The sequence below is a fragment of the Lotus japonicus genome, chromosome 5 (assembly GCF_012489685.1).
Source record: "Lotus japonicus ecotype B-129 chromosome 5, LjGifu_v1.2".
Classification (NCBI taxonomy): Eukaryota; Viridiplantae; Streptophyta; class Magnoliopsida; order Fabales; family Fabaceae; genus Lotus; species Lotus japonicus.
Window position 1 is genome coordinate 4,706,736 of NC_080045.1, and position 138,708 is coordinate 4,845,443.

A 138,708-nucleotide genomic window follows, 5' to 3' on the forward strand; every position below is an offset into this window, starting at 1 on the left:
AACATAAAACTAAAAACCACCCCAAACGAGGTCTTACATTTCATGACATTCATTATACTTTTATAGGGTTGCATTAGGGTTAAGTTAGGTTGGGTCGGTTTTTCGGCGGTTATTGGTTCTAAACCCGAAATGACCCGAACGGACTTTAATCCGGTAGAGTCGGGTTAAAAATACACTTATACTTTCATCCAATACGATCATACAAAATAAACATATTGCATTGACAATCGTTTAAAGCACAACAATCTTAACCATTTAGAAACTACTTACTTTCAGACTTCAGTGTGTCAAATCAATGACTTGCTTCAAATATGCACAAATCATGCCAATATACTACAAATATCAAACCCAGGGGGGGGAAAATTGATTTGATCAAATCTTACACAGATTTTACAGAAGCCGAAGTTCAACATATCTTAAGGCTATACACAAAACAGAATCACTCTTTCTCTTTTCTCACCAAGGATGGTGAACTTATTTGTATTTACTCACAAGGTGCTGAGAAGGAGACCATTCACAACCCACATTTAGATGGAGTACAATCCAATCAACCATACATACAGCAATCAGAAACATGTACAAGTATGGTATAATTTCGAATAATCGCCGAAAGGATGAGATGTTTAGAAAACTGCAGCATCACACAATGCTCATTGTTTCTAAAGGGATTACCCTGAATGGGTTGGATGTGATTTTTTTCTTGCAAAGAACATCAAAATTCGCGGGAAAAAGGACTTCTTCTTCTTCTTTCCAGTTTTTGTATCTCGGAATGATCCAGTTTCATTGTTTGCATGGACATAAGCCTTTGGACTCGACATGTAATGTCCAGAAATAAGTGCATTATGAGCATGGTCAAAGCTATAAGCTTCCTTGCTCCTGTCAAAGCTAACATTTGAACTCATGTTCTGGTTTGTTCCCCCAGCTTTTCTCCGTTGCTCGTGTTCCGCCCTCCACTTTCTCAATTCTTGTTCTACACCCAGTTTCCCTTCTCGCGCTTTCTCGGCCTTATCCATTGCAACCTTCAGAGACTCCCTTCTAGCAGCGATTTCTTGAGTCACTTCATTCAACTTCTCCAAGGTTTTCAATTCAGACTCCTTAGCTATCTCAATTTCAGAATTGGCAGCTGCAACCCTCACATTGGCATGCTCTTCTGCCTCATGGGCTTGTTTGCTAAGCTTATAGTACTCCTCCAAAGAAAGTGTCACCCCAGCTGACGAATCCACTTCATTGTTGCTTCGAGCAGACTCACTCTCTTGCAGTGCTTTAACTGCTGATAATGCCAACCTTTCAGAAGCCCTTGCAGCTTCTATCTCCTTCTGAGCTGCAAGTAGTTTACTTTGCATTGTGCTTGCACCGGCCTTGGCTTGCTCCGCCTCCTCCTTCACCCTTCGCAGCTCTTCACGAGCTGCTTCGGCATGTAAATTTGCCTGATTAGCCTCTTCAGCCGCTTCTTTTAGTTTCTTTGGTAGCTCGATGATCATCTCTCTTCCATCATTTTCCTTCGCCTGAGCCAAAACTATGTCAGATCTAGTTTTGTCCAGTTCAGCTTCAAGAGATGAAACTGTAATGGAGGCCATTCCTTCTCTTTGCCTAATGGAGGCGAGCGATGATTTCTCTTGCTCAAGTTCCGATTTTAACGATACTGCAGCCACCTTTAAGTCATTTATCTCAGCAGTAGCTTTTTCTATGTTGAGCTTTACTTCCTCAAGTTCCTTTTTGGCTGATGCAACTGCTGCTTGTATTTCATTCTGTGTCGTCTTCTCCGTTTTCTCCATGTCTCCTTCTGAGATTCCTTCTTCATCACCTTTATGGTTTGAGTTGTATTCCGAATAAGCCTTTAATTCAGCTTTCAACTGAAGCAGTAACGCGGAAGCTGTGCTGAGTTTAGATTTGAGATCCTTAGCAGACAAAATTTTCTTGTTGAGTCTCTGGAGTTCTTCTTCTGCCTGTCTAAGTTCTTTCTCCCAATTGAGAGAATCTTGATCTCTTGCCATGACTGTTCCGATTCTGTGCTCCTCGGCTTCCATATGAGCAGTGTGCGCCGCTTCCAAAGACTCCTTTGTGGCAATTAGCTCAATAGTCAAATCTTCCACTGCCTTCTCTACCTGCTTTGATGCAGTAACAGCCTCTTCAGCTTTCCTAATAGCTTCATCTTTATCAACAGCTAAGGAAGTGTATTCCTTACGCAATGCTTCGAGCTCCTCCTTCACGGAGGTTAACTCTGTGATTGCAGCCGTGTACCTGGCTTTAGCAACCTCGAGTTGCGCCTTAGCCGCGACACTAGAATGATCTGCGATGCCTTGCTCCATCTCTTCCACTCTGAGCTTTGCGAGTTCTGAGTCCTGTCTTGCCTGACACTCTTCTGTTTGTGCCCTTTCTAAGTTGAGTTTTAGTTCTTCTATTAGCCTCTTGGTGCTGTCCAGCTCCTGCAGTACTTGGACCTTCCCATGTTCGGCTGCCTCTGATCTTTTTCTGAACTCCGGGATCTCCTCCTGCGCTTTTTCAAGTTCTTTTTCTACTTGCTTACGCCTCTGTACATCCATTGAAAAAAAATGCCACCAAGTATATTCATGAGCACCTAATGATCAATGGCTTTCATTGTTGTTGTTATTGTTTGCAGGAAGCAAGCATGGAAGGAAAATCATAATTTCTCAATTTTGTACTGCAAGGATGACAATTTACTGGAAAGACAGAAATTGGGACCAAATGACTTAATTTTAGTTTCTCTCATGTTTCTGTCCAAAATCAATCAATGAACATGTAAATCATAAAAAACCAAAACTCTGTATTTTGAGGGCTGCAATTACTTTGGTGTTGAATCAGAAATATTTTAACTTCCAGAACAAAATTCATAGTTTCATTCTAGATAATATTCAAGAAATAAACTTTATAGTATAGTTTTTTCACAAATATATATATAATACACTCTTCACCGGCCAGAAGAGTTTATAGGGAAATACTTGTTGACAGAAAGAGGACAAGTTACACATAAAACCAAGAAATAAAGAATTAGGATAGTAAATTTCACAGATACATTTTTAAGGTAACTTTTGTTGATATCCCATATGACTATAGTCTATAGTTGAGAGAATTTACAGCAAATACTGTCATGTTTTCTGATTTAGGTGTTCATGCTTCTTCAAGGCAGCACAAAGGGTATGATTCAACTTTGACTCAACAGATAATGAGTTTCCCAGTGTGATCAATAACATCAACATGAAAACAGTCATCAAAGGTTGTTGTTTCTTAACTACTATAAGTCTATAACTTAGACAATAACCAAATAATAATGAAGATTGTTGATATCATAATTTTATCTCTTATCTTAGCATTTTCCTGCTTATAAAAAAAAATCTTAGCATTTTCCTCATAGCATATCATCTAATGGATGTTTGCTTTATCTTTAAGAAGAAATTAAAAACTTCAAAAGAATTATATCCTCGTCAAGCGCTAAAGCAATGAAGTAAGGAAATTTTAAGCAAATCGGCAATAGAAGGAAGACAGACATACCTCCACAGTCTGGATTCTATGAGCCTTCCAATCCACAATTCCTCCAAACTTGGAAACAGCTTCCTTGACAGATTCAAATGGAGCCGCAGTATCAATTATGCCTCTTCTTAAGGCAGTTGTAGGAGAGTCAACAACTCCAGCAGCAACATCAGTAATCTTGGTTTGAGGAAAATTTATCTTTAGTTCCTTATGGTCATCCTGCAACTCTTTCTTTTCAGAAGAAGAAGCCAAGAGTTCCATCTGACTAACAACATCGCCGCCATCACCAGAAGTAGAACCACCATCATGCTGCCTATTAAATGCATCTTCTAAAACTGCAAGTTTAGAATCTTCAGCCACAGCTTCCTTGTGGCTTTGTTCTGTTACATCAACTGCAGCATTTGGTGTTGAACCTGAATTATCTATGGGAACATCACTATGAGGTGGGTCAATTTGCAACTCTTTTGGTTCAGAAGAGGAAGTGGAGAGATTCATCAGATTATCAACATCACTTGTCGCCGCATTCGCGGTTGAACCACCATCCTGCTGCCTGTTAAAGATATCTTCTAAAGCTCCTGGTGAAGAATCTGCGGCTATGGTTCCCTGGTTACTTTCTTCTGTTCCATGAACTTTTGGGGTTGAAGTTGAATTATCTATGGGAGGATGTTCATCCTGTCCTACAGTTTCAACATCAGAAGCATTTGTCGAAAACTCTGTCACCGGCAAACGAATGCCAGGCTCTACTTCACTGTTATTACCAAGTGGGTTGATGGAAGCTTCATTGGAAGAAAGATTATTGGGTGGATTTATTGCTACAAAATTTTCTTGAGGGGTTTCTGCTGGTGGCTTCAGTTCAGCATTTCTTGTGGAGGATTCTGAGTGTGGCTTGTTTTCAATATCCTCCATTAGCTAAAAGCCTAAAGGTAGATAAAGGAAAACAAAAAAGCAAAATCAATCAGTGAAAATCCAATGAGAATTAGAAATAAAAAAAATGCCCAAGTCAAAGTTTCAAATTTGAAAGATGTGTCTGGCAGTTGATTCTTTATGCAAAATGCAAAATTCCCAAAACCTAAATGAAATAACACAAATTGGAACCACAGATATGAAACAGAATATTCAGAAGTTACTGTAATGTGATGAACTTTAATAAGTTACTTCAAGTATCCATGATGGTTGAACATCAACAATCAATGGAAAGAAAAGAAAACAGCATTGTATAATACATGAAAAGCAAGTAATTCTTCCCTACATAAACATTCCCATGGCAATCAAAATTACTGTCAAGAGCACAAAAGAAGACAGAATATCTGGGTAGATCAATAATATTTAAATAATAATTACAACAGAAAATAAATACCATGCATATATGATGACACAAAAGCAAGTTCATATCTTTGTATTGAAAGCCAGGTTTAACTCTCTTTTTACCTGAGAGAATTCATACCCATACATCAAACAATTTGTGAACATGTGAACATGTTTGCAATAACCAGGCAAATTCTTCAGTAAACAAAGTTTAGCCAATAACTGGGTTTTGGAAAATTCTTCTCATCAAGGGAGAACATTAATAACTTGTGGAAAATTCCAAATAGGGAAGTTAACAAAGGCAATATTAATCATGTTCTTCAGCTTTGTTTCTATATAACTAGCTTCAGCTACAATTCATAATTAAATACTAATCCAAACTTTGCAATCCAGAAAAGATATGATTATAGGCCTTAACAATAACATAATTTTTGCTAGAACAAAGAACAGAACAAGATTAAGCAATAACTTGGTGCGTTGAAAAAGAAAGCAGGAGGGAAAAAAATAACACAACAAATTCAAAGGAGGAAAAGTTGCAGAGAGAAGAAGCTACCTGGATTGAGCAGAAACGAAACTGATGATTTAGAATTAGCAGATATTAATGATCAGTGAAATTAAAATTAGCTTCTGCAAAAATAAATTCAAAGGATGAAAAGTTGCATCTAAAATTAGAAGAGAGAAAAACAGGGGAAAGGGGTTGAAGGGTGCACAGTTAGTGGAGCCTACCTTGTCACATAAGTCATGACATAAACAACAGGGTCCATTCTCTGCGCTCTCTTTCTGTCTCTTTCTGTCACTCGTATTTTACAAAAGTCACCATTAGATCATCATAATAAAGCTTACAATAATTAAGGATTATTATTATTATTATTTTCACAACTCACGTTCGACAGCCATGAGAATAATCACACCTAAAACTCTAAGGACTAAGATCATATATATAATTATTCTCCATACACAATTACCCATGATTAAATCATGAGTTATACTTAAAGAGCTCAGTTATTTGTGCTATAACTTCTTGCTTATTATTTAAATTATTAGTACTACTACCCCTTTTCACCATTAAAATAAGATCCATTGCTTTTTCACCTAAATCAAAATCATAAATCAAAATCATTTAATTAAAAGATTTAAAATAAAATAAAGTCAAATTGTAAAAAGGTTAACTAATCAATCACTTACATATACGGTTTTTTCAATTACAATTTACAACATCACGATTATTATTTTTTTACATCAGAAAGATAAATTGTACCTTTTAAAAATTGATCCCTAAACTTCTCTGACCCCAACCTATATGTCTCATATCTCAAAATAAATTTAGTTGTATCATGTTGGTAAAAAAAATTCAATAATGATTTGAATGACGGAGTGCATGGTTTGCGGGTCAAGCAACAGAAAAAAGTTTTTTAGGGTGGTAAAAGAAGAGAGTAGCGAGTGGACATAGTAATTCACCCATTGGCCCAACCCAATGGATCAAATTAAGAAGTTGAATTCACATGAAACAGTGTTGTGTCCATACTGAAAATGGCAACGCCAATTAGGATTGTACAAAAACCGACCCACCCTACTGGCCAACGTGTATGGGGTAGATCATAGAAAGAGGAAAAAAAAGGTTTGTCCAACATCAAACCCGACTTCGAGTAGTGCTTTTCTTCTCTCACATGTTTTGAATTTCCGTAGTCTTCTTATGTAAGCTATCTTGTGCTTTTAACAATCAACATTGACTCAAAAATCATGTTGGGAGTGCATGCTATATTTATAATCTTAAATTGTTGTTCGTAGGATTTTACTGAATATGATTATATCAATGAATGATACATGTAATTTAAAAGAAAATATTCACGTCAAGCTATTTTTGGGTAATTAAGCGTAATCTATTAGTTAGAGCTAATTATCTGCCATGGGAACCTACAATTCACATTGTAATTTTTTTTAATAAAAATGGAGGGAAAAGACCAAGAAACAAATTACACTGGTCTAAGAAAAGAAATTACAGAAATATTAAAAATAAAACCTAAGCTACATTTTATTTACTTAACCCCACGTATGTCACATCTACTACTTACGTTCAACGAATAATAATTCATTCATACTGTTGACCAATGCACAAAGCACATATTGTCAAAGCTCTTCTTCACTCACGATCAATAAAAGAATGGTGACATAGACATCCAACAAATTCGCTCAAGTGATAAGAAGGCTCTTCCAACTACAACATTCGAAAGACTTGTACGAAGCATTGGAGTTCGTGGACTCAAAGACCTCACTTGAAATGTAATGTACTCTTTTTCTTTTAATGAATGTTGTACTCTTTTTCCTTCACTGGGTTTTTGTCCCAAAGGGTTTTTACCTAGTAAGGTTTTAATGAGGCACATTCTTAAGTAATGGTCATTCAGGGGGAGTGTTGTAAATAGAATGACCATCATGGGTCAATGGGCCAAGCCCATGTATTTTTGTCTCTCTATGTTAACCTAGCTCTATAAATAATTAAATATAGAGGAGGTTGCATCAAGCAACCAACTCCTCATTCACACTATTTTCACTTCTCTTGCTCTCTTCTCTCTTTACTTGCTTCTCCTTTCTTTCCTTATGTTAGTTCCCCCTTTATTTATAACACATACTTTTTTTTCCTACATTTTCAATCACATTACATATTAAATTACCCATTTCTCTTATTTCTCTTTCTGTTTATCTCAAGTGAAACACAAAAATAGACATAAATATAAATGAGTGGTGTGCTATGTGTATCTTTTTAGTAGGTGTACCGGTACGTGGGTTTGTTCAACCAATTCTTTCAAGCCAATATCATCGTCGTATCGTCTCAGATTCTTTACCTTCCATTATACCCAATCATTTTTTAGTTGCTGCTCTGGAAAAAATTGGGAACGATGGTGACAATTGATCGCACAAAATAAATTAATTAAGAATTTGTTTATGTTCACAAAAGTTAATTAACATAAAAATGAGAGTGTATGTGTCGCCCAACATAAAAAATGAGAGTTAATTACTCTCAATAGTTAAGCTTAGTTTGATTTCTACGGATTCTAACTTCATCAACCAAGACTTGAACCGAATCAGATCAGGTTTAGTGAATCAAATCTAATTCAAACCAAACAAAATCATTCAAAACTCCTCGGGTTGGGTTGGACTTGTCGGGTTCACATGTTGGACTGGACTCGTTTACACTCCTATATAAAATGTCCTAAATTTACTTAAACCATGTTTCAAAACTTGTTGGTTTCTGACTTCAAACAAGAGCTGATCCTTCTTTTGGTATAATTAAATTTTTCTCGCAATTTCAACAATTGTGTTGGCAAAGTGAAAAATCACTCCCGAAGAAAGCAGTTGCTAAGAATCGTACTTTTAATCGAGTGATTCAGAAAATGACTTTCAACCACTATAACCGGCACTCACAAGTGTTTGTTAAGGGCTATTGAATTAGTTTGAAAACTTATTTAATTAGCATAAAATTAATCATTTCACTAGTAAACTCAAAACTATCTTCCGATGTAACAAAAAAAAGTAAACTCAAAACTAATTGAAAAATGAGCTCTTTTCTATTTTACTAATTCCCTCGATTTGGTAATCCAATTTTGCTCTATCCTATCCACACAAAAATAAATAATAATCTTCACATAAAACCTCTCCACATGAACTATGTCTGTCCTCTGCACCAAGAAGGTACTACATACATACATACATATATGAAGCAAAAGTTATAAAAACAAAATTATTAGTAGGAGAAAAAATAAAAATAAAAATAAAAATTGTATGTATACAACAACCCTAATTAATTAATCAATCAAAAGTGAACCAGCTCTTCTAGGATCCGTGATATTGATCTTCCAATGCTGATCCGGCAACCCCAACTTCCCCGCCTTCCGCCTCTCCCAGTTCAGCTCCGTCCTCCGCCGCCTCGTCAGCCTACAAAACCGCTGCAACGGCTCCTCCATCGCATCATGCACCTTCCACCACCGCGCATGCGCCACATCACTCGCGTACACCCTCTGATCCCCCACATCCCAGTTACAGTCATAGTCCCTGTAACAATGCCACGGCTTCAACCCAAGATAGTGAATCGCATACACCTTCGCCGGCTCCGCCCCGAACAGCTCGTTCTTCACCCTCGCCTCCACCGTCGTGTTCGCCCAGAAATTCTTCAGGTAGTTCACTCTCCTCGGCAGCCTGTGCCACCACACGAAGATCTCGTTCAGAAACCCCTGGTCACCGCCGTTGTACGAAACCACGTCGTGCCGGCGATTCATCAGCGCGTGGAACGTGCAGTTCGACGGTTCGATTACCATGATTCCGGAGTTGAAGATTGACTGGTCGTTCCCCGTCGCTGTCATCTGCGGGAAGTGGAAGAGGATGTCGAGGCGGCGGAGCACGATGATGTCGGCGTCGATGAAGATGACTTTGTGGTAGTCGGTGAGTTGCCAGAGGCGGAGCTTGCTGTAGTTGTACTCGTTGTAGGTGCCGTTCTCGGCGCGTGGGTTTCGTATCCGGGTTATGAGACGGATCTTCCAGCCTGCGGCGGCGAGGGCGTGGCGTTTGGGGGCGGAGATGGAGCGGTCGAGGAGGAGGATGAGGTCGCGGTTGGTTCCGGTTTGGAGGAGGGTCTGTGCGAGGGTGATTGCGCCGCAGACGTAGCCCTCGGAGGAGTGGAGCACGGTGGCGTAGGCCTCGCGTTTGGCTCTTGTTTTGCTTCGAACGCTTCGTTCTACCTTGGACATGTCATACACCTTGTCGATGCCTGAAAAAAAATGAATTCAATAAGCGCTTATTGAATAAACTTATGGATTATCTAAAAAGATGTTTTAAATTTATTTTCTTAAGTTGTTCATATTAGCTTAATTACGAAGAAAAGCTTATATTTAACATTTTCAACTTATTTTAATAAGCTTCTCAAATTAGCTATCAATAAGCGCTTATTGCCTGCCATAAGCACTAGGGTGCGTTTGGAAAAACATTTCTCAAAGTAGCTATTAACAAGCGCTTATTAAGCACTTAAAGTAACCTATTTATCTAAACACACTCTTCCATTATAAAATCTCTTGATTGAGTGATAGAGAAAAAAATGGGATTAGAGAGGTAGAGATCTTGTTTAGGTGTTGAAATTAATCAATTTTGTTTGTTTTGCTTGGGGTTTTACTTTATGTTATTTTATAAAGACTTAATTATATCAAACATGAAAATTTGAAAGCAACTTGGTAACTTACTTTGATTATGACGTAGAGAAGGGGTTTCTTAAGAAACAATTTTTAGTTGACCGGGAAAAAACATGCATGATTGTAGTTGTATCCTCTTGTGTGGGGAAATTGGTGATCATGATCTAAATAAATGTATGCTTGATAGTGTAATTTTGATTCTCTCTTGTATACCCCCATAGAAAGGAAAAGAACAAATATTTTGAAGAATTGAGAACAACTTCCGTATTAAACTAAAAAGAATATAATTAACAGTTAGACCATGCATTTCATGGGACTATTGCTAATAATGAGATGACTTTAAAGTTAAAAGATGTGATGACTTTAATTCATCATTAAGCTATTTATCAGTCATTAAACTCCTATGCAATAATGCAAACGTGTCTCCTTCAAATTCATAAATAAAATTACCTTTACATATAGTTTGCATGTTGGTTAATAGAGATATGTGTTTGTACTTTTTATAAGATTAAAATTACCAAGCTCTAACAGAATTGTTAGATAACTAGGCTCCTAAAGTATTTAGTTGAAGGTTCAATTTATGGGCAGAAGATATACATAATGCGTGCAATGGTAACTCAATGAGATTAATTTCATGATTATCAAATGTATGAATTAATCCTTTCGTGAAAGAAAAAAATTGAATCGTCTCTTAAAAAGTGGAACCACATGTTGCTTTGTTTTGACACCAAAATATATATTTTTCCAGTTGAAGATTTATATCATTATATGCATATATGGTTCATAGATGTATGTGTTTCTAGATAGAAAATCAATTGCAACCTTAAAAAGAGGAAGCACATAATGGTCTGCACGTTGCTATTTGAAAAAATATAATTTAAAACATGTTAGTTATAGAAATTTGTTATTTAAAATACTTGTACATAAAAATAATCAATGTGTTTAAATTAGCTCAACCAGTATCTATAACAAGCAAGCGCCTGTAGCTCAGTGGATAGAGCGTCTGTTTCCTAAGCAGAAAGTCGAAGGTTCGACCCCTTCCTGGCGCGGTTATATTAATTTTTTATTCTGAATTTTACATTTTGATTTATCTTTGAACCCATATACATACTACTTATTTATGTTTTATAATTTATACCATAAAAAGTTGTAGTAGTTAATTAAAAGTTATTACTTACCTTAATTTACCACATTTATCTACCTAATACAATATAAACATGAAAATTTGAATGTGTAAAGCAGCATTAAAAATTGCATACCTCAAAAAAAAATTACATACCTTGTTCCCATAGAGGCAAAGCCAAAGTGCAAGACCCAACAGGCAATGAAACCTTCTGCTCCAACCTCTTGACATCTACCTCATACAACCACCACTCACCTTCATGCTTAACCAAATCATCACACCTAAACAGCTCCAACATTGGCCTACACTTGCTCCACAACACCACCTTGGTCTTCCATTTCCAATCCCTCTTTCCCTTCTTCACTGCCATGTTTGCCACAATAAGATGAACTTGCAGCCTGAAAACATCCCTGGCCCATCCTTCTTCAGGGTACTTGCATGGCAATTTTGCTACTATCACATCCACATTTTTATATGTTGCAAACTCTGGCATAGGAATCTCAGGGCATGATGGCACATCACTCTCTTCCTCCTCATCTATCCACTCAGGAAATAAATCTGTCCAGTTGAAAAACTGTGATACCTTATCAAAATGAACTTGTAATGTTTCTCCATAGGTGCTCCATTCACTCACATCATCATCATCTTCATCCATGTTCACCATTCCTATCTTCATTCCTCTCCCTATTTCACCAAAGAAGCTAGGTACCTCTATCTTAGTCACATTCTTCTTTGGCCTCCTTGATTCTGCTTGAGGCATTTCCTCCAATACAGCTTTCATTTTTATGCTGTTTTCTGCCTAGAATATAAAGATCACAAGACAAGGTTTATTTGCACAATTGCACATAATAAAGCACACAAATTTGACTATTTTAGAGTAAAGGTACATTTTTCAACCAATGGTTAATGCTATTATTGTCAAAATTTCAATCTTTAAATGGTCACATTTTTAATGTGTACTTTTTAGTTTAAGTTGAGGATTAATCTTATGTCCCTATTTGGTATCACCATCTGGTTCAATTAATCAGATTATGTCATGTCATATAAAACCGCTCATGTAGGTTATAATTTTCATACTCATGCCTACATGACATAATTTGATTGGTAGAACAGAGAATTAGACACAGAATGGGGGCGTTAGATCTATATCCTTAAATTGAGGGGAGCATTTTTCAATCAATGGTTAATGACATATAGATAAAAGATGGGGAAGAAAGAGGTGCCATTAGAATAGGCTCACCTTACCTTGTGATGGCATTCTCTCAAGGAGCACTTGACAAGGGAAGCTGCATTGTCAAAATAGACTGAAGAAGATGGACGGAGAAGAAGGGTTGCATAACCAACCAGAAAGATGGCAAGAAAAAACAAGTTGATTCTGATAACCAAAGCTTTGGATGGTGCTGTCTTGACCAACTTTTGTAGATTCTGAACTTCCATCCCCATGTTAGCCTCAAACAGAGGGGAAGAGACTATATATGTAAGTGAATTCCCCCTTTTGTGATTAAGTGGAGTTCGTAGTTAAATATGGTGATTAGCTTGAGTAACCAGGATTAGGAAGTAGTTGTTAGAGAATTATGAGTAACTCTCAAAGCAAGACAAACCATTCATGTTGCTCCATGTGTTTGTGGATTGAATGGAAAGTCCAAGCAAAAATTGCTTTACTTATATTTCAGGTTAGAGGCACCTACAATTTCTTGACAAAACTCCAAATGACTAAATTATCATTACATGTTTCTCATGTCCCTTAATCATTTCATAACTAGAGAGGAGGGATAGAGTAGTAAAACAGCAATTGCAATTTTAAAAAAAAATTTGAGGGCAGGTATCTTCCATGAATCTTCCATGAGAGATAATTCTGTTTAAATTGAAACACTTAAATCTTGATAACGTTAGCTCTTTTAACGAAGAATTTTCTACATTCACAAGAACTCAAACTTCAGACATTTATTAAACAAAATCAAATATATACTAATTTAACTAAACACCTTTGTTTTCAGACCGGGACAGAGAAATCAATTATAAAATTGAAATAATTTTTGTGGCAGTTGAGCAGGCTCACCAACAACTATTGGTTGCCCTGTCAAAATCCTACATGTAATGAAAGAGAGGGATACTTTTCCTATGAAGCATGAAGCTACACCAATTCCTGATTTAAAATCATAAGCTCCTTTTGGCTATGTTGTACATAATGAATGAATATAATATATGTTTGTTGGTTGCACGTCAGTAAATCATGTAACTCAACAAAAATATTTCAACACAGGTACAACTACATCCATTAGAAATGGTAGACTATCACAATTTTGTCCCCACTTAATCCCTTTGATGATTAGACTAACTTGGTGGGGTCACTGGTCAGGTAATGAGACCAATGGGACACCATCCTCCTCAATCTTGCAGTGAAATTGAGCATTAGGTCAAACTATGACTTTTATAGGAACATCATATCACACACTATTCTATTCTATAAGGAGGTTTTTTTTTTGGTGGATGAAATCTATAAGGAGGTGAATGTGAATCAATCCATTCAAGACAAGAAACAAATCCTTACAAATGATGGCTCAATTATGGCAATCCTCCTCCAACCCAGTCATTCTTCCAAAAGAAAGGGAATAAAATGTATTTTATTTTAAAAAAAAATAAATTCAGGCACCCAGGCTACCCATTGTGATTTTGGTTTTAGAATTGATTGGAGAAAAAAATTCAAACATGCTAAACAAAACAAAAAACAAAATTTCAACTCATTTTCTCTAACAAAAAAGGAAACAAATGGAAAATTGGAAACTATGAAGCCTCTATACTTCATTTTGACTGCGGTTTCATTCTGTAGTACATTATTATCTTATTCTTTCTTGGCAGATGCTCCCCATGTGTTGGTTGATGATAGTTAAACTACTGAATTCATATTTCTTTTCTTGCAATGAGCACACATATCTATTTTTCTGATATACTTAGTTTTTCTTATAACAATTTATATCATAGCTTTTTATAGTAAATGTGTTTTGCTAATTTGTTGAAACTTGAAAGTAGTATATTTTTATCCTTAAAAATGATGATTCAATTATGACAATCCTCCTCTAACCTAGCCATTCAAAATGTATGCTTAGATCAACTAACTTTTATTCAGAATGAATTCTGGCCTTCAAAAGTTGAGTGTGTTGGGTTTCCCATTTGGAAATTTAGAATCAACACTATTAAAGTAAAATCAATTTTAAATGAAAATATTGGTGTTTGGAATTTACTTTGAAGAATTGATTTCAGACCTAAAATCAATTAGGAAGTTAGAAAGTAACTTCTGCCTTAACATATACAATTGTCAAATTTGGCAACTAAATTTCACTACATTACCCAATGAAGATCATTTTTCATAAATGTCTGCATTAATATAAATCACTTTACTTTCAAGTCACTTTTACTATAATTAATTTTTTCAAAATCAATTTTACAAAAGTCAATTATGACTAACGGTGATCCAAACACACACCTAGCTTCTTCCTATAATTGATTTTGATTTGAGAAAGAATTGAAAAATTTCCAAACATGCCAAAAAGAAAACCCAAATTTCATCCAATTTTCTCTAGGAAAACAAAATGGAAATAAAGATCCTACAGAAAGAAAAAGGGTATAGCTATTTCCAAAATAAATAAAACGTATATAAATGAGGAGCAACATTAACATCCCTTAGCTTGTACATTAAATTTAGTATTGGACACACTTAACAATGTGATACCATCAATCTCTTTAATTGAAATTGATGTTAGCGGTTTTGTGCTCTTAACGTACACATCTATCTAAACTTGAGTCCTTGGAGGATCTTTAAAGCAGCATCAGAAATAGGAAATTTTCCTATTAAGTATTAAGAAGTCAAGGAGAAGGAATAACACAACAACTTTGAGACAGACACTGACATTTTACCATTTGACATAAACGTGACAACAATAATAACATCAAATTTCCTAGTAGAAATCTCATAAAAATTATGGTCAGCTTAGCATTGAATCTTGAGAATCATGCATTGATTTCTTGTATATGTTGACAATGGATTAAGATCCTCTCAAACAGAGTTGCATGTCAAATTCTTCCAAGAAAAAAGTTGCATCACAAATCACAATGATGAGAGAGTCCACCTCACAAAGCTCAATTGGATGTAAGATGTTTTGAAACCTTAAAAGTTTGTATGATTGCAAATACTAAGATGATTAATGAATGCTGTGAAATTGTTGACGCGTCCATTTGAAGTGCAGTAACAATAAGAAGGTTCAAATGAGCACTCATCATTTCAAACTTCCATCAAGCCTCTGACTTTAGAGCATCTAGATTTATTGTAACAACTTTAGAACATCAAATGAGCTCAATCTTTAGGCAATGCATCAACCAGTTTAATTAAGAAAGGTGAACCGTAAGATTAAGTGCGTTCGCGTCTCGTGAGCCAGAATAACATAATATAACCAAAAGTTACTCATTGCAGCGTCAATTTTTACGCAATTCTAAACTAGGTATCGCACCTTTTTCCAAATATGCTACGATTGTTATGCAAAGCTCTGTTTTTGGGTATGAAGAAACACTGCATTAAGCATTGAAATATTGAATGATAAATAATATAAAACAAATAATAGCAAATAGGAGTAGTTGTTGTTTTTACAACTAAGCTAAATGAGATTGAAGAGGAGTCATTCAAGATTACTTGTATATTTGTACAAAGTGGTGCTACTCACTAATAATCATGAGATATGATGTTAATTAGTGAGATTCTCATCATACGTATTTTTCAGGTCATGCCCATGCTTAATGGAGTGGAATTTAACTAGTTTAAGTGCATAATTGAAAACTCTTCCCCAATTGATTGATTCTGAAATCAGAACCAATTATGGAGAGAAGTCACGGGATCACACAAACCGCACAATGAAACAAAAAAAATTAAGGTATCTGATCTTCACAGCATCAAGCAGGAAATAACAGTGTTGAAGCAGGGTGCAGGCAAAATTTACATAAATCCTCCATCCATACATCGAATTCAGAGTGCCAAAAATCAATCCACCAGCACATGTTCACAACAGAATGAAGCTGTTGTCATCAGGCTAGCTTATATACATCACCTGTATTGAAAATATTCATCAAAACATGGATACAGAGCTAACAATATTCCATTCAATATGAATATATTGACAATTGTTTTCTAATGCTATAGGTTTTGTGCAGAGTTCAGAACATTGGGACTTGAACTTTGAAAATCATCTTCAATGGTCTATTCTAGAATCAAGATCCCCTCACATGTAAACTTCACATGATACTGTCAAGTTAAAGTTTTGTGTCTATCTCTATCTCCATAAGTATGAAGAGAGAGATAGACACCAAGTTTCACTTATCTTGTGACAAGAGAGAATCATAATCCCCTTATTATAATTTTGTATAATTTTGTCGCATTGCATATTCAAGATCAGTCCCAACCAAAACCAAACAGATTATTCTAAAAAGGTTTGAAGACATTTCCCTAAAAAACCTCTAATTCTAATTAATAAAAGGAAGAAATAAGTTAAAACCCATTAAAAAAGATATCAAGCGCATAATAACCAAAGCTTAAAATCCCATGTTTGTAGTCATCACATATTATGTGGAGCTGAAAACCAAATTTACCTATCTAATTCAAGGAACAGCACAGCATGAACCATCCACACCAGACCAAGATAATTGAGCAATATATGCTTGAAAGATAAAAACCTTTCATTTCTTTATGGTTCAAGGGGCAACTTCCAGAAATTCCATGAATTGAAATCCTCCTGCAACCAATGTTCAGCAAGAACAACGCCAAAAAGTAAGTAACCTCACAATCAAATGCTTATGAGTCATCATACTAATATTATCGTGAGGAATGCTAGTAAGTAGTAACACACTTTTAAATACATTGTTCAACACTGATTGGTCAAAATCAAGACATTTAAAAAAATAAAATGATCAATTTACCAGGGAAGTGGATTGACATTTTTTATAAATAAACTAATCATATAGAGTATGTTGCTAGCATTTCTTATATTCTCCCTCCAGACAAATATAAATTAATCCACCCCAGTTCTCTCTCAAAACCAGAATTCTTAACTAGATTCCTTTTTTTTGGGGTGCCCAGGGTTGGACATAGCTGCTATTACAAAGGAGGAGGAGGAGAGAGAGAGAAAGAGAGAGAGAGAGAGTTAAACCTGCTCAGATGAGGTTGTAGGGGGGAACATTCCATTCACGAGAGCATGAAGAGAGGTGTATGATTTTGAGTCTAGACAACGACGGTTTACAGCAATCTCTCCCTGAAAACTTGGGCATGACTACATGAGAATGCAAGTTTGGCAAAACATTTCAGGAACTTTTGGCATATATCTATTGTAAAATAATGAGATTCATTACCCTTGGATTAATAATGAATATTTTTCCTAGTGGGATTCCAACCTTAAGGTAGCTGATTTCATCAGTTACCCTATTTCCAAAACCAGCATAGAACGGATTGCAATCAGGAGGAAAAAGTGCTCTGATGTCCTGAATGCAATGAAATTTAACTTATCATCAAGAACATGATGACCATAATAGAAGTTAATAAAATACTGTCAAGTTTAACACGTGAAAGTCGGAACCGAACCTGTAAACATGCAATTTTGAACTCATGAGGGGTCCTCCGGATAACTGTAAGTAGAAAAGAAATGTGTTATACAAAGGCATCATCAAGGCATTTCATGCTCAAAGAAGCATTGATGAGTCTTATTCTTTAAATTTAATACATTAAAAATAACTATGAATTGCAAAAGAGAACTCCAATAGAGTAGTATACTATTTTCATGAACCAACTATTCCTAAAACTAGCTGTTAGTCAAGACACGTGAATGTCTCACGCAGGAGCCCATTTGTCTTGAAGTGTGGACAATGCACAGGCCTGTGTATCATGTGCTGAATTTCACCCTTTCATCAGAATAATGGAGGCAACAAGGATCAAACTCTAAATGACGCACTCATAGAAGAGGCTCTGATACCATATCATGAACTAACTATCCCAAAAGATTAAGCTGTTGGGTAAAAACATGTGAATGGTTGTATATTATACTTCTAACAACTGTAAAACTCAAATATGGTAGAAAGGGTAAGAAACCCAATGGAAAGAGAAGTTGACTGGGGTTACCTTCTCTATATAAAGAAGGAAAAAGTCCATCAGGGGAAATAACCACAGGACCATCCGGTAAGACTTTCCCATCCTGTATTATAACAAAAATAGGACAATGTAAACTGCATTCCTTTGCCTTATTGTTCTGTCTAGCTTTGGACATTTAAAATTGATTTGAAATTTATAAATCACCTGCTTAAGGTTGCCTAGGAATTGTCTGGTGAGATTTGCCTGAGAAATTGCACGAGCACTAAGAAAAAGTAGCTGGTAGCCATTTTCCTGTGAAGTAAGGGTTAGACAAGTCAGCAGATAGTTGTTATAGCCAGGATAAAGGACAGTTTCCATCCTAAGACATCCAAAGCAAATTAATTATATATTAGAAAGGTTAAATATATAAAGAAGAAGTCATCAATTTTGTGGCCTTAACTAATGTTTTGAGCCCACTTGCCTAAGAGCTTTTATCCAGTCACGGTGATGTACAAGATCAATGTATTCAAGAAACTACTGAACAAAATATTTTCAGATTGTAGCAATCTGAATGAATCAACAGTAAACACACAGTTCAAGATAAACAAACCTTGATTTCTGAGAATAAATGAGCAACACCAGTCTGTGACCAGTCAATTCCTACTAAAGGCATGAATTGACCTAGAACATCTGACCTGTAAGACGCGAAGCAAGAGAAAGAAATTAACATTGCCAGACCAAAAAGTAATATTAAACTTCAAAGCAAAGTCATATATATATGGAAGCTAAAATACTTGCAGGAAGCAAGAAAAGTAATGCAAACTATCAGGCTTGTTAATAGCGCGCTATAGCGGCGCAATAGCCTATAGCGTAGCGGCTTGGGGGTTCACCGCTACTCCACTATTCACCGCTATTTGCGCTATTTTCCGCTATAGCGCCGCAATAGCGCTTGAAATAGCGTTTTTTGGGCTTGCCGCTACACTACGCTATCCACCATTAACAACCCTGCAAACTATATCTGTGTTGAGCGTCTCACATTGACCAGAGATATGGCCAAATAAGTCCATATATAAAGTAGAGCAATCCTCACCCGTAAGCTAGCTTTTGGGGTAGATTTAGGCCTAACCCCAAATTCTAATATGGTATCAGAGCATATCCTGGATCTGTTTATTGGGCCACCTATGAATAGGTCACCCGCAGGTGTCCAGTCCTGCAAACTTCACGCTCTAGATGTCCAGCTCTGGGCATGAAGGGGGTGTGTTGAGAAGTCTCACATTGACCAGATATTTGGGCAAATAAGTCCATATATAGAGTAGAGCAATCCTCACCCTTAAGTTAGCTTTTGCGGTAGAGTTAGGCCTAACTCCGAATTCTAACAATCTATAATCCATCCTTTTGGTAATTACTTAATATCATTTTGTTGTTTGAACTTCGAATTCTAAAAAAAAAACTGTTTTCCTTATATATGTGAAGCTCACCCTTCTAAGCTAAAAACTGACCAATACATTACTACAACCATGAATTTTCCATAATTGTTATTCAATTTGATCTTGATGGCATGGCGGTAATAGTTTAAGTCTTACGTGAATTATATTGGCCATTTTTACGCTAGCTACGCTAGAATGAATTAATGCCAGGGTGGTTCTAATGTTCTATATCTGCTTACAAAAATTTCATGTCCAATCTGCTGGTGGCCAATTTATGGGTGGCGTATTCATGTTCAATGCTTTGGAACGTTAGCCAACAAGGAACCAAACGTAGCTTTAGATTGGCCAGTAGCAGTCCAATTTGGTTCCTTGTTAGCCTACGTTCCAAAGCATGGAGATCAGAAAGGAAGTATTTTCTTCATTTGAGGCCAATGTACGATTGACAACTTGTAAAGGTAAACCAAAAATGCACTAAGTTGCCTAGCTCACTTATCAGTTTACCAAACTAATCAATCTGAATACCTCTTATATTCATAGAAGTTGTTCCTGCAAAATCCTAAGAGACATCAGTGTGGCCTCATACCTCACAACGTTTATCTTCACAAGAAACTAATAGTTACTAGTAACTTAAGCATGTCTAACTTGCCTTAATAAATAAGTTTAGTATACAAAGACTTGGCTTAGAAACAAATGAGACTATGCCATATGTAGACAAATAAATGTACAGGCTTAAACCACTAATAGGCAAACATAAAAAACAAATCCAGCCAAAGTTTGATGACCTTATAGCAAAAAATAGGATTTGATTAAAAGCCCATGTTACAGCCTTAATTTCCAAATTTGATGTACTCATCCTTAAACCATGTTTAGATACATATTTCTTCATTTATGAACAAACCAATTCTGAAAAGTCATGTCACAGAGAATGAAACAAAAATATCAACCAAATGGGGAAAAAAGGGAGAATGATGTCCCACTAGAACACCCTTTGTTGGAGACTCATGTCTCATTTTCATCAAGTGATAGCAGGAGATGAAGAAAAGTACCACGGTAGTCCAAGCAAAAGGATCCGTAAGGCATCTACTAGTTCAGCATCATAAAATAGAATACAAGTTTACATAGCACAATAGATTCTACCCACCATATATCTGAAGCAAGTTACTGGTGCTACACTTTCTTTTTTATATGAAAAACAAAAATGACGTAGGAAGCTTTTGCGAAATAATGAGGAGTTGAGTTAATTTTATTGTTGTTGACATAGGTAGGATACAGTTGATTAAACCATTGATAATTGATTTCCTAAGTGTCCATATTTTGACAATACTACTCAGGTAACATTCTTGGTAGATACCAAGTTCAAAAAGATAGGATCAAATTAACATTGAAAAAGCAAGTAGATATCAAAAGAATAACCAGCACTGTGTTTGACTTTAATATCTATTTGGAAAATAGATTCCTTTTCAATTAAGATATATCCTCACCTTGTAATTGTCCCATCCACATCTGATATTACTATACGAGTGTTCCATTTCCACAAAAATATTCGAGCCTCACACTGATGAGCAGAAAAAAAAAATGAAAGAAATTATAATATAAGAGAGATTTCAACAAAAGATACAAAAATAAAAGGAAAGAAGATGTAAGCCTTCAAAGAAATTCAGTGATTACTAACCTGATACTTCCACAGCATGTCTGTACAGAAACTGAAGGTAACCGTGTTCCTCCCTTCCTTCAAGTTCAAAGATGCTAGCTGTTCAGAAGTTGGAGTATTTGCTCTAACATTGTTAACTGAGTAACGCCTTCGCCCAATATTGACAGTTTGAGATTTTCGAAACTTTGATATGTTTTCAACCTCTGCGACATCAAACATATCAGACTCAGAACAATCTCTCTGCTGAGAATGCAACTCAGAGACCTCCATTACCGGCACCCTAAGATCAAAATTTTCAGCAACTCCCTCAGTGTTTGCAACCTAAACAAGCACTATAACACATCAGTGCCAACCAAAACAGAACACACTATTCTGTCTACACACTTGCTAGTTTTGCAGTTTCACTTGGGATAAAACTAACATCAAGGTAATATTCAGTTCATCAGGTTCGCCAATAAAAATATGACATGTGGACAATTTTCTAAAAACTCAATAATAAATTCTGAATGGATACCACTTAATGTTAGAAAAATATCCATGTGTTATTTGATAAGTGGAAAACTTAATGGCAAATATAGAAGGAACTTATCGAAGTTTTTCCATTTACTCTCATTTGAAAGAGCTTATTTGAGCTTACCTTACAACATAAATGCTTATGCAAATATTTGGAAGAGCTTATGTAAATATCTTATGACTTACCTATAAGTTGTTTTGAGTTTATTTCCATAAGTTGTCCAGACTCCAGATTAGTTTATCAATAAGCGTTTATACCAAACATAACTTATTTCGGTAACATCCTCAAACTAGCTCACGAATAAGCGCGTATAAGCCTAAGTTGTTTACCAAAGCAAAACACACCCTTATCACTTCTTACATGTAAAAAAAGCTTGTAACAATTTTACCAATAATTCAACATCACTGACCTCAGGTAGCAGAAGAATTTTAGCAGAGCCGGGACTTGCAAGGCACACAACCTCATCAAACTCAGACTTGGAACCGACGCCATCTCGTTCATTGCAGGGACAAGCTTCCTCCTTATCACTGTTGAAGCTAGTTTTCTTCCTATCCCTAGGAGGCATTTGATCAAAAGTGAGATTTGTAGACCACTTGAGCTCCAACAATTTAGCTGCAATCTCAGCACGCTCCAATAAATCAACCCCATTTGCATCAGCACCCCTTGATCCAAAAACCATTCCAAGTAATCTAGAACGACGAGAACCATTATTCCTGGGCACAATCTCATCAACTTGAGCCGCGGAATTGGAATCATAATTGCAACTTTGTGACTTCAAAATCCTCCTACTACTACTACTATACCTTTGTTGAATATCATCGAATTCCAACATAGATTCTCCTTGTTGTTGTTGTTGTTGTGGTTGTGCATGGAGAAAGAAGGCTTCCCCCTTTTGATTCAAATACATGTTGAAATCAGGTTCAACACCATTGACAGTGATGTTAACCTGAACCTTGTTGTTGTCAATTTCGTTCCTATTGAGAAGTTTGCGCAATTTCCCAAATCGAATGTACCAAGGTGAGGATTTGAAGGTTCCATCTTTCTGCTGAACAACAACAATGTCGACAGCTCCACCGCGCGTGATGTAACCGCCGAATCTCCCCACTGCTTGCATTGGAATTGAATGTGTTTGATTACAAAGGGGGAATTTTCGAGATTAGGGTTATCAATTTTCCAAAAACGCAACCAACCAATTCTTAATTAATTTCAGATGAAGGAACAGCGAATTGCAGGGATATTCTATTTGAATGATTCGAATGTGCCAGAACATTCATCGTTTCTTGAGAATATTCTTGATCAATCCTATACTTTCAAATTTATATTATATATTTCATGTTTCAAATAAAAAATAATGCTTCAATCATTGTCATACTTTGAGCTTTCATGTCATGACATATGTTTGTGGAGGTTTCTAATGTATATTCTCGTACCGACCGGCAGTTATGAGACTAATTATTCGAGACTTTGAGATTACATTATTAAATTTTTCTGCATTGCTGCATATAAACTAACCTTTTATATTTTTTTCAAAAATTTAGTAATAATAGTAGTAATATATTTAGCTTCTTACTAGCTAGTTAGATTCAATATTATCCATTGACGATTTTCTTTAACCTCATATATTCTATATTGCGAAAATTATCTTTGACCGAGTGTAGTAAGACTAAAGTTTTCTTAATAATGCGCTTTTTAAGAATCAAATTTTCGATCTCATGACAGAAACAACTATGAGTCTATGACTAACACCTATCCAATGATGATTTTATATAAGATATTTTTGTTAGATAATTAGATTTTTCTAACCAAATATGCAAATTGCGGCTCTGCAACCGCCATTCTATATAATGGACCCAAATATCCAATCCAATAGTTGATGATTCGTAATTTCTTAATTGAAGAATTTTTTTTTTGAACGTTTAAGAGTTGAAGATGACTTGACCAGAAATAAAAGACCAGAAGATGGCTGGCTGCTATAAGGAATTTGTTGAAATTTCATGTTGAGACCTGGTATTCATTAGGAAAATAATTATTTTATACCGTTATTTTCACTAATTTAATAATTATTAATTAATATATACAATATAAAAAATGAGAGAGAAAAAGTTTGATGCACCGACGGTGTAAAGTTTTTTTACACCGTCAACCAATCAGATTTTAAGGATGTTAGAAAATCTCTCTTTTCATTTGATTTCTTTAATTGACATATCACATCCTTGAAATCTGATTGGTTGACGGTGTAAAAAAACTTTACACCGTCGGTACATCAAAATTAAACTTATAAAAAATTGGTCAAACTGTATACAATATAATTGTTAAGCAACATGATTACACTTTGTTCATTGTTCATTTCAACAGCAAAAAAAACATGATTGCACTTTCTTGTTCGATAAAATGGAAGGTATGTAATTTACGATCAAAACCCAATTAACACATAATATGTATTAAAATATTTATCAATAATTAAGTCATAATAGAAGCTAGGGGTGCACACATGTTGGATTGACTGAATTTTTGACTTAAACAAAATCTGAACCAAATAAACTGTTTGGGTTGGTTTGAATCGGATTTTAAATGTCGAAACCAAACTGATGATATTCTTGTTAGAATTGATGGGTTATTTGATCACTAATTAAGATAGTAATAAATCTAGAATATAAAAAAATGAAAAAAAGTTATTAAAAATTTGGTAAATCTATTATATGTCACAAAAAGCATGACAATGATAAAAACAAATTGTATCAAATAGCATAGAATAGGTTTGCCAAAAAAATAGCATCGAATAGTACTATTTAGTGTATTTTTAATTTGGGGGAAAATAAAATAAAATATTAAATAAAATATTATTATATATTTGGGTATCTGGTTGGTTAGGATAGATTCAATCTCGTATCGTTCTCTCGATCTCTTCCTCTTCTCTCGACCTCATCGCTCTGCTTCAATGTTTGAGTTTTGTGTTTTGGGCGTGGCTAGGACCAAGATTGCAGAAAGACATAATGAGGGCGCTAATCGAAAAAGTGACTGGAGGAGAAAGGGAAATCTGGGTTTAGAGTTTGAAGTCGAAGCGCTAAAGAAAGGACAATAAAAGACTACAACCTGGAGAAGTTGAAATGAGGAAATAAAAGGCAATCTAGGTTTAGAGTATGATATGAAATGAAGATGAATGGGTGTGATGGTTTTGGATTTTCATTAGGGAGAGGAATGGATGATTTGAAGATGATGAAGAGAGATGAATGGCTGAAATTAATGATTTTTGATATTTTTAGTTTATTTTAATGATTAAGTAAGATATGAAAATTTAAATTTAAATAGAAAATACATGTGGCATGCCATGTAGGCATTGACCTGTCACTAGGCATGCTCGCCGAAGCACCACCTCGTGAAGACTAAAACGAGATTTGGTGCAAATTGAGGGGTATATCACTAACTTTTTCCCGACTAAGAATAAAATTGAAAAACAAACTGCAAACATCAAAACTAATTTGATGATTAAGCTGATGAAAATGTACCAAAAATAAAACTGATAAAAAAAACATTTATTTAAAAGACAAATTTTCTTTCATCCCCTCAATATTCATCACTTTTAAATTCAAAATCGAAAGAAAAAACCTGCTATACCTCTAGTTTCATGAACCTTTAGTTAATGTTCTATAGTAGTACCACCATCAACTTGGCACACACACCAATTCAGATTGCATATGGCCCCAATAATAATTTGATAATATCAGATAAAGCTGCTGGACCATGACAAGTTAACGTGGGAATATGAATAATTAAAAAAATTCAGACACCTTGCTCTTTATACAAAGGAAAATTCTTCACACATTGAAGCTTATACTGCAAGTTCCTGCAACGACCTTTCAGAGTTTGAGTGGCTCTTTGATGAAAGGAGGACTGAAATGCAACTATTTATTAAATCATTAAGTCCCGAATCATCTTGTTATTATAACATTAAGTCCTTCTGAATTTATGAAACACATATATAAAAAATACACATTTTTTAAAACAGTTTTTTGTTTTTAAAAACTGAGAAAACCTGTTTGTTTTTAAAAACTATTTTCGATAACAGTTCTCGTCATTCAGGGTGGTTGCTAGTTTTCAGTTTTTGGTTTTCAAACGCAAATTCGAAACAAACCGTGTTCGACAAAAATGAAACGAAAGTGAGTTTCTATTGAATTTTAAAATTGTTTTAGCATGTTTTTCAAAACCACAAGATATAGTTTGGTGTTTATGGTTTTTAGTTTCAATAACATGTAACTCCATCACCATCACCACCCACCGCCATTACCACCACCACCATCGTCGCCGCCACCGCTACCACTTCGCTGCCACCACAACCACCTTCACCGCCATTTCCGCCGCCACCACAACCAATCTCCATAGCCACCACCTCCACATGCATCCTCCACTCGTATCATCACCGCCACCACCACCCTTCACCACTATCACTTGCACCACCACCATCTTCACCGTCGCCACTACCACTACGCTTGCACTGTCACCACCACCCTCCAACACCACCGACGACTCCATTGCAATCACCACCTCCCCCATCACAACCACCACGTCGCTACCACCACCATCATCATCACGACCACCATGTAACACCCTTCACCACCACACCTTCATCGCCACCACAACCACTCCACTCTCACAATCATCGCCACCAATATTGGCTCTACCTCCAGCATTAGCTCCACCACCACCACTCATTGTCATGAATTCACAAAATTGATAATTGTTGTGACTAGTGTGAATTTACAAAGTTGACAACAAGTTTTTTAAGACTCAAAACCACAAAAAATTAAAACTGAAAACGAGTTTTGGTTTTTAAAATTTTGAAAACATAAAACCAAAAACCACCCCGAACAGGGCCTAAGTTTTTAAAACTAAAATACCAGTATAGTTAAAAGATGTTTTCTGTTTCAGTTTTAGTTTTCATATTATAATTTTTTTAATATTGGAAAACATCTCATTCAAACAGTATTTTCCTGAAAAACAGTTTTAAAAAAAAATTAAATACAATTTTCAGAAATGACAATTTTTTATTTTCCCAAAACAATAGGTGCGTGTAGAGAGTTTTTCATGGTGTTAGGAGGAACACCCAAGTTTTTTTTTAGTCAATACTCAATAGGAACACCCAAGTTGAAGTAACCACTTGACCCGACATTAAGCCCAACAACACTTTGACGAAATCTGGGCTTCTTCACATGTGGTGGGCCTTAAAAAATCACGTTTTTTTTTTTATCTCTTTTTCATAGTTTGTACACCTGTCAGCAAATATGAAATAAAAATTAACACATCCATTAATCCAAATGTACTTTTGTTGAAGTAGCAACTTATTACTTCAGAAAAAAATAAAAATGAAGATGTGTTCTTTTTTATTTTCATACTTTTTAATGAATTTCGACAAAAAAAATACTTTTTAATGAATATGCAAAACTACTTCTAAATCATTAATTGTAGATAAATCGCATCCGTTTGAATGTTGAAATTATTTGGTTTTTAATCACACGATTCTGATATTTGTTAGGTTTCTAGGTAAATGATTTGGTTGGTATTAATTGAGCTTTCCTAACTGTTATGTCTAACATGAAATTGTTCACACCTTTTATTCACGCATACACATTTGGAATTTAATACATCCATACCTCATTTTCTTTTTTATGTTACTTTCACTCATATTTTTTCCTTATTTCTTTCTATATATTCTATCACATCACTTATATATCACTATTTACCTCTATTCTCTTCATAATTCATCTAGGTGTAAGTTGTAATACCTCACTAGATAGATAGACATGATTGGGACAGGGGAGGACACATAAAATTTCTTTTGGCAAGGGAATCTAATCTGGTATACTTGGTCTAAATACGTCTAAGTTGGACCAGCTTTGGATATGATTTTGAAGGAAAAAAACATAATAGCAACCAAAGGAAAATGAAAAAGTAAAAAAAAAAAAAAGGAATAACATAGCCGCCCCAAAGCTCAGTTTATTATGGACCAGTTAGGACTTAGGACAGTGTCAGAACATTGTCCCTTGAAAATGAAAAAACCTGCTACATATCTGGCTGCTAGGAGCTTATTCATGTCAAAATTCCCGCATATAGAATAACTACACAATGAATAAGAGCATGTTGATTTTAGTTGTTAGAATTAATTCTCTAGAGAAGATTTTTTTGCTAGTTTTTAGATTATGCGGAAATAGAAGTTGATTTAAACATGTTATAAGAAATAAGAAAATAAATAATTCTAAGCAGATCTTATTTAACCTTTTTTAGTGCATGTTTGAAAAAAATTCAGAATAATTTGGAAAATAAATTTATCTTAGAATTTGGAAGGTCTAACTTTATCCCAAAACCTTGCTTAGGCGAGAGGTTTCACCACCCTTTATAAACACTATATTAATCATATCTCAAGTCAATGTGACTCCTAACGGTTTTTGAGAGTAATTTCAGAATTGATTATATAAAAAGTGAAGTTGAACCAACATGCTCGGATTGTTAGCAATTCATACCTAAATGGAAACAGAACTGAAGACTGCAGAAATTCATGAGATACCAATACAAGTTGGTCTAAAACAAGGCACAGTTATTAATCTTCTCTGATATTTCCACTTGTGCTTCTTTTTAAATCTTAATCTCATCGCATAAGAAGCCGAACATTTTTATATACACAATTTTTTAAATACCACATACAAAATCATTTATAGAAAATAATTGAATGGAAAAAATCCCTCCTATCCATCAATCAGCATTTGAGCTTATCTTCTTTAGCAAATGAATTTTTGCAGTGAGCAATTGCAGCTTGAATTGCAGCCTGCAACTCTTCCATGGTGCTGTCACTAGGAGGAGGAGGAGGAGGAAGAGTAGTAGTTCTTGCAAGCAAGAGACCACTGTTTGATGGAGAAGTCCTCAGTGATGCTGGTGCTGAAAATTGCCCTCTCCAACCCCTCGACTCTTGCTTATTATTCCTTGGAGTGACATTCCCTGAATAAGAATAAGACTTCCCATGAAGTCTAACTTTCTCTCTTTCTCCACTGAAAATCCTAAGAGGCTTCACCATTTTCAAGTACTTTTTCAGTGCATGAATCACACCAAGCTTCTTTTTGTTCACCTCTTTATCTTCTCTGTCCTTAACATGACACCCTTTGTGCTCTTTTGTCAACCCAAATGATAAAAAAGAAAACTTGGACTTACCATCCACCCTTTTTGTTCCAATATTGTTGTTATCTCTTTCTCTTTTGCTGTTATTGCTCTCTGAGGTGATGTTGCTGCTGCTATTGCTGTTGCTGCTGCTGCTGACACTGTCCCTTGTGGGGCTTTGATGTGATTGTAGTTGTAATAAGTCTCTGATGGGGAGGGTGAAGCTGTCATTGGAATTGGTGGAAGATCTAGGTGATGATGTTGCAGGGAAGTGTGAGAGGATTTGGAGAGGAAGCAAATGGCCATGGAAGAAAATTTCATCAGCAGGGGAAAGATCAAGTGCATGTGAATTTGGGGATTTGGATTTATTACCAGGGAATGGGGTGGAGAAAGAGTGGTGAGTGATTGTGAAGGAGAATTCTTGAGAAGGAGAGGAGGATGCTGATGAAGATTGTGAAGGTGGGGATGTTGATGATTGTGCTGCTGTTGCTAATTCAATTGGCTTCTCCACATCATTTTCTCTGTTCTTTTGGTGATGATGTGGTTCCATGACTTTGAGGTAGTTGCCTTAAAGACTGACAAGATTTGATGCAGTATCTGAAATTCTTGGTCTGAAGTATTTTCTTTTTTGTTGGCTAGAGAGAGAGAGAGAGGGAGGATTTGCAATCTTTTCTTGTGTGAATGTTATCATACAAAAGGATAAAGGAACCAAAGAGCTAGAAAAGAAAAAAGAGTGAGTCTTTGTCAAAGGGCATTAAGTCTTAAGCTTTCAGGAAACTCTTTTATAAGATACCTAAGAGTCTATGTTATAGACATGGCATTGACAACTATCCCATTAGGTAAAAGTATAAGTGAAATATAAAAAATTATAAATTTTAAAACCATCAGTAGATCAACTTAAAGATGTAATTTATAGTAATTTACAATCTCACTTGGTCTAGGGATTAATTCTTAGATGATGTAATTTATTATTCCAATGTAAAAAAAATTATCAGTATCTACACTTATGACTTCTAATTTTACCCTCTATCTCTTCTTCTTATTAGATTATATCATATATTACACACATCACTATTTCTCTTTTTTTCTTCTCTCTTTTTCTAATCTGAATGTCTAATCACATAATATAGCTCCAGAAACATTTTCCATTTCTTTACAGAGTATAAACTTACACATGCGCATGATGCATGCATGTCGCATAATGTGTTATATAAGAAAAATTAAATGACACTGAGTGTTGTACACTATTATCCAGTTGATTAATTGAGCACTGCCTTTGTTTTCTTCTTAACTTTTTTTTTTTGAAAGACTTCTTAACTTGTACTATAAGACGTGTGTTTGTTGGCGGTGACACTATAAAATTAAATGAGATGAAAATTTGCATTCGTGTGTTGAAAAAAGGTTGGTTCTGTTTATTGGGTCCTTATCAGTCGACCAGCATTTAATTAATTGAGGTGCTAGCTTTGGAAATGAGGTCACAAAATTCCAAATCTGGCCACCAAAAGAAGATGGGATTGGCATGGCAAATTCCACTTTAGAAATTTCAACTTGTTTATAACAATTGCAACAATAGAAGCAAAGGAATATGGGAGCCTCCATGAATAAAACAAACAAATAAATAAAAACTACACTTATTTTATCTTGTTGTGCATTTATATGTAGATTTTATAACTTTGTGGGCATGCCATACTTTGTAAAATTCCAGAGACAAATTTCAGATGGACTTGAATGTATATACTCTCTAAAATTTTAAGATGTTTGTTTCAGTTTTTAACAAATCATAATTTTTTTTTAAATGAAAAACAAATTATTTGGAAAAGTTACTTTAGGGTGTTTGTTTAATATTAAAAAGAAAATATTTTTCTAATAAGCATCAAAGTGGCTTTTCCAAACAATTATATTTTCAGATTTTTTAAAATATTAATTTTATAAAAATCTTTTTTTTTTTGATAAAAAGTCAATTTCATTAAGAAGAAATTGCTGCAACATCCATGGATAGTATGCCCTCTAAAGCATGAGGAGCATCATCTATCCAAACAAAACATTGACCAGACAAGGCATACTTTGCCATAAAATCAGCGGCCTTATTCGCACCGCGACGAACATGACACAAGCTAAACGAACTAAAACTAGAGAACAAAGCAACACAATCCGACACTACAGACGCTAAATACGAAAAATTAGAGGAGAACGTAGACCATGCACTAACAACTTGCATGTTATCGGTTTCAAAGATCACATCCTTGAAGACCAAATCCAAAGCCAACCTGATTGCCCATTTGACAACAATACCTTCAGTCACAGCAATGGTGAGAGAGTGAAACTCGCGAGCAGCGACAGAAGCAAGCACCCGACCTCGAGAGTCCCTTGCAACCAGCCCCATACCACACTCACCAGACGCTGAAAGAGAGACATTCGTGTTCACCTTCACCACCCTAGCTGGCGGTGCCTTCCAACCAGCCATGGGCGCGCTCTCGTTCCCAGCCCGACCAGTAAACCCACGCGAACCAGCATCAGTGGCCATACACGCACCGAAGAGGCCAAACGCCAAGTCTCCTCTGGGGACAACTTCACTTGCTAAAAAACCTACTTATTCCTATGTGACCATATAGCCCACAGCAGCGTGATAATATGCTCGGTAAGTGCATCATCCTTGACATTTTAATATTTTTTAAAATACTTTTTTAATAAAAAAGTGATTTTTATTTAAAAATATATGAACGAAACGCACTCTTAATTAGCTTAGTTATTAGGAAAATCTATTATGATAAATGAGAGAGAAGATAAAGAAATTGATTTTAATAAGTACTGTAACCGAACACAAATCAGCTTATGCTTTCCTTAAAATCTCTTAAAATTAATATCATTTTTTAAGAGTGAAAAATCATTATTTTTAATCTAAAACAAAGCACTCTAAATAGCTTAAAGTAATAATTAAATTTTTACTTTTTTTCAAAAGCATCCAGAAACAACTTATAAAATATATAAGTGATATTTTTTTTTTTCAAAATAAACATCACGAAATAAGCAATGACCAAACGGATTCTATACATTGTTCACTTGAATTCAATTTTTATACTAAATCAAATATTAAACATGCATATAGCTAGAATATTATTGTCTTATTCTATATCATTCTGTTATGCTATGTTCTATCACTAAACGTAGCATAAAATTTCAAATGCTTTTAATTTGTTCGGTTAGTTGGTATGAGCCTAGCAATTACATACGTTAACATTGTCTAAATATATTTTTTTGAACTTCATTGTCTGAATATAAATCAAACGTGATTTCATTTATTTTCTATTTTTTTAAATGAAAATATGAAATGCAAACCCATGAGCATATTTTCAAACTTATGCACACAAACGTGTTCAACATTTAATTTACAGAACAAAGGCCTTAACACCCAAAGTAGGGCTCACCGAACATACCTACAGTGTTGATTTTATGTCCACTAGCTAGTGAAGCTGCGTAAGGCCTTAGATTTCTGCAATCGAAGATGCTCGTCCTATCATTTTTCTTTGATTTTGGTCGTGCTTGTGATAGAAAGTTGGAAACAAATTGAAACTAAAAATGGGATAATCATTATTCATGAAGATAGGCCGGTGGGGATGTATGTTATAGAAATGATATTTTTATGTGAGAACGTGAGAATAAATCATGATCGTTAGATCTAATCATTATTAACGGTCAAATTTTTTTTTAAAACAAGTTAACCGAGTCCAAATCCTCTGTCTCATGTCTCTGTCTCCTTCTCTGTCCTGCGAATAACATTTTGACACATCACCTAAGTTTTACACTTGGGCATTAACGACGTTAATAGATCCGTAAGGCAGAAATACGTTCTAATTGAGAAAACCCACCACCGCAAGCAGTTTTGCGGCGACCCAGGCGGCCACAGATACGCTACCATCATCACCAGTGAAATCATCGGCGCCTCCTACTCCAATATCACCTCCATCGTCGTGACTCCATTGGACTTGTTATGGAGATGGTCAAAACGCAAGAGCAAGATCTCACAGTCGTGACTCCTCTGTCCAATATTAAACGACGAAAATTACTCGCCATCGATTCTGGTTTTGTCATCGCCGTCGTCGTCCAAGATGGCGGTGATGACCAGACCTCGCAGGAAGGAAGCAAATTGATGTCGAGGTGTCAAATAATATACCACCACCACTAAGGCGGCCATTGCCACCACCGTTATCGCTATGAATCATATCAAGGAGGTGGTTGGATCTGATTTTTGTGCCTGCCCCAATCTGCATCCTCTGTTCTTTTGGGCATTTAGAAGGGAAAACGGATGGGTGAGAAGCATGAGATCTGAATTGCCATTCACCCTATGTTTCTAAGTTCTCCACCGTCTCTGTAACAATACCCCCAATTTTATTTTATTTTTAATTTTTAATTCAAGTACAAGACATTTTATTCATGATAATAATCAAATGTGTCTACAAAGATTGCCTCGGCCAACGCTCTAGGGGGAGTATCCCACCAAATTTTTGAAGGAAAATCAATGGCCATGGAAGCTAGAACATGAGTAGCATTATTTGCTCTTCTATTAACATGCCTAAAGGATAGGGAATTAAAAGCTGAAGCAAGGAGTCTGCAATCTGCCATAATAGGTTCAATGTCTGGCCGGCTACTCTGTGAATGAATTGCACGAATGATAATCAATACCCCCAATTTTAACTTCAATATAATCTATGCATCTTTGCTGAAATTTCTCTTGATGCGGTGCTTACAAATAAAACCTTGTTGATTTCAATCAACTCATTTTAGAAAAAAATACGTACCTGCAACCTGTGTTCAATAAACCCATTTCAGAAAAGAAAAAAAAAATATTCGAACTCAAGAAGCCATTTTTGTGTATCGAGAAAGGTCCAGTTTGACGAGCTCAGGCTGGATTGAATGAAACCTTGTCAATTTGGTTTAATGTCCAGTTCCTGTAGATTTTTCTACCAGAAAGAGTACACATGAACGGTGCCAATGAAGTGAGATGCATAGGAAAAAGGGAGAAAGGAGACGGTTGGCTAACCCCGTTAGATGACCATTAGTAATGACTTGGAAATTTTAATTGAGTTGTCGAATTCTTATTGGTGAGACAAGGTTTGGCACAAAGAATAGCGACAGATGATTTCGACTCCACGTGACCACCTAATTTAAAAAATCACATGACTCAATGTTTTAATTTTGACAATTTATAATTAAATCTAACAGCCGGGATTTACTATTGCGTTCTCACGTAAAAATCTCATTCTCATAATATATCCCCTGCACATTATCTATAACTAAAGTATCACACCCTCAATTCCTAAAGACTAGGTCTTGACAAATGACTAGTGACATTGATTCTAAAACAGAAATAAGTTTAGGAACAACACGGAGTCGGTAACATTAACAAGATCGGTTTGACACGCTTAGCTGATAATCTAGCTGATAGCTTATAAGCTAATTGGAAGATGAAAGTTTCTAAGCTAGTTGAAAGTTTAAAGCTAAAAGCTGAAAAGTTACTTAATTGAAAAAAAAAGTGTTAAGCATAACTAGTAGTTAAATGAATTGTAATTATAAAAGGATAAGGATAAAAATGAGAATAAATTCAATATGGTTTAAGGTAAGGTAGCTTATTTGAAAAGCTTTAATCTACTGAAATAAGTTTCTTTACAATACTTTTAAAGAACTTTTATACTAGTCAAATAAGTTTTAAGTTAGTCAAATTAATAAGCCTTAAGTTAGCTGAAATGACATGTCAAAATATATACCTCAAGTGCAAGAACTAGCAACTTATTTCTTTATTTTACCTCTATTAATGAATAAACTCCTAAGATACTTCAAAGCTTGAAAAATGCAGCAGGCTTTAGGGGATTGGTCATACTACAACCTGATTTTCACTCTTACAAAATACTAACTCAATCAAACATTCTTTACACAACTCACACAAGAAGTAAAATTCCACATCAATGTGTTTGTTTCTTCCATGTAGGACAGGGTTCTTAGAGAGTTCTATTGCATAAACATTATCACAATAGATGAAAGTAGGGCCTTGTTGCTGGTTGTTTAGAACTTCAAGTAGCCTTCTTAGCCAAATAGCTTGCTTGAATTTGATGTTGCAACAACAAATTCTGCTTCAGTGGTTGATAAGGTCATTATCAGTTACCTTCATCACGGTCTCCCGCATAACCACTATCTGAGAAACCAATCAGATTTGATTTTACAACAGTTTTATAAAAGATTCCAAATTCTACATCTTTTAAGTAACAAAAGATTCACTTTGTTGCTAATAGATGAACTTCCGTTCGGTTCTCCATGTATATGCTGATTAGACTGCTAACATACATGATATCTGATCTTGTGAATGTTAAATACATAAGGCTCCCTACTATTGTTTATAGAGAGTAACATTCACCTTCTTTCCTCCTTTGTTCTTTGTGAGTTTCAAACCCAATTCAATTGGGGTTGTTGAAATTGAATTGCATTAATCCTTCATATTAAATATCTCTAAAATTTCAAGAGCATATCTTTTTTTGAAATAAAAATACCATTTGTAAAGTGTATTCATAAACATTTATACAGTCTTAATGATAGCTCAAGTGGTTAGAGTTATGAAACATATGAGTTGAGTGAGGGAGACCCAGAGATCAATCCCTGAAGTGCACAATTTATCTTTCTGATATTAAAAAAAACAGTTGCTAGCCCTAAAATTAATTTGTCACCTCTTCGCATTTAAGTGATAAGTTTACAAAAATTATCTTATTAATTATTTATCTAATTCATGTATTTATTACCTCAGGCATATAATCATGTTTGTGAACATTCACATGGTGAGATTAGTAGATTTTCTTTCATACACACCTTTTCTAAACGAAATCAAACATGTATGCAAAAGAATCAAAGATCATGATCATCATTCAGTCCACCCTTGCTCATTCATTAATGAACCCTAAAAAGCTCAAAGAAACAAATGCCGTTAATTTAGGGGAGAGAGGTCATGTAAGTATGCCCCAAGAAATATGCATGTACACTATATAGTATATACATCCATGTCTACAACGTAACCATACATCGACTATCATGATTCATGGATGGACACAGAAAGAGAGGGGACAAAAAAGGGGTTAAGGTAGTAGGGATGGTGTAGACCCCCACACACGTGTATAGGGTGGTCCACGGAATGCTGTAGACCCACACACACGTGTATAGCATATATAAAAGGAATTTTGTAAGTATGGTTAAGGTCAACATTAATCATGGAGGCATTATTTGGTTTGAAAGACTCATCAACACCACTTTCACCAAAATCACCACTCAAAACTATATTCTAAAATTCTTATCTAAAATTCTTATCTTTCTCTTTTTGAAGATACAGTACCAGTTGTCACAAAAACAATTTAATGATAGTAAGAAAACATGGTATAAGAAATACTTTACACTGGAACCACATGTACACATTGACAATGGTCCAATCTAATCGATGCATGGTATAAGAAAACTTTCCCTTCATTTTCTGCCAATGATATTGTAATTCAATGACCAATGTGATTCCCATGTAGAATAGGCAAGAGCGGGTCTTTTAAGCTTGTTTGGTTGCTCTGACCCAATAGAAGAAAAGAGAAGTTTGCTGTGGGATACACATCTACTGATCTTCAGAATTTGAGAAGAGAGGTGACCGGATTAGTTTTGTTACTTTCCAAATGGAGAGATATCTGGGTTATGAGATGATACATTGTAGAACAAAGAAAAGAATTTTTTGAAGGCCTTTTCATCCTCATGGGTATCATAAGGGAAGTGCAAAACATGGAGTCCAAAGCCATGGAGGTATGGAATACCAGGATTGCGAAAGGTTTTTGTGTTAAAAGTGGTAGTGCACAACAGGAAGTGGAGGCAATTCATTTTTTTTTTTGCTAGCACACCTTTAGTAGTGCCCTATAAATAGATAAAGTCCATAACCCTAAAGGTGTGCTAGTGTGCACCAGGTGTGTGCGGAGTGCGCCACAATTGAGTGGTGTGCAAGTGCGCCGCAATTTGGCGGTGTGCGAGGGTACATAGCAATAGAAACTCCTATTGTAAACACAATTGATTATTGAGAATCAATAAAGGGAGTTATAACTACTCTATAGCCGCAGAGGTAGGCACAATTGGCCGAACTGTGTGAACAAAGTTTTCTGTGTTATTTATTCGTGCTTTCTCGCTCTATCGTACTGTCTGAATCAAATTGTGCCTTTTTCCTAACACATATGACGCTCCCATACTTGGTGATCTATAACTCTTGCATTTCCAGTGCAGAATTCTCCTTCGGTGGCTAATGCATGTCCCATAGCAGCGGTTATAATATCCAACTTATCAACCTGAAGCATGTGACCATAAATCACAATCAACATTGCAAATTTTTGGGACAATCAACTGAGGAGGAAGCTAGAAATATTTGGGATTTTGGAAAATTTTTGGGAGTTTCTTTCAGCGGAAAGGATAAGGAGATGATAAATCGCTTGGTGGCGATGCAGAAGAGGGATTCAAATGTCACCAGTGGACAAGCAAACAGATAGGTGAATAGGGAGGAAGGAGAAGCCCAGGATAGTTCTCAATGATTATTCTCAGTTTCAATTCGAGGGGGTTGGGGAGCTTCCTCAAACAGAAGGCCATTCAGGGCCTTATTTCTCAACACAAGGCCGATTTCGTTTGTATACAGGAAACTAAACTTCAGGTAGTTGATGTCCATTGCTGTAGAACTATTTGGGGAGATGTAGATTTTGACTGGCGTTTCGCCCCATCAGAAAATAGAGGAGGGGGATTGTTGTGTATTTGGAGAAAAGGTCTGTTGCAGGTAGAAAGGTCCATAATTGAGTCAAATTTTATTTGTATTGTTGGTTCTTTTGGTGTGGATGCTGCAGATTGTGCTGTGCTGAACGTCTATGCGCCCTGTGATAGAGTTGGTAAGAGACAATTATGGAGCAAATTAGTAGAACTGAAGATCAACATCCATTATGACCTATGGTGTGTCGCGGGGGACTTCAATGTTGTTCGGTCTTCGTCAGAAAGAAGAGGAGTTGGTGCTAACTCTCAACAACATAGGTCTGAATCTGTGGAGTTCAATGATTTTATTGATGAGATGGAACTACTTGACATTCCTCTGTTGGGTAGAAAATTTACTTGGGTGCGTCCTAATGGTTTGCAAATGAGTAGATTGGACAGATTTCTTATCTCTCCGGGTTGGTTAAACAGGTGGCCGGATTATGTCCAAGAGGTGCTGCAAAGAGACATATTAGATCATTGTCCGCTTCTTTTTAAGAGGGTAAATCAAAATTGGGGTCCGAAACCCTTCCGCGTTCTTAACTGCTGGTTTGATGACCCAAGGTTTCAAGCTTTTGTTGGTGATTCTTGGAGAGAGATACAGGTTGAAGGAAGAGGTATTATAGCTTTGAACGAAAAATTAAAAACTTTGAAACTGAAGCTTAAACAGTGGAATCTTGAAGTCTTTGGTAATCTGCATAGGAGGAAAAAGGAGATAGTGGACCAGTTAAATGATATTGAGAAAAAGGCTGAGGAAAGTGACTTACAGGAAGTTGAACTCAGACAGCGTCAGGAATTGGGGGCAGAATTTTGGCAGTGCTCAAAGAGAATTGATTCACTTGCTTATCAAAAATCTAGAATCAATTGGATTCGGGAAGGGGATCAAAATTCACGTTATTTTCATGCAATTGTGAATTTTAGAAGAAAGGTAAATGCTTTACCTGGGCTATGGGTGGAAGATGTGTGGGTCGACGACCCAAGTGCTGTAAAATTTCAGGCTAAGGAATTCTTTGCTTGCAAGTTCAAATCAATGGAAAGATGGCGTCCAAAACTGAATGGAGTCCCATTCCGTTCTTTGTCTGTTTCGTCTTCAAAATTACTAGAGGAAAATTTCTCTGCTGCTGAATTGAAGGAGGCAGTTTGGAGTTGTGCCGGGGACAAGAGTCCGGGTCCTGATGGTATAAATTTCAGATTTATTAAGTCCTTCTAGGAGATTTTACAGGATGATTTTTTTAAGATGGCAGTGGACTTTCAAGACTCTGGGGTGTGGCCACGAGGCTCAAATGCTTCCTTTATTACACTTATTCCAAAGATTGCTTCCCCCCATGGCCTGCATGATTTTCGTCCTATCTCACTTATTAATTGCATGTATAAAATTGTCTCTAAACTGCTGGCTAATAGAATCCGGAACGTGATTTCCTCTGTGATTGATGATTGTCAATCCGCTTTCATTGGAGGGAGAAATTTGCTAGATGGTGTACTGATAACAAACGAGGCAATTCATGACGCTAAGAGACGGAAGAAGCCAACCTTTGTCATGAAAATTGATTATGAAAAGGCCTACGATTCTGTTGAATGGGACTTTTTGTTCTATATGCTGAGGAGGTTGAATTTTGGTGAAAAATGGATTAGGTGGATTTCTGGATGCTTGAAATCTGCATCAGTGTCCGTCTTAGTAAACGGTAGCCCGTCTGAAGAGTTTGGTATGGAAAGGGGCCTCCGGCAGGGAGACCCCTTAGCTCCGTTTTTGTTCCTAATTGTTGCAGAAGGATTTAGTGGCCTCTTACGTCAAGCGGTGTCAAAAGATAAATATTCCCCTCATATGATTGGTGGTGATGAATCTGTTGGTATTTCCCTCCTCCAGTTTGCAGATGATACTATTTTTATGGGTCAAGCAACTATGCAGAATATCTTTGCTGTGAAAAGTATCTTGAGGTGTTTCGAACTAGTGTCTGGCTTGAAGGTAAATTTCCACAAGAGTAAGATTGCGGGTGTCTGTGTCGAGCAGAATTGGTTAGTAAGTGCTGCTTCACTACTACAGTGTCAACAAATGAGTATCCCTTTTGTTTATCTTGGTTTGCCAGTGGGAGGAAACCCAAGGAGACTTTCTTTTTGGGATCCAGTTATTAATAAATTGCACAGTAGGCTGTCAAAGTGGAAACAGCGACATCTCTCTTTTGGGGGACGACTGTGTCTGATAAAAGCAGTTTTGTCTTCAATCCCTTTATATTATTTATCCTTCTATAGAATGCCAGCGGGTATTTTGTCCAAATGTAATAGTATACTGAAAAGGTTCTTGTGGGGGGGAAGTGATGAAGGTAGTAAAATTTCCTGGGTGAAATGGGAAAATGTCTGTAAACCAGTGAGAGAAGGCGGATTGGGGGTGAGGGATTGGAGGAAGTTCAATGTGGCGCTTATTGGGAAGTGGAAATGGCGCATGCTGAAGGAAAAGGAGACTCTATGGTGTCGGGTATTGGCTGCTAAGTATGGTGGGGCTGTTAAAAAGAATGATTCCACTTGGTGGAAAGATTTAGCCTCCTTGTGTGATGAAGGGAATTGGTTCAACAATTCTGTTTGTCGACGTGTTGGGGATGGTAGGGAGATAAAGTTTTGGCACGATGATTGGTGTGGTGTGGGGCCGCTGAAATTATTGTTTCCTCGTCTTTTTATCCTTTCCCTCCAGCAATCCTTTCCTGTCCATGAGTTGGGAGCCTGGGAAGGTACAGTTTGGCGTTTGCAGTTCTCTTGGAAGCGTGCCTTGCTGGATAGAGAGGTCCGGGCAGTAGAAGAGTTACAAGGTTCTTTCAGAGGCTTCTCCCCGAAAGAAGGCCATCAGGATTCCTGGGTGTGGATAAAGGATAGCTCTGGCTGTTACACTGTTAAGTCTGCCTATGAAGAATTATATGGACTGGGCCAAGAAGTTGAAGGAGATGTTTTCAGGAAATTATGGAAATCGTTAGCCCCCTCAAATTCGATAGCTTTGGCTTGGAGGGTGCTCCTGAACAGAGTTCAAACAAAAGATGCCTTGGCTAGAAGAAGCGCAATTCCTCCAAACTCAAACTTGAACTGTGTTTTCTGTTCCAGTGATTTGGAATCCTGCTGTCACCTGTTTTTTGTTTGCGCTGATAGCTGGATGATTTGGTCGAAAATCCTGAACTGGCTTGGGGTTTGCTCAGTGCTTCACATGGAGGCTATCCCTCACTTTCTACAATTTAGTGAGCTTTTTGCAGGTGGTCCTAAAGCTAAGAGAGCGGTGTCTATGGCATGGGTGGCGATAATTCATGCTATCTGGTTATTCCGTAACTCTATTATCTTCCAGAATGCTGTTTTTGAAGGGGATAGGATTGTTGAGTTTGTGCAATTTAAGTCATGGATCTGGCTGAAGGCAAGAGAAAGAAATTTCCATGTTTCTCACTATGAGTGGGTGGCTAATCCTTTGTACTGTGTTCGTCTACTTGGCTGATTTAATGGGGGATTTGGTTCTGTGGCTTTATGGAGTGTTTTCTGCGTGGAGATCCCTCTCTGATTTGTGATATTTGGTTCTGTTATTTTGCTCTATCTTGTCTCATATTTTGAAATATGTATCAGCACTTTGCTTTTGATTGGAATTAGTATGCAGGATGCTGCTTTTCTTGTGTTGGTCAAGGGTGGCTCGTGGCTTCTAATTTAGTCTATCATGAAGGGTAATTGGAAGTCAGCTTGGTGGAATGTGGAAGTCTTCTCTCTAGGATTAATTATTGTTAGCTCTGCTGGTTGCTGCACGGTCTAAATATCTTGGGACAGTACTGTGGATTGCTGCTACTTTGTGATATATGTATTATCTATGTAAACTTTTGTAAAGTCCTCCTTGTGGACTATCTCTTGATTACTGACATCATGTACTCTTTTCCCTTCACCAGGTTTTCCCAAGGGGGTTTTCCCTGGTAAGGTTTTAATGAGGCATGATTTTTTTAATCTGTCCTCAAGGAGGTGGTGGGTGATGGGTTCTTTCACTAGTAGGAGGATTCTTTGGACTTCTTTCATGTATTTTTTGTCTTTTAGCTTTTTCTTTTCTTTCCATTCCCCTTGTATTGGGTTGAAGTACCCCTTGTACTTCATATTCAATATATTCTTATGGCTTATAAAAAAAAAAAATCAACATTGCAAATTAAGGAGGAACTCGTGAGTTCATGTGCATAGGAGTAGGATGATGTACTTAAATTGACTAGTTGAGCAATAACTAAGCACCTTTCATTTCTGAATTGTCTTTTTATTTTTCCTTTTGCTACTTTGCCTTATTACTACTTCGACGTTTCATTGTCTCAATAAAACGAACATTCGAACTCAAGACTAAAACTGAATTTATTCACTCACAATCCCTGTGGTTCGACATTTAAAACCGGGCAATTCTGTACACCTGCGGATTTCCCAACAATGTACGAAGTGATGACGGGGGGAAAGGTAGCTCACTTGGTGAGTTAAGGGAAATGAAGAGATTTGTAGGGTGAAGGGTCAGGGTTCAAATCCTGATGAAGGAACTAATTTACTAACAATTAAAAACTAATATTTACCTATAAAAAAATGTATGAAGCGATGACGTATGACATTTTTAATGGTTTAGTTTTCTATGATGTAACATTCATCAACCACCAAGAACAACGATATATGTCATACACCTAACTTTTCTCTCTGTGACTCTTTTTCCATCAGATCATCACATTATATGACACATCTATCACATATTTTTCTTCTCTTCATATCTCACTCTAGGTGTCTACTTCAGATAAGTGTTCACCAATCATTTTTTAACCTCAAATGGTGGATTCCAGGATAAGTCACCAACTTAGTGAACCTGGTGGAGAAGCCATGTTTTAATGGTTAATCAAATTTAATAGTATGATTAATCTTAGGTATTATAGGTTACACTCTTATCTCCTTAAATCGCCACCATCCACACCAGGGGCGGACCTATACTACATTGAAGGGTTCAGATGAACCCCTGGAAAAAAAATTCCACTTATCCCCTTGTATAAATTTTTTTTAAACCCCTGAAAATTTTAATTTGCACCAAAGACCCGCTACTCTCTCTCTCACACACACTCGAATATTTTTTCAGAGTACCTATAAGTGAGATAAAACACAAAAAGAATGGAGAAGAATCAATAACAGAAGCTTCCTTAATGTGTTCAGCTCTCATGAGTGCGGCGCACAAAGGAGATTGAACATAATAGGGTTTCTAAATAAGTATGAGTCTTTGGGCCTTTATGCTAATTATCTGGATGCAAGCCCATTATTTTACTATTGAATTATTAATAAGCTTTGTAATCTCTGCTAGCAGAGGGATGCAGCGACAAAAAAAAGGCCCAGGATTCAAATTGGTAAAAACATAGGAACATTTATCTTTGCCATTGTACCTAGTAGACATTTGCATCAATGTTAATTAGCTTAGTAGACACAAGTATATATTTAGCTTATTAATTAGATAAATATTAATTTAGGTGAATGAGAGAATTAATATCGGGTTTAGGGTTTAACTGTGATGCACGGGGTAAAACAGTTTTAGAATACCACTCAATTAGACTATGTTCACTTTCAATTTCTGTTTTCTCAATCCCCAATTTATTGATTTAGTATTATTGTATTAGAAATTGCAATTGTTTATATTTTTGGTATAGTGAAGTTGAGTCTGTTTTTAATTATAGAATAAACATATTAAAATTGTTTTTAATTATATTTTTACCGATGTGTTCATTTGAAAATTTTAAACCCCCGGACCACGGGGTCCTGGATCTGCTACTGATCCACACCTTCTTTTGCCATTTTCACCGTCCAACATGGAATCAGCAAGTAGGAGCTTTTGTAATACCGACAATCACAACACCTCCATTACAGCAACATAACAACAAATAGTGAGATTGAACAAACAAAAAATTCCCAAATTGAACCTACTCTAGTAGGTTCTAGAAGCTTCTCGATCAAAACCGAAAGAGAGGTTGGCTTAATGGTGAGAGAAGTCCATGAGCTGCAATTGACGTCTACCAGATCCAGGTCTGCCACTCAAACTACATATGGGTTGTTAGATCTGATAGTGTAAGTAGATAAAGCTGCTACTCTTTGATGTGTGTGGGTTTGTTGATTTAGGTGTTTCACATGAGTAAAAATTGGTTCTTTATGTTCATGATATTTTTCTTCTTTTTACTCTTCATGAATGAAACTTTCTTTTCCACATCTGCAACACCACAAACCCAATTGCAGCATCGGGACTCGGGGGAAGAAGAAAAAGCGCAATAGGCCGGGAAGGAAAGGCGCAATTGCAGCACATGATTAAAAAGAGTAATGATTTGCTAAAAAAACAAGTGAGGAGGAAAATGGGTTTGAGTTGGAGAGAGAAGAGAAAGAAAAATAACAAGTTAGAAATTTAGACTTTGAAGTTTTGTGCTAGTATAGGTTGAAGAGGATTGAAGAACATAAGTTGAAGATTGTAGTTGTTGAGTTTTCTGGAAAATTTGGGTTGAAGAAGATGATTAAGAAGATGAAGAAAAAAATGCTCATAAGAAGATAGATGAGTTTTTTTTTTTTTTAAATTAATTAAGAAGAATGTTAATTAGTGCTGGTTAAAGGTTAATTAGTGAGGTTAGTGGTGTTAAAAATTTATTTTTTAAATGAAATAGAAAAAAAAAAGTCATCTTGACTCATTAAATGACGTGGCAATGCCACATGAGTTTCTTGGAGCTCCGACACTAACCCAAACGGTCGGAGAGACCAAAGCCAACTATTTGTCCAAAAACTGGGGACCACTCCCCACACTTACGCCAACGAGGGACTAAAGTCATATTTATGCCAAAGGTTATGGATCAAAAACTTAATTAAGCCTAAAAGAAACAATATACCAGAATCAATCTTTACATAGTCCAAGAAAAAAAATGTCAATTTACAGTGAAAATGTAGAAATAGCTGAACTCACGAGCCTTCTTAGGTTCTTCCATGGAGGTATCTTCCCAACCTTTATCAGATCTCATATAACTTCCAAGAGGCTAAACCGTCCTCTGCACTCAGACGCCGTTCTTCCACCACGACAACCACCTAAGCCAACCAAGTTCACCGCCATGTCCTGCCTCCAGTCGCAAAACTCCTAAGAAAGAGAGTCTTCATTGAGCCCTCTGCCTCACACCGCCAAAACCGCAGCTTCACCATGTAACCGCGCCGCCGGCGGACCATAACGATACCACAAACCTAGCCCATTGTGCCTACATTACAACAATGTATCTTATATGTTCATCTCGTCACCTTCGCAGTCTCTTTTCTTCTGAGTCATTAAAGAGCGTCGTGACCAGGAGGCTAGACCCCATCTCTCCTCTCATGATCTCTTAGCCATTGTTTCTCTTTGTCTTCAATAGATCCTTCTTATGTTGATAAGAGAGAGTAATTCATTAACAGAGTGAGGTTATTAGAATTGGATTTAATGATGTGAAAATAATAGTCCGCATATTCTACAATGATCGGCTAATAGTAAAGCAGTAAAACCAGTACCTAAGGTACTGCACATAAGTTTTGTCCATAATAATAATAATATTATGGTTGAGCTAATTATAAAAAAAAATATTATGGTTGAGCTCCATGATAACAAAAAAGAAGTCTATCCGTTTGCTCTCCATACATACTTAACATGACAGAGCCAGACACAAGCCATAAACATCAAAGCATATCATATTGTTGAACTCAACTATGCCATAATGGACACTTGTAACTTCAGTGCCCGTGCCAAACTGCAGTGTGCAATCTATCCTCATGACTTTCATCTCATTCATAAAATCTATTTGTTAGGTACCAGAAAAATGTAATAGGAAAGAAGAAAATTGAATGCTATTAAGGCACTGAATCCTCTGGTATGAACCCAGAAGCAGTGTTTAGGGAAATACAAGAAGGAAATGACAAGAAGGAAAATAACAAGATAAACTAGAGCAATTCGAGAGTGCTCAATCTCTCCCAGTCCAGACTAATTTCTGCCTACCTCACTCTCTCTCCAAAACCAACATATATTCCCTAGGTTGATACCCTATGGTCCCCCCCCCTCACCCATGTAGGTGTTGCCACCTCATTAGTCGGTTATCTTGGGATCCAAGCTTCTAGAAGGTGGATCTTCAGGTACAGTTGTCCCTTGCTTGGGCCTCCTCTCATAGACTTTGCCAAATCTGGGCCTAGAGTGTGGGTTTGCAACATCTCTCCCCCCTTGAGGAATCACCTTGTCCTCAAGGTGATGATTAGGGAATTGTTCCAGCAGAGCAGTGTAGTCTTCCCAGGAATCTTCAAAACTTGGAAGATCCTTCCATCTAACCAAAACTTCAATGCTCCCATTCTCCTTCTGTCTTGTTCCCAGAATAGTTTCTGGTTCTACTAAGAGCTCCCAATCTTCTGTTAATGAGCTGGGTAATGGTTGGCAAGGAGTTCCCTCATTAATTGCCTTCTTGAGCAAGGAAATGTGAAATACTGGATGGACTAGACTGCCCTCTGGTAATTGCAACTTGTAAGCAACAGGGTTGATCTTGTCTATCACTAAAAAGGGTCCATAGTACCTTGGACTAAGCTTCTGATTTTTCCTTTTAGCCAGGCTTTCGAGCTTATAAGGCTGTATCTTGAGGTATACCATGTCCCCAATCTCAAACTGCACATCTCTCCTGTGTTTATTGGCCTGCTGTTTCATTCTGTTCTGGGCTTTTTCCAGATTTTCTTTGAGCTCTTCCAGAAGTAGGTTCCTCTCAGCAGTCATCCTTTCAACTTCCTCTACTGAAGTTAAAGAATCAGTCCCCTTGATGATCACAGGTGCTTCCCTCCCATATAATGCCTTGAAGGGTGTGGTTTTGATGGTAGAATGGTAGTTGGTGTTGTACCAAAATTCTGCCCAACACAACCACTTAGGCCACTGTTTGGGTTTGGTCTCAGTCACACACCTAAGATAGGTCTCCACACATTTGTTTACAATCTCAGTCTGTCCATCTGTTTGTGGGTGGTATGCAGAACTAAATTTCAATTTGGTTCCTGCTAATTTGAATAGTTCTGTCCAGAAGGTGCTTAGGAAAACTCTGTCTCTATCAGAGACTATGGATGTAGGAAATCCATGTAGTTTGACTACCTCCTTGATAAAGAGTTCTGCAACTTCTTTTGCATTATAAGGGTGTGAGAGTGCAAAGAAGTGAGCATACTTGGTGAATCTGTCCACTACTACCAGTATTGTGTCTTTTCCCATGGTTTTAGGTAGCCCCCCAATGAAATCCATGGAAATGTCAGTCCATACCTGAGTAGGGATGGGTAGTGGTTGTAGGAAACCAGCTGGGCTGAGTGCTTCATATTTGTTCCTTTGACAGATTTCACATTTCTGTACATAACTCTGAATATCCAGCTTCATCCCTTCCCAGAAAAAGAGAGCATAAATCCTCTTATAGGTTCTGAAAATGCCTGCATGCCCTCCTTGTTTAGAGTCATGGAACTCTTGTAATATGGTGAGAATTTTCCCAGACCCCTTGGGAATGACAATCCTTCCTTTATAAAGTAATCTCCCTCTCCTCAATTGGTACCCTGCCACAAAAGTGCCTTGAGTGACCAGCTCTTGCATGATTTTCCTATATTTTTCCTCTGCCATAATCTCAGTTTCTAAATCCTCCCAATCTGCACAATGAACTGAAGATATAGCTGAGAATTGCATTTTTCTGGATAAGGCATCTGCTGCCTTATTCTCAATCCCTGGCTTGTATTTGATTTCAAAATCAAATCCCATTAATTTGGATACCCATTTCTGTTGTTCCACTCCCATCAACCTCTATTCAGCTAAGAATCTTAGGCTCTTCTGATCTGTATGTATGATGAATTTCTGCCTTAGGAGATAGTGTCTCCATTTCTGAACTGCAATCACTACTGCCATTAATTCTCTCTCACATACAAACTTGGCCTGTGCTCTTTCTGAAAGTGTCTTACTCATATAAGCCACTGGTTTCCCATCTTGCATTAGTACAGCTCCTAACCCTTTTCCTGATGCATCAGTCTCTAGGACAAAGGTTTTTGCAAAATTTGGCACTGCCAAAACTGGCACAGTTGTCATGATCACCTTCAGATTCTCAAAAGCCTGAGCTGCCTCTTCACTCCAACTGAAGTTGTTCTTTTTGAGTAAATGGTTGAGAGGTTGGGCCAGCTTACTATAATTCTTCACAAATTTCCTATAATACCCTGTTAACCCAAGGAAATCTCTTAATCCTTTCACATCTTTTGGAGTGGGCCAGTTCAACATATCTTTGATTTTGTTAGGGTCAGCAGCTACCCCTTGTCCTGATATCACATGCCCCAAATACACCAATTCCAGTAGACCAAAAGAACATTTCTTTTGGTTTGCCACCAGATGGTTATCCTCTAAAGCTTGCAAAACTTTCCTCAAGTGTTCCCTATACTTTTCCTCACTCTCACTGTAGATCAAGATATCATCAAAAAATACAAGTGCAAATTTTCTAAGATAGGGCTTCAAGACTTGGTTCATGAGTGCTTGAAAGGTTGAGGGTGCATTGGATAGGCCAAATGGTAGGACTAGGTATTCATAGTGGCCCTCATGGGTTCTGAAAGCAGTCTTAGGAATGTCTTCCTCTCTCATTCTAATCTGGTGATAACCAGATTTCAAATCAAGTTTTGAAAAAACCACAGCTGCTCCTATTTCATCTAACAGTTCATCAATAATTGGTATAGGGAATTTGTCAGGGATTGTAAGCTTGTTGAGGGCTCTATAATCCACACAAAATCGCCACCCTCCATCTTTCTTTTTCACCAATATAGCAGGACTACTAAAAGGACTTGTACTGGGTCTAATGATCCCTGCCTTGAGCATGTCTTTTACTAATTTTTCAATCTCATTTTTCTGATAGAATGGAAACCTGTAGGGTCTACTGTTGGGTATGGAAGCTCCTTCTTGAAGCAAAATGGCATGATCTGTTGCTCTCTTGGGAGGTAGCCCCTTTGGCTCTTGAAAAACTTCAGGAAATTCTGTTAGGATTCCCTCTATCTCTTCTGAAATCTCAGTTGCAATCCTTGGATCCTCAGTCAACCCCTCATAAGAGAGGTAATATGCTTCCCCCTCCTTCTCCATAGTCTTTTTAATAGATTTCCATCTTGCAGCAATCTTACACCAGGATGGTTCCCCTTGTAAGAACATTTTCTGTCCTTGAACCTCCCATTGAATGGTCAGCTTTTGGAATTTTGCTCTAATGTTGCCAAGACTAGCAAGCCAATCCATTCCTAGCACCACTTTTGTTCCCCCTAGGCCTAGGATGAAAAAATGTTGAGTAATGGGAATCCCCTGAACCTCTAGCTTCAGGTTCTTACATACTCCGGAATTTCTCTCCCTAGCCCCATTTCCCACCTCCACTATGTACTCTGAAGTGGCAATCACAGGTATGTCTAGTTCCACCACCAGCTCTTGTGAAATGAAGTTGCTGGTTGCCCCACAATCCACCAATATCAGAACTTCTCTGCTCCCAATCTTTCCTTTGACCTTGAAAGATCTATTAGAGGTTAACCCTTCCTTGCTATTCAGGGATAATTGCAGCACCTTTCCTTCCAAAATGAATTCCCCATCCTCAGCCTCTTCGAAAACCTCTTCTTCCTCCTCCCCCTCTACCAGAATCAATTGATAATTCCTCATGGCACATATGTGCTCCCTTCCCCACTTCTCCCCCACACTTAAAGCATAACCCCTTCCTACTTCTTTCCTGCAGCTCGGTTTGAGAGAGCCTTTGCCCTCCATTCCACTTCTTCGCAGGAATTTTTCCTTCATTGCTTCCTGTTCCCCCTTTGTTCACAAGAGTTTTCCCATCATTTTCAGCAGTTCCAGTTCCCCCTCTGTTTTGGTGATTCGCAGCAGAGTTAGCAAACCTCCCCTTGTTGTCTCCAGTACTGGGAAAATACCTTCCCCCAGTTCCTCCTTTCTCCTTCCACCCACGTTTATCATCATCTCTCAGTTTCCCTCCTCTCATGGCGGAGTTTTTCTCCTCGAGCAGCAGTGCTCTGTCCATCAGCTCAGCGAGGTCATCAGCTGGGTACAATTTCATTTCAGCCTTGATGTCTTCCTGCAAACCGTTCAGGAATACCCATTTTAACACCTCCCTGTCAGCGTTTCTCATGGGTGCAGCTAAGAGCTCGAAGGCTTCTCGATATTCCATGACGCTACCCTTCTGTTTGGCACTGAGCAGAGGTCGGAACGGGTTCTGGACAAGATCCGGTTGGAAACGGCGGATCAGAGCTTGTTTGAACGGTTCCCAAGCTCGCTCCTGAGCTTGCTCTTCCCACCACTGGAACCAGCTGAGGGCACGACCTTCCATGGTGATCATCACCATCTCGATCTTCTCCCTCTCTTCGACCCGACCGAGTCTGAAAAAACGCTCGACCTTCGTTATCCAGCCATACGTGTCGCTTCCGTTGAACATCGGAATGTCGACTCACCTTCCCGTGACCGCTCGCAGATGGTGACGATGATGATAGTGTTCGTGCTGCTCACGATCGTGCGTCGCAGCTCGAGACCAAGAGCGCGACCCGGGTTGTGACCCGATATCGCTTCTCCTTGCGGTGACTGAGCTCGCATCGCGTGAGGTTCTTCGATGGCGTGGGGTGTTGGAACGACCCCTTTGTCGGTTGTTGCGACTCAGGAAGAGTCGTCGGTTGTTGCGACTCAGGAAGAGTCGTCGGAGCTCCTCAAACTGTTCGTGAGCCACTTCCTTCATCTCGGTGAGGGAACGCTCCAAGTTGTCAACCCGATTCTCCATAGCGCTGCGGGTGAGTACCATACAAAGCTCCCTTTGGATCGGGAGCTCTGATACCAATGTTAGGTACCAGAAAAATGTAATAGGAAAGAAGAAAATTGAATGCTATTAAGGCACTGAATCCTCTGGTATGAACCCAGAAGCAGTGTTTAGGGAAATACAAGAAGGAAATGACAAGGAAAATAACAAGATAAACTTGAGCAATTCGAGAGTGCTCAATCTCTCCCAGTCCAGACTAATTTCTGCCTACCTCACTCTCTCTCCAAAACCAACATATATTCCCTAGGTTGATACCCTATGGTCCCCCCCCTCACCCATGTGGGTGTTGCCACCTCATTAGTCGGTTATCTTGGGATCCAAGCTTCTAGAAGGTGGATCTTCAGTTACAGCTGTCCCTTGCTTGGGCCTCCTCTCATAGACTTTGCCAAATCTGGGCCTAGAGTGTGGGTTTGCAACACTATTCAAGGAGGGGGAAGGATTGCAAGCCTGAACATTAAGCAGCACAAGTTTAATATAATCACACCCAGTTTCTCTTATATATCATTTTCACCCACTTTTTCTTGCTATCTATCTCACTCTTCTGTTTCTAACTAGTTCATATCACATTACTCATCATATCCCTCATTTCTCTCTTCTATTCTTATATCTCTCCAAAAAATGGAGGTGGAAATGGTGTGAAGGAAACATTTTCCTAAGCAGCACTAGCCTTAGCAGTATGATCAAGAAAATAGCAGAAGGCAACATTTAAAAAACAAATAAACAGACTTTTTTCAATGACAAAAAGCATTGCAACCCTCCAATTATACATAACTTAACAACAGAACACTATCCCCACTTCAACTTAGCACCACCAAGTGCATGTTTTTTCATGCTTCTACAATTGATTCAAAAGCCAAAATCAAATGATATGGAGAAGCTTATGGGGTACCTTATGGGTGCCTGAATTGATTATGATGAGAGAGAAGCTAATCCAAACTTTCTATCAATCAGTGTCTCTATTTGGGTAATTGATTCAGAAATCTCCAATCAATTCTAACTTCATTTATAAAGAATAAAACCCTCCTTCTTCTTCATCCTCATCATCTGTGTAGTCCTCCTCATCATCATCATCATCCTCACTATACACCAACACAAAATCATCATCCAATTCCTCATCACCCTCATTGAAAAACAAGCCATCCGGCGAATCCTCTGTTGTTGTTCTTCTCCTCCTCCTCTCCCTGTTCTTCAAATCCATCTCCGAAACCTCGCCCTTCTCGACCGCAATCCAGGGAACCCAAAAATCAGCATGCTGCCCCAATGCCCTATCGGCATCCCCGACCACCACGGTCCCCAAATTGGCCTCCCTGGCCCGCTTCAACATCTCGGAGAAATCCGAATCATCTGAAACCAAAAACAACCAATCAATCCCTCTACTCATGGAATGCTGCATCTGCCTCTTCAACGCCCAATCCGCCGCCTGAGGCTTATCCTCCACCGTCTTGACAAAAACCCCAGCACGCCGCAGCTCCGAGGCTAAACCATACCCAACCTTGGGCGTCACAAGCGTCCTGGCCGCCTCGTTATACTTATGGTTCCCACGAATAAACCTCTCCTTAAACCGCTGTCGCTTCTTCCCCTTGAGCGAGTTCATGCGATTCAGCTTCTTCTGCCGCTCGCGCTGATGTAACTGCTTGAAGTGCTTCTTCAGATCGAGATTGGTCTTGCACTTGCGGCCGCAGACGGTGCAGACGTAGGGATCAGAGGGCGTGACGATGCCCTTTTTCTCGAGGATGTCGGTGGTTTTGCGTTGGCGGCGCTCGTGGAGGACCCACTGAGGGAGGTGGATGAAGGCGTGGCGGTTGGCGTAGGCGGAGATGTCGACGACGTCGCCGAAGGATTCGGCTAGGGTTTTGAGGGAGACGGCGGCGTGGTACGGTGGGCCGCGGGGGGGTTTGTTGTCGAGGTCCCAGAGGACGACGACCTTGTTCTGTTTAGCGGCGTAGGAGCCTGTCTTGTTGTCTCTCACCATGTCGATCTCGATGGAGGAGCAGCATCGGAATCTGTTGTGTCTGTGCGGGAATAAGACTGAGACTGAGACTGTGGTGGGTTTTTGACGGTGGTGGTGGAGGAGAGGGCATGGTGGTGGTGGTGCATTTGCGGTGTGGAGGAGGGAGAGGGGATTCATGCTTTGCTCCCTGGCATTGCTTTCTTGGTGATAAGGTCCCCAGAAAAATGTGAAGGAACATCTTCGTCTGTACTACAAGATATTTTGTTTTTTTACAAGAACACTCTTTTGGGCTTAGAAGATGTCTTTTGAGGTTTCATTTTAGATGAGGCCCAATACTGTGTTCATACTTTTTTTTTCTAACGTATCCCTATGCCGACAAGAATGAGACTAATCCCTCAAGACTTAAGATCATGTTAAGTGGGTAGACATCTCCCAGTAAATGTTTCTTCATATGCACCGCCAAGGGATCAAACATTGTACTAAATATTTAAGGAATTTAACTATCTATCAGTTGCGTTACCTTGTTGGTATTCTCACTTGTTTGATTAAGATTAAGGATTTGAAAAAATAAAAATAAGGTTAAGGTACTTTGAAAAAAAATTAAGGTACAAGTTTTGTTGTTGTTGAGAGATTAGACTAAGGGCTGGGCCAAAACATATGGCACTTACAAATATTCAAACTCTAATGAAAGCAACGCTATGAAAAAACACTACCAATCAGGCCTGCTTGATCAGAAATTAAACATCTGGAAAAGAAAAAAAACCACTCATCACTACGAATGGGTAAAATACTGGGATATACATGGCAGTGAAATTCCAACTTCAACACTTTTTTTGTGTGCTTGGTAGATCAGAACCTTCAGCATTGTGGTAGTTTTGTTATTCCATTTCATTGGCTAGTCGCCACTGCTATTAAGCTGATTTTTGGCAAATAATGAAGCTACTAGACACTAATCTTTTAGTCTCACACGTAGCACCGATCATAGTGTCTAACTTACCTCGTGAGTTGTTTAACCACATCTTATATGAACCAATAATATTTAAGATAAATGAATTGGGATAATATTTACACTGAAGTGAGAATGTTCTCTTCTAAGAAGCAAAGCCATATGCTTAGCCATCAAAGGAGAAAAAACATTTAATATACCAAAACTGTATAACTAGTTAGTAGCCAGTGTTAAAGCCTCCGCAAGTGATGAAAAAATCTCCATGTACATGAGAATCTCTTTCTGTGTTGTGTTTTGAATATTCATGTATAGGCATTGATTCTTTTAAGCCCTTCTTGCTGATGCTGAGATGCTTCCGAATGAAGTTGATGCCTGTGCCAAATGTTTGAACAAGCAGCAACAAAGTTAATTCCCAAAGACAAGACAACTACATTTGAGTATTTGACAACTACAAGCTATGATTTTGGAGATTTTTCAGAACCATCCAACACAATTTCAAATAGATCAGCCTCTGATTCCTCATCAAACTCGGAAGCTCGATTGTTATTCACATAATTACTGTGATTCCCTTTGGGTGTGGATTGATTAAGCCACTGAGAATCAATCCTTCCCATGGAGAATAGCTCCTTGCTGTCATCATAGCCCAGGGTAGCACCAGAAGAATACACAAGTGGGGCTATGAAGCATGGATTTGGTGTTCTGTTTGCATTTGCAGGTGCATATTTGAATGCACTTTGTCCAAAATTAACTAAAACCTCAATGTCTGTGTTTGCAGCCAAAGTTGGGAAAAGTGGAGTGCCAAATTCCACTAATTGACAGTGAATCACATGCACTAACTCTGAGCCTAATGTGAAGAAAACCTTCTTCATTCTTGGATCAAATCCACAGCCAGCTATTGTATTGGTTCCTGCCCATTGAGCCTTCTCAGATTCCAATATAAGTTTCATTCCTGTAACCAATTTTACAATTAGATGATGTCTTCAAAGGAACAGAAAGAAAATCTGCATGAATCAAAACCACATTAACATACATTGAACTAATAGCACAACTAACATAACACTACCATGTTTTACCAAGTGGTAGTAACTATAACTAGTCAACTATTATTTAGAGTCATGCTAAGGCTATTCAATGAATCAAGAATTAGAAACTAATAAAAAAAACCACAAAACTTAATACATCAGTAATTTCAAAAGTTGTTTTTTCCCCAAAAAAGCCTTCCATTTTAAATTTTTTAACAATTTCCCTTAGTTAGCGTTTGACTTATTGATGACATTGTATTTATACTTTTGACCATGAAACATTTCTTGTGGGCCTTTCAAACTCAAAGTGTTGATGTTTTAGATGAGGATTGGAAATCTGTCTTTTTGTTAGTGTATGCTGCTGTTGCCTTTATGACCACAAAGCTACTTTGTGACCGGTGAATTTGTTTTGCACTTATCAGTGTCACCTAACCACAAATTGTACCTTGTATGAATAAACAGCCTTAAGGCCTCAAATGGAGTAATGATATATACACACCTCATTTTTTAAACACTTCATATCCACCTCTTTTTATTTCTATTTCTCTCATCTTATCATCTATCACATCTCATCCTTTCTCTCTCTTACTTTTTCTTTTCTTCCTATCTCTCTCCTCATTCCACCTCTCTCCACCTCAAAGAGAGGTGTGGATGAAACTTTATTCCCTCAAATGCAACTAAAGTGGAATATTATGAAGTACCACATTAACTAAATATATGGTCAAATAAGTTTATATAAAGGGTAAAACAATCATCACTTTAAAGCTAGTTTTTTTGGGTTGAGTTGGGCTTAAACTCAAATTTTAGAAGTTCAGTAGTTTCACGCTTAAGATGTTCAGCATGTGAAGGGTGTGTATAGAGAAGTCCTAAATTGAAAAGAGATGTGATCAAATAAGTCTATATAGGGTAAAGCAATTGTCACCCAATAAGTTAGTTTTTGCGGTAGAGTTAACCCTAACCTGAATTCTAATAGTTAACATGACAAGCAATAAGACAAGTGCAGGTAATTTAGTTACCATCAAAAAAGACAGAACCATTTGAGTTGAATCCAATGCTCCTAGGGTAGGTGCCTGGGATTCTTAGAGGAACAGCTCCTCCTGCTGTTAAACCCAATGAGAACATCACTGAACCACTCTTCCCACCCTCTGTACCATCAAGTTTCATATCCTCAACATTGCCCAAATTACTCTTAGCATTTGAACCATCTTGAATGAGGAGTTTTGTCTTCTCCCCTTCTCTCTTCCTAACCACTTGATCATGATCATCACCTTGAGAATTCAAGATGGTGATTTCAAAATAGGCTTCTTGTGGGAATGCATAGTTTCCCAATGGAGGGCCAGGTAGAGGCAGAGCAGCTCTAATGACAGAAGAAGCAACACTCATGGAAGAGTTGTAATTTGGATGGACATCTTTCTTCAACCCAGAATTGAGCCTTATCTTCTGCATAAATTCACTTGATCCATGACACACATCCCAGCTTATCTCAGCCTCAGATTCTCTTCCATTTTCACCAGCTGCACATGCTCCTAAAATGGTTGATCTCTTTGAACTAGATGATGATATGTTGCTATTGTAGCTGGTGAATGCAAATCTAGACCATCCATTTTCAACAGCATCAGCAGCAAGGTAGGGATGATCAGCCCAGCTGAACAAATCTCCTCTTCCATTATGAAACACAAAAAAATTGCCTTGTTTCCTGCTCCTCTGATCAAGATGATCTCTCTTGTGATGACACCGGCGCCACATGAAAACCAGAAAAAGGGTTGCAATACTCCCCGTGGTGGCTGCTACCACCGCAACATGTATCCAATGAACCATCTTTTTTTCCTGCAAGAGATTTAGTTTCTTTTTAGTTCTCTTTTTTCCTTACAAATTCTTATGCATAGATTAATATTGTTCTGATCAGAAAAGGTGGAGTTTGGAGGAGTATTAAGGAAGAAAGGGAATGAAGGAGGAGAAGATGATAAGGGGGCAATAGGGTATGGAAAGTGTGGAGTAAGACTAGATCAAATTCAAAGCATGCAAGAGGTGGCAGATGCTTTTACCAACTAAAATTAATTCGGAAATGTAGAAGCTACTCACAAATAATCACAAATCTTATATTTAGAATCCATCTTAACTTTCAAATCAATTGTAGTGTGTTTGGATGAGCGATAGAAGAATTGAACATCAGCAAATTGGTTAACATGAATTAAAATAATATGATTTATACTTAATATATTTATGAAAAATGTGATTTAGTTACTCTCTACCTTCTTACACAATTATGTTTAAAGGGAAATTAATTATCTGTAACCAAAAAAGGGAAATCAATTATCAAAATAACTTCTAAATATCTATATTATCATTTAAAATTGATTTTACTCCGTTATGACTATGATGGATTATGAAATTATTCTTCGTGTAAGCAAGCATACTTTATAACAATGACTTTATAAAAAAATTATAATATACATTGAGGCTGTGGATATGTTGACACTAGATTGCACGCATTTCAAGATTAAAAAATGATTGAAACATTTAAATGAATTGAGATGAAATATCATTCAATTTTCCCTGGACTTAGAGTGCTGTTTCAATTCATTTCTCACTTTCTTTTATCTAATTCATGGGAACCCACTCCTATAGTAACCAATGGGCACGTTTATTGATTGACTAATTAGTTGTCTGAGCACAATCTTTTGTTGTCAAATTAAAAGTTTAGAATGCATAAAATAATAATAAAAAACGCATCACAGTTTGACTGAATTTATATTAATGTCATTTTAAAATTTTTATTTTTTGTATTTATATTGTAGACAAGATTCATATATGATTACTGTTTTTGACAACAGACATGTACAAGAAAACATTTTTCTGTGTTTTTTATTATTTTATATATACAATTTTTTAGATGAAAATAAAATAAAAGAACAACATTTATGTGTATATATATATATATATTGTAACAAAAAAAATTATATTTGTCCATGACACAAATTAAATAAAATGAAAGTAGTGTCCAAATCATAATTAACAGAGATGATTTTCTATTAACCACAAATAAAATTAATAAAGGTGATATATATGCTTTATAGATTCTTTTTCTTGGCATTATATTTACTCAAGGACCTGCTCCCTACGTTTACATTCTTTCTCTCTGCTTTAGAGCTAAGTTCCAAATGCAAATTGGGAGCTTTTTCTGAGCTCTGCACCACCAAATCTTAAAAAAAATTATGCATTATCAGAAACTTGGTATTTAAGTTACCAGCTATAAGTCACACTCTGCATTCACATATTTACAATATTCAAACCTTAAAATCTGCTCAAATTTTTTATTGCGTTCTGACGATATACATATCTTCAAACTTAATATGTCATATCAAAATCGGGAAAAATTCACTAATTCATTGTTCTATGCTAATCAATAGTCACTGATTTAGGTTGGAGAGGAAAACATCTCCACATGTAAATTTTGTCTTATTTAACAAATAATGTCTCCTTCTAGATAGGCACCAGATGGCAAACATTTAAATATGGCCATTATTGGGTGCAAATACCTCACATCAGAGTATCAGACACGTATAGAGATATGGCAGAATTAGAGTTAGGTGGGTAGAAAATGAAATAAAATCACCTGAAAAAAAAAGTGAAACTACAATCCTGTCAACAATATATATATATATATATATATACACTCTATGCTTCATGCTTTGTTTGGTAGTGGTGAGCTTGTGAAGAGAAAGATATGTGTAAGCATGCTTTATACTTTTGGGGTTAAGGTAAACCCCACCTAAACCCTAAAATCGGTCATAAACCCTAGGTCGGGTTGGGAAGGCAGACATTGAGCGGGTCAAGTGCTGTGTTAAGTGGGTGAGCCCCGAGTCGAGTAGGTTTGCAAGAATTCGAGCGGGTTTAGGGTCAAGTCGAGTTTTGGATTTTGGGCTGATTTTAGGGTTCATAGCAGATCGGGCGTGTCAACTTTGGGTCGGATTTTGGACTTTGGTTTATTTTAGGGTTCAACATGTCTGTTTCGATTCCAACGGGTCGGATCGGTCGACGTTGTGTTGACTCGGCATTTCGTGTCAATCAGGCCTGCTCAAGTCGCCCTTTTGGAGTTTAGGGTTCAGGTTGTCGACCCGTTCAAGTCGGGTTATGAATTAGTGTTTAGTGTAAAGTCGGTAGTCGGTTGTTTGTGGGTGCATGGAGGCAGTCTCTCCAACTACCATAACAAGAAGTAAGTTATGAACTTTAGTATATCTGAACAACTAAAAGTAACAACCGTCTACTTACACCCAAATTTTCTTTTTATCTCTTTCTTCCTATCACATCACATTATATATCATATTTATCACCTATCTCTCTTCTGTTACTCTTTTTCATTAATATTCGGGTGTGTAGACACCCAAGGTGGTCTACCAAACATTATTGATGAATTTATCATGCATGTTTCCTAATGTATATAACATTCTTTAGGGAAAAAAATTTATCGTAATTATTGGTACAAAATAAAATGTTTAGTTCACACCAATTTCACCTACACTTGTTCCTGTAACACCCCGATTTCGGTGGCGTCACTTTAGTAACCAAAAATAAAACTTAATGCGGAAAAACGTGAATATTTTTTTTTCGATAATAACTAAGACAAAACTGAATTAAGTAAAACCCAAAAGCGTAAACAACAGAACTAATATACAATATATATAACAGCCCCCGCTGTAAGTAGCAACATCGTCACGAGTAAACCTCCAGTGACGGTAATAGAAGAGTAGCGCCAGTAGGCAATATGTACAAACCAAATAAAAAGGGTGAAGTGTCCGCAACACCATCCCTCAAAACTGAGAATGAGCTGGCCCATCGGCCTGAAACAAGACCTTCTAAGTCCAACCAACTCTCTGTGATTCCCGTAAGGAAACCACACAAAAAGCTATAGGCGGAACTACCCTGTCCCCAAAGATACAATGAAGCAAAGACTGTCAGAGCTAAGACTCTACTCCTACACTAATCCTAACTCGAGGAGTTCATACCAACACTCAAAAACTATGTGCTAGCATGATCGTCGTCTAAATCAGAATCCAGAACAACTAAGTCTACCAACCCTATCCGTCCTCCCCTCGCAACCGCAATGTGCTCCGATGCTGGACTCACGGGCTTAGGGCCCGATCCATGATCATCTATAACAGCAACGGAGGGTGCCCTAGACTCTGCCGAAGGCACTCCCACTGGCTCCTCCTCTGAGGGATCCTCCTCGTCTGAAGACAACGGTGGTGGTGGTGGTCCCCCTGCTCCTGGTCCGCAATGCACACCCGGTGGCAAGTTGAAGCTGACGGAGCATCTCCGCAGCACACCTGACCTCAAGAGTCCTCCACTATCTACATGGTCCTCCATGATCCTCCCGGAGTACGTCGCGCGCTGGCTAGCGGGGTCTACCACCCACGAACCGGGGTCATCCTGGTCAATCATCTCATATCTGATCCCCCGAAGGGTGGACCATTGTGAACCAGTCCGCAATGGACATCTGACAAAAGGCGTTGTCCGCCAAAACACACACAGAAGACGCGAGGGTCAACTCCAAAGAACTATGTAGATATTAAACCCAATAGGTACAGATAATAAATAGCCACTTAGGCTTATAGCTAGAGATGACATCCTAGGGTTGCATATTTCACAATAACATAATCGACAATAAAAACACTTAACATGTTCCAAATAGGATTAACAAATAACAATCACATTCGACAACTAAATTAGTATGCATGTTGCATGATATGCAATGCAGGTTAACCCAGTCAACCAATATGCATTCCGGAACGGATGGACATCAACGGATCAGCCCTAGCACCAGCCACGGTGGGACCATTTCGGCCCGCGTGCCTCTTACTCCAACAACATCGGTAGTCAGATCAGCATAAAACCCGAAGGCCTGCCATTCGGTCTGCTACTAAGAGTCACCTAGCAGCGCTCTTACGCGGAAATCCCGGTCTTATAACCATTTTGGAATCCGCCGTGGTCCGGTATCTCGCCGTGTTTAAACCACTTAATGTGTGCATGCAATGCAGTGATTAGCCAAACAACGTCTCCGAATCTCACTCGACACGTCGCCACGTGTTCTAGCTAAATTAATGTCTCTAAAAGCTTACCCTAAGGTAAAGTCGATTCTGCGACAAAAGACACTTCTTCACAACAACACATAACTCACGATGATCTCCAAATCATCCGACTCATCTCAATCCGATGGTCACAACTGCTCAACGAGCACAGAGCATCACACTCTCGGAAACTAACAGTTTCCCGGACTTATCCCCAGGATAGCCCAACAACACATAGCTGCTCCAACAGCACAAGAGCATCAACATACTCAACACAGCTGCCCCAACAGCACAAGAACATCGACATACTCAACACTTATCAACTTCCTCAACGATTGGATCCGACGACACTTCTCGTTTTCCAAAAACTAAGATTTGCATCCACAGCTTCCTTTTGAGTTTATTATCATTAATTGAAGACTTAGAGGTTGTTTAATGTCTTATGAGTTTTCTTTTCAAAATAATATCCTTTTAGTCTTATCGCAAATCCTATAAGTTCTCGGGATCTTCCAATCCCCAAATGACTCCAGAGAATGTCTCGATCCACAAACATCATAACAAGGTCCGAATCTCATTCGTCATATCAAACTTTCTCAAAACTCTCAAAATAAAATCGGCATGACCTGCCCGCTATTCTCACTAATCAGAATCTCAGATTTCATTACAGAAGCATCATTAACTCATCACAGTCAACAACATGTCATATATCAAAGCATCTCAGGATAAACAAGTAGCACTTAGCATATAAGGCATGCACCACACATCCTAAGTTACCCACTTAGCACATAGCATGTAACTCAATCTCAAAAGCATTCAGTAGATGAATCATCTACATTGTCAGCCGAAGCCTCAGAAAACATTTTTCCCAATCAAACACAAACAAGTGCATAAACAGTAAACAATGTCGAAAGCATCGACCCTAAGCATTAACTAGAGATTCAGTGAGAAGCCCTCACCTGTAGATTCTCCAGGGTGAACTTCAAACTCTTCCTCACAACCAACGCCTTGCTCCTCTGGAAATTCCTCAAAATCACCTTTAGAGCAAAACCACAGAAATACTATCAGAATCTATCGAAAACTAAGCTATCGATACTTACTAAGGTTACACGAAGTAGTACATACTCCGAGGTACGATAATCTAGCGCGAAAGGACAAGTTTTCGGAAAAGGAAATTTTCCTCCTCCCCCCTCTATAGGCTCGGCCACTTTAGGTAATTAGGGGACTCGATTTTTCTTCGATCAAACTTGGTTCCTATGCTATCATTAGCCGTAACTAAGGGTATTCTGAACTCGGAAAAATTATCGGATCAAAAACTGTCGCAGGGGTATTTTGGTCATGATTTTTAACTTAGAATTTAAAAACTGAAATCCCAAAAAGCAAATTTGACAGGGACGTTACTAACGACGTTTATGACAACTAATCCTACTAGCACTAAGCTAAGGCGATAGTTTTCAGCCTAAAGGTTGAAGCTTTACTCCAAAAACTCCAAAAATGGGTATTTAAGGCTAAAATTGATTCCGGCGGAAATCCGGCGACATAACGGAAAATCTAATCCGGCAGAAGTGATCTTGGGCATGTAAGGAAGATGTTTAGAATCAGAAATGAAATATTCAGGATATTTTTGCAAAAACCTCAAAACTATCAGCTCAGAAAAGTCTACAGAAAAGCTATGGAAAAAGCGATCAGAGGTAAGGATTAGCGACTATACCTCGAAACCTTGAAGTAGCAACTGATTGATCGACGATCAAGCAAGTAATGAAGAAAAACTCTTCCTCCTTCTTCTTCTCTTGGCCGCGGGTTTGGGTGGGGAAAATGGGTAGTTTTTTTTGTGTTTTTCTTCCTTTCTTGGCTATATATAGAGGTTGGCAAAACGCGGTAAAATGAAAGTTTCGCGAATCTGATTTTTCCGGCTTCATTCTCCATGAATTCTAAGATAGGTTTTGGCGAAAGAATTCCAAAACTAAAATGAGGTCTCCTTGTATTTTTAGCGACTAATGCATAATCGGTATAAAACTATTTTACCCGATAAGTTGCTTTTTGCATCGAATGTCGGAATGGAAAACTTCCTTCTGAAGAAAGATTGAAATCATCAAGAGAAATGGGTGTACGCGTGTGGAATCTTCATCTGAAGCTCTGAATAGAAAAAGTCTACATTGTCGGTTGATTTTAGGGTTTTGAAATACCAGGGTTTCAGTTTCGGCAAACTTCCGATGATTGGAATCGGACGTTCGTAGATCCTAGAGTTTCGCCTCGAAACGATTGTTATATATGGAATAAGAGAAGTTCTAACATTTCTCTGAAGATTTTTGGAATTAACTTCCATCGTGCCTAAAAGTGAAAACTAGCTATGTACTAGGGTTTCTGACCTAAGTTTCAGCGTAAAACGATCGCACTATAACTTAAATTGACTTCGATACAGTCCTTTGACTTTTCCTAAACTTTCTCCTTCATAAATTTATTTCATTTGGTAAACTCTAGTTCAGGTTTCCCTTCACGATACATCAACCCTAATCGTGAATAAGAATTTTATTCACTTGACACAAGCTTAAAACTTGGGCCTTACAGTTCCCGAGGGTTAATTTAAGTGTAAGAGTTAGGGGACATAAGGGTTTGAGGAATGAATGGTGAAAAGGTTAGGGTTCAAATCCTGGTGAAGGAACTAATTTACTAACATTACTAACAACCAACATTTGTCTATAAAAAAATTTCTCCTCCACTTTTAGAGAGAGATAAGAATAAAGAAAGAGAACTGAGAGATATGATGAGTGACGCGACTGAAAAATAAGAAAGAGTGAGGAAGAGATAAGAAGAGAAAAATTGTGAAAATAAAATGAAAGGGTAAGAGAAGTATGAATATATCATCATAGTTGGTTGCATTTGAAAACCGCCCAATCAACATCAATAATGAAAAGATTCTGACTCAAAAGATGAAAGAAGAATAAAACACTTCATGCAAAACCTTTTTTGAGGTCTAATGCACTATTTTTTATCGGAGATAACTCTACTCAAGTCGAGAATATCTAAATCACTTTGGAACTAAAAAGGGTAGAAAACGCGGTGGCAATTTTGTGAATAAATGGACTTTCATATGAAACATGTTCTTTCTTTATTCATGTCACGCGTTCGATTCTTACAAGGGACAAAATAGAAATCCTACACTTTCTCCTATAAGGCAACAGTTCAGTACAATATATGGATGTGGAATTGCATATTTCAGTAATATTTTTTTCTTTTTTTTTAGTAATCAGTATAACGGATTAGATCATTATACTACGTAGTAGTATTTAATAAAATCTTTTTTAGTGAGTATATCAATAAAGACATTCAAACAATATATTAAAAACAATATATTAAAAATATACGTAAACCGCTGATGACTAATAGAAAATATATTAAATTAAAATATATTTATATACAAACATTTATATTTTCCTTTTTTGAATTTCTTTTTGTATAGCTTTATTAAATAAATATTATATTATATATATCCCGAACGCTATTAAAGACATATGGTTTGCGAAGAATAACTCAAGTGATAAGAGTCAGTATACGTATGGGTTGAGGCCTGAGCGTAAGGAGATCCAAGAATCAACCTAGAGGGTTGTAGTTTATCTTTCTGATGTACCAAAAATATTAAATATTATGGAGTAAATTTTGTAGTTTTTTTTTTAAAGAAATTTTGTAGTTACAAATTGTTCATTAATAAATATATTATATTGTTTTAAATTTATATAAAAATTAATTCATAATTACTTTAAAAAAATCATAATTTTTTTATTAATAAGAGAAAATATATTTTTATCATATAATATTTATGTTTTTGGAAATTGAAAACACATTTTCAATGTTTCCATTTTCAGAAAATGAAAAATAGAAAGTTAAACCAAACATGTTTTCTAAATATTGAAAAATTGAAAATGAAAATCATTTTCTGAAAATAGAATTAGAAAATGAAAATAGAAAATGTTTTCTCAAACCAAACAGGTCCTAACTTCTCCTATAGTTTTTCTTCTATACACAACTTGAACCCAATATCTTACTTAAGGGGATCGAATCAAACAAATACTACTTAGACAAATCACTCGTTACACCAAACATAAGAACTTTGCCATAGTAACATGCAAAGCTGAAGAGAATATAGATAACAATATTGAGTTGTGTACCACAAAATAGTAACAACACCTATATATACATTTTTTTTCTCTATATCTCTTCCTAACATATCACATTACGTAACACATTGATTATTTTTCTCTCTTTTCTTTATATATTTTGGTGTCTAAAAAAACACATCAATCTCCATTGTATATATAAAATAGTTAGTTTTCATAAAAGAAAAGGTAAAGGAGAAGAAACCCACCATTGATGGTAATGGATGGTCAACAAATGGAAATGGATGAGAGATTCGCGGCAGAATTAAAATGCAAAATTGCAAATAAGTAAAGGCCATTTAAGTAAGAACTCATGATCTCCTATGTCCTGCATCTCGCAGACCGAAAGTTGTCAGAATGACCAATGACTAATAAATAATCCTTTTCGAAAGTAACTTGCAAAAAGGATATAGCCCCTAACACTAGTAGAGAAAATAAAAAAACAAACCTTAAGGACGAGTTATGATATATACACACCTCTCAACTTTTTTTCCACCTCCATTCTATTTATTTCTCTCTTCTTTATCAATTAAATCATATATCACATCTTTACTTTCTCTTTCCTTTCTTTCTATCTCTCTCTTCTTCCACCTCTCCACACCTCACTTTTGAGGTGTGAAGATATAATTATCCAACCTTAAGTATTTCTCAAATATGGAACCCATCGCACATCACTTAATGATTACGATATAGTTACTTCATGGCAAATTAATCGAGCAAGTTATATATTTGACAATCCCTAGGCACAACATCGCATATGTTGTGCACAAGGGAAGCCACTAAGCCTGTACATGACTACACTTGCAAGCATTCATCCCTTGACTAAACGCTCTTGTTCCCAATGGTGTCTTCTCTTTAGCTCACTCCTCATGCAAATAATAATAGTGATAGTTCTGTTGTCAAATACTGAATATTACGGCATCTATGCTCCCAACTTAATGTTCAACAGTTTTGTGTTTGCAATTTAATTAGGACAGGTGTTAGTTGCTATAGTTATAAAACAGCTATACATAAACAGACACTCTTGTATATAAGATCAGTTCATTGAATCATTAGAGGGTCAAGTTTCATTTTTCTCTCATCTTCAATAGCCAACCTCATTATTGAGCAGCTAACTAATGAATAATTTAATGTTGGTTTTCTGACAAGCATGCCGTCCACGAGGGCAAATCGGAATGTAATTGAAGTGTTTGCCATAAACCAATAATAAGAAACATTTAACTCCTTTATATTCTACCAATTAACATGTATAAACCAATGAGCAACTCGCAAAAAAATACTGTTACCCAGTAGAGCAGAAAAAATTACATAAATTACCAACTACAACACTTCTTTTTATCAGCCTGGATTTCAAAAATGATCACCAAAAAGTGGTATAGAACTGATAGGTGCATAAAAAAAAGAAGCAGAAGAGAGGTGTACATCAGTGTTCAATTACGACCACCCAGGACTAATGCAGCGACCCTTTTCAATGATTCAGATGCCTTGTGAAGATCAGACTCTGAATGCCCTGCAGAAACAAACAATCTAATTCCTACAGGCAAACGGCATTTGTCCAATGTTGATCTTTTGGAAGTCACCACAAACACAGAATCTTCTTTTAAAACCTGTGAATACACAACATTAAGTACAAAGAAAATTGAAAACAAGAAATAAACATTGTCAAAATAAGATTTCTTACACGCTCAGCAATGTTTTCAAGCAGATGTTGGTCATCCTTCACGGAACCTGTTGACTTCAATAGTCTCAAATAAATAATTGGTGACTCTGGATGACTTGAAATTGTGAAGCCAGGTATTTTTGACAATCCTGAAGCAGCCAGCCAATGTATCTCAGATTAAAGTGCTTAACCGAAACAATGATAAAAATTCCTAGTTTTATTGGGAGAAAAGGACGCAAATAAATAGCAATTTGAACGGTTACACTTACATATTATGCACAGACCAAAATGGAGACATGCAATTCCATTTATTTTATGAAACTAGCAATGAGATCAAAGTTTACCTTTCCATAACACAGCAATGTTGTTCTTCAACTTCGTTATCAAACTGGGATTTTCCTCAAGGACATCAATAGCTGTAATTGCAGCGCTTGCAAGATATGGGGGCAAAGAAGCAGAAAAGACATAGCCAGAGCTACTCAATCGCTACACAGGTTCAAAATACAGTATTAGTGGACGGATGGATAAGAAATATGTTAGGAACCCAATCCTGACAATGAGACAAATACAGAGAAAAAGTACAAGAATGATAACGAAGATTGATTATTCACAGTAAAATGGCAGTACACAGAAAGGGAATGGCACCCAAATCTGACAAGAGCTAGGCTCCTTAATAGGAAGCTCAATGCTTCCTATCCATCTCTCAAATTAGCTAATGATAAGGATAGTCCTCTCAACCTATCTAACTGCCTTCTTATACTAAATCTATTACAATCTTCCACCTCACCCTCCTTACTCTAATTCTGTTAGGGAATAGAATCTGTTACATAGATATTTCATCTGTCCTCTCCCTATTTCCCTTCTTACCCCTTCTAGTATAAACCTTCCACTGCCTTGGCCCACCATGATCCTGTACGAGAGGCCCATTGAAGTCATCACCTCTAACAATACCCCCTCCTGGAACATCAACCTTGTCCCCAAGGTTGGGAGTCAAAGCTGGAAACTGGCTCTGTATGGTAACAAGATCCTCCCAAGTCGCTTCGTCCACAGTTGTGCCATCCCAGTGAACTAGAACTTGTGGAACCTGAATTCCCTGTCTAGAAATGTCACGGTGAGCAAGAATAGATCGGGGTTGCCCCGCTGGCTGCTCTTCACCATCTAAATTATCAGGGAGCTCCGAATCGACAGAATAACTCCCGATAGCCCGCTTTAGCACAGAGACGTGGAAAACAGGATGCACCCGCGATCCTTCAGGGAGCTGCAGCCGGTAAGCCACCGCGCCGACGCGAGCCAGAATCAGGTATGGTCCAAAATAGCGAGCAGCAAGCTTCACATGGACACGACTGACCACCGATTGTTGCCGGCGAGCCCGCAGTTTCACAAACACCCATTCCCCTACCTCGAAAGACAGGTCTTTGCGTTTGACATTGGCATAACTCCTCATACGTTCTTGTGCCCGAGCCAAATGAAGCTTAAGTTGTCGGAGAGCTTCATCCCTATCCTGCAGCTCCCTTTGAACTGCCTCCACCCTGGTTTCGCCGATGGCCCAGCGAGTTAGCACCGGCGGCTTGCGACCATACACCGCCTCAAACGGGGTTTGCAAGGTAGCATAATGGTACGTCGTATTGAACCAGTATTCAGCCCAATGAAGCCATATGGCCCAGGATTTGGGCTGGTCAGCCGAGAAACAGCGAAGGTAAGTTTCGAGACAACGATTGACAACCTCAGTTTGTCCATCGGATTCGGGATGGTATGCTGAACTCATCTTCAGATGAGTACCCTGTAGTCGGAATAATTCCTTCCAAAAATGGCTCATGAAAAGAGGATCCCTATCACTCACTATGGATGCAGGTATGCCATGTAAACGAACAATTTCCCGTGTGAAAAGATCGGCAATGCTCTTCGCAGAATAGGGATGCTTGAGGGGAAAGAAATGACAGTACTTGGATAAGCGGTCCACAACAACAAAGATTGCTTCATAGCCCTTGGACTTGGGCAATCCAGTGATAAAATCCAAGGATAAGTCTTCCCAAATTTGCGCTGGTATTGGCAAGGGTTGAAGAAGGCCTGCAGGTGAAGATGCCAGATATTTGTGCCTCTGACATACGTCACAGCTTTTCACATAGTCCTGAATGGTGTTCTTCATGCCTTGCCAGTAAAGGTTAGCTGCCACACGCCGGTATGTGCGCAAAAATCCCGAATGACCTCCTTGGGGTGAATTGTGGAATTCCTGCAACATTTGGGGAATAAAAACAGAAACACTGGACAACACCAATCGATCATGATAGAGTAATACTCCACGCGACCAAGTATATCCAGGGTGAGCCTGAGGATTGTGTTGCAAATCCTCAACAATTTTGGAAAGCTTGGCATCCTGCTGGATCTCAGTTTTGATGGTATCTTGATCTGCCCAGCAAGGGAAAGAAACAATGGAGCGCAACTCCCCAGATTCAGTAATGCGCGAAAGAGCATCTGCACCTTGATTTGATTTCCCCGGTTTGTAGACAATTTCAAAGTCGTAACCCAGCAGCTTCGCTGCCCAATTCTGTTGATCCCCGGAGACTATCTTTTGATGAAGAAACTCTTTAAGACTCTTTTGGTCAGTGGTAACCACAAACCTGCGTCCCAATAGATAGGGGCGCCAATGCTGAATGGCCAACGCCACCGCCATGAGTTCCTTCTCGTAGGCTGACTTAGCAAGGTTTCGAGGGCCCAATGCTTTACTAAAATACGCCACAGGATGTTGGCCTTGCAAAAGAATGGCCCCAATGCCCAAACCGGAAGCATCACACTCAAGACGGAATGACTGGTTGAAGTCGGGCAAATGAAGAACAGGAGCTGTAGTCAATTTGTGCTTCAATTCGTCAAAAGCCTTTTGAGCGTCAATTCCCCACACAAATGCATCTTTCTTTGTCAGTTCAGTAAGGGGCCTTGCTATTTTCCCGTAGTCTTGGATAAATTTCCGGTAATACCCGGTTAAGCCCAAGAATCCCCGTACCCCCTTGACATACTTTGGCACGGGCCACTTCACGACGCTTTCAATCTTTGTTGGATCCACTGCCACCCAATCTCAGAGATCAAATGCCCCAAATAATCCACCGAGCGCCCTGCAAAATGGCATTTCTTCTTGTTGGCAGTGAGGCTCTGTTGCTCCAAAATTTGCAAAACAATTTCCAGCTGAGATAAATGCTCCTCCCATGTAGCACTATAGACTAGGATGTCGTCGAAAAACACCAGCACTCCTTTTCTGAGAAAAGAACGAAAAATCTCATTCATCAAGCTTTGGAAGGTAGAAGGCGCGTTCATGAGACCAAAGGGCATGACCAAATATTCGTAGTGGCCCTCATGTGTTCTAAACGCGGTTTTGTGCACATCCTCCGCTTTGACTCGAACCTGGTGATACCCGGATTTCAGATCGAGTTTGGAGAAATAGCGAGACCCATGGAGCTCATCCAGCAGTTCCTCTATCACTGGAATCGGGAACTTGTCGGGCACAGTAACACGGTTGAGCGCGCGGTAATCGACACACATCCGCCACGTATGATCCTTCTTCTTGACCAATATCACCGGGCTCGAATAGGCACTTGTGCTCTGCCTGATTATTCCTGCTGCCAACATATCCCTTACCTGTTTCTCAATTTCGTTTTTTTGGTGATGGGGATAACGGTAAGGTCTCACGTTGACCGGCCCCTGCCCCTCTTGGATGGTAATGCAATGCTCTCTGCCCCGGCCTGGAGGGAGGCCCTGTTTCTCTTGAAAGACTGTGGCGTAGCGTTGGAGGAGCTCTTCCAACTCGCATTGCTGCTCAGGCGAAAGTTCTGAAAGGCCCTGAGGTTCTGTTTGGCGTCTTCCCCAAGTGCCCATCATTCTCGTGTCCTTGGTGTGCACTGAAGCCAGAATACTCTGCAACGCTTCCAATTCCAACTCCTTTGTACCAGTCTTAGCTCCCTGAAGATTGACCCACTTCCTCTCATGCCAGAAACTCATGGATTGAGACTGCCAATTTACAATGGTGTCACCAAGTGTCTTGAGCCACTCAATCCCCAAAACCAAGTCAGGTCCCCCAAGATCAAATAGTTGGGGAGAGCATCGCACCCGATATCCGTCGATATCGACCTCCAGCAGCTTGCAACGTCCCTGTGCTTGAGACTTATAGCCATCTCCCATTCGTACGACCATCTGGGGAGTGTCCTCTACCTCCCAACCTAATCGTCGAACTAGACGACTATCCACGAAATTATGGGTAGCGCCGCTGTCCACGAGAATCACCACCGGCACCCCAGCTATGGTACCGCAGAGTTTCATGGTCTGGGGTTTGTCCCCATCCTCGCTTCCCAGACTGTTGATGCTCATCAAACTCAATTCGGCATCAGGCTCATCATCGCCGTCCTTGACCTCCATGGCTAAAATGTTGGCTTCCTCGACGGCATCGCCGTCTTCTTCTAATATGAGTAAACGCAAGTGTTTATCTGGGCATTGGTGATTCGGGTGGAAAGGCCCACCACACTTGAAACATAAGCCTTTTTGGCGCCTCTCCATCAATTGGGGATATGTAAGATGGTTGAACCGATGAACCCTCATTCCCTTGGCCCAACCCTGTTTGCACCAGCTGAAGTATTGTTTTTTGGTGCTTCTGTTCTAACATTAGTATTGGGCCTATTTGTTGGGCCTGACTCCTTGCTATCACGAACCCATACCCACTCAGTACCACCGGGTTTGTTGGCTCCACCCGTTCCGGATCGGAAACCCGTTGACCCGAAACGATTAGAACGAGTTTGGCCCGACCCGGTTTCGCCCTTCACCTCCTTCTCTACCACACGCGAGACTACCAGGAGACGAGATCTGCTCATACCACCCATGGCTACTAAGCTCCTGACTTTGCCTCGAATCTCCTCTTTCAACCCGTGTAAAAAGTACCCTTGGAATTGTTTCTCTGGCAGTTTCGGAATCTGAGCAGTCAAATACTCAAATTCAGAAATGTAATCATCGATCGTCCCACGTTGACGGAGCTCAGTGAGCTGCTCATAAACATCACCTTCTCCATGGCCGCCATACCGTTCCAACAAAGCTTCGCGAAGCCTTTCCCATGTAAGTTCTTCCTCAGTCTCCAGGAGGGAATTGTAGAAGTGAATCGTTCCCCCCTTCATACTGAGCTGAGCTAGACTCACCTTGACTTCCGGTGACGTCTCCTGCACTCTGAAATACACCTCCGCTCTCGAAATCCAGCCGGCGGGGTCCTTGCCGTCGAAGATCGGAAGCTCGACCTTCTTCATCGACTGGCGGAATTCCTCCAATGCATTCCCTTGCAGTGAAGAACGTTTCGATCGGTTCTCTTTGTTCCCATCTGAATCAGGGATTTTGCCTGACTGTGATGATTTTCCCACATCGAGATCTGGGGTTTTGTTGCCTGGATCGCCATCGTCGTCTCCAGGAACCGATTTCCCCACCGCTTTCTCAACCATCGTCAACAGCGTCGTGGGTAAATCCTTCATCGCGTTGGTGACTGCTGACAGTGAAGCCCGCATTGCCGCGAGTTCACTCTCCAAGGCATCGATCTTAGCTTCCATCTGTGTCGTTTTGATTTTCCTGGGTGGCATTCACCGATGAATGATCCGGTAGGTCGGACCAAATTGTTAGGAACCCAATCCTGACAATGAGACAAATACAGAGAAAAAGTACAAGAATGATAACGAAGATTCATTATTCACAGTAAAATGGCAGTACACAGAGAGGGAATGGCACCCAAATCTGACAAGAGCTAGGCTCTCAATAGGAAGCTCAATGCTTCCTATCCATCTCTCAAATTAGCTAATGATAAGGATAGTCCTCTCAACCTATCTAACTGCCTTCTTATACTAAATCTATTACAATCTTCCACCTCGCCCTCCTTACTCTAATTCTGTTAGGGAATAGAATCTGTTACATAGATATTTCATCTGTCCTCTCCCTATTTCCCTTCTTACCCCTTCTAGTATAAACCTTCCACTGCCTTGGCCCACCATGATCCTGTACGAGAGGCCCATTGAAGTCATCACCTCTAACAAAATAGGTGCCATCATCAAACAATAACTTCGTGATGCACAGGCAGCTTTAAATAGGCATAAATGACTGTAAGTATTAAAAAAAATCCTTGAGAAATAAATTCTTAAATCTACATTCATATTTCTTTTTATTTTTTTTAACTCAATATAATCAGAAACCCAACACAACACTCATAAATATACATCACATATGACACTGCCATACTTGGTGATCAATAACTCTTGCATTTCCAGTGCAGAATCCTCCTTCTGTGGCCAATGCATGTCCCATAGCAGCAGTTATAATATCCAACTTCTCAACCTGCAGCATGTGACCATAAATCACAATCAGCATTGCAAATTTTAATATATACACACTTACATCCAGAGTAGCTGCACGTAAATAAATTTTCAGTACATACCGGAACGTCATAGTATTCAGTGAGACCTCTTCCAGAACTTCCAAGCACACCAAACGAGTTGCTCTCGTCCATCAATACACGAAAACGATATTTTTCTTTCAATTTAATGATCTCATCCAAGGGTGCTATTTGGCCAGAATTCTGAAAAATTTACAGAGAAAAAGATGTTAACAGGCATTGATCAAGCAATTTTAGATTTCATGTAGGCAAGTCATTCGAGCATTGATAGAAATAGTATAACAACCACATAAAATAAAATAAAAGAAAGTACAATTCCAATTCGAACCTCTTGTGCCAACAATAGAAATTCAATTTCACCAATAGACAGACTCTGAAATTTGGTAATCATACTGACGAGATTAACAAGAGATTCATACTCTTGAGGGAGACCTTCAAGAACTATATCTAACAGCTCTTTCAGAAACTGGATCTCCAATTGCACAAAGAGAATCAGAAATTGCCTTAACACGTAAGAAATACTCACTAACTGTGTGATTCGAAAGAGCAGTGTTACAAAGCTCAGTTCATAACTGACATGCCTTAGCTCCGGTTTGCGAATGGAAATAGGCATGAATTTTGCCTCAAGGTTGATGAGCATGACAGCAGCATGTGAGCTTTGTAAGAACGGGACTGGTGGCCGTGGGTTGGAGCCAAGATCAGAGAAGAGAATCTTGCTGCTCCCATGCTTGGTATGCAGAAGACTCAACGCCTGACTCGTGAACAGATTCATCAGCATACTTCTCAGGAACCTTTGGATTGAGGAGAAAAAGATGCAAAGAGTGAGCAATTATCACCGGCTACACCTATTGCTTCCACACTAGGAAGTTCTTATCATCTAATTTGTCAGAGATCACATGAGAGAAGGAGAATGGTGCAGATTAATCAAGGGAAAAAGAAGCATGCATCTTCAGGCCAGTCGCTGACGGAGATGGACACTATTGAACAAGTTGCTGTGTCTCCGGTGATGATGACAGAGACCGCGAAGAAGATTGAGGAGTGCCGGTGCTAGCCATGAACTCCTGAACCTAAGCTCTAGATACCATATTAGATTTAGAGAATCTGATTGTGAGAGAGAGTTAACAGAATCTAACTGTATTATCGATTCACTGAACTGAATAGGTGTGCATGTTATAAATAGTCAGTTTGAGTGTAACTGACTATGAGCCGGCACCAAACTAACTATCTAACAGACCTAACAATACATCATAACAGTGTACTCTGAATACCAGCAGCACATGAATAGCTAACAGCTTTCATACTCTTACATGAATGGTTGAGAATACCAGCAAAAGTAGCAATTTTTTAAGGAAAGAAATTGCGACATACACGATCTAACAGCAACATGCATATGTTCTTTATTATTTACAACAACACCATTTTGGCTCTTATAAAACAATCTGGGTTAAAAAGAATTAGAAAATTGATGAGAAGAAAGTTGCAGAATAGTTGGTTGCAACAACTGCAGAATCTCTCTGTTAAAGCAGTAAACCAATTATGAGCCAACAGCTAATATTATTAGGAGATCTAATAATGATCATGGTATTAGAGTAGACATACGCATTGTCCAGACCTAATACTCTTAGGTGTCGGAGTGGGTTAACTCCACAGTAGCTAACTGGCTATGAATGTTGGCCAAATGGATATGGTTGGTGATGGCTTTGGAGGTACACATTGAAGGAAGAAAAAGAATGAGAAGAGGATGGGTCATGTGGAGTCATGTTAGTGGGACAGAAGACGTGTTCAAGCTTTATCTTTTTCTTATTTCTGGAGCGAAAACTTACCAATGCTGCTCAGAGCCGAGCAGAACGGTGAAGTAGAAGACAGAGAAAGGGAAAGAAGGTGACAGATGGGGAGAGAGGAAAACTTGAGTTTTTAAATTAAATAAAGTTTGGCTAAGGAAAATGGCAAGAAACCCATAACTATTTTTAAACAGAAAAAAAGGGAGGGGGGGGGGGGCAGTTTTGTCTAAATGAAAAAGTGTCGTGTGCTATTCTGCTCCTTCTAAAATTGTAGTGGGACTATCATAGTGAAAGGTGCCGGATGAATATAAGAGAGAAAAATAAACTGAATTACTATAATAGTATTGAATTATACAGGGAAACTCAGAAATCCTTAGGTCCAGTCTTGGGAAAATAAAGAAAATAGAAGAACTCATACTGGCAAATTAGAGGATGCTTCTCCCTCTCCTTCACAATTCACACGATTATTCCCACCTCAGCATTCTCTCTCCTTCAATTCTCTTTGCCCAGCTCGATTCCCCGAAAGATACTGCCACATCAGCAAGGCAGGTATCACTAGTGGGAATTAGGGATATTCCCCCTTCTACCCATCCTAACATATACTTTAGTAATACTGCTACTCTTTAAGGCACAAAATGTTCATTTCAGTTCTTCATAAATAGTTTCAAATTGCATTTGTTGATTACCCTACTATCTCAGCAGCACTAGTATTTCATATAGCACAATTAACCCATATCGCAAGTTGCCAGCAATTCATACAGCTGTTTTATTTTATAATTGAAGGTGGTAAGAACTTCTTAGGAAATACAAGATAGAAGTGTAAAGCTGATCTACCACATGCAATAGACAATATCTACCTGGTAGATGGCTTCAACAACAATATAACGCCTCAAGTTCTTGACCCGCTTATATTTGATAGTAATTTTCTCTAATGTTTCTCTTAAAGAATCCATGTCATTGTGCTTAAAATACACCACTGTGCTTCTAGAAAGATGAAGGCCATTCTGTATTCCCCAGTGGACTCCCTCATCCCTGTAAAATATAAAAACTTACCTATGAAACTTATAACATCAGAGTTATGTAAACATAGTCTCCAATGATCAGGAGGTGCCAAAGGACATTTCTTTGCAATATATGGAAATATAATGTGGATGGAGAAGTAAATCGGATCATTCCTTATACCATTCTTATAAAGTAAAAGCAATGACATAAAACCATCCAAATAATTCTCTATGTCGTGTCTGGTTTTATCTTTGCCCACTATAAATGTCGTCAGACAAAAAATTGGGAAAAACTGAACAACTGAACAAGACTGCACAGCAGATATCCAACGACAAGTATGCATACTTACGCTACAATTATATCTCCTTTCTTAGAGAAAGCAGGAATTGCACTGAACATGGTCGAAAGTCCATAGGAGTAGAGAATTGAATCAGGGGTTCCTAAAAACTTAGCTATTCTCGCTTCACAGTCAAGATGGACATCTGGGCAGAGCAAAAATATCATAAGAGAGCAAATATTTCCTCAAAAACAAAACTTCAAGATTAAGTCTTACCAATTGTTCCATAAAACCCACGGGGACCACAAGAACCAACACCGTATTTCTCTAAAGCAGAAGTACATGAGTCCTACAATATAAAGTACATATAGATTCATTCACTGGCTTGTCATTGCCCAAAAGGAGGAATTTATTATTGATGTGGGACCATTTCCTTACAAGTAACTTTTGATGACCTACAAGCCCAAGATAGTTTGCTGAAGAAAAATTGACAACGTCTTTCCCATTAACTATGGTATGTGGCCCAGCAGCACTGCATTAAAAACATCTCATTATCAGGAGGATACAAAAAGACAATTGCCCGAATTTAACATACTGTTTGACTTGAATATATAATGAGCTCATGTCATTTAAATGCCCAGAGTGAAATCGTAATGTCTAAACTCTAAACTACATAACAAATTGAGCCCATTATTAGATACTTGTCAGTTGTCGACACTCAAGATCATATACTTCAACAGAATAAACTTTAAAATTGTGAATTACGAGGCCTCCCTTTATTTTCAAAATCTAAAAATGAACCTTCCTTATTTTGAACTTGAATAAAACCTCCAGCTCCCCAATATATTCTGCTAAAATTTAACAACTAGCAGAACGTGTGTGACTTTGAAAACAAGAAGCATCTGAAATCTTATGAAATCACAGGGGAGAACTTTTTATTAACAAATTTCATTCAAAATGGAAAGCAATAATTTAAGAATCTAAAGGGTTGTCTAGTGCAAGAGAATCCCATTATAGTGGGGTCCTTTGATGTCGCAACTTTAACCCTGTCTTGGAGTGGTTGTTTCAGCTGATCCATGACCACTAGGTCACAAGGTGACAAACTCACCAATGTGCCACGGCTCACCCTCAATAATCCCACGAATCTAAGTAAAGGAAATGTAACCATAAAGGTGAAGTTGACAAGGACAAAACATATGGTAATTTCAGGGAAGGCACTCCGTCAGCGAAACATACAACAAACATGAAATTTAACATGCTTGAGACAATAAGAGTATGAAAACTAAATGGTAGTGCTACCACCAGAGAAAGCGCAATCACCTCTCCAGCACTGGTGGTTCATACAACATCTCTTCATTAAGAGAAGGAATAAGGGATTCTGGAGCCCATTCATCACATAGCTCGTCAATTTCCTGCAAACATTTAGTAAGCACCAATTTATGAAATGTCAGAATACTACAACATGATGAATGTCAAATTGGATATTAGCAACACTAACATGTAAAAACTAACAGTATAGTTAAAAATTCCATACAGTAACTGAAAAAAGAAAGAAACTCTACCATAAAAAAATCTGGTAATAAAAAATTAAATCCAGAAAAAGACTGATTAATATAATTATACGTTTTAACAGAACTCAATATTTTTAAGCATAGCTGATAACAGAAAGGAAGAATAAACTGCTAAGCAAACAACATTACAACAATAATATCACTATCCTCTAATATCAATCATAATATTGCCACATCTTCCATTACAGTAGTAGCATATTTTGAAGCACAAGAGGTACATAAGATATGCCATTGGAGAAGACCTCATTACAAAGAACAAAAGTTTACAAGTCGAGAACAAGACAGAGAGAGATAACAAGGTACAAGTCAGGCACACAAGTTAGTTACTATAAAAAGTGTGAAATAAACAATCTTCAATTTCCACGTCACGTGAAGAAGGTCTTCAGAAAAAATTCAACTGTATTCCAGAAATGTACAGAACAACAATATGGCCTGCAAAGCTACCGACATGATACCAATTGAAAACCTCCTGTGAAAGAATTTTAGAAGATGGGTAGATTTTTCCATACACAATTATGTCTTAATCCATTCAAATATATCTTCTAAAACTTACAAACTAAGGAAACAATCCTTCAGAAAGCAAGTCAAACTACATCACAAAGAGAGCTGCTATTATACCACCAACAGTGGAGGGATAGTGAGTCCCAAACTTAACAAACTTAAATCTTTGATGAATTGACCTCCAAACGTTCAGGCAAAAGAAAACAGAACATCAATGTCAGAGTAGTTCCAAGTTCCAAGTAAGCACCAGAAAAGAGCATACGATCAGTAAAAACAAGCTTAGCTAAAAGTCCACATCTGAAGAAAATATTTTCCATCTATATGAAACCTAAAGATCAATCGACCTTGAAAGCTCTAAAACCTCCTAAAGAATAACAAGAGATGCCCCATGTTAAGTCCCTAGAACTACTAAAAACCCCAATAACTAAGTATCTGTTTCTCTACTTACATTCAAGTGTTTGAAGAAATTCTAAAACCCAACATTAATAGAAACCACTTTTCAAGTGCACTATACACTCATACTAACTTCATAAACAAATTAGAGGAGAAGCCTACTTGCATTTGATCAAATAAGCAAACAAAGATAATCAAACGAATTTCAACTCTATTTTATATAAAAGTTTGCTCAAGCTATATATCAGCTCTACATTGCTATGCTACCACACAATCAATAAATAACTAAGAAACTGAATGCAAATACATAGTAATGAAAGTGTTGAACACACCTTGTTTGTTAAGGGCCTTTTAGGAGGCTTGTAACTTTTCTGGGAGAGCAAGAATAGTATGACCACCAGGAGAAAAACTTCGAGAAACAAATGTCCTTCAAACAGAAGTTAAAAACAGATAAAATCAATCAATTAACTAATCAATCAACACATAATTCATAATTAATCACATTTCTAAGCATCAAACCATGATATGAATTATGAAAAGACTATGTATATACCACCGATATTGACTCCGAAAACTACAGCTCGCGCAGACGGAGCATCAACAGCAAATCTGAGCCAACCTAACGCAGTGTTGACAAAATCCACAACAGTTGCGGCCATCGGAATCTCCATATCTCAATCAAATCAGCAACGATGCTATCAACAACAACACTCATGCATGCGCATTTTCCACTGATTGAAAATCCTCACACGACACACTCAGACACTCTGAAATCAAATATGATCCAAATCAAAAACCCTGCGCAGCGCAATACACGATTCAAACATCATCAACATTTTCATCTCAAAATCAAAATCAAAATCATTGTATTCGAAGCAAAAACTGAGAATCACGATTCGAACGACGATGGAAAATGCGAATTGAATGAAAGGAAGCAAAATCGTACCTGGCGACTGGAGAGGGAAACAACGGAGCGAGATTCAGAATCAGATGAGAAAGAGATGAAGAGAGAGAGAGAATGTTCAAAAACAAATGGGGAATATTTTTATTTGGGATGAATCGAACGGCTATGATGGCGCCACATCAGAGATCGTCACCCATCAGTTAACGGTTGGCATGACGCGGCGTCTTTGTTTTCTTTCTCTTCCCACCACCCTCGCTGGTTTCTCGTCTCTTTCTGCATTCACTTTCTTCTTTTTTTCCGCAGAAAATTCGCCTTTTTTCTTCTTTTGGAGTTTTAAAGCCCGGTTAATCATCATATTAGTGCATGCAATTAAGTGCAAATTCGAGTTTAGCCCCTCTCTCGAAAAAAGTTTGGTATCTATCCTCACGATTACGGTCTATTTAGTTTTTTACATTGTTGGATATGGAGCTCCGACGAAAGAGCTGACTAGCAAGCGAACTTTGACGTGGTACGTCACATGTCATTTTTTATTTTCATATATAAATTACAAAAATTCAAATTAATTCATCATCTTCATTCCGCTCTTCCATCAACTTCATTATATCTTCATGTTGAAGTTGATAAAGCAATCATAATCTTTATGAACAAACCCAAAAAAATCATTAACAAACCAAAAACCTTAATCATCATTTTCAATGGAACTTTCATCTTCATATCAAATCCAAAACCCAACTTTTGCATTCATTAAATGTTCTTCACCTTCATGAGCGTTCTTCATCTCAAACCAAACACATTAGTTGTTAGCCCCACAATCTCTCCCAACCCACCATCTCAACCCATAACCAGGAAACTTAACCTCCTAATCGCAAAACCCTGTAACCCAAAACCTATCAAGACTAACCTTAGATTATTTAAAATGTTTTGTAAATCTAATGGACTAGCCTATTTTAATAAACATATGATTAATGTAAATATATTTTATCTTTATTATTATTGTTGCAATAGGATTTTATTATAATATTTTGATATTATGTACTAATTTATATTTTTATATATTTAAACAAGTTAGACTTATATAATGATTTAATGATATTAGTCTATTTAAATATAGATTTATGACATATTTAAATAGCTTACTATGAAGTATGAATATAGATAAGCTTTCGCACCTTGAAAATCAAAAATCAGCCTTTTTTTAGAAAGTAAAAGAAGAAATACACCGCTCACTATACAAAAGAACTGAGGCCAAAGCTTAGGAAAAACAGGGGAAAAAGATGATTAGTATATCAAAAAGTTAATCACCGCTCACTATACTTAGCCCCTCCCCCCAAAGAAAACAACCAAGAAAAACCCCAAAAAAAGGGCAACAACCCCTAAAAATCAGCATTTTCATCATACATAGTAGCTCATAATTTTGCTCACTTGTTATAGAAAAAATAATTTTAATACTCTTTATGTCCTAATTATAATTCACATTTATCCAATTCTCTATATTTAAAAAAAGTAGTTGCAGGCAATAAATTTGTAAAAAAAAAAAAATTGACTTTCATAGATTACCCATGAATTTCTCTGCCCAAAACATTTTTTCTTAAATCACATTATCTCTTTCATATTAAATATAAGGATAAACATGAAAAAATTTGGGGTTCAATTCCAAACATCAACTCCTCCTTGTGTCACTGTAAGCGTCTTCCTTCTCGCACTTCTCTCCGTTCATTTCACATCGCCCTCCTTCTCTTCTCGCTTCCAAAAGATGGATTGGCAAGGGCAGAAGCTCGCGGAGCAGCTGATGCAGATTTTGCTGTGGTTGCATTTGCAGCTGGGTACTTCATGGCTTCTTCTTTTTTCGAAAGTGAAAGATAATATTGGATAAATAGAAAGGACCAAGCAAAAGAGCAACCACCTCGCAAAGGGGATGACATCTCAAGGTTCGAACCCTTCACCCTTCACCCTTCATATATATATATTCGAGAGTGACTTATATTTTAGGAGAAAAAACTCTGAGAAAATGTGACTAATAATATCGAACGGATGAGACTATAATTTTACACGTTAACATACAAATTTTCTAGCCTCTTTGCAAATAAGTTGATTAGTAAATGTAAATTTTTTATCATAAAAGCATAAGCCAAAACAAACTTTTTGAAAAATCAAATCAGACATGAAAAAAAAATATGGCAGGTAATATGTCAAACTTAGGTCTTAAATTTTTTAAGTATCAGACTTATATTTATGCAAAGCTTATCTCAGCTTAGCCTATTCTCACCACTATCTATTACACTTGAAAAACAATAGTGTTTATACAATAATATTGTGCTAAATTACAAACTAAACCATTTGTTTTTTTTTTAATTAAAGGAGTGGTTTATGATGAGAGATGAGAGCATTTAATAATAACCATTAGATATTCATGAGCGGACATAACTTAATCTCATTTGAAGTATCGTACATCACACTCTCTGACTTTAATATCTAAACCCCACACACATCTTCTTTTTCCTAGTTCGGTGGTTCTCTTCTCTTACTCCACTCACCCATCCATGGCCATCAAACTGTCATTGCCTTCCTTCTAGTTTCCCCCTATGTGATTGCCACCACATGCATCTCAATTCTCGGTCCTCGTCGTTCTCCCACTCTTCTTTGTTCATCATTTTTTTATTGTACACGACATTGAGTGCGATGAATCGTTCAAGTGGTTCAATGAACTGATATCCGAAAAGATTTGTGGGATTGTGGCCTTGCAAACTAAAATTTCATGATAAAAATTGAAACTGAAATAAAAAATTAAAATTGTATATGCACCCCAAGCATTGAAAACTAGAAATCGAACAAAATCAAGAAAATGCAACTAACGGTCACGAGATAGAAGATGGTTGGCAATGACGGGGGCAAAGTGAAACCAGGAATGAAAAAAGAGAAGGAAAGTCAAAATGAGTATGGTAACCAAACCAATAACATGTGGTAAAAATCCAGCCACTAAAGCACGAACCCTCAAAAAACCCCACAAGCAATGCCAAACCAATCTAGCAACCCCCAACCGCCCAAAGTTCACACCAAAAGGAGAGGTTTCTATTGAAGTCGAAAGCTACGACAGGTTCAACCAAACGAAATCCTATCAGTCACACGACACCTGCTAAATAGAGAGCCAACTCAAAGACCCTACTCGCAAAGACCAACAAACATCAGAGAGTTGAGACAAAAAAAATAAAAATATTAAAATAAAAAAGACTAGGGAAAACAAGAGACTGGACGAGCTAAGCACAAGTTACACCTCCAAGTAGAAACCGTCAAGGAATGACACCGCCACACTTGAAACAGAGAAAATTGCAGGAGAAGAAGGAGAAAGGTTTCTGTTTCTATGAGACCAGACCCCGTCATCCTCACCAAAAAAGGAGCCAACATGAGCACGAATCTAACCTCAATAGGCGAGGACAGATCCGGGCAAGCCAAAGGCAAGACTCGCCGGCAGCGATCGAGGTGGCTAGGCGAGAGACAAGGCTGGGTGTAAGCGGTGAAGAAGGCGACATCAAGTGCAAGCTATAAGATAAAAAGCATAGAGGAAGGAGCAAAGTGAAGGAGAAGAAACGAAGGGTGAAGAACAAAGAAATTGGTTGTCCTGCCACCCAGTGAACAAACCGAGCAAGGTCGAGAGAGGGAATGATTAAAGAGAGACTAGTTACTATTTTTTTTTTAACAATTGGATCACTCTTCATAGATTTAAAATTAAAAATACCCAACTTCAATTGATATTAAAGAAATGTCTAAAAAATAGGTTTAACATTGAACATAGTTGGCAACTTAGAACAATCATCTGTGCACTAGAAAGGTCCATCGAAAATTGATATAGGGCTTTTGTCACCACCTTGTCCTATAAGATTTAGAATCTCTTGAGAAAGTTGGGCAATCTCCTGTGCTTCTTCCTCTTCAGCTTGAAGATTTACCTCTTTAGTGTTTCCCTCTTGGAGGTCAACGTCTGCGTCTTCAGCTTGTATGTCTGCCCCTTAAGGGTCAGGGTCTGCCTCTTCAACTTGTATGTCTGCCTCGTGAGCGTTTTCCTCTTGAGGGGCTTTCTCTCGTGGTTGCATATAGTCTAGAGCATTGTTTGGATGAAATTGAGATTCAGGAGGTGATTCTATAATTGGCGGTAATGGTGGACTGTTAACATTTGGAAACACCTCAAGCAAGTTGAGCAATCTCTTGTGCTTCTGCCTCTTCAGCTTGAAGATCTACATCTTCAGCGTTTCCCTCTTGAGGGCCAACGTCTGCCTCTTCAGCTTGTATGTCTGCCTCTTAAGGGCCAGGGTCTGCCTCTTCAACTTGTATGTCTGCCTCTTGAGCGTTTCCTCTTGAGCGGCTTTCTCTAGTGGTTGCATATAGTCTAGAGCATTGTCTAGATGAAATGGATATTCATGAGGTAATTCTATAAATGGCGATAATGGTGGACTGTTAACATTTGGAAACACCTCAAGCAGGGCTGGATTCGTAGTAATGGAACATCCAACGGCCCATATGAGATCAAGTTGACCAATCATAATATGATCATTGACACCCATCAAGTAATTGCGTTCAACTTGTATAGCAGCATCAATGAGCGAATCAGTAGACCCTTCAAATGATGATCTAAAAATTGGGCATGTATCCTCTTCGGTGATACTGTGACATGTAATTTCCATCAAATGTCCCCGATGAGTCATGGTGGTCGCACAAAGGATAGCTAAGTGTCTAAAATTGACATAAGAACCACCAAAAGAAATAACAACACACAACTCCAACATAGACTTCCGAACTGCCTCAATTTCAAGAACTTTACTAACCTCAATCAAGTGGTTGCTTGTTGTCCTTGTAGCATCAACATCTTCATGACACATAACAACTAGAAGGTTGACACCTTTAGTATCAAGCATCCATTCTTCATGAGACTTGAACCCTTCAACCTCATCAAACTTCTGAACTTAAGTATTTTTTAGGAACACTTTGTTGATACTCGGGATACCTTGTAAGGTCATCTTAGTCAGCATGTCTGCTTCTATTCTCTTTAAGAAAACATCATCAACAAATATATTGTCTTAAGAAGATTCATCTTGAAATTTCCCTTGTGCCCTTCATTGTTCACAATGCAGATACAAAATATAAACTTCTCCACATTATCACTATCTTATATACAACTCAAATCATCATCAAATTCCAGATTAATCTTCTCAACAATGTCAGCCATACTCAACTCCTCATCTTCCATCATTTCATGATCCAATTCTATGCGAAGCAACCAAGGTGGGATTTTTTCATAAGAAACTTCCTCTTGTACATCATAGTAGGACTTCACAGAACCAAAACCCTCAACAATTATTGTGCTTATTGGGTCTGGATCATACCACACCTCTGTAGCTAGGGTCACACACCCGAGAGATGTGAACTCCTAAGCACGCTGGACAGTCTTGGCTCCCCCTTCACTTTTATTGACCTCAGGTTTTAAGTACACAAACAAAGAAGATGTTTTGATATTTTTGGACACATTAATAATTTCCCTCAGCCACGGAACGCCAAGGGCGATGTTCTTAGTACTTACACCAGCATAGTCAAAAGTGTTGAGCGTCATACGTGGAGAAGGCTCACCAATTGATTGTGCTACCACACAACCAATCATTTCACCAGAGGCTACAAGTGATTGTCGGAACCTTGCCTCTATTTCTCCCACTAGCCACTCAAATGCCACTATAGAAAGCCTATATTCTTCCAAGACTCTTTTACTGGCAAAAGTGCTGCAAAGCAAAATTTTAAATAGGAGATTGACATTCTTTTGAGCATCCTTACTTATAAGATCCTCACCAGCAACCACCTTAAGTCACTCTTCAAGGTTATCAATACGTCTTACGATATCCACTGGACTCAAATCAAAAGGCCTTTGGAAGTCAACCTTAAAGGTGTTCTGGGCATTCTACATAAGCCTCCCAAGGTTAACCGGTAATGAGAAAGAATTGTATCCTGAAGTGGCTATCTCAGTTGCAAGTTGACGTCTATAATTTTCGAGCTTTAGGATTTCAGCCTCGAGCTCCCTACTTCTTGCTCCAGTTTTCAGGCTTTCTACATGCTCTTCAAGCATGTAAGTAGGCTTCCAGTTATTATCATGAAGTCCAGACCTAAAAGCCCTATCAAAATATGTTTTTCCCATTGTCTGCAAATCCAGCTTCTGTGTTTCTATCCACATAACATCCATACCATCTTCTCCGTAGAGAAATTGTATAACACATCCCCAAAAAGTTCCTAACAGTCACATCGTACGCAACTATGATATCCTCCATAGCCTTCACAAGCCGCCTCTGAATGCTCCTTGATCGGGGGAAGCCGACCAAGACTACCCTGGAAGGGGTAGGGGCGGAGAGGACAGTCTGGTGGTCGTGCTGGAGACTGGAGTGGAGGAGGGATCGCGGTCAGTCGTCGTGAATGAGTCCACAAGGGGGGTTCTGCAAAGACTTTGATGCCTAAGTCAATTCAAAGGCCTCCAAATATCTAAGTATTTATGTTAAGAAAATCCTACCTTGGCTCAAGCGGAGGGAGCCTTTATGCCTGTTGAGAGAGCTGGTGTAGCTTCAGGTCAGGTCATGAATTCCTAGGTCCTAGGGGTTCCCTGCCGTTAGATCTCTTTGCGGTCCCTACCATTTGCAGAGATCCAAGGGCCATAGGTTCTTAGTAACCAGGGACCAGGCATCGAGCCTTGCCCCTATCCACTTACGCTGGAGTATAGTGTCAGTGATGGGATGTCTGAGGTGACCTTCCTCCTGTCCTTCGTTGTTGGCGGGGGGGGGGGGGGCTGGGTCATTGTCGGTCCCTTGGCACTCGGTCTAGTTTAACCGTCCAATCATCGGTCCGGTAGCTCGGTTGGTCTGGAGGGGCATGTGGTCGTCCGGATGGGGGTGTAGCGGGTCGTCCAGGGTGTAGCAGGTCGTCCCAAAACACTCCCACTTTCAGACGCATTGAATGTAGTATCAATAAGAAAAAAATCCGAAATTGTTTTAGAAATTAAAATATATATCGTGTTATCTGATTCGGGAACGATAGCATAGCAAAACGCCGCCAGTCTCAGTCGTGAAAGTGAGGCCGAGAAGCCATGGCAGTGAGAATGAATTGCTCCTTACAAACCACCCTTTCCCTTTTCTCCCTCCGTCCCCGAGCTTCTCACCTCAACCTCAAGCATCATCTGCATTTGGGTCAAACGCCGCCGCCACATTCTCGTGGAGCTTTGTTCTGCAGCACCACAAGCGTCAATACCTCTCCCTCAAACGATGAATCCTTCGTCCTCACCACCCCTCTCTACTACGTCAATGCCCCTCCCCACATGGGTAGCGCTTACTCCACCATAGCCGCCGACGCCATTGCTCGCTTCCAGGTGAAAACCAACCCTCTTCGATTTTACTGCAAATTTCGTCACTTTTCTTCAATTCAAGAAATGGGTCGAGCTTGGAAATTGTAATAAGCTTGTATTATATAAATGATTATAGATAGATTATAGATGCAAGTTTTTATTTATTTTTAACATTTTTATTATAGAGGCTATTGGGGAAGAAAGTTATATTTATTACTGGCACGGATGAGCATGGTGAGAAAATTGCAACTGCTGCCATGGCCCAGGGTTCCACCCCTCGAGACCATTGCGATCTCGTATCACAAGCTTACAAGACGCTTTGGAAAGATGTAAACTTTCAATCCTGCTTTATTTTGTCTAGTTTGTTGAAAGTTGAACATTATGATTGATTGGTGTATGTCTTTTTGACATGCTTCTAATATTAATACTGCTGATTGCAGCTAGATATTTCTTATGACAAGTTCATCAGAACAACTGATAGCAAGCATGAAGCAATCGTGAAGGAGTTTTATTCGAGAGTGCTTGCCAATGGTGATATTTACCGAGCTGATTATGAGGGGCTTTATTGTGTAAACTGCGAGGAATATAAGGTGATAGTTTGGTTTGAACTTGAAGCTATAGCTCTGCAGCTATGTTGAAACTATATTTTCTGTTTACCATCCTAAAGTTTAGATTGAGATTGTTGCTTTGCTTTAGGTTTACAATCTTAATTTCACACATCTATTTGATGCAGGATGAGAAGGAACTGCTTGATAATAATTGCTGTCCAGTGCACCAAAAGCCCTGTGTTTCAAGGAAAGAGGACAATTACTTTTTTGCACTGTCAAAATACCAGAAGTCATTGGAGGAAACTTTGAATACAAATCCGAATTTTGTGCAGCCATCTTACCGTTTGAATGAGGTAAGACAATAGGGAGTTCCTTTTTTTGTTTATCAGTATTATGTATAAGTCCCTCCCTGACACGTCTTTAGTATAACCACACTTCATGCTGGCTGTATTAATTTATTTAACTTAATTGACTAGAGAAGATTCAGAATGGAAACTTGTTAGTATAGTGTCTAAGGTCGACACAGATAGAGTAGACCAATAATGGTGTATCTAAACTATTTTTAGGTCATGTCTTGGAGCTCGAGTTCATGATGAGCCAGCTCAATACCACTCCTAACATAACACGACCCCTGAAACATTACGAATATTATGTTACTCTTATAAAAAAATTGTAATTTAATTATTATAGTATAGAACACCTGGAAATGACTTTATATCTTATATGTTGATAATGCCATGTACTATATGCTTTACAGTGAAAGTTATTTTGTGGTCATTTTATTATATTATATTGAACTTGAAATCTAATTCAAATATTTGATATGCTAAAAAAAAGTTTAACTTTGACATAGCAACTGTGACTCGCTGCGAAAGAAAATGGAAAACCTAGAGAGTTATTCACGCCCCCTGATGGTGGAGGCAGTGGGGGTGTTCAGTCGCATGTATCCTTTAAGAACAAGCTTTTGGGGTGTAAGGTGCTTCAAGATTCTAGCATTGCTTCTGGTCTGAAGGTGAATTTGGTTAAGTCTCACATGTTTTGTTCCTCAAAGGTTACTAGTGCAAGGAGGGAAAGATTTGTAGCTGTCACCTCCATCCAATTTACTAATGATTTAGGGAAGTACCTTAGAGTTAGGTTGTTTGCTGGTCGCCCTAAGAAGGAGTGCTTCCAACCAATCCTGGATAAGGTTGATCAGAGGTTGCCTTCTTGGAAAATGAAACTTCCAACCAGTGTTTGATTTGGCCTGGTTTAGATACATCCCTACACTTGCTGTCCTGTATGCTACCCCAAAAACAGTCCAATAATGCTTTATTGCAATTTTATCTTGATTCTTGGAGATAACATGATTCTGACCAAACTTCTCCTCACACCTGAAACATTCTCCTTTCCTAATCTTTTCCCTCATCTCCTCACTTGTTAGCCTCCTAAATGGGTTGCCTCTAGGTGTTTTATTAACAGACTTGTCATTAACACTTCCACTAGAGGAATTTGATCCCTGTGTTACTGAATTTCCTCCACTCTTCACACCAGATTCAACTGTAACAGTTTTATGATAAGTTGAAGGTTTAAAATTGGACTTGTAAGAGTTATTATACCTGGCAGAACCATTGGTTCCAGCTTTGCTCACTGCCATATTCTTCTTTTCCACCATCAAAGCCTTCCTTACCATAGCAGCTAGTGTGTCAGGTTCATAGAGCTTGATTTCTGCTGAAATCTCCTCCTTTAAGCGATTGACAAATATGTCCATGAAGTTTTCTTCACCCACTCCTCTCAGCATTCCTGCAAACCTTTCAAACTGCTCCACAAACTCCTCTACACTCCCTTCTTGCTTGAGTGCCAAGATTGCTGCAAAAGGATTTGAAGAGTTTAAGAGGCTTCCTAGGACTCACTGGATATTACAGGAGATTTGTAAGGGATTATGGCAAAATTGCCAGGCCATTGACTCAGTTACTCAAGAAAGACAGCTTCTTATGGGGAGCAGAACCACAAAAGGCTTTTGAAGCCCTGAAGCAAGCTCTCACTGAATTACCTTCCCTTGCTGTTCCAGATTTTTCCAAGGTATTTGTCCTGGAAACTGATGCATCTGGAACTGGTTTAGGGGCAGTTTTATCTCAAGAAGGCAAACCTTTGGCTTTTTGGAGTGCAACCTTATCTGATAGGAGTCAAGCTAAGTCAGTTTATGTGAGAGAATTGATGGCTGTAGTGAGAGCTGTTCAGAGATGGAGGCATTATCTCATGGGTAGGCATTTCATAATCAGAACTGATCAAAAGAGTCTCAAGTTCCTTACTGAACAACAAGTGCTGGGGGAGGAACAGTTTAAATGGATTTCCAAACTTGCTGGTTATGATTTTGAGATTCAATACAAGCCTGGGAAGGACAATTCAGCAGCAGATGCAATGTCCAGGAGAAGTTCTTATTGCGCACTATCAGTCATTAAGGTTAATGATCTAGAGGAATGGCAAGCTGAACTCATGCAAGATGATAAATTACAGGCTATTATGCAGGATTTGATTGTGGATCCTGATTCTCATAGGGGATACACCTTGAGAGACCACAGATTGTATTACAAAGGCAAGTTGGTTTTGCCTAAACTCTCTAACAAGATTCCTATCTTGTGCAAGGAATTCCATGCTTCTTTGGTTGGAGGACATTCTGGTTTTTTCAGAACTTATAGGAGGTTGGCTGCAGTGGTTTATTGGGAGGGAATGAAAGGGGACATCAAGGATTTTGTGGCTCAATGTGAAGTTTGTCAGCAGAACAAGGTTGATAACTTGTCTCCTGCAGGATTACTTCAACCCTTGCCTATTCCCACTCAAGTGTGGACTGATGTGTCCATGGACTTCATTGGTGGGCTTCCTAAGTCTAAAGGGAAGGACACTATCCTAGTGGTGGTGGATAGGTTGACAAAGTATGCACATTTTGTTCCTCTCAGTCACCCCTACACAGCTCCTGATGTAGCTGCTGCCTTCTTACAAGAAGTGGTGAGACTTCATGGTTTTCCTAATACTATTGTTTCTGATAGGGATTTAGTTTTCCTGAGTAGCTTCTGGAAAGAATTGTTTAGACTTTCAGGGACTAAACTGAAGTATAGCTCTGCCTATCATCCCCAAACTGATGGCCAGACAGAAGTTGTGAATAGATGCCTTGAAGTTTATCTTAGATGCTTGACTGGCTCTAGACCAAAACAGTGGGTTACTTGCTTACCTTGGGCTGAGTTTTGGTTTAATAGCAACTACAATAGATCTACAAAAATGTCTCCTTTTCAGGCTCTTTATGGGAGGGACCCTCCTTTGCTACTCCATGGCACTACAATTCCTTCTAAGTTGGAGGCTGTGAATGTGTTACAAGCTGACAGGGATGAGCTATTGGGGGATTTGAGAGCTAATCTTTTGAAGTCCCAAGACATGATGAGGAAATATGCTAACAAATCAAGGAGGGATGTTGAATATCAAGTGGGGGACTTGGTTTATCTCAAGCTTCAGCCCTATAGACGAAGATCCCTAGCTAAGAAGCTTAATGAGAAGCTCAGTCCTAGGTTTTATGGCCCTTTTCCTGTGGCTGCTAGGATTGGTGTTGTTGCTTATAGATTGGATTTGCCTCCTATCAGTCGCATACATCCAATTTTCCATGTCTCCTTACTCAAGAAAGCAATTGGTACTGGTTTCCAAGTTCAGGACTTGCCTCCTGTTTTGACCGAGGACCATGAGCTGCTGGTTGAACCGGAGGAAGTGCTTGCTGTCAGAGAGTTAACCCAGGGAGTTGTGGAAGTGCTTATTCAGTGGCAGTCCCTTCCTGCTTGTGAGAATAGCTGGGAATCCGCTGAGAAGATTCAAGACGCTTTTCCCACCTTTCCCCTTGAGGACAAGGTGGTACTTCTGGGGGGGGGGGGGGGTATTGATGATAGTTCTATCCCTAAAATACCTAAGTCCAGGTTTACAAAGGTATATACTAGGAAGCATAAGAGAAGTGAGCCTTAGAAGGTTACTTCTAATATAGCTGCTTAGCTGTTATGCTGATGTCAGCAATACAATTCTGTTAGACAGCTAGCAATTAGTATAAATAGGGATTTGGTCATTCAGTTGAGGGAGTTATCGATTGGGTAGTGGTTTGGGAGATTCTGGATCTCGAATTCCAGTGGTTAGGGTTCTTGTTAGTGTTCTTGATTCTTCTGTGTAATTCCTGAGAATTCAACCTCAGTTCTTGAGGATTGAGTCTCTGTTTTCTTCAATAAACCAGTAGCATTTCTGTGAGTTCATCAGAGATATAGGTATATAATGAACTACATGTTATCTATTTTAGGAGAACATAAAATGGATTTGCTTTAATAATTTATTCAGCTTTCAAATCGATTTCTTGTATAAACTTCTAGGTTCAAAGCTGGATCAAAAGTGGCCTGAAGGACTTTTCTGTTTCCCGAGCATTAGTTGATTGGGGCATCCCTGTACCTAATGACGAGACCCAGACTATATATGTATGGTTTGATGCTTTATTAGGGTAAGAAATTATGGTTTATAGCTTGTAATTTTCTAACTTCCATTGGCTCTATTAAATAATCTTCAAGTTCATGTCTATCATTATCGATGATTGTTCTGGAACTACATTGTGGAAATGCACTAAAGTTCAAACTCTGCACAACTATTTGTATGGAGAAAGCGATAAAGAAAGTTCAAATTTTTGTTATACTGCTTAATATATTTCTTGATTGAATTGCAAATTATCTTACTATTTAGTTTTATTGAATTCTTTTTCTTTTATCTTCTTTTGTGCAGCTATATATCTGCACTATCTGATGATCAAGAACAGCCTGATTTACTAAATGCTGTTTCTTCAGGTTGGCCAGCTTCACTGCACTTGATTGGTAAGGTATGTCTGCTCTTTTCTATTTTCTCAAATCTGTTTTTTTGGATGCATTTTCCCTTTCTTTGAGCGAGAATTTGCTATTGCATTTCTGTTAACTTGTTAAGGTAGAATGATGCCATAATCCCTTTTTCATTTTCTTTTGGCTGGTGACCCACCCTTTTTATGTACGATAACTAGTACATTATATTACAATTTAAGAGGATCCTTTGCAGTTTGCACCCAGCATTTCATTGTTTGAACTTTCAGACCAGGCTTTCCTTCTATGCATCCTTCCCTTTGGGCGGGTGTGCAGCAGCACTTTTTATTCCAACTGAAATTGCATTGTTTCACAACTAGATGCTACTTTTGTACTTGGTTAATTGTTTTTTGGAAACAAAAAAGCATCATAAAAAGATGAGTGTATGGTTAGTTGGTTACTACTTACTATGCTATTTTTCCCTTGAGGTTTTTACTTGCCATTCTGCTTTGTGGGAACTTACTAAAGCTATCTTTAGATTAGTGATAGCTTTGTAACACTGATATTTGTTAATCATTGAATTTTATTTTATGATTATCAAAAGAGAGGAAGAAATGGCAGAATATTCTGTACAGTTTTGGTATTTCTTTAATGATTTGTTATTCTGTAGGATATTCTACGCTTCCATGCTGTTTACTGGCCCGCTATGCTAATGTCTGCTGGACTAAGCCTTCCCAAAAGGGTATTTGGACATGGATTCTTGACGAAGGTGATAGTTGAACCTATTTACTATCTTTATGTTTTTTTTTTTTGTTGAGGTAACTATATTAGTTACTTTCTTCAGTTCTGTCCTTTCTTTAGAAAAGATGCTAAGCATCAAAGCCGAGTAAAGCCAAGGCCATAAAAAAATATTCCTCTTTTTTTGTCTCGTAATGGCTATGCCATTTTTTATCACTTTTTTTTGTTGATAATGATATTAGCAACACTATTATTATTGTAATAATAATTGTAGAAATAACTTTAATGTTGCTGTTGTTGGTGGTGGTAGACAAAACTCAACATTAATTATAGTCCTAGTAATTACTATTATATTGTTAAAGTAGCCTATGCTTCAAATGGTTTTCCTGGGAAAGAATTATATGGATACTCAACATCAACAATAGTCATAGTAGTTTTTATTATTATTATTTTTGAAGTTCCTTAAAGCTTCCAGTATTTTCCTAGAAAATAATATAACACATACAAAGGAAAGTATAGAAGTAAATCAACTTTGAATTAGATAGTTGACTCTGGCTTGAATTGATTCATTCAACTCAAATGTAAATTTAATTTATAATCAACTATTCAATTATAAATGGGTCTCAGTAAAAGATTAAAAATTAAAATTGGCAGTTTGTGACTTAACCGGGTTTTGTGAATCTGTTTCTTATATTTAACTTTATTTCATGCAGCAATGCTTTTTATTTTGATAATGTTAGGATGGCATGAAGATGGGAAAGTCGCTAGGGAATACGCTTGAACCAATTGATTTAGTAAATAAATTCGGGACAGATGCAGTAAGGTACTTCTTCCTCCGAGAGGTGGAATTTGGCAATGATGGGGACTATTCGGAGGAACGCTTCATCAATATCGTAAATGCACATCTTGCCAACACAATTGGTACTTTAAACCTTGCTGTCATTCCTTGTAATATTTCTTTTTATTTTCTAATTTTATTTTGATTCTCATGCTTAGTATGATGTTAGAGGTCTCAGACCTTTGGCCCATATTGAGGAGATGGCACTTCTCGGGGAATCCTTATTATCTATGTTCAGTTTTTCTTTGTTCTCCATTATTCAGTAATACAAATTTCATTTTTAGATTCTGTGTTTCGTTTTCTTACTGAGACTGTTTCACATGATATATATTTTCTTTACTATTATGGCAGGAAATCTTCTTAATCGTACACTAGGACTTCTAAAGAAGAACTGCCAATCAACTCTGGTGGTGGATTCTACTGCAGCTGCAGAAGGAAATGCTTTCAAGGACAATGTAGAGAGCCTGGTAATATATATAGCAAAGTATTTCTATAATCCTCACATTATATATTAACAGTTTTGCTAACATCAGCCCTTGGACTGAGAATAAGAATCATAATTGAGAAGTTTTTATTGGGAAATGAAGCATTGATTGCACTTATGTATAAATGCAGTAAAAAAAATCTTTCCAATAAAAACTTTTCAATTTTTGTACTTTATCCTCAGTTCTAACTTCTAAGGGTTAAGATTAACAAACCGTATTTTTGAAGTATGCTAATCCTGCTGAGAAAGAAGAAAATGACAGCACGAGGGAATCCATGTGACCCATTTACACAGTGAAGGATAATATATGTACTTAGAGTCATGAATACAATAACTTACCGTTACCTAATTATTGTAATTGCAATAATATACCATTTGTAATCAACCTATATTTACTCTGTTTACATTATCTCTGATAAATTCAATGACTGGGAACTTGTTCTGGCACATTTGTTTGCCCAGTGATTAACCTGGTGTTGAAGGCTCTGCTTGGTTTCCTGGCAGCTTCCATTGTAATTTATAATCATTGTTCTTAATGCTAGGAATTTAAAATTGAAAATATACTCTTTTCACATTTGGAGAAGACATCTTTGGATGGCAGAATTGATTTGAGGATAGATGCTAAGTATTACCTCTATTTTATCCTGTATTCTAGGTATTTGGGGATAAAATAATTCACCAGCAACTGGATTAAATAATCTAGATAGACTAAAAGGAGGAAAAATATGGGATCAGACTTTGATGGATTGTTAGAGGTTAGATACAACTCTATATCTTAGGGCCCTGCCCAGAGCGTTGTATTCAGTATTCATGTTATTATATTTGGTTATATTCCTCTGACCAAAATGTAATATTTTTTTGTTTATGGGGTTAACATTAGAACTGTTGTTTTATCTTCTATTTTGAAATATAAACAGGTTGACCCTTAAGTTGTGTTATATTTTGTGGTTCTATTTCTATAGTTGTGCATATTTTAAATCCCTTGTTCATAAGTTGTGGTAGTTGCCTAAGATCCAAAGGTTGACCAACGTTTGCTTTTGTAGGTTGATAAAGCTCGTATTCACTATGAAAATCTCTCCCTCTCATCAGCTTGTGAGGCTGTTATGGAGATTGGTAATGTTGGCAATTCCTACATGGATGAACGCGCACCATGGTCTCTCTTTAAGCAAGGGGGTGCTGCCTCTGAAGCAGCTGCTAAGGTAATTTGCTTGAATGTAGTATCTCACTCATCCATCTTGAATAACTTATGGGAGTAGTAGAAGTTTAAACTTGATATCCTGTTAGTATAAAACTTCATATGCGATCAGTAAACAAAAAAGTTGCATCATTAGAATAATTAAGATATTTCATTTGTCTTTTGGGATATTTGTTTTTAGCTCTATTTTGAATTCTTTACCTGACAATGACATTGTATCAAATTAAATCCAAATATACAACTGTTTCTTTTCTTACAGAGTGAAAATAATCGATTATCTTTGCATTAGTTGTCATCTCCAATTGAACTTAGTTTCTTCTTCTTAACCGAATATAACAAGTTTAATCATGTCATAGTTTTGTTTCTGTTGAATATAAGTATATGCCTAAGCAAGATTTCTCACTTGTAATGTTGGAGCAGGACCTTGTTATTATATTAGAGACCGTGAGGATTATCGCAATTGCACTATTTCCCGTTACCCCGAGCTTGAGTTGGAGAATATATGCACAGCTTGGCTATTCCAGGGACCAATTTGATGCAGCAACCTGGGTCTCTCCTCTCTCTCTCTGTCTCACACTCACACAGACACACACACACACACTCAAACACACTACAGTTTCTTGGTTTTAAACTATTCTCTTCTGCTTCTGATTTAAGTTTGATTTGCATTGTAGAGTGACACCACGTGGGGTGGTCTTAAGGGTGGCCAGGTCATGGCTCAGCCTAAACCAATTTTTGCTAGGATTGAAAACCAAACTGAAGTGGAAGACAAAGGGGTTGCAGTGGGGAAGAGTGTTAAAAGTAAAGGGAAGTTGAAACAAGCTCAAGAAGTCGCTGGAGCTTAGAGGCCTTTTCCTGTATCCGGATCCTCTCATGTCATATTACAAGACATTGTAATGAGAAACCTTCTGTCTATCTTTCTCTTCATAATTATGCAGAGTTCTAATTATTTAATAGGTATGTATAGAGAAATAGACACAAAATTTCAATATCTCATGTAAAGTTTCCACATGAGGATCTTGATTTTTTCCCCTTTTCTAAATTCTTTTAGTTTTCACAAATTGAGCCTCTTGTAGTGCAAAACTAATTCTTTTGCTAATATGTGCACACATAATTAGATACATACATAATGTTTGTGTGCATATAGAAAATTTAGAAGCTCTCTCGATATCTTTCCCTAAGCTAGATTCATTTCCATAGAATTTCAGCTATGGTACAGTTGCAATACCACACTTTTAGCCTTCATTTGTTGCACATTATTAAAGAAAAATATCCCATATCGATCAATCGTTGAAGCAGTTCTTTGGTCGGTTCTGAAAAAAACTGACAAAATCACAACAAAACAAGGTACTCTAATCTCTGTCTGTCTCTGTCTCTTGAGCCTCCCACGCTAAACGCTCCAGAAGCTCCAAACAAACTGTGGACAAAGGTTATCTCACCATTTCAAACCCTTCGCATGGGCCAAGCCCAAGGGATTTTTCAGACAGCACAATTAGGCTTTAGGACAAGACACTCTTTGAGAATGGGGTGTTGATAGCAGTAATTCATATGGGCTTAGTGCACCTATTAGAGTTTGGCCAAAAAGAGCTCTCCACATGCCTAAATGGTTGAATGGCTACCTTTCAATAAGTTTAGTATGTGCTAGAGTATTCTATGTAATAGGGTTATGCAACTTGCATGACTATCCTTAGGTTAAGAGGTCTTACCTAACAATAGGTTGTAAGCTGAAGACTAAGAAATGGTACCCATAAAATTAAACTTTGGTCTCCTATTTATTGTGTTCTTGCTTTATTTTTCTTTCTAAAGCATTGTTTGGTATGGTATATTATGTGAAGAGAGACTCACAAGGTTGAGAGAGAAGGAGGGCATCTCCGTTTGCTTTGAGTAATATTAGGGGGGGGAGAGAGAGAGTCAGAAGAGGTAATGTCAGACACTTTTTGGGGTCACTCTGATTCGGAGAGAATTACACACAATTGTTGAACTTTCACAATTTTCTCCCTTTTTACTTTATATGTGACTTTATAATATACATATATTGATGAGATAAAAAAGTCTTTTAATACTAAATAAATGTGACTTTTCACCTCATTCTATCTCTTTTCTTTCTCATATATTTTTATCATATCAAACATCCTGTAAAATCTATTCTATTTCTCATATTTCTCTCTACATGCATATCTCTCTACTCTACTTTGTATCTCTCCTTAACCATACAAAGTGTAATTGCTAAGTAGATCCTTGGTTCCTTGGTGGGATTATATATCCCTATGTATCACATGCCTTTAGTATAGGTAAGCAGATAGCCTTCACCAAATGCCCAATCACATGCCACAACTAATTGTCGTCCTAAAAAGCCATCTCTATAGGTGCTTATCTAGTGATGCCTTCGACTGACGCATGTCAATGATGAAAGCAAGCAATGATGCACATGCTGTGTCTCCAACTCCATTGCTTTAAGATCATCAAAGTTCAAAGCAAGAGGGAGAAGATACTTAATTTGGAAGTTTATATATAATGCAATTTTTATCCAAAACAAGATATAACAAAGAAAAGCATTAAAGCAAAAAACATAATTAGAATACTTATTTCGATTTGTGTGGACAAGCAGGTGGATCGTGATGGGCCACCTTAATTTGATGATTATGTTATGGGAATCATACCTTTTCTATAGAACCACATATATAGATAGGTATTAATTAACCTTGATTTACTAGAAATGAGTGTAATAGAGTCAATTAAACTTGTATTGGGTGAGATATAGTCCAAACTAGTTCTAATCACATTATTATTAATTAATGATTCTGATTAGTAAAGTGAAGAGTTGCCAGGAAGAGAATGATAGGGAAAAAGGAGGCAGAAAGATGTGAGATTGATCAAGCAAAAGGAGGATTAGGAATGTTGTTAATTAGTGATCACAGAAAGGAGATAGGAGCATGTGATTTCAAGGTCCACATGATGGGTAAAAAAAAAGCACAAGGAAGAAAAAGGTAGAGTAAGAGACGTGTTTCGAGGATAAAAAGAAAACAATGGTGTATAGCTAGCGTAGAGGCCTCACCGGAAGCATAAAGGAAAAGCTACCGATACATGTTTCTAAGAAACGAATCGTGGGTTTTAATTCTTCAACTATTAGCGTGTATGGTTATGGGCTGGGAAGCCCCATAGGCAACAGAATATAAACACACAACTATATCAAACTCACATTTGTGTGATTCACTATCCATTAAATGAAATATATGAAGAATGACTCAACACTCGAGTATGATCCAAGAAGCAACACAATCAGACCCCTCAAGAACAACTTTAAATTAAGAATCATATAACAGCAGCACATGCAAATCTTAGGGATGTTATCTATTATACATCCGAATGCACATGCCACTGACATCTAAACTCACGTAGCAGATGCTTTAATTATCAGAATAAATTCGTAACTTCATTTTTTCTTTTTCTAAAAGGACTAGGGCAGGAGGCGGGCGGGGGACAGAGAGGTGGGATTGAGGGTTTGAGAGTGTGAGGGGATGAGGGGCAGAGGTGGGGAGGAGTTGAGGTCAGAGGAGGCGGCAGTGGTGGGGCGGTAGAGGAGAGGTGAGATGGAAGGTGTGAGAGTTTGAGGGGGCACAATGTGAGGTTTATAAGGACAATAAGGCGGAGAACCCGCATATGGTTAGCGTCGACTTATGAGATTAAGAGATGAGCCCAATCTACTTTAAATTAACAACAGTCAAAGCTATCGCTGTGTTAGTCGATAAAATTAACGTCTACTAAGAAAATAATTTTGCATAGATTTCAAATTGGCAAACATAGATTTCTTTTGGTAATAAATTTTAGGTGCAGAAATTTCTCCGCTCCATTTATAACTGGAAGCATTCGGTTGGTATCCCATTTGATTTTATTTGAAATTTAACATAATGTCAATCAATTGGTTTAGAATATAATGATTGTTTAAAAAAATATAATGATACTTTTTATATAAAACAATATCTCACGTAACATATACATAAAGAAATCTCTAAATTTAAAAAGAAGATTTTAATATTTTATGAAAAAGTTTCTCATATTTAAAATTTTTAAATTAGCCAACATAGATTTATTTTGCTAATAAATTTTTGGTGCAGAAATTTCTCCGCTTCATTTATAACTGAATGCATTCGGTTGGTATCTCATTTGATTTTATTTGTAATTTAACACAATATCAATCAATTAGTTTAGAATATAATGATTGTTTAAAAAAATATAATGATACTTTTTATATAAAACAATATCTCACGTTACATATGCATAAAGAAATCTCTAATGTTAAAAAGAAGATTTTAAAATTTTCAGCGTAACACATGTCAAAATAGGAGAAGGATTTACTTATACATAGGTGGCAACACCTTGAAACATCATTAGAGCAAACATTGATCTTTGCTTGCTCTTTTTTGCCACCATTTATCAAGAAGTGTGGTCCCTTAGAGCTGTATAGTAGCCACCAACTGTGTTTAGAATAACACATTTTATACTATCGTTGGTGTAGAACTCAGACTCCTTTTCTTGCAAATCCATCACAGGTCATCAATCATCATCATGCTCCATTGACCACAGCTTGTTGTTCGTCCTCTCAAAGGGTAGGACATGCATCAGTGGGATGCTCAGGTGAAGTGCAGATACCGCAGACGACAACAGTGCGTTTGGGCGTGGGAACAGGTGCACATTGGTTCTGATTCAATGCGATCTGCCTAATCATAGATTGCAAATCATCCAATTTGTTTGTAATGAGGCTATATGTTGTACCAGCAATGCGAATCTCGTTCACAGCCTTGGTTTGCGAAATTGCACGAGTGCCAAATTGTTGAGAGTTGGCTGCCACGGTCTCAATCAAATTCCACGCAGCAGCGGGTGTTTTGTTAAATAATGCTCCTCCAGAGGCTGAATCAATCATGTTCCGATCCATAGGTAGCAGTCCTTCATAGAAGTATTGGATCAGAAGTTGATCGCTAATCTGATGATGGGGGAAACTCCCACAAAGCTTCTTGAACCGCTCCCAATACTCATAGAGTGTCTCTCCTGTAATCTGTCGGATGCCACATATGTCCTTCCTTATAGATGCAGTTCGAGATGCAGGGAAGAATTTTTCCAAGAAAGCCCTCTTCAGATCATTCCAGCATGTGATAGATGTTGGTGATAGAGAGTATAGCCAATCCTCACTCTTTCATAGGTTAAAATTCCTTGCAAGTTTCACCATTTTTTTTTTTTTCTGAAATTAGTTTCACCAAATTGGGAATGAAGCTTATACTAGTTTCTGTTCCTTATCAACGGCTCACTTAAAGAAAAATATTTGTTCCTATATATTTATTCACTTAGAGTTTTAAAAAAACATTAAATGATATTTTTCCAAGAAATGTTATTGCAAGAACAATAAATAAGAAAAGATACACCATCCGGTCACATATATAAGCAAAAAAGACATTTTAGGTTCATTCACTTAATAAATGTATCTAGTCATTAATTTTGCAAAAGAAATCCATGCACAATAATTTTTGTTCTTGAGCTTCAACTTAGCCTTTTCTCAAGATATTTAACACCATGTCTAGAGTACATCAGGTTTGGTACGAATCAGCTGGCACGTAGAATTAGTTATCTGCCCCTGTCAGAATGCGTGAGAAATTTCGCAAGTATATAGAGACAGATTGTATTCAGTAATCATCATACTTCTCAGTTTGCTTGTGAAATACACAATCAAGTTTGCCCTTGAGTTTGTGACTATTGAATATATGTATACTATTTATATCTATTGATTCAAAATTATGGTTTAGATTGAGACTTTTTTTTGAATTTCAAGAGATTAATTAAACAGATGTTTGTAGTGTATGAATTTATACTCCAGTTATTTGGATTGTACTTTGGATGGAGGAATCTTTTGTTAAAAAGGGCTTCAGAGCTAGCAGGCCATATAGTTAATCTGTTGGTTTGTTTATGAACAGATACCACTCTCTGTCCACTTTCTTTGATAAAGAAAATTAAACAACATTTGATCACTTGTAGTTTGGTCACTAACATTATAGGTAACAGAATCATCAATAGAGGATGAACATTATTCTGTTTCTGAATGATATTTTTCATCTGGTGTATAATTAGGAGGTATAGTTTCAGAAAGATTAACAACATTTCCACTAGCTATGATATGTACAAATCTCTTAGTTTATATATTTGTATCCCTTCTTAACATGGTGCATAATTATTATGCCTAGCTAGCTAAGCTAATTGACTCATTCGAAGAATGGAAGGTATAGTTTTTCTTCCATGCTTTCTTTGAATCTTTTAAGTAAGTAGCCAAAGTTTGAGTCTTTGGAACTGCTGATCAGTCTCACTGTACACAAGTAGCTGATAGCTATAAAATAGCTGGAGAAGTGCTTCAAGTTAGCATTGATCTGGCTGGTATATAGCTACAGTATTAGCTGAGAACTGGCTGTCTTTAGCTGCGAAAATGGCTGCGCAATTGGCTGCGTGTTTAGCTGTGGAATTGCTGCGAAGAATTTAACTACAAAAGTTAGCTATGAACTGCGCTACGAAATTAGCGAATCGGCTATGGAATTGGCTGCGATTTAGCTGTGAATTGGCTGCGGCAAAGCGTTTGAATCAGCTGCGAAATTAGTAATGTAGCGAATTAACTGCGAACTAGCTGTCCTTTATTTGAAAAGCACAGCGGAACTGACTGAGAGCAAAGGTGATATTCAAAGGAAGTTGATGAAGAGCAGAACCAGGTGCCTAAACAGGTTGCTTTAATTTGCAGTGAAGTATTAAGACTCGATCACATTGATCGAAACAGAATTTTGATAGCAGCTGTCTACGAAATGCACACGAAAAAAACATCAACTCAGAATCCAGGCCATCCCATAGACAATATTGAATGCAACCGACCATAACCATCCAATATCCAATATAGTTTTCAAAAATAAAACTGTGCTTGCTGCCATGGAAAGTCATAACCACAATCATCACAATGAGAAAAAAAAAAAAGGAATTGTCAACACCAGGCTAAAGCATGGTTTTAATGATAAACATGAATGAACCCCAATACATAAACACCAGGCTAGCTACATATATGCTAATTTCAATTACTACTGGATCACAAAGAGACAGAGAGACTCACAGGAATTTGGGGCCTAAGCATGTGCTTCATGATTATCTCAAGACTTTATTGTAAGATCGACCACATGTGAAAATTATGGTTTCGGTTGAAGTTTTTATTTGAATTTAAGTTTACTGACAAGTATTTCCTAGGATTAAGTGATTACTGGTACAAAAAACTACCAGAGATTTGAGGAGACTATGTTAGTTCAAACAGGATAAGATTTGAATCAAATTGCAATTCTGCAATACTGGACTTTTATGTTCTGATGGGTATGTCATTGACCGCTAGACAAAAAAGTTATCTTCAACCATGCACTTGATATTGAGTATTTATAATTTCCAAATTTACAATACCATTCCATGGTTATTTCTAAATGGATCAAATATTCTAACCTAAAGTTGTTAAATTAAGGAGAGTATCCAATGACTCCTGATCTTCCTAACCAATGTGCATCTGAGTAACACTAGTAAAAAACTCTACTCTAATTGAACTAACACAGGTTTAACTAGACTTCATCATAATCTTCCACATCTTCATGAATCCTTCTATTCAAGTTAGCCAGTTGTATGGGATCAATGGTCATTTTTTCCACATCAGACAAGGAACATCCAGGTGGTTCCTCTTGCTTCTCTTCTGGCACTGATTTTGCAGATGAACTAGTCGACACAGGACTTGGTGTGGATAACAAATCCATGTTCTCATCCGGGTTCATATTTGAGTCAAAATTTCGAACGTCCACTTCAGCCAGTTTCCTAACTGGAGAACTCAGCTTAACTTCTTCAGGTTTTGACACATTTTCTGGGCTTTCATTGCTTTGAGTGTGCTTGTCATTTTCCTCCAACATGTCAGAATCATCTTCAAACTTGACATGTGAAGTCATCTCTTGATCTACTGCTCTACTTCCACAACGACCCCTTCCTCTGCCACTGTTATGTCCAGAATCTGGCTGTGCAACTACAAAGCAAAAAAAAAAATTATTCAGATAATATTTAACATCAACTAGTTGTCAGGCTCTTTATAGCACCACATCACACAGAAATTCCACATTAGGTGCTAGTGCTAATTTTATAGATTCTTCAATTGCAATAATTTTTTGTCTAATACAAGTATCCCCATATTGGAGGTAACCTTCTTTGAGTCAGTAACATCTACATCCCAGTGGGCTAGCTCTCCTAGGTGAGTTTTTTCATACACCAGACTCAATCCTGAGACATGAATCAAACATGCATCCTCCTATTGATAATTACAACAATTTCTAACAAAACTGATCAGAAAACCAGATAATTTATCCTCCAATTAGTATGAATTAAGTTGAAATAGGGATAGCCTTACAGACTTACAAAAATGGCACTTGCATTCAGAAGTCACTAGTGAACTTCCCAAATAGGTCAAGTAAAAAATTCATGTTTGGAAAAAAGGTAGGTACGAAAGACTACTTACAAAATTAAATAAATAGGCATCTTAGCCACCATTTGTGAAAAAGAAATCTTTGGTTACAATTTCTAATGCTTTCGAAGCAACCAAATGATGATGTGACAAATTAAAATATGGTTATGTGCTTCATAAAGTTTCTTTCCTTTGTAAATTAAATACTACTCCCTAAATGTCACAGAGAATCTAAGTGATCGAGGAGTAAGCTCAGTCAACCGTGCAAGCAAATTAAATAAAGAAGCATCGAGAACAAAGCAAGCTAAGTATCATCCAGATATATATAAAACTTAATATACTCTGAAAACGCCCCAAATGTCTCAAAAAATAATACAATATTTCAATAAAAATAATATCACCATCTAGGTGAGGAGAAACCTAAGTCACAGTGGATTCTAACATATTTGAATCTGTGAGAGATATTTCCAAAATATATAAAAAATTTGCACCTGTTGGGATTCGAACTCATGACCCGTGACTCTATGGGAAGAGGCGCGTGTTGCCAGTTGAGCCATGGAAAGGTTGTGTCCTTTAGTGAACATTAATAATATATAAGGGTTTTCTTCAGTTGTTTCTCCAAGAGATATATGTCTCCATCAAGAGGAATCTGATTCTTGCAAGCAAATTAAATAAATAAGTATCGAGAACAAAGCAAGCTAAATATCATCCAGATATATAAAAAACTTAATATACTCTGGAAATGCCCCAAATGTCTCAAAGAATAATACAATATTCCAATAAAAAAAATATCACAATCTAGGTGAGGAGAAACCTAAGTCACAGTAGATTCTAACATATTTTAATCTTTGCAGTCAGATTAATATAAAACTAGACTAAGACCCGCACATTGCGCGGGCGATACAATTGAGGTAATTGCATAAGAAACATTTACGATTATAAATTATATCATCTTCTAAGTTTTTCAATGAAAGAAGATCAACCACGACAGTTGAAAAACATTTGTTTAGATCAATAAAATGTTAATTTCACTTTGGATATCTATCAAGGTACTAATTAAGAAATGCTTTGTTTTCTTCCAAAAATCCTACATTTGAAGTGTTATTGTGATATGTGCTCTACCATCCACTCCTTTCTTTGTTAGAATGAAAGAGCTCGTACAATGGAATCAATAAAAGAAAAATGAGGTACTTGCAAAAAATTCATTCATGGTTGAAATTAAGCCAATTGCATCCTCACTGTGTTTGAGTTGAAAAAAATCAGCCAAAGCTACCAAAAACACTACTCATTTTGTAGTTCACTTGCCAAATGAAATTTTTATTATTTAAATATGTTCTTATTTACCATGTGGTGCTTTATTTAGTTGAAAGAATTGTAGACTCATATTTAGCAAGCTTCTTTCCAAAATAATGAAAAGTTGGATTCATTTGGCATTATTATATTAAACTTACCTAACCGGTTAACCAAACATTAGTATATATCTTAAGAAATGTATACAAGTGCATAAAATTAATGAACAGTGCTTCTTTTGCGGAACTAATGCTTAAGGCATTTCCATCTTGGCATAAGACTCAATGTTTTCTTTTTAAAAATTATTTTTTCATAAGTAATAGAGACAATTTCATCCTGATCAAGACTCAAGGTCTTCTTCAAAACACTTAATTTTTTAAAGGATTTGTTCTCTTTCTCTTCCTCATTTTCACTTTCTCTTTTTATCTCTCTCATTTTTCTATTAAATCTTTTATTTTTCTAGCTTTTCTTCCTTTCTACCTCAGTGTAGGTGAGATTGAAGTGAGAATAAAAACTTATTGTTTTCCATAACTTATACTCAGCAACAAAGACACTCATAAATTGTAGTTGTGGAATGCATTAAGAATGACAAGAGAACCTCTTATATCAAACCACATCTTTCTTTTTTACCATTTTAGTAGTAGTGATAATTTAGGAGAAAAGCTTAATAGAGAGAACAAAAGAGCTAATAAAATAGAAAAAAAAGGAACCTCAATTTTCTTCTAGCTTTAGCATGAGAAATGACTACTCGTTTGCATCAATCTAAATGAAAAAAATAACAGATGATATAATTACTTGTGGTTTCCAAATAGCATCATTGTACTGACATACTAATTATTGACATATGTATTATATATAGATTTAGGATATCTAGCAAGAACTAAATAACCATAGGATGTCAACCGATTAAATAGAAGGTAAAGTAACATTAGGTTTTACATAATTTCTTTTATAGAATTTAGACATATGGTATAAAATATAGACATCAATAGTTGAGAAGAAAATAATACATTAGAGATATTGGTTAAAAGCATACCTATCTTATAAAAAAATAAGTAAAGTAAGCATTACCTTTTGGTCACTTATGCGACTGACTCTTGACCTTAAGATGAATTTTGTTTATAAAGATAAGATGATTCAACAAAAGCAAGATTGCGATGGTACGATATCCTGAGACAGAGGATGAGTTGCGCACTATATATTCTTGTTTGAACCGGGAAGAGGCAATCTAGTTTTCAATCTTAGGTTGTTCATGGATCATGATGAATTGTGTTTATCTTGTGGAATATTTCTGGATTTTAACTTATCAAGCTTTATCTTTAGTTTACAATTGATTATTTTGTAGCAACAGTTTTCTTTCGGAATCAAATAGTCTTGTTGGGAACTATATATTTAGCAACGTTAAAATTGATTATTTTATAGAAGCGGTTTTCTTTCTGAATCAAATATTCTTGTTGGGAACCATATATTTTGCACCGTTCTGCAGAGACGTGTATTTAAAAGTAAAAAAAAAAAACGGTTTGGTAATTTAAGTGGATGTTGAAGATTAAAAAAAGACGAAATGTCACTTGATAAAATGTTAATAAATGGTAGAAGATGACACATAGGATAAAAGGTTGAGGTGGACACTTTCCCAAAGAGTAAAAAGTGAGGTGTCATCGCCACACTACGCGCTTCACAATTCCTATATTATAATAGATAGATAGATAGATACTCTCTCTACACATGCTATAAACAGCTCAGCTCATGCCCTTGCTCATGCTTTCTACTAATAATTAATCTTTCAAGAAAGCTAATTATTATAATACACCTAAAAATTTAATAATCAAACAAGTAAAAACTTTATGAAAATATACTCTTTAAACTCCCTAAATGTCACACAGAATCTAAGTGAGGAGTAAGCTCAATCACATTTTCCATCAAGAGGAATCTGATTCTTGGAAGCAAATTAAATAAAGAAGCATCGAGAACAAAGCAAGCTAAGTATCATCCAGAAAAGTGAGAGATACCTCAGTCACATTTGCCTTGAAGAATCTGATTCTTCAGCCAACAAAAGAGGGGATTATACTATGCTAAGTATCATCCAGATGTATATTAATATAATACTTAGCTTTGGTTCATTGATAAAAATATCTTAAACTCAGCAACAAAAGAGGAGACTTGGGATTGAGGGTTTGAGAGTGTGAGGGGATGAGGGGCAGAGGTGGGGAGGAGTTGAGGTCAGAGGAGGCGGCAGTGGTGGGGCGGTAGAGAAGAGGTGAGATGGAAGGTGTGAGAGTTTGAGGGGGCACAATGTGAGGTTTATAAGGACAATAAGGCGGAGAACCCGCATATGGTTAGCGTCGACCTATGAGATTAAGAGATGAGCCCAATCTACTTTAAATTAACATCAGTCAAAGCTATCGCTGTGTTAGTCGATAAAATTAACGTCTACTAAGAACCGTCGGTAATGAACAACAAGCGGATGCTAAGTTGGTCGGTAATATTAACGTCGGTCGGGTTGATACTAATTTACGGTTTTAAATTGACGTTTTGCATCATTTTGACCAACGCTAACTTCTTAGCGCTAAAATGACTCTTTCTTGTAGTGTGTGTGTGATTGTGCAAGTGCTCTAAGAGCATCTCCAATGTAAGGTTCTTCTTAGTTCTTATTTTTGAGTTAAGAACTAAGAACCGAGCTCGTAACAACTGGAGGGGATGTCGTGGAGTTTTTAGTTCTTAAAAATAAGAACTATGTTCTTATATAAGGAGTTTTACTTTTTGAGTTCTTAGCAGAAAAAATTAATTTTTTTTCTCTCATTCATTTAATTTAAGTATTGAATTAGCATTTAAAGTTAAATCAAAATTATATAAAAATAAAAAATGTTAATATAATGTATTGTGAGACCGGATGAATAGTGTTAAGAACTAAGAACTCATGGTTGGAGCAAAATCTGTAAAGATTTGCTTAAGTACATGTGGCAGTACGGACCCACATGAACAGTGATAAGAACTAAGAATTAAGAACTAGCATTGGAGATGCTCTAAGAGGGTGTTGCCTTGGTTTATGGGGTGTCACCAATAACGTGCTGAAATTAATTGACCTGAATAGATCGTATAGATATAGATACAGATTACAGCATGTTCTGATTGAATAATGTAAAATGAATTGTACACCTGAAAGAATTGAAGAATACATGTGAGTCTGTTGTTTGACCGTGAAAAGACATCAGAGGGGTGGAACTGCTCTCTGCACCTGATAATACGTTCTCTGGATAAACTGTCTAATGGGGCAGCAGTTTATATATTACCAGTTGAGACCAGGGTTCCCTCATTAGGCAAAGTTAACTGACCTAACCCATCATAGGACAGTTAATAACAAAAGCCTAATCTACCATCCATCATAATACATGTAAGTGAATTAAATTAATAATTCACATAATTGATATTAATGACCAAACAAAATATATCTTAATTAATTGATAATGTTAATCCACATAACAAAAGAGAGAGTTAATCATAAATAAATCTAACATTCTCCCACTTGGATTAACATTTGTCAATTAATATAAAATATATGTATCAATTATGGCAAAATACATGTAAGCCAAAGAAATATAAGTTGTGCACCAAAAGTTACTCAACAAAAGATCATATCCGATAGGGATAATAATCATATGTAACAAAAGCTTATATTTCAATTATGGCAAAATACATGTAAACCAAAGAAATATAAGCTGTGCACCAAAAGTTACTCAACAAAAGATCATATCCGATAGGGATAATAATCATATGTAACAAAAGCTTATATTTCATACAAAACAAAGATGGATATAGGAAGCACAATAATGACCAGAAGTGCTAATGACCCAAGCATCTAAAATGCTATAAGAGATATGATAACGAAACCAACAACATATCTCATAAATTACAATTCAGACTCCCACTGATCCTGAACATCAAAAGACTTTAACCACATGAGTTATGTGATTCCAACAATAAAGTCTTAGATCAGTGAATATATCATTATTAATAATGTATCTCAATACGAGTTTGAAATTTTATCACAAGGGGTCTAGAAGTTCTTTAGGTACCATCAAAGCCACATACAAAATTTCACAAAGGTCTAAGTGCATTTTAGCCCAACAAAAGTAAACATTACATGTTGGCTAAACAACAAAATGCTCTGCAGAAATCGACCTATAATTAATTCAAGATTTCCTGAACATGTGACAATAAATCCATGTGAAGCTAGAGCTTTATAATAGCATGGACGATACTTGTTTTGACAAAATGATATCTTGAATTAATAAAACACAAAATGTCAATAATGAGCAAGCACTTATGACCATTGGTCTAAACCAAGAGTATAAGTACCTTAAGAATGTAAGAAATCATACTCGATAGGAGTAGTGATACTATACATCCAAGTCACTTATACATTTGACCATACATAACGTGGAATGTTGGCTATGATAAGAAGCACACTAAAATTACATGCCAATGTGTTGTACCAACAAAATAATGTTGGCCTTAATTGAAAGCACCACAAAATTGCATGTCAAATGTGCTGTACCAGACATAACGTTGGCCGACACAAAAGCACCATAAAATTACATGCCAAATGTGCTGTACCAACCGAATAATGTTGGCCAAAATCAAAAGCACCATAAAATTGCATGTCAAATGTGTTGTACCAGACATAATGTTGGCCGAAACAAAAGCACCATAAAATTACATGCCAAATGTGTTGTACCAACCGAATAATGTTGGCCGAAATCAAAAGCACCATAAAATTGCATGTCAAATGTGCTGTACCAGACATAATGTTGGCCGAAACAAAAGCACCATAAAATTACATGCCAAATGTGCTGTACCAACCGAATAATGTTGGTCAAAATCAAAAGCACCATAAAATTGCATGTCAAATGTGCTGTACCAACAAAATAGCCCCAAGTACTCATTAAAAATGCTTACTGAGATTCAACAAAATATATATACATATATATCTCTCTCAGTAACTAGAATGAGACTGAGTACCAAAGTCTCCAAAAGAGTGTCTACACTCCCACTAATCTAATATACCGTTGGTACCTTTAAGAATCCATTAGAGCCACCTAGTACCAAAATATGCTAAATGGTACAACCTTTAACAATGGGATAATGACTATGCGGTAAAGTCAATGTGAGTCTGGAACTCACAATCTTTCTCTCTCCAAGGATAATTAGAGAGAGATAAAATAATGCTGAGTTATTACGAGAAGTGGTTACTAAAGAATCATAAATTAGAGCCTAATATATATAACACAAATTCTTATGAAATTTGTGATGAAACTAACCACACACTCTGCATATAAGATTAAGGAGATTATAAATGTTCATTTGACATTTCTCAACATAAATTCTCCTTATATTGTCACAAATATAAGATTTTATCAAAGAGGCAACCCATAATTTATAAACAAATGAGTGAGATTAACATCCATAATATTTTAAATAAAATATGAGATCACATGTATGTTTTCAACAAACTCACTCAAAGTTCAAGTGTTACAATTTTGACAATCACTAAACACACTTGATAATAAAGTTGAGTTACCAATAACAACAGCGGAAGCATATAGGACCTATAGTTAATCACTGTAGAGGATATGGTAACAAGTAGTCTCTAAGTCCCATTGTCACTATATATTGTGGATAAGAAACAATAGCTCAAAACCAGTGAGCTAATTTGAGAGTTTGACAAATTATCTTAACATTCATAGGGAGTTCATTGTATTCCAATATTCTCAAAAGAGACTTAATAATATCCTCAATATAGGCCCCACTATAAAGTGATATCTAGTAGTTATCACACATAAGTGTATTGGTTTTCATATTCAATTAATTGGGCAATTAATTGAGTGAGAGACATTGCATAACTTCAGTTGAAAAAGATAAGAGCAAACAAGTCTCTCGCACTTGATAGAGAAAAATGAAGGTATGAAGAACGGTAGAAAGGGGGGGTTTGAATAACGTTTTCAGTACAAAACTTCCACATTAAAGATTTTGACAAATCTTTCGAGAACTTAAGTGCAAAAGATAAGAGATAGAAAAGCACACAAGGATTTTATCCTGGTTCACTTGATAAATCACTCAAGCTACTCCAGTCCACCCGTTAAGGTGATTTCTTCCTTCTTAGAATGAAGGCAATCCACTAATCAGGTAAGAGTTACAACTGCACTTGAAACCTACAAGTGACTAACAATTACACTGACTTAGCTCACACTAAGATTCACTCTCTTAGTCTTCTCTAGGATCCGATCAACCTTGATCTCCTAAAGGAACTAAACAAACTGTTTATCAAAGAATTGTTTACAAGAGATTTGCTTCTAAAAAGCTAATAGTAAACTCAATGAATTTTAGATGAAAGAAAGCTTAGAATAATTTGAATATGTCTTGCGCGTATGTATTGCTTTCTCGCCGCTTCTTTCAATCTTCAGCCTCTATATATACTCCAAGGATTAGGGTTGAGCAATGCATGGGAAATGCTACCGTTGGAGGGCAGTTTTGGAAAATCCAGCTTCTGCTGTGGCTGAGAACGTTAGGTAGGTCGTCAGGAAGGTACACTTGCTTTTTGTACTTGGATAGCGACTTGACCTTTTAACCTAGGAGACTTCTGATCAGAGGAATGCTTCGTATTGGAACTTGTGAAGCCGGTTGATCAGAGTCAGAGGGAAAGCACAGATCCTCTGACCATTGTTTCTTCTGATTCTGAACTCAGAGGGAAGAACATGGCCTTCAGAGTTTCTTGCTTCTGGACTTCAGAGTTTCCACTATTCAGCTTCGGGATCTTCAGAGTCTTCTACACCATCAGAACATCTGAACCTTCAGTGTTTCTTGGTTATCAGAACTTCTGGATCTTCAGAGCTTCTAGTGACTGAGTCCTCATCAGAGTTTGTATAACTTCAGAACTTCTGAAGTTTTTCCACTGTTCATACTGAACATGGTGAATGCGAAAGCGTTGCTTGGGTCACTCTTTATACACAGTGCTTCTGATTTGTGTGAGATTGAGTTGAGGTCAGAGCCTGTAAATAGCACACTCAGAAAAACACGTTAGAGTACCACAATTGTTCATATCAAAAGGTTAACTTGTAATCATCAAAACATAGAGTTGTACTACTAGATCAAAACTTGATCTTACAATCTCCCCCTTTTTGATGATGACAAAACTAAGATTTTTGATGAACAATTCTTAAACATTAAACTGAATTCACTCAGAGTTTAGAGATATAGAATAATACTTATCCTGATGTGAATAGTTTATCTTGCTCATTCTGCATTCAAGTCACTGCTTGATTCTGAGCTTAGCTCCCCCTGAATCTAATACTTGATGAAAACGTTAGTAAAGTCTAGATTCTGAGCTAAATAATATAAGAGTTCAGAGTGAAAAACTTATGACATAGATGAAAATCGAGTAATCAGAGCGCATAAGTAATCAGAGTCATGGACAAGGTATCAGAGTCTTGGGTATCAGAGTCAACTTATAATCACTTCAGAAGAAGTGAAATGTATTCCTTGTATTTGCCCAGTGACACATCTATGGTCATGAAGGTGGAACTCTTAAAATCTCCAAAAGAAAAATAAATCACACTAACACATCTTACACATCAAAAACTGGGTTTACTCCCCCTTTTTGTCATAAGCAAAAAGCTTGGGGTGTGAAAAACTTAGCTTGAAGTACAAGGTACTCCCCCTTAGAGAAGGTCTAAGTTTAAAGAAAATGAAAACGATGCAAGAATCAGAGTTAGGCGAAATAAATAGAAGAGTTAATGCAAGAGAAGAACGTTTACCACCGGTCAAGTGAGTAAAGAGAAGGGTCAGTTACCAAGAACTTAACCTCGAGAAACCGTAGGAGCATTAACTTTCAGAGAGAAAGTGAAGCCTATATAAAGCGTTGGAGAGAAAGGTAAGCTTCACACCTCGAACAATTTTCAGTTAAAAAAAAATGGCATCATACAACGTAGCACTAGAAGAGCTGAGGAAGAAGGCCTTTGAAGAGGACTTGTTCCTGAACATCAGGCATCCAGAGGGTACAACGACCATCTCGGAGCTAACACGGACACTGCTGGAAGAGGACCTGCGTCCAGAGTTGGAGAGAGACCTGAAGGAATTCCTTGCCTTCGTGGAGGAGGTGCAAGAACTCAGCCGGCTTGAACTCAAGCTGCTGGAAGAAAAAGAGATCTTGGAAGAGAAGCTCAAGACTTCAGAAGAGAGTCTGGAGAGGGATGAGCTAAAGGTCAGCCTCAACAACATCCAGCATGGACTGGAGCGTCTGGAGAAAGATAGGTCAAAGCAGCGCCAGGAGTGCAGAAGAATGAGGAGGGATCCTCCATTCTAGATATTATGATGTAAAGAAATATGATGTAAACATAGAAATATGATGAATAAAAAAGATTTTTGCAAACATATGTGATACAAATATATATATAGATATGCATATAGAATCACAAACGAATAAAATAGAATAAGTAAATAAAAAGAAACAGAGTTTAAATAAAACAACGTTAAATAAAAAGAAAGAAAAAGAAGAGATCCTAAAACTAAGGTTTGTCAGATCGTCGCAGAAGTTCCATCATCATTTGCTTCATCTCAATCAGCATGGATTCATGAATGTCAAGACGCTGTTCCATGATGTCGAGTCTGGATGAGCTTGTCTGAGTAGAGCTGGAAGGAACATTCTGAGCAGCTTGAGGATCTGGAATGGAAGCAGAAGCAGCAGGAGTAAACACAACTGGTGCAAGTGCTTGGCATCGAAGAGCTTCAGCCTCAGCTTCAAGTCGCTCGGCCTCAAGTCTGGCTTGTTCAGCTTGAGCTGCTGCTAGACGTGCAGCTTCTTCTGCTTGAGCCTTCTTTCTCTTGGCTTCTTCAATGGCTTCAAGAAGCTTATTTCTCTGTTCTAGTTCATGAAGAGCTACCCTTCGAGCAAACCTTTGCTTTGCAGCCTCAATGCTCTGACTTCCCTCTGCATGCAGGAGCTGCATCATAATTGGAACTTGAGCCACTAGCCAAGTGCTCAGATTGTTCCACTCATCAGCCACACTTTCAGCATTCTCACTGAGGTCAGTCTGACCGTGCACATTGCGGAGCCTCAAAGAGGCTTCATGATAAAAAAATATTGATGCATTCAGAGAGAGATGTGGGTTGGAGATGAGTATATGGAATTATGGAGAGGGTGGTTTCAGGAGAGGCTGGGTGATTGCTGCTATGAGCTTTAGAGGCACCTTGTGGAGAACCAATGTTAATCATTTGATCATTGGGGTCAGAGGTTCCAAGGTGAGGGTCTGAAGTTTCAACCAGAGGATGAGGTGATCTAACTGAGGATTGGTTAGACACTGAATGTTCGGTTTCAGGTTCTGGTTGAATAGGCTCTTGTTGGTCAGGGACAGGGTGAGCTGGTTGAGCCAAAGGGTCTGCCTCTTGTAAAGGATTAGCCAAGATAGGTTCATCTGGGTCTACTAGACGTTCAGGTCTAGGGCCAGGATATCTCCTAGGGCTTGGACAAGTTAGGTAATATTCCTCTAAGGTAGACACCTTTTCTTTTCTAACCTCCATGAATTTTCTAATGGATTCAGAGTTATTGGAGGGAGAAGAATCAGCAACATTGGTTGGGAAGGATACAGGTGTAAAGGCTGTTGAAGAGTCTGTATCCGTGGTTCTGGCAGCAGGACGTTCTGATGCTCTGGGAACAGAGTGATCAGACGTTCTGGGTTGTGGTTCTGTTTGGTGTGGCTCTGGTTGTTCATGGATGATTGGTTCAGAAAGTAATGGGTCGTACGGAATGGTGAGGAGAGAGGTTCGTTCTTCTGACCTAGAGGGTTGATTCTGAAGCAAATTCCAGAGAGGTGCTTCAGTAGGGGAAGGTTGAAAGAAGGAAGATCTTGGGGAATGTGGTGGAGTGGTGGTTTGTGCGGCTGGTTGGGATTCAGGAATAGGAGTGAGGGGATTTGAGGAGTGTTTGAGCATAGCAGAAATAGGGAGTGCATCAAATAAATTCAAATCATCATCAGAAGGAAGTGCAGGCTTACTTGAATGTGCTGATGATCGAGTCACTCTGGCAGGAGGTTCAGTCCTTCTGACCACTTCAGCAGCTGGTTCCACCCGAGTAGGCTTCACCACGATTCTGACCTTCTTCTGCTTCTTCTTAGGAGGACCATCCTCACTATCACTATTATCACCATCATCAGGCTTTCTCTTCGTCTTCTTGACCAGAGGGACATCAGATTCCTCAGAGGATTCTTCCAGAACCATCTTCCTCTGAGCTTTCTTCTTGGGAGGAGAAGGAAACTCTGGAGCTGGCGGCAGTCTGCTGACGAAATCATCAAGGTCAATTTCGAATCCTTGAGCCCTGAGGTCTTCAACATAGCATCTGATGGCGTCAGGATTGTCTGCCTGAGTCCACAGAGGGTAGTCATTCAGAGGCATCCTTCTTCCTCTGATCTCAGAAGATGTGTCTTCATGAGCAGGAGCAATCTTCTTCTGGACCAAACCCATCTTCTTCAGAGAGTTTGCAGTGAAGACATCACTGACAATTGTGCTCAGATCCTCTACACATCCAGCATTAACCAGATCTTGCACCAGGTTGCTTTCAATGAGAAAGTCTGAGAGCAGCCTCCCAAAAGGGATATATTTGATTGCAGACTTGATGGAGGCGGTGGTGCGAGACTTCCGGATGCATTCCTTCAAGTAGGAGAACAGGAAGTAGGGAAGGCAGATCTTCTTCTGATCTTGGATGAAGAACAACATCACCTTCTGGTTGAAGTTGATGTAGTCTGGAGAACTGCCCTTCGGTCTCTGGTTTATGCAGTGAAGCAGGATCTTGTGCCAGATCCTGAGTTTGGGGTGAAGATCCATCACCTAGTAACTCGTCTTGCCCGGTTTGAAAGTGGTGTACAGGGCCTGGTTGATTGTGTCCTTGGTGCTGGATTTCAGCTTCGATTCCGTGAGTTGGAAACGAAACCCATAAGCAGTGTCTGCACCTAGCAGATTCACGAATGACTTCTCAGTGATGATGATCTTTCTTCCAAGAATGTGAGAGACCACCTGAGTATCATCGCAGTCGGCGTGCTTCCAGAATTCCTTTACCAGTTTCTCATACACCGGTCCTCGAAGTCGGTTGAAGTAATTTCCCCAACCTTGAGCTTGGACTTCAGGACGAAGATCAAACCCATTTGTAGCCAGGTTGTCGAGGTCGAATCTCCATTCTGCCAGGACTTGAAGTTCCTCAGGAGCAAATACGCAGTGAACGGCACAGCCCCGTTCTGCAATTGGAACACTCTGTTCTTGAGTTTGAACTTGATCTTGAGTTGGATTCTCAGGGCCCCTTTGACCCGTTGCCAGACCAACTACCATGTGAGGGAACTGAGGTGCATCTGCAGTAGATCTTCTGGTTTGTCTCACCATTTTGAAGTGGTTGAAGGTTTGAGGTAGAAGATGAAGGTTGGAAGATGAAGTGAGATCGAGAGAGAAATCGAGAAGAGCGGTTTTGAAAAACAGAGAGATCGAGAGTAAAAACCGGAAGTGAAAGAGAACGTGTGTGTATAGTGGGTTTTATCAAATAACCGTTGTTGATTCAAAAAGCACTTTTAAGATCAACGATTGAAAATTAAAGATAGATAGTAACAGTAAAATACACAATCACACACAGGAGAGAAGCACATCTACACGCAATCATAACAGACTGTCACACGGGCACAAGGAACTATGCATCAGAAATTCTGACACACGTGTTGTTGTCTCAGCTTCAGAGTCAGTACCAGTGGGTACACACACTCTGATTGAGTTACCTTCTGGACTAGACATCTTCTGATCAAGAAGTATCATAGTCAGAGGTTCTGATCCATCTTCACTCTGGACAAAAGTCCATGTTTAGATTTTTCAGAATAAAATTAAATCTATCTTCTGCTAAGGGCTTTGTAAAGATATCTGCCCATTGATGGTCAGTATCAACAAACTTCAGAAGAAGTACGCCCTTCTGTACATAATCTCTAATAAAGTGATACTTTACCTCAATGTGCTTTGCCCTTGAATGCAAGATAGGATTCTTACTCAATGAGATTGCAGCAGTGTTATCACAATAGATTGGGATATTGCTCTCAAGGATCTGATAATCCTCCAGCTGATGTTTCATCCAGAGCATCTGAGTGCTGCATATTGCTGCTGAGATATATTCTGCCTCTGCAGTTGATAGTGCAATGGTTGATTGCCTCTTGCTTGCCCATGAGACTAGATTGCTTCCCAGAAATTGACAATTTCCTGAAGTACTTTTTCTCTCTGTTCTATCTCCAGCATAATCAGCATCACAGTAACCTGAAAGCTTATACTCTGATGTTTTCTTATACATCAAGCCAAGGTTAGTGGTGCCTTTCAGATACCTTAGGATCCTCTTAACAGCAGTTAAGTGGGTTTTCCTTGGATCTGATTGGAAACGAGCACATAAGTGAACACTAAATAGTATGTCTGGCCTAGATGCAGTTAAGTAGAGAAGTGAACCTATCATGCCACGATAGAGCTTCTGACATACTTTACCACTTTTATCTTCTTTCTCCAGAATGCATGTAGGGTGCATTGGAGTCTTGGCCACTGTAGATTCCAGCATATTGAACTTCTTCAGAAGTTCTTTAGAGTACTTGCTCTGATGGATATATGTTCCTTCTGGTGTTTGATCAACTTGTATTCCCAGAAAGTACTTTAATTCTCCCATCATACTCATCTCAAATTCAGCCTGCATCATCTCGGAAAATTCTTTGCATAGAGATTGATTAGCAGAACCAAATATAATATCATCAACATAAATTTGCACAATTAAGATATCATCTTTATAAGTCTTGCAAAACAGAGTTGTATCTACTTTACCCCTTACAAACTCATTCTCCAGAAGGAATGAGCTAAGTCTCTCATACCATGCTCTGGGAGCTTGCTTCAGACCGTAGAGTGATTTCTTCAATTTGAACACATGGTCTGGTTTCTTCTCATCTTCAAAACCTGGGGGTTGATGAACATAGACTTCCTCTGAGATATAACCATTTAGGAAGGCACTCTTTACGTCCATCTGATGTAGAACTATGTTGTGATTTACTGAGAAAGAGATCAACAGTCTGATTGCCTCCAGTCTAGCTACTGGAGCAAATGTTTCAGTGTAGTCTATTCCTTCCTGCTGGCTGTAACCTTGACCAACTAGCCTTGCCTTGTTTCTGACTACATCTCCTTTCTCATTCAGCTTGTTTCTGAATACCCATTTCGTTCCAATAACATGGACACTCTCAGGCTTCTTCACTAAGCTCCAAACATCGTTCTTGGAAAATTGATTCAATTCTTCTTCCATGGCCAGAATCCAATCCTTGTCCTGAAGAGCTTCATCTATGGACTTGGGTTCAATTAAGGACACCAATCCTTTCAGACTCAGCAAGGTCTCTTCAGAGGGTCTGAAGGCAGATCTGGTTCTGACTGGTTCGTCTTTGTTACCCAGAATCAATTCCTTAGGGTGAGCTGCAGTGATTCTGCTCTTCTTCAGAGTTTGTGAGTTAGAGGGACCAGCTTCTTCCTCTGGTTCATCTTCCTCTGGCTCAGCTTCCTCTGGAGCTTTGCCTTTGTCAGAAACATTAATGCTTAAATCTGCAAACTTTTCAACTAGCTTTGACTGGTCAGAGTCAAGCTTATCATCAAATCTAACATGAATAGATTCTTCAATAGTCTTAGCATCAGTATTATAAAATCTAAAACCTTTAGATCTATCAGAATAACCAAGTAATAGACACTTAGAAGACTTAGCATCAAATTTATGCAATCTATCCTTAGTATTGAGAACATAACAAACACAGCCAAAAGGATGAAAATAAGAAATGTTAGGTTTTATGTTCTTCCACAATTCATAAGGAGTCTTATTCAGAATTGGTCTCACAGAGATTCTGTTCTGAATGTAACATGCTGTATTTACTGCCTCTGCCCAAAAGTGCTTAGCCATGCCAGTTTCTTGGAGCATGGTTCTAGCCATCTCCTGAAGAGTTCTGTTCTTCCTCTCAACAACACCATTTTGTTGAGGAGTTCTGGGACAAGAGAAATCATGTGCAATTCCATAGGAATCAAACAGACTCTCAAACTTATCATTCTCAAACTCTCCACCATGGTCACTTCTGACACGCACAATCCTACAAGCCTTCTCGTTTTGCACTTGAGCAATGAAGGTAGAGAACACAGCATGAGACTCATCCTTGCGGGTTAGAAACTTTACCCATGTCCAGCGGCTATAGTCATCAACGATAACCATCCCATATCTCTTGCCACCTATAGACTCAGTTTTTACTGGTCCAAAAAGGTCGATATGCAGAAGTTCCAACGGCCTTGAGGTTGAGACAACATTCTTTGCCTTGAAAGGGACTTTTGTGAATTTGCCTTTCTGACATGCTTCACAAAGAGCGTCTGAAGCGAACTTCAGATTGGGTAAGCCCCTGACAAGGTTTAGCTTGCTCAGCTGAGAAATCTTTCTCATACTGGCATGCCCTAACCGTCTATGCCATACCCACTGCTCTTCATTAACAGACAGAAGGCACTTCACATTCTGAGCCTCCAACTCTGATAATCTGATCTTATAGATGTTGTTCTTCCTCTTGCTGTTAAATAGAACAGAGCCATCGATCTGACTTACAGCCCGGCAGGACTTTTGATTGAATATAACATCATAACCCTTGTCAGCTAATTGACTTATAGACAATAAGTTATGTGTTAAGCCGTCTACCAATAACACATTATCAATGCATGGACTACTATCTACACAGATAGTACCAGTACCAACAATTTTACCCTTTTCATTTCCTCCAAAGCCAACTTCGCCTCCAGGCTTAAGTTTTAGCTCTCGGAACATACGCCTTTCTCCCGTCATGTGACGCGAGCATCCACTGTCCAGATACCATGATTGGTGTTTCAGTGGAGCTATCAAGGATATCTGCAACATAGATAATCTTGTCCTTAGGTACCCACTTTCTGGGTCCTCTCTTGTTAGTTACCCCAGAGGTTCTGATCACCTTGAGTGTCTCAACATGATATTTTAAAGGAATATTTGCATGATATCTAGTCATAGAGAAAGATCCCTTTTTAAGAGGGTGTTTAGCAACTTTAGCAGGTAAAGGATCAGGCAATATGGTACCAGAGGGAACAAAGCATTCATACAAGGATTTAGCTTTAGACATAGAAGGCTCATTTCTAATTGGTTTAGAATAGCCAATGCCATGCATTCCATTTCTGCTTAAGCCATAGATCATTGAAGCCATTAAGCTTCTATCCACGCTTTTAGCTAGGAATATTTGAAAAGACTTTTCATACTTAGATTCATTTCTACAATCAGAGGCATCATAGGCAACAATTTCTTCTAACTTAGCAATCTGGTTCTTAAGCACAGAGTTAGAATTTACCAAAGCATGATTTTCATTTTTCAAATCAGAAATAATTTTCTCATGTTCAGAAGGAGTCTTGGAAACAGCAGATAAGTTCTTTTTCAACTTTTTATGCTTAGACAATAAAGAGTTATACTTATCCATGATATCAGACAAAGCATGTTTCAGTTCAGAGGTAGAGAAGGAAGCGAATACCTCGTTTTCATCGTCTGAGTTAGGATCTCCTTCTGATTCTGAGTCTGAGTCAACAGCTTCCTTTGACTCTGCTTCCTTGTCTTTGACAATTGCCATGAGTCCTTGGACTTCACCATCAGAGTCAACATCCTCTGACTCTGATTCATCAAATGTCACCATCAGACTCTTCTTCGTCTTGAAGTGCTTCTTTGGCTTCTTGTCTTTCTTCAACTTTGGACAATCACTTTTGTAGTGCCCAGATTCTTTGCACTCAAAACATGTGACTTCCTTGATTGAAGACTTCTTCTGGCCTGAGGACTCATACTTTCCTTTTGCCTTTCCAGAGCCTTTGAACTTGCTCTGCCTGTGCTTCCAGATGCGGTTGAGTCTCTTGGAGATCAGAGTCAGCTCATCTTCATCAGAATCTTCTGATGCTTCTTCAGATTCCTCTTCTTCAGCTTGAAGAGCCTTTGACTTCTCAACCTTAGCCTTTTCAGATTTGGATTTCAAGGCTATGGACTTTTTCCTCAGATCTTGCATCTCTGAGCGCTTCAGCTCATGGCATTTCAAAATGCTGATGAGTTCTTCTAAACTCATATTCTCAACGTCTCTCGTGAGCTCTATTGAAGTCACCAAAGGCATCCAACTTTCAGGAAGACACCTAATGACCCTTATGACATGATCTTTTGTTGTGTAGCTCTTGTTGAGAGGTCGTATGCCAGCTACAAGCAACTGAAATCTGGAGAACATTTCTTCAATGGACTCATTTGGCTCCATGATGAAGGATTCATACTTTTGGATCAAAGACAATGTCTTTGATTCTTTGACTTTCTTGTTTCCTTCATGAGACATCTTCAGAGATTCAAAAATGCCTTTAGCAAACTCACGATCTGTAATCTTCTGGTACTCTTCATAGGAAATAGCACTTAGAAGAATTGCTCTTGCTTTGTGATGTTGTGAGTACAGCTTCTTTTGATCTGCAGTCATCTCTGACCTTGGGATCTTCTTGCCATCTGCATCAACTGGACGCTCGTAGCCATCCACAATAATATCCCAGAGATCTGCATCGAAACCCAGAAAGAAACTTTCCAGTCTATCTTTCCAATATTCGAACCTTTGACCGTCGAACATAGGAGGCTTTGCATTGTAACCATCTCTTTGAGTTTCACTGGTGGTGGCAGCCATTGTTTTTCACACCGGCCCGGATCACTGAACACTGTTAGGTGTGGTAATCAGAACTTGCGCTCTGATACCAATTGAAGGTATGAAGAACGGTAGAAAGGGGGGGTTTGAATAACGTTTTCAGTACAAAACTTCCACCTTAAAGATTTTGACAAATCTTTCGAGAACTTAAGTGCAAAAGATAAGAGATAGAAAAGCACACAAGGATTTTATCCTGGTTCACTTGATAAATCACTCAAGCTACTCCAGTCCACCCGTTAAGGTGATTTCTTCCTTCTTAGAATGAAGGCAATCCACTAATCAGGTAAGAGTTACAACTGTACTTGAAACCTACAAGTGACTAACAATTACACTGACTTAGCTCACACTAAGATTCACTCTCTTAGTCTTCTCTAGGATCTGATCAACCTTGATCTCCTAAATGAACTAAACAAACTGTTTATCAAAGAATTGTTTACAAGAGATTTGCTTCTAAAAAGCTAATAGTAAACTCAATGAATTTCAGATGAAAGAAAGCTTAGAATAATTTGAATATGTCTTGCGCGTATGTATTGCTTTCTCGCCGCTTCTTTCAATCTTCAGCCTCTATATATACTCCAAGGATTAGGGTTGAGCAATGCATGGGAAATGCTACCGTTGGAGGGCAGTTCTGGAAAATCCAGCTTCTGCTGTGGCTGAGAACGTTAGGTAGGTCGTCAGGAAGGTACACTTGCTTTTTGTACTTGGATAGCGACTTGACCTTTTAACCTAGGAGACTTCTGATCAGAGGAATGCTTCGTATTGGAACTTGTGAAGCCGGTTGATCAGAGTCAGAGGGAAAGCACAGATCCTCTGACCATTGTTTCTTCTGATTCTGAACTCAGAGGGAAGAACATGGCCTTCAGAGTTTCTTGCTTCTGGACTTCAGAGTTTCCACTATTCAGCTTCTGGATCTTCAGAGTCTTCTACACCATCAGAACATCTGAACCTTCAGTGTTTCTTGGTTATCAGAACTTCTGGATCTTCAGAGCTTCTAGTGACTGAGTCCTCATCAGAGTTTGTATAACTTCAGAACTTCTGAAGCTTTTCCACTGTTCATACTGAACATGGTGAATGCGAAAGCGTTGCTTGGGTCACTCTTTATACACAGTGCTTCTGATTTGTGTGAGATTGAGTTGAGGTCAGAGCCTGTAAATAGCACACTCAGAAAAACACGTTAGAGTACCACAATTGTTCATATCAAAAGGTTAACTTGTAATCATCAAAACATAGAGTTGTACTACTAGATCAAAACTTGATCTTACAAAAAATAGTTGAGTTAAACATACCAAAATAAAACAAAAGAATACTTTAAGTATTTTTAAATTAAAAGAATACCCAAAACTATTTTCTCTATCACACAATGATCATGTCAAGCAATGTCATACCGATAGGATATATCCATTACTTACACAATGCAATATATCAATAAGGAAAAATATACCAATATATATTTTATTTAATATAAATTTGCTTTGCGATAGGCAAATGCAAATCTTTAAGATAAATATTGTAAAAAATAAATTGTCCAATTAATGTAATGTATCTAATCTTATGTCCCAAAAATTCTAATACCGATAGGGTAGTGGAATGAATTGACATAAGTTAACAACGCATAATACATTACAAACAAAACCACACATTACTCTAATAATAATATACCGATAGGGTACATTATCATTAATGTAAATATACACAAAACTCCATGAAAATTCTTTAAAGAATTTAGATAATATAATTTCCCCAAATTCTGAATAACTGCGCCCACGATAGGTGAGATCGCAATTACACAAAATATAATAAAGCGCATGTAATCACATCAAAGTATTATGAATAACTGCGCTCACGATAGGTGAGATCACAATCACACAAAATATAATAAAGCGCATGTAATCACACCAAAGTTTGTATAAACCATAAGATGTAATTTATATACAAAGATTTTAGGCTTTAATTATATAAAGACCTAGAATATTAGTTCCACATACAAACAAACTAGCAAATAGATTATATTAAAAATATTGCTAGCAAACTAAAGAACTTTCTCCATAATTTTAAGGTCCATGAGCCTATAGCATAGTAATAAAAAATTACTATTCAATATTTGGTTTATAAATAGAGCGCACAAAAGAATTTTAAATTTTTAACATGAAATATATATGTCAAAATTTAACCATGAGAAAAAAGATAGCTAATCACAATTTATATTTAACTGCACTTTAATAAGAAAAGTAATAACCAAATATTACAATGGTTAAATAGTTAATTAACTGTCCAATAAATATTATTTTAATAATATCTTAACAAAATGGACAATTAAAGTATTTTGACTTAATAGTGAGACAAAATAAAACTTCAATCCAAATTTTGAATGGATTCTTTGCCAACATATAAATTTATTTTAATATACATATATATTAAACCAACGGCCCCATAATTGCCAATTTTTTTTTTCTTTCTAAAATGGCTTAGAAGCCACGGACTTGCAACTTGCACACATGTTATGACTAACATCATCCCATGGTCATACACATATGATACATGATCACATTGCCATACTAATATCATCCCATTGTGCCACGTCCAGAGAGAGAAAAGGAAGCAGTCAAGGCACAAGCAGTAAAACAATTTAAAACGTGCCATTGTGCCACATCCGGGAGAGAGAAAAGCAAGGAAAATAACCAACACTTTCTTTTTTTAATTAATACAGAAAAAAAACAGAATTGCTTGTCTCTCTCCAAGAACAACTCTGGTATCGTAAACATACATTCATGGCAGTCCCAATTCAATTTCAATGCACATGCCAAGTCATGAAATAATCTCTAAGTATGTTAATTGAAAATCTAAACAGACTAATAACCCTCAAACAATTTTCAAAACCATACATCATATAGGGAGAAATTAGATCTACAAGAGTTCTAGGTTGATGAAACCCAAAACGAAAAAAAAAATTCGAAATGAACCTTACGGTTTCAACAAAAACGAACAGAATGGATGCATTGAATAGGCACACATACAAAACAGCAATAATCCATATCTATTAAGCTCTGATACCAATTGCTGAAATTAATTGACCTAAATAGATCGTATAGATATAGATACAAATTACAGCATGTTCTGATTGAATAATGTAAAATGAATTGTGCATCTGAAAGAATTGAAGAATACATGTGAGTCTGTTGTTTGACCGTGAAAAGACATCAGAGGGGTAGAACTGCTCTCTGCACCTGATAATACGTTCTCTGGATAAACTGTCTAATGGGGCAGCAATTTATATATTACCGGTTGAGACCAGGGTCCCCTCATTAGGCAAAGTTAACTGACCTAACCCATCATAGGACAGTTAATAACAAAAGCCTAATCTACCATCCATCATAATACATGTAAGTGAATTAAATTAATAATTCACATAATTGATATTAATGACCAAACAAAATATATCTTAATTAATTGATAATGTTAATCCACATAACAAAAGAGAGAGTTAATCATAAATAAATCTAACATAACGCAGCCAAAAAAACGTTAAAATGGCCAACGACTTAAAAAAAAAATTATAATAGTACTGATGAACATTGACATCTATGATGACTTTCTTTCACCCATCACAAGCGCATGTATAACTAAGTTCCCTCACAAAGCCACACAGAGTGAAAGTGTCATTTCATTTGCTGTTTGGTGAGGCTGAGGGGTAAAAATATTTGTTGGATGAACACCAGTTTCAATCACATACCTAGCAAAAAACATTGATTGAAACTCTCTTGATGTTGATACTTGATGTCCACTTGAACTTAACCAGAAAGTGGTGAACAATGATGTCTTGCCTCTAGGAGCCGAAATAAGCAGTATAATATATGGGGCCACTTTGTGGTTGCTTCGTTTGCATCTGATCTAACGTTCGAATACAAAAATCCAATGAATGAGGAGTTAGGTTGCGCTAGAAACTTAAATTTTGGATTTAATGTGTCCACTCTTCCACAGTTATAAATTCTTCCCTCAGAATAAAGGAGCTAAGAGAAGTGCAGAGGGGGAAAAAAAGATTTTACAGCAAGATTGTTTTCCTTGCATTTCCTCGCAACTAGTTTCATCTGAGGCTTAATTATACTTTTAAGGCCTATATAGTTTCAAAAATAAGTGATTTTGGTACATATAATTTTAATTACTCGATCAAATTAAGTCTATTTACTTTTTTTTGAGAATAAGTCTATTTACTTTTAAAATTGAACAACTTTTTTTTTTCTAAATATTGATTATTCATCCAATTATTAATGAAAAAGTTTGATGATTATATTTTTTTTGTGAATAACAAGTTAAGATACTTTCAAAAAAAAAAGTTAAGACGATTCATGCCACTTCACACTTAAAAATTGTGACATACGTCCATTGTTTTAATTGTTATATGACAAATCAACATTTGGACTAGGGCTGTCCAAGGTGAATCGGCTCGGCCTGAAATTGATTTAATCAACCTGTTTTTGTCACTAGATCGGGTTTTGTCGCGAGCAGTTTGGGTAAGTGCAAAAAACAGGTTTAGGTAGTTTGGGGCAGTCAGTTTCGGTTTGAGCTCAAGCCCAACTGAACCAACTGAGTAGGCCTTCTCCGCGTGAGCATTGATAAAAAAAACCTTAGCCTCTTAAATCTAGCTAAATCATCAATCACTCATTCACATCAACCGCCGTCACAGACTTTCTCTAGCCCAACGCTTCTCCCCTTCTCACTTTCCACTAGAGAAACCTTCATCCCACCATGACCTAGTCACCCCATCTCATCTCTTTTCTTCTTCACTTTTTCGCCACAACCTCCACACGAAGATCTCTTCTCTTCTGTTGTCTTCACCGTCTTCATCACTAACACCGTCCTCACCCTCTTTCCCCGTTTCTCTCTCTCTCTCTCTCTCTCTCTCTCTCGTAGATCTGAGTGTGGAAGTTCCATCTCCTCAAAAAATCGTACTGCTTTATCTTACCTAAGGAGTTGAAGTTGCAGATCAGAAGAAGGGCGGTCTCGTCATGGCGGAGGCGATTCTGGTTCTTGGTTTCGAGTTCATCTTATGTTTTGGGTTCCTTCAACTTGTTCTCTTCTCTCTCCCCACCCAAGCACTCATAAGAAGATGGATATGTTGAGATTTTAGGCATGCAAGAAGTTGAATGTTGCTTTTGGTATTTGGGGTTGTTTGATTTGTATGGATTTATTGTTTAACTCCTTTTTTTGTTAGCATGTTTTCTTCTATGTCATAAATTTGTTAAGATTTGTTTCTTTCATCTCCTTTTTTTTATGATTATTGTCTAGATCTGTACCTCGTGAGAACTCACCTAATAAAACCACCACCCAAGAAAACTAAACTCGAACAAATTGTACTCAGTTAACGGACGATGGCAAGCCTGATGATTTGGTGTTTTTAACTGAAAAAACTGACGACGATCTTGGTTTCAAACCGACCGAACTGTCTCATGGACAACCCTAATTTGTACCAAAATTATTCAATTTTAAAAGTAGAGTACCTTAATTTAAGCAATTAAAAATAAAAGAACCCAAAAGACTAGTGACCAAAAATGTACTTGAGCCTTCATTCAAACATAAACAAGGATTTAGTTTTTTTTAAAGTGAAAAAATCATTTTAAGAGAAATAAATAGGTGGGATTGTGATATATACCTTTTTTTTAGTACATAAGAGCTTCAAGAAAACTAAAAAAATAAAACCACCCAACTAGCGCCTAAGAAACAAGTTGCCTAGTAGTCTTCCGCAAACTCTGAGAGTTACTCGCTCGCGAAATAGTCTTCTACTGCATTCCTTTCACATAGAGTGTGCCTCAAAGAAACTTTCCAATCATGTTGAAGTAAAGCACAAATCGAGCTAATAATCGACACATAGTGATGAAACCTCGTTACAGTCTTATGAAGAAGTGAAAGGACTGTCGTAGAATTAGTATGAACGAAAATGCAGTGAAATCCTTGTTCCCAACGAAGCTGTAACCCATAAATTAAAGAACTGTAAGGAGCTCTGCTTTGAGGAGGACCCATCCGTGTTAAGGGACACTCACTATCCAAAGGGGCCTACCTAGAAACCCAACAATCCAGAGACGCATGCACAGCTCCCCATCGCGCTACAACACATGATTGACGGCTGCAACGTGGCCTAAAATCAACTGTCAAGGCTTAAGGGTTTGTTCAAAACACGTGCATGCAACGTCTCCTCCATAGGAACCAAGCATGTGTTACGAAATTGAATAGGCTTGATCGTGATAAAATCATTTTCCTTAAAGTATTTCAAGCACTCTCTGATTTCGTCTTAGAGTTTTGGATGCAAGAATACTCAGGATAATCAGCCTTGCTTCGAGTTTGCACAAGACTAATGAAAACTCGAAATGCAGCGAAGTGTTTTCTGGAAAACAGAGGATATTATTGATACTGTGAATTCGGAATATGCACTGCATTTATAGGCAAAAAAACAGAACAATGTATAAGGTTGCGACCCTTCATATATTGTGTCTGTTACCAACAGATATGTCTGTTCCCAACAGTCGCAAATTTCAAATTCAAAACGAGCAAAAACAAACAGGCGTTACGACAACTCAACCCGTCGCCGTCGCCGTCGATGCGTCGTGCTAAAGTGCCCCAAGTGCCGTGCCGTCTATAAGCCGCCACTAGCGCCTCTACGCCCACGCCCACACCGGTGTCGCCACCGGCGACACCGGCGAGGGGTGGTGTGAATGGAACATGTGACATAAAAGCTTGGGACCACCAAACCATGCACATGTGGCACTATATCCTCACTTTATCTTTTTATTGAATGGTTGGCATTTAATGATATATAAATGCTTTGAATAGTTACATCACTTTCTATGTGGGACTTCATTCAAATCCATTCAATGCAACACATTTGTCATTTTGGAACACTATGTAATTATTACTCCTTGAGTAATTATTACAACAATCCCCCACTTGTTACATAAATGACAACGCCAATTCTAGAAATAGACACACCTGAATGTTAATACAGTTTAGTATCTTTCGATTTGAACTAAACCTTAGTAAATATTGTGCAAAGTATAATCGAAATATTAGGTAGCTGTGCTTTGAACCCATATTCCTAATGATCATACCGGCATAAAATTACACACACTCGTTTGTGGTCCTTCGCCTACATTTTCCTCGCCTAGCACTTTTTATGGCCATGTGCTTTCCTGTTTTCGTGAATTTTTATGAGAGAAACTCCTACTCTCATTTGAGACGGCACCATCTCGAAATTCATATAGGTGAAGTTCATATCGTATGTGATTTTCGCAAAACCACATATTTCGATCATGAAGTTCATTAAGAGTATATTGATACTCAACCCTCAATATCTAATAGTCAACATTGTTGCTTAATGTTGCATTTTCATCCAAATCAACGATTTGTTGTTACCCATTGAATCTTAGGTTAAGGTTTTCTTAACTTCAAATTGGGTTGCTACCGTTGTTGGAACTCTTACTCAAGGAGTTTTAATCCCATACCTCTCGAAGTATTCTTTACTAAGTCTCTGGCCTGTGGCTTAGTAAAAGGATCTGCTAGATTATAGCTTGTTCATATATAAGTCAGTGAGATAATTCCATCTTTAATCATCTTTCTCACAAGAGAATGTCTCAGACCTATGTGTCTAGATTTCCCATTATATACTTCACTGTATGCTCTGGCTAGGGTGGCTTGGCTATCACAATGTATCAACACTTTTGAAACATTTTCTTTAGCCAATGGGATTTCCAATAGGAGATCTCTTAGCCATTCAGTTTCTTGTCCTGCAGAAGCTAGAGCCACGAATTCTGATTCCATGGTGGAGAGGGTAATACACGTCTGTTTCTTGCTTTTCCAAGAAATTGCTCCTCCAGCCAATGTGAATATCCACCCAGTGGTGGATTTATGATCTCCAGCACTCGATATCCAACTAGCATCGGTATATCCTTCTAGTATTGCTGGAAACCTATCATAATGAAGTCCAAGATCTTTGGTTTTTGAAAGATAACCAAATATCCTTGTAATTGCCTTCCAATGCTCACCATTTGGATTGCTAGTGTATCTACTCATCTTACCAACAGAGAATGCAATGTCGGGTCTGGTGCATTGCATTAGATACATTAGACATCCAATAGCGCTTGCATATTCCAACTGGGCCACTGCCCTTCCTTTATTCTTTTCAAGTTTGACGCTAGGATCAAAGGGAGTATTTACTTCCTTAAATCGTAGGTGTTTGAACTTATCTAACATTTTCTCAATGTAATGTGTTTGACTAAGTTCATAACCCCCACTATTTCTTCTAACTTTAATCCCTAAAATGGTATCAACTTGTCCAAGATCTTTCATCTTGAAAGAGGACTTTAGAAAATTCTTTGTTTCTAGAATTCCATCCATGGTATTGCTCATGATCAACATATCATCCACATAAAGACAAAGAAATATTGCAGTATCATTCTGCACCTTTGTGTATAGACATTTGTCGCAAGAATTCGGAATGAATCCATTTGAAATTATGACCGAGTCAAATTTCTGATGCCACTGTTTTGGCGCCTGTTTTAGGCCATACTGAGATTTTACTAGTTTGTATACTTTCTGTTCATTTCCAGGAAGTATGTAACCCTCTGGTTGTTCCATGTAAATTTCCTCATCTAGATCTCCATTTAAAAATGCAGTTTTAACATCCATTTGATGTACTGCAAGATCATTTATTGAGGCTAATGCAAACAATACTCTAATTGTGGTTGTTCTTGCAACTGGTGCATATGTGTCAAAGTAATCAATACCTTCCTTTTGTCTAAATCCTTTGGCTACTAATCTAGCCTTATAGGTGTTTAATGTTCCATCAGTATGAAATTTTTTCCTAAACACCCATTTACATCCAATAGGTCTTGAACCTTTTGGAAGATCAACTAGTTCCCAGGTTTGATTAGACAAAATTGAATCCATTTCATCTCGGATTGCATCTTTCCAAAAAGAGGAATCCCTTGAAGCCATGGCTTCCTTATATGTTTTAGGATCATCCTCTAATTGTAGAATAATAGGAATTTTATGCACATCATTCTTACAATTACCTTCAACAAGGTAAAAGGAAATGAGTTGAGAATCGATTTCATCTGAACCTAAGTTCTTAGTCTTTCGAATTCTCTTACTTTTCCTAGGTTCAGGTTGTATTTCTACAACTTCTTGAGAATCTATATCTCGAGATTCCTCATTAGTGTGCGTTTCATAGTCTTTATTCTTTGTTATAAGATTTTCAAAGAATTCCACATCTCTGGATTCGACTATGACATTAGACTCTAGATTTAGAAGTCTATATGCCTTACTGTTTGTGGCATATCCGACAAACGCACATCTAATTCCACGGGGACCCAATTTTGTTCTCTTTGGATCCATATTTTTGTAATATGCTACGCACCCCCACACTCTAAAATAACCAATATTGGGTGATCTACCCTTCCATATTTCATATGGAGAAATTCCGGTCATTTTTAGGGGTATCCGGTTCATTATATGACATGCGGATAAAAGTGTCTCGCCCCATAGATTAAATGATAATTCAGAGTGCATTAGCATGCAGTTTATCATTTCTTGATAGGTTCGATTCTTTCTTTCAGCAAGACCATTTTGTTGTGGTGTACGCGGTGCAGACCATTCATGTATAATACCATGTTCTTCACAAAAAGAATCAAATTCTGTAGAGAAATATTCTCCACCCCTATCACTTCTCAAAACTTTGATAGTTTTATTTAATTGATTTTCTACTTCTGCTTTGTATGATTTAAAGGCATTAAAAGCATCATCTTTATGCTTCAATAGGTAAACATGAGTGTACCTAGAACAATCGTCTATGAATGTTATGAAATATCTATTTCCCCCACGGGTTAGCATGCCATTAAATTCACATAATTCAGAATGTACAAGATCAAGTAAATTAGACTTTCTTTCAACACTTTTGAAAGGTTTTTTGATCATTTTAGATTTAACACATATTTCAGATTTTTCAAATTCATGAATGTTACATGAGATTAATTTGGACTTAATTAGTCTATTCATAGTACTAATACCAATATGTGCTAATCTAGAATGCCATAAGGAAACATAATCAATCATATAAGCAGAATTGGAAACTTTATTAAAAATGTTATCAATAGTACATAATTTGATCATTCCCTCAGCGGAATATCCTTTTCCTACAAACACCCCATTACGAGTTAATATGAGTTTCCCAGATTCATACACAGATTTGATTCCTGGTTTTCCCAACAAGTCCCCACTAACAAGGTTCCTACTCATCTCTGGAACATGCAACACATTAACAAGAGTAACTTTCTTTCCGGAAGTGAAATTGAGTTCGACAGTTCCAGTTCCAACAACCTTTGATCGAACTTCATTTCCCATTTGCACTTCTTGATCATCAGTTGATTCAGAGTAAGTCTTGAACAATGCTTTGTCATATGATACATGAACAGAGGCACATGTATCATACCACCACCCTGGAACTTTACCCTTTACAGCCATAACTTCGCTCACAGTAGCGATTATTTCATCATCAACTTGGACAGCATTCACTTCCTTTTTAGCCTTGTTTTGTCTGCAGTTTCTAGCAAAGTGGCCAGGCTTTCCGCAAACATAGCAGCCACCCTTTGGACCTTTTGTTCCATTGTTGTTTTTGAACTTATTATGTTCTTTCTTTGGTCCGAGATGTTGCTGTTTGCCATCATATTTTTTCTTGCCTTTTGCAGTTACAGTATTTGCCTTAGAGAAACCAGAAGACTCAGCCTTGTCTCTGACCTTCGATTCCTCCTCGATTCGAAGGTGTTTCTGAATTTTCTCCAAAGAGAAGTCTTCAGAATTGTGCAGCAGTTTCTTCCTGTAACCATTCCAGGAAGGTGGCAATTTTGCAATGATTGCACCAACTTGAAAGGCTTCAGGGATATCTATTTTCACTGCCTTTATCTTATTTACGAGAACCTGTAACTCGTGCACGTGTTGCAGAATAGGTTTTGTATCTAACATTTTGAAATCGAAATATTTAGATATTAAGAACTTTTTGGTACCTTCTTCCTCAGCCTTGAATTTGAATTCCAATGCTTTCCATATTTCCACTGCGGACTGAGTGTCTGTGTACAGATCATAGAGGCGGTCGGAGAGAGTGTTCAGAATGTGTCCACGGCACAGCAACTCATCCTCTCTGCGCTTCTTTCTTTCGGTCTTAAGTTCATCAGAATCATCATCTTTTGGTTCAGCAATTGGTGTTAGATCAGGGTCTAACACATAATATATCTTCAGTGCAGTCAGGAGAAAAATCATCTTGTCTTGCCAACGAGTGAAATTCGTTCCATCGAAACGATCAAGTTTGACAAGATCCTGGTTCATCACTTTGATACTGGAGACAGAAGCATCGGTAGCCATTTGAAATTACTTTAAGATTGTTACGAAATTGAATAGGCTTGATCGTGATAAAATCACTTTCCTTAAAGTATTTCAAGCACTCTCTGATTTCGTCTTAGAGTTTTGGATGCAAGAATACCCAGGATAATCAGCCTTGCTTCGAGTTTGCACAAGACTAATGAAAACTCGAAATGCAGCGAAGTGTTTTCTGGAAAACAGAGGATATTATTGATACTGTGAATTCGGAATATGCACTGCATTTATAGGCAAAAAACAGAACAATGTATAAGGTTGCGACCCTTCATATATTGTGTCTGTTACCAACAGATATGTCTGTTCCCAACAGTCGCAAATTTCAAATTCAAAACGAGCAAAAACAAACAGGCGTTACGGCAACTCAACCCGTCGCCGTCGCCGTCGATGCGTCGTGCTAAAGTGCCCCAAGTGTCGTGCCGTCTATAAGCCGCCACTAGCGCCTCTACGCCCACGCCCACACCGGCGAGGGGTGGTGTGAATGGAACATGTGACATAAAAGCTTGGGACCACCAAACCATGCACATGTGGCACTATATCCTCACTTTATCTCTTTATTGAATGGTTGGCATTTAATGATATATAAATGCTTTGAATAGTTACTCCACTTTCTATGTGGGACTTCATTCAAATCCATTCAATGCAACACATTTGTCATTTTGGAACACTATGTAATTATTACTCCTTAAGTAATTATTACAACAGCATGAAGCAACAAATCAACAATCCTCTTGCTAGGGAGTGAATCCAAGTATCAAACTAGGAAGAAAATGACGTCGCAGCAAACGTTGCACGTGTATAACAAATTATTGCATTTCTAAATATCAACTATTAATTTCTCAATTTATTATTGTAATTACTTACGTTGCGTGTGCTATAAAGTGACTCTCGCAGCTAAATCCTTCAAATAGCTGATAAAACCATGTGTTATGACCAGTCTAAATAGCCATATGGCCTAACATCATCTCGTATGACTCAAAGGTTTTACGACTAAGTGGACACCAAGTTGGTCGACCAAAATTATCAAAATGAGAATTTATCTCATTTAACGGTTTGCTAATTAGCTGTACAAAGCCGACACACTTACTAAGAAATTGCAAGTTTACTCAAACATAATATTCATCTTGAAAGTCCTATACAAAGATTTCATTAAGACCTAGTGCCTCAATTACAAATCATACTAGCCATGCCTATAAATACGAGTTTTTCGTTCCTTTACATAAACATTTCTCATTTTTGTTACTTGAATATTCTTCTAAGACTTTGAAATTCTCTTTAATCTAGTTGGTGACCTGAGCGTTATAGTGCATTTTGTTGATACACTTCCCATTGTTTTTCGTAGGTTTTGTCGTACACATAACTATCACCACTAGAGTTTTCAGCTTACATTTACCGTACAAATATCAAAAGTGTTAAAGTTCTATGTAAGAAAAAATACCATGAACTCATAAATGCTTACCTACCAAGTAAGATTTTAGACAGCTATACGTAGTTGAGAAATGGCAGTAATACATTATCATGGCTAGGTAAGTAAATACAGTCTTGAGAATTTTCAAATACTTTGGATTTTAAGTTACTGCAATTGGTAGCATGAGACTATTCTCACAAGATTCTGAAATTACATTAAACGAGTAAATTTCTCATAACAAATCATTCTACTTAATGCTTACTGAGTTATCTATCAAGTGTCCTCCACCTTTTGGTTTAATTTTTTTATACTTTAATAATCTAATGCAATATCACAGCTATATATGCTTATAAAAAAAAATGACAGCTATATATAGCAGCTATAATTTAAATTCACAATAAGGTGGTCGTGCAACAACTGCAAGTATACGTTATGTCCCATGCATATTCAGAATGGATCAGTAAATTAAAAAGTTGGATATAGAGGAAATTATATTGCAATTAATTTTGGCCCACTTATAAATTTTTGCCACGCTCTATGCTGTTTAGTATATGTAGGTGTAGCTTCATAATTAATCTGCAATGCAAGCACATGGTGTTTGGACCTTCAAGGCTTCAACTCAATCAGAGTTAAATTCCATAAAATTGCACTCACTAGTGGCCCCTCTGCAACTACTTTGAACAGTATTTTCAAGCGCTCTTAATTCCATTGCTTTCTGTTCGAATTGCTGAATGAATATTAAACACGCTAACAGGACATGGGGACAGGTTTGAATTAATTTTATATGGAGACAGAGTTGGGTGTTTATAGAGCTAGTTTTTGGCTTCTTCTTGATGAACATTTTGATTGTCAAAGCCTATACGTACGAGCAATGATGCAAGTATGAGCATGAAATTCAAATGATGAAGATCACATAGTTGACTTGTGAGTTGTGACTAATGATCTTTTTGCTATTAGATAAGTAATTGGCTATTATAAAATTAGTTTCTAATTAATTTATAATAAACAATTTGTATAAAAAATGACTTATTATAAATATTGTTTAGAAAATTACACTTATCAATAAAATATGTAATGAAGCTATTTGATATTTTAATTTAAAAAATATTAAACAATCTTCCATATTTACCCTTATTAAAATCATACTTTTAAAAATATGATACTTGTCTCCCATATTTACCCTTACTAAAAGACTAATATTTACCTTTATTAAAATCATATACTTTTCCCCCTCCATCCCTTATTATAAGGTCAATTTAGACAATTATGCTTATTAATAAAATATGTAATGAGATATTTAATGTTTTAATTTTAAAAAATCTTTCATATTTACCTTTCTTAAAATCATTTATTGAAAATTTATCTTTTCAAAGAATTTCTCCAAAATTAACAAACTTTTAAACCCTAACCTTAAAAAACAAATTGAGCCGTGAATAGTGGCTGGTAGTTGAGTTTTGGAAATTAATAAATTAATAAATATAAGGGATAAATATGGAACATCATAATATTATTTTTTTAAATCTAATAAAGCTTTTTATATTAAGGAGTTTTAAAATATTGGACGGACGGAGTAAATGATAAGAAAATAATTGATATTTAGCCACTCCCTTGCCTTTTTCATACCAAGGGAAAGTACTCAGCTCCATATTTTACATACTCTTTGTGCATTAATTCAGTTACAAAATCAAAGTACAAATGTGTATGCAATTTTAGATAAAATTAAACATAAGGACAACACACATATACTAAGCAGGATGGATTTTGTCTTCGGTGTATAAAAAGTAAAAACAAAAAAATACTAAGCATGATTTGTGTGGCAAATTACAATATGATAATATGAATTTAATTATTAGCTGCCACTGATACAACGATTCGGGGGACCGCCAGAGTCTGACCTTGAGAAGCATGGACCCCACCATATCACAGAAGCTAAGTTTCCATGTGAAGTGAGTGCCCAACCAGCTGGACATGTCCTCTCTTGCTCCTCCTTTTTTCTTTACTTCCAACTCCAAGCCTCTATGGCTTTACATCAATGCCCACTTAATTGACTTGCTTCTGCTAATGTTTATGTTGGGTAAGCTATGTCGTCCTAAGATTTTAAATTGCAGTTGTCGCTTGATTGTAGAATTACATATAAATGCGGGCGGATGCAGCCGCAATTATTAATGTGAAAACCCTAAAACTTGTTATGCTGTATGGCTGTAATTGTGATTACAAATGAATATCATCGAATGATTTTGAATTGCAATTACACTAAATTATAGAATTGTGGACAAATGCTGCAAAATGCAACTATATATAATTGCTGATCAAGGACTCCATAACTTGTTACGTTATGGTAATTGCAATTGCATACCACATTTTAAAAACCTCATGATGATATATTTATATTTTACTAATTTTTTCATACTACATGTAAAATTTGTAAGATTGGTCACTTATGGTAACTCATTTATATTAATATTGCAATAAATATATTTATGATAGATTTTGATACATATATTACAAGGTTAAGTATAACTTTTATTTAATAATTAATTATATGTTCACACCCAACATATAAAGTGAACGAAATTATTAATGTTTGGAAGTGACCCTGAACTAATTAATATCTAACACAAACTTAATCCAACTCATTCACCATGTTCTAGCTTTCTTTTCATTGTTAAATTGGCTGGATCATCCCCCAGCCCCCTTTCTCATAACCCTTATATGTTATGCCACTTTTCCTACTTTCTTTCATTTTTTGTTTGCTTTCGAGCTTGCGGTCCAATCCTGATCTGTAATTCCTTCTCACTTTTCTTGTTGTTAATTTCTTTCTCTCTAACAATTGTATGTAGTACCAAGATGGTGAGTTGGGGAGGGAGGGGCCTTAAAATAGCTGATGAATTGATTGGTTTCCTAAATACAAATATATAGTTCAACAAATCACACTTTCTTTTCTTTTTGCATGTCTAAATCATAACTTAGCAAAATTTCTGACATATATATTTCCTCCGAGGAAAAATTAACAAAAGCTGAACCTTAGAAAGGGATCGCAACAAATTTGTTAAATGAAGAAAAAAACAACTGAATATTCCAGCGTATGTAATGTACTTGGTGACTGAGTGTGGATGTTTTTGTATGTGTAAGGACAAAAACATATTTCTTAATGGTTCATTTTTATTTTATTTTAATAAAATTGTTTCCAAAAAAATATGGTAGGGCTTCAATGTTATATTGATGATCTTCAGTAAGAGAGGAATGTCTTCTTGTTACTCTTTTGAAGATCAGCAGAAACTCACTCTTGTGGCATATGGAACAGCATTAGAGATCTCTCTAAGTAAAAATGTCCACCAACTCATAGTTTTTGTCAGTAAAGACTAGGGATTAAAATACAGACTCTCGAGGTAGGGTGGAGTTCTTACAATCAATCAAACCAAACCAATCAGCAACCAAATTGCAAGAATGAGGGATCAAATTTCATAAATTAAATTTTTTTCACCTTAAATAAAAATTTAGTAAACACAAACAATGATGAAACTGACCTTGATTCTAGGTGCCGCAAACTCATGTCTATTAGTAAATGCATGCATGACAATGGCATAGGGTTACACATCCACATATCCGAAGGCAGTGTTGCTGAAGCAAAAGTGGTGTGGCATCTGTGACAGTGTGAACGTGTGTGATAAGTGATAACGACGGTGTACCGTCAAAGCTTTGCTTCCCTGCAGCACGTGGCTTTGTGCGCTGTGTTATTCCTTCTTTACCTTTTCCACCTTCTCCATTCCACATATGTATGTACCAACTAGATTTATACATTCCAATATTCCATTTTCTCAACCCTCAATCCCTCATACTCTTTCTAGTTTCTTCAACCCCTATCCTAGTACTTCTTTCTTCTCATTCACTTTACTTTTTCCTTTTATGAAAAATGTAAATAATTAGGTGAAATAAGATATACAATTTTATATATATTTTACCTATTTAAGAAATTATAAATTGTAGATCCCTTGATTATAATAAGTGGTATCTAACTTATGCCCGTTTATGACAACTACATTCTAAGTATACTAATAATTTTTCAGTAAGTTTTCTTTTCTACGGAATTTTTTACGAAGAAGCTAAGTTAATGTAGTTTTCAATACACTAATCTTGATTATATTTGTTTCCTTATAAAGATAAGATATTCTATTTTTCTCAT

General features: G+C 37.5%; 11 protein-coding genes and 1 non-coding gene across 17 annotated transcripts; 3 read left to right on the plus strand and 9 right to left on the minus strand.

Annotated features, from left to right (window-relative positions):
* Window positions 1-340: 340 nt before the first annotated feature.
* Window positions 341-5,586, minus strand: LOC130717106 (protein WEAK CHLOROPLAST MOVEMENT UNDER BLUE LIGHT 1-like). Of its 2 annotated transcripts, XM_057567221.1 has the most exons (4): window positions 5,521-5,586; window positions 5,348-5,421; window positions 3,511-4,406; window positions 341-2,531 (listed from the first exon to the last, which is right to left on the minus strand). In XM_057567221.1, the coding sequence occupies exons 3-4, from the start codon at window positions 4,393-4,395 to the stop codon at window positions 669-671; spliced, it is 2,748 nt and encodes a 915-aa protein (XP_057423204.1). In that variant the 5' UTR covers window positions 4,396-4,406; window positions 5,348-5,421; window positions 5,521-5,586; the 3' UTR covers window positions 341-668. The 2 variants fall into 2 exon arrangements, with proteins under 2 accessions (XP_057423204.1, XP_057423203.1); XM_057567220.1 differs by lacking the exon at window positions 5,521-5,586 and having other exon boundaries at window positions 5,348-5,506.
* Window positions 5,587-8,418: 2,832 nt separating this feature from the next.
* On the minus strand, window positions 8,419-12,726 carry LOC130718675 (UDP-glucuronate:xylan alpha-glucuronosyltransferase 2). Of its 2 annotated transcripts, none has more exons than XM_057569297.1 (3): window positions 12,337-12,726; window positions 11,248-11,890; window positions 8,419-9,553 (listed from the first exon to the last, which is right to left on the minus strand). In XM_057569297.1, exons 1-3 carry the CDS (start codon window positions 12,532-12,534, stop codon window positions 8,595-8,597), a joined length of 1,800 nt encoding a protein of 599 aa, XP_057425280.1. In that variant the 5' UTR covers window positions 12,535-12,726; the 3' UTR covers window positions 8,419-8,594. The 2 variants fall into 2 exon arrangements, with proteins under 2 accessions (XP_057425280.1, XP_057425281.1); XM_057569298.1 differs by having other exon boundaries at window positions 12,332-12,493.
* TRNAR-CCU (transfer RNA arginine (anticodon CCU)) lies at window positions 10,945-11,017 on the plus strand. Its single transcript has one exon. It is a non-coding gene; the product is annotated as a tRNA-Arg (tRNA).
* A 3,019-nt stretch (window positions 12,727-15,745) lies between the features above and the next one.
* On the minus strand, window positions 15,746-23,070 carry LOC130718745 (phosphatidate phosphatase PAH2). 2 transcript variants are annotated; one of them, XM_057569367.1, is made up of 12 exons: window positions 22,589-23,070; window positions 22,195-22,498; window positions 21,293-21,592; window positions 21,102-21,175; window positions 18,804-18,888; window positions 18,419-18,505; window positions 18,245-18,317; window positions 17,711-17,754; window positions 17,482-17,610; window positions 17,283-17,384; window positions 16,726-16,868; window positions 15,746-16,187 (listed from the first exon to the last, which is right to left on the minus strand). In XM_057569367.1, exons 1-11 carry the CDS (start codon window positions 22,897-22,899, stop codon window positions 16,821-16,823), a joined length of 1,557 nt encoding a protein of 518 aa, XP_057425350.1. In that variant the 5' UTR covers window positions 22,900-23,070; the 3' UTR covers window positions 15,746-16,187; window positions 16,726-16,820. The 2 variants fall into 2 exon arrangements, with proteins under 2 accessions (XP_057425350.1, XP_057425349.1); XM_057569366.1 differs by having other exon boundaries at window positions 22,195-23,070.
* A 5,247-nt stretch (window positions 23,071-28,317) lies between these two features.
* Window positions 28,318-29,704, minus strand: LOC130721334 (BRI1 kinase inhibitor 1-like). The gene has a single exon (XM_057572111.1). It carries the CDS (start codon window positions 29,476-29,478, stop codon window positions 28,534-28,536), a length of 945 nt encoding a protein of 314 aa, XP_057428094.1. The 5' UTR covers window positions 29,479-29,704; the 3' UTR covers window positions 28,318-28,533.
* A 1,190-nt stretch (window positions 29,705-30,894) lies between these two features.
* LOC130717553 (uncharacterized) lies at window positions 30,895-31,452 on the minus strand. Its single transcript, XM_057567807.1, has one exon. The coding sequence runs from the start codon at window positions 31,450-31,452 to the stop codon at window positions 30,895-30,897; it is 558 nt and encodes a 185-aa protein (XP_057423790.1).
* Window positions 31,453-37,509: 6,057 nt separating this feature from the next.
* On the plus strand, window positions 37,510-38,925 carry LOC130717555 (uncharacterized). Its single transcript, XM_057567808.1, has one exon. The coding sequence runs from the start codon at window positions 37,510-37,512 to the stop codon at window positions 38,923-38,925; it is 1,416 nt and encodes a 471-aa protein (XP_057423791.1).
* A 5,603-nt stretch (window positions 38,926-44,528) lies between these two features.
* LOC130720620 (uncharacterized) lies at window positions 44,529-52,712 on the minus strand. Of its 2 annotated transcripts, none has more exons than XM_057571289.1 (2): window positions 51,414-52,712; window positions 44,529-45,094 (listed from the first exon to the last, which is right to left on the minus strand). In XM_057571289.1, the coding sequence occupies exon 1, from the start codon at window positions 52,650-52,652 to the stop codon at window positions 51,528-51,530; it is 1,125 nt and encodes a 374-aa protein (XP_057427272.1). In that variant the 5' UTR covers window positions 52,653-52,712; the 3' UTR covers window positions 44,529-45,094; window positions 51,414-51,527. The 2 variants fall into 2 exon arrangements, with proteins under 2 accessions (XP_057427272.1, XP_057427270.1); XM_057571287.1 differs by having other exon boundaries at window positions 44,529-45,097.
* An 801-nt stretch (window positions 52,713-53,513) lies between these two features.
* LOC130721542 (uncharacterized) lies at window positions 53,514-56,595 on the minus strand. Its single transcript, XM_057572342.1, has 2 exons — window positions 55,460-56,595; window positions 53,514-54,370 (listed from the first exon to the last, which is right to left on the minus strand). The coding sequence occupies exons 1-2, from the start codon at window positions 56,259-56,261 to the stop codon at window positions 53,877-53,879; spliced, it is 1,296 nt and encodes a 431-aa protein (XP_057428325.1). The 5' UTR covers window positions 56,262-56,595; the 3' UTR covers window positions 53,514-53,876.
* A 9,243-nt stretch (window positions 56,596-65,838) lies between these two features.
* Window positions 65,839-79,438, minus strand: LOC130717314 (long chain base biosynthesis protein 1). 2 transcript variants are annotated; one of them, XM_057567499.1, is made up of 13 exons: window positions 79,194-79,438; window positions 78,801-79,014; window positions 78,580-78,674; window positions 77,103-77,194; window positions 76,221-76,314; window positions 76,059-76,131; window positions 75,855-75,987; window positions 75,361-75,535; window positions 72,765-72,905; window positions 72,569-72,664; window positions 66,667-66,808; window positions 66,344-66,471; window positions 65,839-66,269 (listed from the first exon to the last, which is right to left on the minus strand). In XM_057567499.1, the coding sequence occupies exons 2-13, from the start codon at window positions 78,916-78,918 to the stop codon at window positions 66,093-66,095; spliced, it is 1,464 nt and encodes a 487-aa protein (XP_057423482.1). In that variant the 5' UTR covers window positions 78,919-79,014; window positions 79,194-79,438; the 3' UTR covers window positions 65,839-66,092. The 2 variants fall into 2 exon arrangements, with proteins under 2 accessions (XP_057423482.1, XP_057423481.1); XM_057567498.1 differs by having other exon boundaries at window positions 78,801-79,045.
* A 6,737-nt stretch (window positions 79,439-86,175) lies between these two features.
* LOC130717966 (methionine--tRNA ligase, chloroplastic/mitochondrial) lies at window positions 86,176-96,192 on the plus strand. The gene is made up of 12 exons (XM_057568384.1): window positions 86,176-86,535; window positions 86,697-86,840; window positions 86,952-87,101; window positions 87,245-87,412; window positions 91,430-91,554; window positions 91,830-91,923; window positions 92,547-92,645; window positions 93,355-93,535; window positions 93,804-93,919; window positions 94,980-95,135; window positions 95,552-95,680; window positions 95,806-96,192. The coding sequence occupies exons 1-12, from the start codon at window positions 86,257-86,259 to the stop codon at window positions 95,974-95,976; spliced, it is 1,812 nt and encodes a 603-aa protein (XP_057424367.1). The 5' UTR covers window positions 86,176-86,256; the 3' UTR covers window positions 95,977-96,192.
* Window positions 96,193-102,517: 6,325 nt separating this feature from the next.
* On the minus strand, window positions 102,518-103,729 carry LOC130720224 (uncharacterized). Its single transcript, XM_057570850.1, has one exon. It carries the CDS (start codon window positions 103,123-103,125, stop codon window positions 102,751-102,753), a length of 375 nt encoding a protein of 124 aa, XP_057426833.1. The 5' UTR covers window positions 103,126-103,729; the 3' UTR covers window positions 102,518-102,750.
* Window positions 103,730-138,708: the final 34,979 nt, after the last annotated feature.

Coding starts and splice junctions, on each gene's coding strand:
- LOC130717106 (XM_057567221.1), bottom strand. CDS start 4,395: ATGGAGGATATTGAAAACAAGCCACACTCAGAATCCTCCACAAGAAAT. Junction 2,532..3,510: donor ATAGAATCCAGACTGTGGAG/GTATGTCTGTCT, acceptor ATGGATGTACAG/AGGCGTAAGCAAGTAGAAAA.
- LOC130718675 (XM_057569297.1), bottom strand. CDS start 12,534: ATGGGGATGGAAGTTCAGAATCTACAAAAGTTGGTCAAGACAGCACCA. Junction 11,891..12,336: donor TGAGAGAATGCCATCACAAG/GTAAGGTGAGCC, acceptor TTTATATTCTAG/GCAGAAAACAGCATAAAAAT. Junction 9,554..11,247: donor TTTGCCTCTATGGGAACAAG/GTATGTAATTTT, acceptor ATTTTTTTTCAG/GCATCGACAAGGTGTATGAC.
- LOC130718745 (XM_057569366.1), bottom strand. CDS start 22,899: ATGCAAGCAGTGGGGAGATTCGGCGGTTACATCACGCGCGGTGGAGCT. Junction 21,176..21,292: donor ACATGCTGTGGAAGTATCAG/GTTAGTAATCAC, acceptor TCTGCTCATCAG/TGTGAGGCTCGAATATTTTT. Junction 18,318..18,418: donor TCCTAGGCAACCTTAAGCAG/GTGATTTATAAA, acceptor GTTATAATACAG/GATGGGAAAGTCTTACCGGA.
- LOC130721334 (XM_057572111.1), bottom strand. CDS start 29,478: ATGGAACCACATCATCACCAAAAGAACAGAGAAAATGATGTGGAGAAG.
- LOC130717553 (XM_057567807.1), bottom strand. CDS start 31,452: ATGGCCACTGATGCTGGTTCGCGTGGGTTTACTGGTCGGGCTGGGAAC.
- LOC130717555 (XM_057567808.1), top strand. CDS start 37,510: ATGATTATTCTCAGTTTCAATTCGAGGGGGTTGGGGAGCTTCCTCAAA.
- LOC130720620 (XM_057571289.1), bottom strand. CDS start 52,652: ATGAATCCCCTCTCCCTCCTCCACACCGCAAATGCACCACCACCACCA.
- LOC130721542 (XM_057572342.1), bottom strand. CDS start 56,261: ATGGTTCATTGGATACATGTTGCGGTGGTAGCAGCCACCACGGGGAGT. Junction 54,371..55,459: donor TGGTTCTGTCTTTTTTGATG/GTAACTAAATTA, acceptor AATTGGTTACAG/GAATGAAACTTATATTGGAA.
- LOC130717314 (XM_057567499.1), bottom strand. CDS start 78,918: ATGGAGATTCCGATGGCCGCAACTGTTGTGGATTTTGTCAACACTGCG. Junction 78,675..78,800: donor TTTCGGAGTCAATATCGGTG/GTATATACATAG, acceptor TTCTGTTTGAAG/GACATTTGTTTCTCGAAGTT. Junction 72,906..75,360: donor TTGTTGAAGCCATCTACCAG/GTAGATATTGTC, acceptor TAAATTTTTCAG/AATTCTGGCCAAATAGCACC.
- LOC130717966 (XM_057568384.1), top strand. CDS start 86,257: ATGGCAGTGAGAATGAATTGCTCCTTACAAACCACCCTTTCCCTTTTC. Junction 87,102..87,244: donor TAAACTGCGAGGAATATAAG/GTGATAGTTTGG, acceptor TATTTGATGCAG/GATGAGAAGGAACTGCTTGA. Junction 93,536..93,803: donor ACATCTTGCCAACACAATTG/GTACTTTAAACC, acceptor CTATTATGGCAG/GAAATCTTCTTAATCGTACA.
- LOC130720224 (XM_057570850.1), bottom strand. CDS start 103,125: ATGACTTCACATGTCAAGTTTGAAGATGATTCTGACATGTTGGAGGAA.